At 59.9% G+C, this 128,027-nt stretch overlaps 10 protein-coding genes across 28 annotated transcripts; 5 read left to right on the top strand and 5 right to left on the bottom strand.

The window, feature by feature from the left end:
* Nucleotides 1–8,784: 8,784 nt before the first annotated feature.
* Nucleotides 8,785–13,739, top strand: LOC128329065 (serine/threonine-protein kinase PknH-like). Its single transcript, XM_053259539.1, has 6 exons — nt 8,785–9,149; nt 11,389–11,506; nt 11,630–11,709; nt 12,471–12,686; nt 12,771–12,977; nt 13,369–13,739. Exons 1-6 carry the CDS (start codon nt 9,047–9,049, stop codon nt 13,404–13,406), a joined length of 762 nt encoding a protein of 253 aa, XP_053115514.1. The 5' UTR covers nt 8,785–9,046; the 3' UTR covers nt 13,407–13,739.
* A 657-nt stretch (nt 13,740–14,396) lies between these two features.
* On the bottom strand, nt 14,397–16,504 carry LOC128329497 (vitelline membrane outer layer protein 1-like). Its single transcript, XM_053260835.1, has 3 exons — nt 16,340–16,504; nt 15,874–15,977; nt 14,397–14,691 (listed from the first exon to the last, which is right to left on the bottom strand). The coding sequence occupies exons 1-3, from the start codon at nt 16,502–16,504 to the stop codon at nt 14,397–14,399; spliced, it is 564 nt and encodes a 187-aa protein (XP_053116810.1).
* A 6,704-nt stretch (nt 16,505–23,208) lies between these two features.
* Nucleotides 23,209–24,803, bottom strand: MED11 (mediator complex subunit 11). Its single transcript, XM_053259565.1, has 3 exons — nt 24,601–24,803; nt 24,322–24,452; nt 23,209–23,765 (listed from the first exon to the last, which is right to left on the bottom strand). The coding sequence occupies exons 1-3, from the start codon at nt 24,701–24,703 to the stop codon at nt 23,628–23,630; spliced, it is 372 nt and encodes a 123-aa protein (XP_053115540.1). The 5' UTR covers nt 24,704–24,803; the 3' UTR covers nt 23,209–23,627.
* A 56-nt stretch (nt 24,804–24,859) lies between these two features.
* LOC128329062 (collagen alpha-1(I) chain-like) lies at nt 24,860–33,797 on the top strand. Of its 10 annotated transcripts, none has more exons than XM_053259528.1 (9): nt 24,881–25,293; nt 25,812–25,890; nt 25,989–26,064; nt 27,701–27,774; nt 30,203–30,433; nt 30,735–30,800; nt 31,496–31,554; nt 32,690–32,774; nt 32,892–33,002. In XM_053259528.1, exons 1-8 carry the CDS (start codon nt 25,155–25,157, stop codon nt 32,746–32,748), a joined length of 783 nt encoding a protein of 260 aa, XP_053115503.1. In that variant the 5' UTR covers nt 24,881–25,154; the 3' UTR covers nt 32,749–32,774; nt 32,892–33,002. The 10 variants fall into 10 exon arrangements, with proteins under 10 accessions (XP_053115508.1, XP_053115499.1, XP_053115509.1 ...); XM_053259527.1 differs by having other exon boundaries at nt 24,883–25,293; nt 32,690–32,778; nt 32,892–33,024; XM_053259525.1 differs by having other exon boundaries at nt 24,884–25,293; nt 31,496–31,571; nt 32,892–33,014.
* On the bottom strand, nt 33,717–47,158 carry ARRB2 (arrestin beta 2). 4 transcript variants are annotated; one of them, XM_053259508.1, is made up of 15 exons: nt 46,853–47,158; nt 44,066–44,096; nt 42,589–42,649; nt 41,913–41,957; nt 41,192–41,388; nt 40,961–41,020; nt 40,734–40,801; nt 38,866–39,001; nt 38,121–38,205; nt 37,611–37,683; nt 35,892–36,029; nt 35,396–35,479; nt 35,215–35,294; nt 35,049–35,103; nt 33,717–34,565 (listed from the first exon to the last, which is right to left on the bottom strand). In XM_053259508.1, the coding sequence occupies exons 1-15, from the start codon at nt 46,993–46,995 to the stop codon at nt 34,469–34,471; spliced, it is 1,353 nt and encodes a 450-aa protein (XP_053115483.1). In that variant the 5' UTR covers nt 46,996–47,158; the 3' UTR covers nt 33,717–34,468. The 4 variants fall into 4 exon arrangements, with proteins under 4 accessions (XP_053115483.1, XP_053115485.1, XP_053115484.1 ...); XM_053259510.1 differs by having other exon boundaries at nt 46,615–46,936; XM_053259509.1 differs by lacking the exon at nt 46,853–47,158 and adding an exon at nt 44,684–44,733.
* Nucleotides 47,159–59,107, top strand: PELP1 (proline, glutamate and leucine rich protein 1). The gene is made up of 18 exons (XM_053259461.1): nt 47,159–47,480; nt 47,715–47,779; nt 48,861–48,966; nt 49,861–50,010; nt 50,179–50,250; nt 50,353–50,412; nt 50,753–50,903; nt 51,171–51,300; nt 51,387–51,474; nt 52,868–52,956; nt 53,063–53,179; nt 53,354–53,504; nt 53,632–53,773; nt 55,032–55,087; nt 55,181–55,390; nt 55,502–56,365; nt 57,420–58,163; nt 58,817–59,107. Exons 1-18 carry the CDS (start codon nt 47,277–47,279, stop codon nt 58,907–58,909), a joined length of 3,492 nt encoding a protein of 1,163 aa, XP_053115436.1. The 5' UTR covers nt 47,159–47,276; the 3' UTR covers nt 58,910–59,107.
* Nucleotides 59,108–61,441: 2,334 nt separating this feature from the next.
* Nucleotides 61,442–65,573, top strand: RNASEK (ribonuclease K). Its single transcript, XM_053259569.1, has 3 exons — nt 61,442–61,626; nt 63,560–63,636; nt 64,201–65,573. The coding sequence occupies exons 1-3, from the start codon at nt 61,549–61,551 to the stop codon at nt 64,340–64,342; spliced, it is 297 nt and encodes a 98-aa protein (XP_053115544.1). The 5' UTR covers nt 61,442–61,548; the 3' UTR covers nt 64,343–65,573.
* Nucleotides 65,574–66,577: 1,004 nt separating this feature from the next.
* C6H17orf49 (chromosome 6 C17orf49 homolog) lies at nt 66,578–69,503 on the top strand. Of its 3 annotated transcripts, none has more exons than XM_053259551.1 (6): nt 66,578–66,866; nt 67,122–67,216; nt 67,515–67,616; nt 67,740–67,915; nt 68,032–68,136; nt 69,011–69,503. In XM_053259551.1, the coding sequence occupies exons 1-6, from the start codon at nt 66,846–66,848 to the stop codon at nt 69,013–69,015; spliced, it is 504 nt and encodes a 167-aa protein (XP_053115526.1). In that variant the 5' UTR covers nt 66,578–66,845; the 3' UTR covers nt 69,016–69,503. The 3 variants fall into 3 exon arrangements, with proteins under 3 accessions (XP_053115526.1, XP_053115527.1, XP_053115525.1); XM_053259550.1 differs by having other exon boundaries at nt 66,591–66,866; nt 69,007–69,503; XM_053259552.1 differs by lacking the exon at nt 67,515–67,616 and having other exon boundaries at nt 66,585–66,866; nt 69,007–69,503.
* A 4,951-nt stretch (nt 69,504–74,454) lies between these two features.
* Nucleotides 74,455–76,897, bottom strand: LOC128329078 (small nuclear ribonucleoprotein-associated protein B'-like). Of its 3 annotated transcripts, XM_053259562.1 has the most exons (7): nt 76,551–76,897; nt 76,391–76,466; nt 76,227–76,279; nt 76,069–76,123; nt 75,880–75,932; nt 75,705–75,763; nt 74,455–75,518 (listed from the first exon to the last, which is right to left on the bottom strand). In XM_053259562.1, the coding sequence occupies exons 1-7, from the start codon at nt 76,634–76,636 to the stop codon at nt 75,445–75,447; spliced, it is 456 nt and encodes a 151-aa protein (XP_053115537.1). In that variant the 5' UTR covers nt 76,637–76,897; the 3' UTR covers nt 74,455–75,444. The 3 variants fall into 3 exon arrangements, with proteins under 3 accessions (XP_053115537.1, XP_053115538.1, XP_053115539.1); XM_053259563.1 differs by lacking the exon at nt 76,069–76,123; XM_053259564.1 differs by lacking the exon at nt 76,551–76,897 and having other exon boundaries at nt 76,069–76,112; nt 76,391–76,537.
* A 1,987-nt stretch (nt 76,898–78,884) lies between these two features.
* Nucleotides 78,885–97,726, bottom strand: ACHE (acetylcholinesterase (Cartwright blood group)). 3 transcript variants are annotated; one of them, XM_053259492.1, is made up of 4 exons: nt 97,564–97,726; nt 84,739–86,282; nt 83,598–83,764; nt 78,885–79,966 (listed from the first exon to the last, which is right to left on the bottom strand). In XM_053259492.1, exons 2-4 carry the CDS (start codon nt 86,280–86,282, stop codon nt 79,845–79,847), a joined length of 1,833 nt encoding a protein of 610 aa, XP_053115467.1. In that variant the 5' UTR covers nt 97,564–97,726; the 3' UTR covers nt 78,885–79,844. The 3 variants fall into 3 exon arrangements, with proteins under 3 accessions (XP_053115467.1, XP_053115468.1, XP_053115466.1); XM_053259493.1 differs by lacking the exon at nt 97,564–97,726 and adding an exon at nt 97,373–97,458; XM_053259491.1 differs by lacking the exon at nt 97,564–97,726 and adding an exon at nt 96,111–96,267.
* Nucleotides 97,727–128,027: the final 30,301 nt, after the last annotated feature.

Genomic DNA, 128,027 nt, shown 5'->3' with positions numbered 1-128,027 from the left:
ATTGTGTTTTAAAGTATTTTAATGAGTTTTCAATGGTTTTTGAATTGTTTCTATATTGTTTTTAGCACGGTGTCTTAAATGTTGTGTTATTTTATGTCTTTTTAAATTTGTTGTACAGCGCCCAAAGCCTTTGGATGGGGCGGTTTATAAATGTAATAGAAATAAATAAATAACTTGTCCCTGTTAACATCCCTTCTGAGCTGCCTCCCCCCCCCCTTCAAGGAAAGGAAAGGTACAAACTCCAATCCATCCACACACAACAAACCACAGAAACCAGACTGCAAAAGAAACTGGTGCGCAGAATAACTGGTTAGTGTCAAATGCTCACCCAGGACAGAGGAGGCTATTCTTGTGCCCCTCCCAGATGCCTCCCACTGAAAGGGAGCATTGCACACCTCAGAGAAATGGGAAGCTGCCATATCCTGCGTCAGGCCCTGGGTCCATCTACAGTAGCTCAGTCTTGTCGACACTGTCTGGCAGCAGCTCTTCAAGGTTTCAGGCAGGAGTCTCTCCCAGCCCTCCCTGGAGATGCTGCCTGGGGGGAAACCTGAGACCTCCAGCTCTTCCCCTGAGCTACCACCCCATCCCTTGAGGGGAAGATCGGACAGGGCTCACACACCTGTAGTCTCCCATTCATATGCAAACCAGGGCAGACCCTGCTTAGCCGAGGGGACCATTCATGTTTGCGACCCCAAGACCAAGTTCCAGAGTGTGAAGAGAACAGCTTGTTTGGGGGCTGCAAGAAACACCCCACTCCATACTTTGGATCTGCTGGCTTGCCGGCCCCATCTCGCCTGGGGCTCATGGGAGCTTGGCTGCCAGTATAGGGGGGAACTCCAGTTGGGGGGGTAGCAACCCCCAGGCCAGCCGTGCAAACGCAAGGCGGGATGGTGCTCCTCATGGCGCCTCTTTGTGTAAATACACAAAAGAGGCTGCTTGGCTGAAGCAGACAGGAGTGGGAATAACTGTTTCCCAAGGAAGAGTTAATAGTTAATAATAAGGGTCTTTCTCTGGTCAGCCTTGAGTTGACTCTAATTTGGAATACAAGCTAAACCGCCTCTTTGTGATATTCAAATTAGTGTTCGTAGTCTTATTCGTTAATATTGCATGGCTTATTTTTGGTCAATCACTCCTTTTGCCTCTCTGTACCTTGGTTACCCTTCATAAATCTGATTGCCTTGTACCCCAATCTCTGTCATTGATTTCCAGACCAAAGCTTTGCGCAGCTGAACACTGTAACAAACGGCTGCCCCAGGCTCATTGATTCCCAGCACAAGCCCAAGAGGTTAGTCAGGGGTGAGCAACCAACACCCCAGAGCAGTTTCATGAACAGGGGCTCCCCCAAGGAAGAACTCACTCGGGTCCCGCTCATGGCGAGAGGATCTCGTGACGGATCTCCTTGTGGCCCGTCTGTTAAGCGACCAGCCCTTAGGTCCCCGTTTCCTGGCTTTGTGGATCCTGAGCCCGATGAAAAGAGCTGCTTTCACTCTGCTCCTAAACTGGCAGGGCTTTTTAAAAATGGTTGCATCAACAGAGGGCCTGAGTGGGTTGATGGGGAGAGTGGTGGTGCTGGGGCTCATGGGTGCTGCTGGAGGAAGGTCGAGTGGTGGGTCTGCGGGATCCACCCGTCCCTTGGCCCAGGGCAGCTGGCAAATGGGGCTTCAGGTACGAGTCCTGAGTCCAGTCCTGGCCGGGAGGCAGGGCAGACAAAAGCACCAAGCAGCAGCAGAAGAGGAAGCCCTCGCTCTCTGTCCCAAAGGCTTGTTCCATCCAGCCCTTCACATGCTGAATTGCACACTCCTCCCCTGCCTGGCCCCAACTCTTGCCTCTCGAGCCAGGGAAGCCCCAGGGAGCGGAGAGGCCTTCCTAGGTGGGAGGCTGGCTGGTGCGCCTAACAGGATGCACACCCTTGGGGCAAGCGGCGTTGTGGAAGTCGTAGCCGCCAGGGGCCAGCCCACCCACTCAGAGTCAGACCCGGGTGGCCACTAGGGGCACCTGCTCTGGGGCCAGGGGCATAAGCAGTGCCGGAACAGAACCCGGAAATTCTGCTTCCCCTCCCTCTTGAATTGCCCCCCTGAAGTGCTGCACGGGGGCGTAAGAGTGTCATACGTAATACAGTCACCGTGAGGTCTCTTCTAGCGGGAGGAGACCCTTCTGAGGGCGCAGCAGGGAAGTAACGTGCCCAGGGAGCGACAGGTTGCCGGTTCAAATCCCCACCGGTCTGTTTCCCAGACTATGGAAACACCTACTGTATAGCGGGCAGCAGAGATATAGGAAAATGCTGAAAAGCATCATCTCACCCTGCACAGGAGATGCAATGCTCAACCCCTCCTGTATTCTACCAAGGACAACCACATGGTTCTGTGGTCGCCAGGAGTCGATACCAACTCGACGGCACAACTTTCCCTTTCCCTTGCTATTTCAGATGACGAATGGGGGGGGGGGATTGGGACCTCCTCCTCCTCTTCCCTCACCTCCTCATTAAGCACCCCAGAAGGGTCTGGTTTTCAAATCACCCTGCTGAAATATTCGATTTGTGTGTACGCTCCCTTAATAAGCAGGGCCTTGTTAAGATCTTGCGGGTAGCTAATCCCTCTGCGCATGTGCCGTGGGGATCCCAAAGCACCCACCACCACAAGGGAGGAAGCCCATCCTCAGGGTGACGAGGTCTCTGAGGGGTTCAGTGACCCACACGGGACGGGGGAGCAGCTCTTCCTAGACCAATGTCCTGACAGGCAACAGGAGCTCCATCCATCACGGGCATTCAGGGATCTGAGGAGAACCCACCAGCACCGGGCCTGGCATTGCCTGGACCCCTTTCAGCCCCTTCCCCTCCCTCTCTTGGGAGGCTTGGCGAGCCAGACAGGGAGCCGGGAGTCGCCTGCACACTGATGACTCGCTGACTCCCAAACTCTGGCTGTTCTAAGATTATCATCATCATCATTATTATTATTACATTTTATATCCTGCTCTTCCTCCAAGGAGCCCAGAGCGGAGTACTACATACTTAGGTTTCTCCTCACAACAACCCTGTGAAGTAGGTTAGGCTGAGAGAGAAGTGACTGGCCCAGAGTCACCCAGCTAGTCTCATGGCTGGATGGGGATTTGAACTCAGGTCTCCCCAGTCCTAGTCCAGCACTCTAACCACTACACCACGCTGGCTCTCCTCAAGATATCCTAGGAACAGAGGAAGCTGGAAGATTCTGAGTCAGACCATTGGTCTATGTAGCTCAGTATTGTCTGCACAGACTGAGGCCCCCACCGAGCACGGGTGGGTTGCAGGATCAGGCCAGAAAAGGGGCCCTCTGCCACCGCCCCCCCCCCCGGCCAGCTCCTCTGCACGCAGCAGCGCTGGCTTCCTGCAAAGAGCAAGGCTCCCCACCTCCGCAGGGGTTCTGCAAAAGAGGGAGGAGGAGCAGCCCCCCCCCAGGACTGCAGCATTGCGGGGAGTCCTGGGTCCCCACTTGCCATCTGGGGAAGGGGCGAGGGAAGGTCGCCAGCAGCCTCCCCTCCCTCCTTCCTTTGAGCTTCTTGCAAGCTTTGTCCACGCAAGGCTTGTGGGGTCAGATCGGTCCCAAAGAGCACTCCAATGGTGCCCGCAGGAGGCACCCTGCTCCTGCAGGCAGAGGAGAGCTGGCCTGGTGGGAGCAACCATGAACTGTCCCCTTGGCTAAGCAGGGTCCAGCCTGGTTTGCATTTGAATGGGAGGCAGCATGTGTGAGCACTGGGAGAGATTCCCCTCAGGGGATCATTATTATTATTACATTTATTACATCTTCCTCCAAGGAGCCCAGAGTGGTGTACTACATACTTGAGTTTCTCTTTCACAGCAACCCTGTGAAGTAGGTTAGGCTGAGAGAGAAGTGACTGGCCCAGAGTCACTCAGCTAGCATCATGGCTGAATGGGGATTTGAACTCGGGTCTCCCCGGTCCTAGTCCAGCACTCTAACCACTATACCACGTTGGCTCTCTATGATGGGGCCACTCTGGGAAGAGCATCTAGGCTCCAAGTTCCCTCCCTGGCAGCATCTCCAAGAGAGGGCTGAGAGACACTCCTGCCTGCAACCTTGGAGAAGCCGCTGCCAGTCTGTGAAGACAATACTGAGCTAGCCTGGACCTGACTCAGTATATGGCAGCTTCCTCTGTTCCATCTTGCTGCCCTGCTGGTGCCCTGCCAGTCACCTGTCTGAGACCACGGGCTCACCTTGCCACATGAAAGGCCCGCCCTAGAAGGAGGGGAGGCCAGAGGCCAGCTTCCTCCTCTGCATGGCTGAGGACAAGGCATCCTCTCCCAGCCTCAGTTTCCCCACCTGTAAAAGGAAGATTCCAGCGACGCCTCGCAGGGTCTTGCTGTGCAGCTGCCCCAGCTCCCTCCCTCCCTCCCAATGAACCCCTCAGTGTGCCCACACACAGCAAGTGACTGCAAAATGTACATTTGTTCCCTTGAAACCAAGGTGGCAGATCTGGAGAGGCTCAGAGAGGCATGTGGACGAGACCTTCAGGGATGTGATAGAGGCATCCCACTCTAAGGCTGGTAGCTCCTCTGCTCTTGGAGAATGAAGGTCTCGGGGAAGGAGGTCATTGGTCTGAGGAAGCGGGAAATGCTCCTTTAGAAGAGACCCCTTCCGTGGAAGATGAGGAGTGGGCGACCAAATGGCAAATGCAGTTAAATGTTGGCAAGTGTAAAGTGATGCACATTGGGACGAAAAAACCCAACTTCAAGTATATGCTGATGGGATCCGAGCTGTCAGTGACGGACCAGGAGAGGGATCTTGGGGTCGTGGTGGACAGCTCATTGAAAGTGTCGACTCAATGTGCAACAGCTGCGAAAAAGGCCAATTCCATGCTAGGGATCATTAGGAAAGGGATTGAAAATAAAACGGCTAATATTCTAATGCTCTCATTCAAAACTATGGTGCGACCACACTTGGAGTACTGCTTACAATTCTGGTCACCACATCTAAAAGATGTGGAACACTGTAGAACTGGAGAAGGTGCAGAAGAGGGCAACCAAGATGATCAGGGGCCTAGAGCACCTTTCTTATGAGGCAAGACTACAACACCTGGGGCTTTTTAGTTTAGAAAAAAGACTACTGCGGGGAGACATGATCGAGGTCTATAAAATCATGCATGGTGTGGAGAAAGTGGAGAGAGAAAAATTCTTTTCCCTCTCACACAACACTAGAACCAGGGGTCACTCCATGAAATTGATTGCCAGGAGGTCTAGGACCAACAAACGGAAGTACTTTTTCACACAACGTGTGATCCACTTGTGGAATTCTTTGCCACAGGATGTGGTGACAGCTAACAACCGGGATGGCTTTAAGACGGGTTTGGATGACTTCATGGAGGAGAGGTCTATCAATGGCTACCAGTCAGTGGCCCACCTCCAGCCTCAAAGGCAGGATGCCTCTGAGTACCAGTTGCAGGGGAGTAATGGCAGGAAGGAGGGCATGGCCTCAACTCCTGCCTGTGGCTTCCAGCAGCATCTGGTGGGCCACTGTGCGAAACAGGATGCTGGAGTAGATGGGCCTTGGGCCTGATCCAGCAGGGCTGTTCTTATGTTCTTATGGGTCCATATCCTCTTGCACAGGGGACACTCCTCTGGGGGGTGGGGGCCTCCCTGTAGTGGGATCATTAGAGGTACAGAGAGATGGGTTTGTGACCCACGTGTTGACCGCACGGTGACTTGCCTGCCTGGTGCAAAGGTTGTGGACATCACGTAGCGTCTAGATAGGCTCTTAAGCAGTGCTGGGGAGGAGACAGCTGTCGTGGTACACGTCGGCACCAATGATGTGGGGAAATATAGTCGGGAGGTCTTGGAAGCCAAATTTAGGCTGATAGGTAGCGTATTGTTCAGGACCCCCAAGGTAGCATTCTCAGAAATGCTACCTGTTCCACGCACAGGTACAGTGAGACAGGCAGAGCTGAGGGGTTTCAATGCGTGCATGAGATATTGGTGCCGGGAGGAGGGGTTTAGATTTGTTAGGCACAGGGATACATTTTGGGGCAAGCAAGGCCTGTACAAAAGGAATGGGCTGCACTTGAACCAAGATGGAACCAGACTGCTGGCGCTTAAAATCAAGAGGGTTGCAGAGCAGCTTCTTAAATGATGCCTGGGGAATAGCCGGCAGTATCCGGTTCGGCAAAAGCCATCCTTTAGAGTGTGTGGGTGCAAAGGATTCAGATAAAACAGAAGGGGACAGAGCAGAACCACATAAAGAGCAGATAGAAGGCTGTGCCAGCTGTTCAAAGAGTCAAAAGAAAGATAGCATGCATCAGGTGAGAGATTCAGCGTATAGGTGCTTATATGCCAATGCCAGAAGCCTCCGAGCCAAGATGGGTGAGCTGGAGTGCTTGGCTGCTAATGCAGAAATAGATATAGTAGGCATAACAGAAACATGGTGGAACAGTGAGAACCAGTGGGACACTGTTATCCCTGGGTATAAACTCTGTAGAACAGACAGGGAGGGGTGCCTTGGAGGTGGAGTAGCACCGTATGTTAAAGAAGGGATAGAATCTAACAAGGTAGAAAACCCAGGTGGACCGGAGTCCTCCACAGAAACCCGGTGGGTGACAATACAAGGCCTGAAAGGAAATGTACTACTGGGGACGTGCTATCGCCCTCCGGATCAAAACGCTGACAGTGACTGGGAGCTGCAGGAGGAAATCAGGGAGGCGGCAAGGAGAGGCAGGGCTGTAATAATGGGTGACTTCAATTACCCACACATAGACTGCGGAAATTCACAGTCAGGTAATGACAAAGATGTCTAATTTTTAGATACACTAAATGACTGTGCCCTAGAACAGTTGGTCTTGGAACCAACCAGAGAGAAGGCGACCTTGGACTTAATCCTGAGTGGCACCCAGGACCTGGTGCGTGATGTCAGTGTCATCGACCCTTTAGGGAACAGTGATCATAGTGCGATCAAATTCAACATACATGTGGGGAGAGAATTACCAAAGAAGTCTAACACAGATGTTTTGAATTTCAGAAGAGGAAACTTCTCCAAAATAAGAAGTATGGTGAAAAGAAAGCTGAAAGGGAAAATCAGGAGAGTCACTTTGCTCCAGAATGCATGGAGTTTACTCAAAACCACAAAACTAGGAGCCCAGTTAGATTGTATATCCAAAAGGAGGAAAGGTACCACTATGTCCAGGAGGATCCCAGCATGGCTAACAGGTAACGTCAAGAAAGCCATAAAAGGGAAGAAGACTTCCTTCTGAAATTGGAAGGCCTGCCCAAATGAGGAGAACAGAAAGGAACACAAAGTTTGGCAAAAGAAATGCAAGGTGAGGATAAGGGAGGCAAAAAGAGAGTTTGAGGAACATCAAACTGTTTTGAGCTAAACACATCAAGGGGAATAACAAAAACTTAAAAGCATCAAGGGGAATAACAAACAACAAACAAACAAACACAAATCAGATGCAGGAAACCTGCCAGGGAGGCGGTTGGACCATTAGAGAATGAGGGAGTGAAATGGAGGGTTAGGGGAGGATATGAGGAGGATATGGAGGTTGCAGAGAAGCTAAATGCTTTGCATCTGTCTTCACAGCAGAGGATATTGAGCATATACCTGTTCCTGAAACAGGCTTTGGGGGGATGGAGGCTAAAGAACTAAATCAGATAGAAGTGACAAGAGATGATGTTCTAAACTGTCTGGAAAAACTGGAAATCGCCAGGGCTTGAAGGCATCCATCTAGAGTCCTCAAAGAACTCAAATGTGAAATTGCCAACCTCCTTGCTAAAATATATAACTTATCCCTGCAATCAGGCTCTGTACTGGAGGACTGGAAAGTAGCCAATGTAACACTGATTTTCAAAAAGGGATCCAGGGCAGGGCTCCTGAAGGGCTCCGAAGGGCTCTCTCCATGGGGTGGGCAGAAAAGAAAATGGCAAATGTGAATCCGTGTAAAGAAGGGTCAGGTGATGCACATGGGGGCAAAGAAGCCCAACTCCACCGCCACACAGAGTGAGTGACGGCGGGGGTGTGTGTGTGGAGCTGAGCTGCTGGTGAGGAACTAGGAGAGGGATCTTGGGGTTGCGGTGGACAGAAGCTCATGGAAGATGCCAGCCCAGAGTGATGTGGGGCGGGGCCAACCATGCACGGGATCATTGGGAGAGGGATAGGATCCTAGTGCCTGCTTCCAAATCTAACGGAATGGCCGCATTCGGAACTGGAGGGTGCCTGTTCTGATCAGCACACCTCAAAGAGGACATTCCAGGAGCAAGTTAAAGTATGGAGAGACCAAAGCATCCTCCATGTCAGGAAAGGTCTGGGTAGAGATTATAACTGTTCCTTCAAATGATGGCTGGGCGGCGGGAATGTGTAGTGGTTAGAGGGTAGTGTTAGGACCAGGGAGACCCGAGTTCAGATCTCCACTCAGCCACGACTCACTGGGAGACTCTGGACTGGCCATTGATCTCTCAGCCTAACCTACCTCACAGGGTTGTTGTGAGGATAAACATAACCAGGTACACTGCTCCGGGCTCCTTGGAGAAAGAGTGGGATAGAAACCCGAACAAAGAAAGATGAGGGCCACGCCACCCCCTGAAAGGGAGGGGGGGCAGGAGACTCAGGAAAGGCCCCAGCCAGCCCTTCTCCACCGGGCGCAGAACGAACGAATGGACGGAACGGCCAAGGCCGCCACCCGCAGCTTAGACCCCCGGAGGGTCGCCAACGAGGCTGCAGCTGCTCCAAGCGGCGGGCTCCTCCTCGGGGCCTGATCCAGCTGCGCGGCCTCCGCTCTGCTCTCGCGTTCCTGGCCGCCCACCTGGGAAGCGGGCTGCTGCTGCTGCTGCTGCGGGCGTCCGCCCTCGACGGCCCGGCCCGGCCAGACGGCGCTGGGCTCGGTTGCGCAGCCATGCGCTCCGCTCCGCTCCGCTCGTGCTCCGAGGCCACGCCCCCTCCTCTGGCCCTGGAACCAGCCAGCCGCCCGCCCCGCCCCGCCCCCTCAGCTGGGCGCCCTGCTCGCCTCGGCACGGCAAGGCAGCAGCATCTTTCGCTTTCGTCTGCCAGCAGGGCGGCCAGGAGCCAGCGCCATCATGGGTCTCGGCGGCCAGCCGCCCGCGCAGACGGCCAGCCGCGGCCTCCGCTTCGCCCTTCTCCGGCTGAGCCTCGTCGCGCTCCTCCTGCTCCGGCATCCAGGTACGGTGGCGGCGCGTGTTGCTCCCTCGGCCTGGAAGGGTGTCCGGCTCTAAGGAGCAGCAGCAGCAGCCCTGCCGTCTGCCCTCCCCTCGGGGCAGAGACCACTCCTCCGCGGGCGCCCCAGAAGCCCTCCTCCCCTGGGACCGACCCAAAGACGCGGGGTCGGTTAATCGTCCCGGGCGCTGCGTAAACAACAACGCGAATACCAGCACGCACGGCATCACCGCTGCGCCCTCCACGAAGTAGGACAGGACAGGAAAGGAGGTCCCTGCCCCGAGGTGAAGGCAGCAGCAGCAGCAGCAGGCGGGAGGAGAACCCGAGAAGTCCCTGCCGGCTTGGCGAGTCCTGGCGGTCAGAAGCACGGCGGGGCTGCTGGGGGCGCTTCTCGGAGTCCCGAAATTTAGCGCGGAGTACTCAGCAAGGCCGCTGGGGGCAGCTTGGAGAGCAGCGGGGGGTGGGGGAGGAGGAGCGGGCTACTGGTTGCTGCCGAGGCCCGGGTTGGGAGCAGATCTTAGGCTAGACCGTGGGAGGGAGAATGTGGTGACTGGGAGAGGAGAGCTGTTGCGCGGCGGAACTGCCTGCCTCCTGCCGTCCTGGGCTGTCCTTGGACTGAGGCGCAGTGATGCCGGGCAGGGGGTGGACTAGAAGACCTCCAGGCTCCCTTCCAGCTCTTGACGACATTCTGTGGTTCTTATGGTGGAGCCCAGCCCCCCCCACGCCCGCGCCCGTTGCTTGTACCTGGGTGCAGAAGGGCGGGTGGGATGCGATGGCGGCGGAGTGAGCCGGAGGTCTGAGGGGCGGGGGGAGTGCGTGGGGTCCCAAGCGGAGGGGGAGCCCATCCCGGCCCCGCTCCCAGGCAGCTGGCCTGGAGTGGCAAAGTAAGGGAGACTGCGGCGGGCCGCTCTGCTTGGAGCCATCCCGGGTGCAGAGGGAGGCTGCCGGCGGGGCTTCGGTGCCTCCCTCCCTCCCCCCGCTCAGAGGTCGGGAAATGCTGGCTCTGCTCGCCAGCCAGACAAGCATGTTTTCCTCCTCAAGCAGTGTTGGCAGGTTACTGTCGGGATTGTTGCCACTTGCCATTTTTCACTCCTGGCAGACAGGGAGAGGGAAAGGGTGTCGCTGAGTCGATTCCGACTCCGGGCGCCCACAGACCAGCCCTGTGGTTGTCTTGGGTGGAATGCAGGAGGGGGTGACCATGGCCTCCTCCCGCACAGTATGAGATGATGAGGCCTTTCAGCAGCTTCCTCTCTCACTGCTGCCCGATAGAGTACCAGTGGGGATTCGAACCGGCAACCACCTGCTTGGGGAGTAGAGAACCCCCCACACACACCAGGCCAATGGTTTGTGCCAGTCTGCAGCTGAGGGGGGGGGAGGGCCTGGCCGAGGCCTCTGCTGAGCTGCTGGCCAGGTGGCAAGTGGGGCTCTGGCTGTGCTGGCGGCTTCAGTGCCTCCCCCCAGGTGCCTTTGTCCTCCTCCGTTGCAGAGAGGAGTCATTCCGGGGTTGCTGTGTGGATGGCTGGCTGAAGGGCAGAGGGAGGGAGGGAGGGAGGGAGGGGGCCTCACCACAAGGCCAGCCCTGCTGCTGCTGCTGCTGCTGGATCAGGCCCGAGGAGGCCCGTCCAGTCCAGCCTCCTGCTCCCCGCAGAGGCCCACCAGAGGCTGCCTCCGGGGAGCCCACAGGCCGAGGTGTGAAGAAGGCCGCCGGCTGCCGGCTCCCCTGCTGTGGCTCCCAGAGAGAGGCATCTTGGGCCGGAGGCGGCCTCTAGCTTTCAAGGCCACCAGTAGCCGTGGACAGTCCTCTCCTCCCTGAATGTGTCTCAGCCCCTTCTAAAGCTGGGGGCGGAGAATGCCAGAGATGAATTATGCCGGGGGGTGGGGGGGGTGGGAAAGTCCGTCCTTCGGCTGGCCTCCCCACGTCTGCCGGCCTCCCGTTTCAGGGGGTGGCCCCTGCTTCCCGTGTGCTGAGAGGGGGTGGGGGACCTCTCTCTCCCCACTGACCCCGCCTCCCGAGCAAGCTGCTCCCGGCCAGATCCAGCAGGCCCCTCCCCTGGGCATCTGGCTGGGGCGCAGTCTCTGGCCGGCCCGGGGCTCAACAGGCCGCCTCCGCCGAGGGAGAGGAGAGCCTCAGGAGCCGTGTGGGGCAGCAGCTCCTTGCAGGGGGGCCGTCCCTGGCCGGGGTCCTCCAGGGCTGTCCGTAGGGCCCCTCCCTCTTCACCCTGCCCTCTCTGCTCTCTCTCCACAGCCCTGGCCAATGTGGGGTCGAGTGCCGGGAGCTGCAAGTGCTCGAGACGACGCAGTGAACCCCAAATTGCCCTCAGCAAACTGCAGGCCTGTGAGGCCTGCAACAACGACCTGATCAAGTAAGGCCCCCCCGCCCCCCGACCGCCCTGAGGCCCCCTCCCTTCGGCCAGCCCGTAAGGAGGCGGAGCCCGAGGAGCTCCCCTGCCGCCCCCACCCGCTCATCTGGCCTCCTCTCCCCCCAGGTTCACCTTCCCTGGAGGCAGGCTTTGTGGCTTCAAGGGTGACGCATGGGTGACCCGGTGGCTTTCATACTGCAGCAGAGGTGAGCGCATCCCTGCCCAGCAGAGGGGGGCCCTTGTCTGGGCGGGGGGGGGGGCATGCAGAAGCCCCCCTGCAGGCATCCAGCTGGTAAGCCCAGGGCCTGGCCGGGGCCTTGAGAGGCTGCCACGGAGAGCAGCAGCGGGTCTGGTGGGAGCAAGCAGGACTCGTCCCCTTGGCTGAGCAGGCCACTCATTGACCTGGCTGCAAATGAATGGGGGACTCCGTGTGTGAGCACAGGAAGAGATGCCCCTGATCCGGGGATGGGGCCGCTCTGGGAAGAGCTGCTCCTTCCGGGCTTGGGCTTTGCGGGGGGCCTGCAGGGCGGCCAGTCTCCGGAGGGAGGGAGGGAGGGAGGGAGGGAGGGGGAGGGGGTCTCACCTGCCCGGCCTGGGCCTTGCCCCCTCTGCTAGCCTGGTCCTCCTCCTCGCTAGGCAGGGGCTGTACCCTGGGCAGCTCTGAGCACCGGCAAGGGATGTACCGAGACATTTGGACAGGAAGGTCCGGTGGACACAGCCAGCCTGGGGGGGGGGCACAGCTGATTGGGCTCTTCTCGGGCTTTGTCTTTGTCTGATGGGGGCGTCTCGGAGCTGCTGGCTGCTGCAGTAGTCCAGGGGAAACGCGGGATCCGTCCCCTCTTCCGCCCACCTGTCCCCCCCTCAATACGTGGGTGTGCTGGCTGCTGTACATGGGGGGTGGGCCGGGGGGCCACAGCGGGCACTCCCTCCTCACCCCCTCCTCTCCTTGTGTGTTGCCCTCCCGCAGAAGCTGCTGCCCCCCCCACCCAGGCCGGGGTCATTGTAGGGGCGGGGGCTGTGAAGGGGCCCCCTGTGCCCGCCCCCACCTTGCCAGAGCCGGAGCTGGCTCAGCCCTCCCCAGGCCCCCCCGAGGAGACGCCAGGGACGCAGCCTGCTCCAGACGTCGCCGTGGAATCGACCTCGGCCCCTGGAGCGGCCAGGAGCACCCCAGCACCCAGTGGCCGTGAGTGTGGAGCGGGCAGAGTGGAGGTGGGCCCCCCCCCCGAGTGAGCTCCCCCCTGCTCTAACGCCAGGGCTCCTCTTGCAGGCCCTGCTGGAGCCGGGCTCGGCCAGTCCCCTCAGCAGGGGGAAGGCGAAGGAAGCCCCCCTCCAGCCAAAGACTCCAGGGTGGCCGTGCTGGTGTCGCTTGGCGTGGCCCTGGTCTCCGTGGCGGCCCTCGTCTTCGTGGTGTGCCGGAGGAGGGGCTGGCGCCGGGACAGACCCCTGGAGGGCCCCCATCCGCCTGGAGACGCAGGTGAGCAACAACGGGGGTGGCTGGCAGCCCCCCTCCCCGTCCCGCCTCCAGCCTGCCTCTCCCCTTCCGTGCCCAGAACCCATTCGCAGCCCGGGAGGAGAGCGTCCTGGCCCCCTTCTCTGCGCTTAGGCGGGACTCTCCTCTCTCTCTGAGGCTGGCCTTCGATGCACGGCTCTCTGAAGAGCCTTTTCAGGATAGGAAGGGTGCGCGAAGGCAGGCCTTGGTCTCCCGGGGGTCCCGGGCCCTGCTCTGAGCTCTGGCTGCGGCCCCGGTTGCTCTTCCAGGGATTGCCCTGCCGCTGGCTCTCTGGCTCTCTGGCTCTCCTCTCTCGGTGGCCCCCCCTTCCCCGCAGGTGGCCCCCTTCATGGCTAAAGGCCTCTTTCCCGTCCAGGTGAAGACGCACTCTGCCTGCCGGGCGAGGAGACCTGAAGGGGACGACGCAGCCCTGAAGGGCCGGCCTGCTGCAGATGATGAGTCAGCCCCCCTCCTGGGGCTGCGGGAGACTTTGGGGGTGGGTTGGGGCAGGCAGATGTGGAGGGCGGTAGCTAGGGGTCGGTCGGTCGGTCCGTTTGTCCACAGAAAAGGGGTGTGTGTTTCTCCTCCTCCTCCTCGGAACGGGGGTCTGGCGCTCTCGACCAGCACCTCCCCCCCCCCGCTCCTTAGACTCCCCCAACACCCCTGTGTTCTTTTTGCACTTTCGATTCCCTATCTTTATACAGAAGCGGAAAAACAGGAATATATTTTGGTTAAAAAACCCCGCCATTGCGAGCTGCGTTTATTCAGGGGGGGGCGGAGTTTGTCCCGACAAAGTGTGGAATGCTGAAAAGGCGGAAGTCGGCGGCAGCGTCTGCTCTCACTTCTCCCTGGGGGGGAGGGTTGACTCAGAGCAAGCCGGGCCGCTTCCTCCTATGACGCCAGGGGACTTTCCAGACGGGCAGGAGGGGGCGGCACGGGGTGAGTGACGACATGTAGCAGCCGCTGGACACAGCGGGCGGAAGCCACCCCAGGCAGAATGCTGCACCTTTGCTCCCCCCCCGCCCCGCCCAGACCTCTGGCCCACTGTGTGTATCCTTCCTGTCCGGGGGGCGGGGAGAGGAATCCTGCGCACAGGCACTCAGAATAGTCCCCCCGAATTCAAAGGGCCTTACTCCCAGGGAAAGGGGGCATAGGATTTTACCCTTTGACTGTGGGGCAGGGGGAGACAGACTTGGCATGGTGGGGTGGGGGGGCATCGGGCTAAAATGGGACAGCCGACATCCCGCCCCTTCCAGGGTGGAGACTCCAGGGGGAGGTGGCCAGCCCTGCAGGCGTGTGGGGCCAGGCGGGGGGCGGGGGGGGGCTGCAGGAGAAACGGGGAGGGGGCATGCCCGAGTGGTGAGGCGGCTGGGGGCCGGCCCCAGAGAGGAGCTCCCGAAGGCCTCAGCAGCAGCAGAAGAAGCGGGCGTCGTTGAGGGCGGTGTCGTCCATGGCCCCCCGTGGGGGCTGCACCCGGGTCTGGAGGCCGCAGATGTAGCCGCGGGGGCAGCGGGGGCTCCACGGGCCCCACGCCCCCCACCCCTCCCAGCGGGCCTCCAGCACCGCCCGGCGCTCGCACTTCATCCGGAGGCTGTTGGCGGCGGTGTTGTCTCGGCCCAGGCGCCAGGGCTCCGTCTGCAGCTGGAAGGCGACGAGGGGGACCTTGGGGCAGCTCTGGCTGTGGCTCCACGTGCCCCACCTGGGGCGGGAGAGAGGGAGGAAGAGGGTGGGAGCCCCCACACCCCACTGGGGGGGGAGCCGGGGGGGGGGCGAGGCAGCAGAGTGACTCCCTTGACCGTGCCTGGCCTCTGGGTCCAAGCCGGGGGTGGGGGGGGGGCGTCTGCTGAGGCCAGCTGCTGCTTCCAAGCCAAAGGCACCCACCCAGATGCCTCCTCTCCGGAGCCCACCACCGACCCTTTCCTCTGCAGAGGGCCCAGCAGACTGCCTCTGTGCAGGGAGGTGCCATTGAGCTCTCATGGCTGACAGACCTCTCCACCCTGGAAGGTGGAGTAGAGCCCAGGAGGAGTCCCGGCGGCCAGCCCGGCCCCCTCCCACCCTGCCCGCCGCTCCCCACCACTTCACTTGTCCTAGTTCCAGCCCTAGCACCTCCCCAGATGCCCTGACCCACTGACGCACAGACAGACACGTTGCTCTGCAATGCAGCGGCTGGTCCTTCAGAACTGAAGCGAGTCTTGCACGGAGGTCCCCTTTTGCTAAGCAGGGTCTGCCTTGGTTCCCAGCTGGATGGGTGACTACATGTGGGTGCAGTGAGATATTTCCCTCAGGGGGCAAAGAGGGGGCTGCCGCTCAGAGTTAGCACCCCTGCTTTGCAGGTAGAAGATCGGAAGCTGCCCTATACTGAGTCAGGCCCTAGGTCCATCTAGCTCAGTATTGTCTTCACAGGCAGGCAGCGGCTTCTCCAAGGCGACAGGCAGGAGTCTCTCTTGGAGATGCTGCCAGGGAGGGAACTTGGGACCTTCTGCTCTCCCCAGAGCGGCTCCATCCCCTGCTGAGGGGAAGATCTTCCAGTGCTGCTCACACACCAAGTCTCCCATTCAGATGCAACCAAGTAAATGATTACCTGCTTAGCAAAGGGGACAAGTCAGGCTTGCTGCCACCAGACCAGCTCTGCTCTCTAGGTCCCAGGATCAGTCTCTGGCAGGCTCTCCAGGGAGGGCAGGGAGAGAAGACTGCTGCGGGCCACCTTGGAGAAGCCGCTGCCAGTCAGTAGGTAGACAGCACTGAGCTCAATGGACCAAGGGTCTGGCCCAGGTCCCCAACGTCCTCCCCTCCCCTCGAGTAGGACCCAGGAGTCCTGCCTCTCCCGCCCCCACATCGCAGCAGCCCCACTGGGCCCCTCCTTGCCCCAGGCACCACTCACCTGCCCACCGATGAAGTGACGTTGCCTCCCTGAGCGCAATGCAGGCGGATCCCATTCAGCGCCGTGTCGTCTTGGCCAGGGAGGAAGCCCTGGTGGGTCTCCAGCTGAGGGGGGAGGAGATCAAAGGGGGAGTTGCAGTTCTGCCCTCCCCTATGCCAAGATGTGCCAGGTCTGTTACACCTGGTTTCTGTGGGGCCAAGCCATGTATGCCCCCCCACACCCCGTGGCTGCATTCTAGTGCTCTCTGTTCTCAACCGCTGGACTCTAAACTGTAAGCTGTTTGGGGCAGTGGCCTCTTTTGTCCTGATGATGGCCACTCTGCAGCAAAAGCATCCGGGAGACAAGGGTATGAAAGCAAAGGGCAATCAGAAAGGCCAGGGGCTGCACTTCACCTCCCTCCATGGTGCAGCTCCCCATAGGAACTCACGCCTGTGGGGCAGAAGGGGTTGTGCCAGTGGGTCCTCACCTTGACAGAGAAGCCATCTGCGTACCCAAAGGGGCAGAACTCTCGCCGCCCCCACTCCCCTGCAGTGCCCCCGTTGGACACGTTGAGCATTGCGCAGTAGAGGCGCCCCGCGGCCCCAGGGGCCAGGCAGGCCAGCAGCAGCAGCAGCAGGCGGCCAGCAGTCATGCTGGGGGAGGCAGGCTGGCAAGTGGCTGGCCACACCTGGCAGAGCAGGGCAGCTTTATAGCCGGGCCAGGCTGGGTTGGGCCTCTGCGCGGCACCACGGATGGCCCAACCATTGTTCCCCACCCTCCGCCCACATCTGCTGAATGTCTCCCCTGTTGGAGGCCTGGCGGGTGCTTCAAGGGAATGCAAAGCCCCAGCGAACTCCGTCACACCCCTCAAGAAGAATGACTTCATTCTAATACAATCCCTCTGAAGGCGAGAGAGCCTGGGGAGGCCAGGAACCCCCTCCCCTCCCCTGCTCTGGGCAGGCGCCTTCACTGCTGTGTTTCCATTCTGGAAGGAGCCACGGAGGAGGCTGGTGAGACCCAGGCCTCTGAGCTATTCTTGGGGGGGCCTGTGGCCCATAGGCCCCCCCCCAGTGGTCTTGTGGTAGCCAGCATGACTTGTTCCTTTAGCTAAGCAGGGTCCACCCTGGTTGCATATGAATGGGAGACTACATATGTGAGCAGCACTGGAAGATATTCCCCGCAGGGGATGGAGCCACTCAAGGAAGAGCAGAAGATTCCAAGTTCCCTCCCTGTCAGCATCTCCAAGATAGGGCTGGGAGCAAATTTCCATCAGAGGCTCTGTCAGCTTTTAGTTACAGGTAAAAGAAACACTCAGTAGTTACAAGAGTGCTTCAAAACGCACCCCAGTTGCAGAAGGTTCCAAGTTCCCTTCCTGGCAGCATCTTCTAGATAGGGCTGGGAGAGATTCCTGCCTACCGCTGCGAGTCAGTGCAGACAATACTAGGGTTCAATACAATACAATAGTGAGATGGCCCTATGGTTGGACTAAGTCTATGGCAGCTTCCTATGCTTTTGGCAGCTCCTCGAAGAATCTACAATTCTTGATGTAGAGATCAATAAGATTTAACAGTCTTATGAATTTCAGAGCCAAATAGGCCAAACCCAGGTCAAGCCCAGACCGTATGAGTCAATGACTTCATCTCCAGTGGTCCTCATGATTAAAGAAGAGGAAGAGGAGGAAAGCCGCCAGAGAAGGCAGCCAGCCTTGGTGCGTGGAGGGAGGAAGGGCCCAGAGAAAAGCCGAGCACCCCTGACTGGAGGGGTCCACTGATGAGAGCCGCCTGGGGTGTGATGGGTGTTGCAGCAGATTCATTTCTATTTATTCTATTGCAATTATTTCGTGCTCTTCCTCCGAGGAGCTCAGAGCAGTGTGGGTGGTTGTTTTTATCCTCACAACATCCTTGTGAGGTAGGTTAGGCTGACAGCTACACATGACTGGCCCAGAGTCCCCCAGTGAGTTTGATGGTTGACTGGGGATTTGAACTTGGGTCCTCCTGCTCCTAGTCCAACACTCTAACCACTATGCTATGCTGGCTCTTATGCAACAGCCCCTCCCCAGAGCTCCAACTGCCACTCAAGCCGTGGGACAACGTGAGTGGCTGCCTGCCCCTCAAGGCCCTCCCCCAACAATGCCCACTCAACCAACCAACGTCAAGCACTCATCTGCATCCCGCTCAGACCTTGGCCCGGTGTGGCATATAAAGATAAAGTTTAAAGGAAAAACACCTCTTTAAATGGAAAACCCAGAATCCCGAGACATGTGAGCGCTTGTGGGTGTTTCCCCCGGCCAGCTGTTCCTTCCCAGCACCCATTTAGGCGGGTAGCTTCAGTTGAGACTCCTGGACTGTCCATCACCTGCAGGTCTCTGGCCCTTGGCTCATTTAAATAGCGATGGGAAACTATCCTCTAGTGTGTATGGAGGTCTCATCTCCGGGCCATACCGCCCTTTTTCAAGGGATGAGGAAGAGGGTCTTGGTGGGGGTCTCCCCCGCAAGGGATGCAGCGGGAAGCCTGACCTGGCCAGGACAGGCCCTGAGGAAGAGGGTCTCCTCCTTAACTGGTCCACTCTGGTTGCATCTGAATGGGAGACTGGCTGTATGAGTGTTGTAAGAGATTCCCTTTAGGGATTTAAGTTTTAACTTAGTGACCCTAAGGGATTGAACCCCAGCCTTTGTCTTCGAGCAAGCCCACTGAATCATGCATGCTCTACCAAGGCTTCTCCCCAAATCTTTCCTGGTAGATAATACGCTGCCACCACACCCACTTATCAAGAGCGTCTTTCCCCCATCATGGCTTGGGTGAAATTCTAGGGAACTCTCCTTCTCTTTACTATTGGAAAAGTACAAGAAAAGCTCCACGTGCAGCATATTCGTGGTGAGAAGCCTAATGGAGTTGCTGAACAACTAAAATTTAGACTCTCCCAAGTTAAAAATCCACTCAAGAGGCTTATCAAAATTGCAATTGCAGCAAAGGCTTCCCAGCACACAGCACATGATGATGGGTGGACAGCTCTCCCACCCCCCCGCCGGACCCCTGCCAAGATGAGGGGATCAAGGCCTCCAGTCTTGAAAAGGGGATTTGGCAAACTCATGGAGGAAACTCACCTGTTTCTCAAGGCCAGCTCATGTGCCCAGGGAGCACACCTTGGCCAGCTGGCCTCCCTGGAGCTTTCCAGGTCCTGAGGAGCTCTGCCAATCCACCCCGCACCCCCCTCCCTGCATTGCCCAGGTTGGGACGGCTCACTGCACCTTCAGCCATCATTCACTGGAAGGAGATCTTGCCCCCCCCCCGCCTGAAAGGCACCACTGGCCATCAATCGTGTGGCTATAGCAGGGCAGCTTCACATGATGTGCCTCCCACAAAGATGGTGCTTTTTTGGGGGGGGGGTGTGTCTCAGCCTCACTGGCTCTGCCAGCCTGCATTTGCAAGCAAAGGTGTGCCCAGCTCCTCCTCCCCCAGGCAGGGGGAACTCCACCCCACCGCTCCCAGCCTCTGTTCTCCACCACAAAGCTGGCAAGAAGAAGGGACAAATACAATAGAGCAGGTCAGGAGGCCCCAAGCCAGCCAGTGTCAGAACCAGCTCTGGGACGGGCAGGTCTCTCCCCCCCGCCACTGCTTCAAGCTCCCCCCTCGGGACAGGCTGGTTCGTTTTGCCCCAATAGCAACAAGGCAGCCATCCAAGTCCTATGGAGAAGAGAGCGGGTCGTGCAGTAACCTGCATGCCTGGTCCCCTTCGCTGGGCAGGGCCCACCCCCCTGGTTTGCATTTGAATGTGAGCCCTGGAAGATAGTGCCCTCCAGGGATGGGGCTGCTCTGGGAAGAGCACCTGCCAGCTGGCATGCGAAAGGTCCCAGGTCCCCTCCCTGGGCTGAGAGGGACCCCGGCCTGCCACCTTGGAGGAGCTGCTGCCAGTCTGTGCAGACCAGGCTGCCCCTTCTCTTGCCCCCCTGGACCCCTAAAGCCCAGATACAGAGAGCAAGAGATGGCCAAGGAAAAATCGCAGTTGAATGAGGTCACTCGTTTATTGATTATTTCCATCTTATTGATTATTATTTTTTCTATATAAACCACTTTGGAACCTTTTGTTGAAAAGCGGCATATAAACATTTGTTGTGGTTGGGAGTGCAGGCCAGAGAGAGGCCCGATTGGACCCTGGGGATATAAGGCCGGCAGTTCCCGAGATGGCCTTGCTAAAGGAGAAGGGCCCGCGAAGAAGCCCGACCGGAGGGTCGCCAGCCAAGGAGGGATTCCTCCCCCTCAGCCATTACAAGACCGGACCCAGATGGAGTCCTAACTCCAGCCCAGAAGATGAGCCAGGAGCTTCCAGGGAGGATCCGGGGTGCCTCCCCTCCAGATGTGGAGAACCAGAGAGGAGGAGCCCGAAGGAGCCGGCTCCCTCCTGAGTGTGCATCACGACGACCCACAGGCAAGGAGCTGAGCCCACCAAGGAGGCGGCTGTCCTCGTTTGCTGCTGCCCGCTGAGCGGAATGAATCCGCTGGCGTCTCTTGCCCGCCTGAGCCTCCGTTCAGGCCCGCAGCTGGCCGAGGGCTCGGGGACTAGCTCGGTGCTGCTGCTGCTGCTGCTGCTGGCCCGGGATGGGAGGGTGCTCAGCTCTTGGAGGCGCAGAGGGGCCAGACAGCCCCCCCCGCCCCCTTCCGACCGGGCACTGCGCGCCACCGAGAGCAGCAGTAGTGGGATTGGGGCCCGAGGCGGGTGGGAGGGCGCCCCCGCGGGACTGCCGGGCTTGGCGCTGTGAAGGAGACACCCGCCGAGGCAGAGGCGGATCGGAGTCAGGCCGCCGCGCCGGGATGGAGCCGAGAGCCCCGCGGCCCTGGCCTTTGCCAAGGGTGGCCACGGAGGCTCGCCGCTGCCGGCCCGGAGCGGCAGTCCAGACTCGGCGCCCCGCTCTGGGCCTTGCCACGCCGCCAGCCGCGGAGAGAAGAGCCCCTGGAGACCGAGCAGCCCCGAGGGGGAGAGCGGGGGAGCACCCAGCCGCGGACCAGCTCCCGGGGCTGCTGCCGCAGAGCAGGGAAGCGGGCGCCTTCCCAGGACGGTCGCGGGGAGCTCTCCGGCCGTCCCGCCCCTGCAGCTCTTTGCCGCCGGCGGAGGAGGAGGAGGAGGAGACGCCCCACAGCCCCTCCCCGAGGCTGGCGCGCGCGCGCGCGGCGGGGGGGTCAGCCCAGGTGCCCCGCTTCGCCGCCCAGAGGAGCCGCTTCTCTTTCGCTGTGTGGCTCCCCCGCCAACTCCCCACAGGCTTCTCCACCCTCCGAAGCGCGGATCCCCCCTTGCGCCGCTGCGCTTCCACGAAAGCGAGGCCGCGGAGCGAACGAAGCAGGCGCCGCCTTCTCGGGCTCCCAGGGAATCCCCTCGGCCTCTTCCCGCCCCACGGAACCCGCCCTTCTCCCACAGCTCCGCCCCAAGGCAGAGCCGCCGCCGCCCAGCCCAGCCCAGCCCAGCCCTTCCAGCCAGCCAGGGCCTTTCCCAGAGCGCGCGCGCGCTCTCTCCCCCTCCAGATCCGCCCCGCTTCTTTCCTGCCCACATCACCGCTCGGGGGACCCACTTCCCTTCCTCGGAGGTCTCACTGCCCCCTGCTCGGGTGCCAGCCTCCGCCCTTCCCAGCCAGGAGTCCCCTGTTCAAAACCAGAGCGCTGGGGAGGCATCACCGCCCACTCGGCCTGCTGACGGTCGCTGGCTGGGCCTTGGCCCTTGCTTTGCTTTGCGTCAATGTCGCGCCTCCCGTTTTGCTCCCTGCGACCTTTCGCGGCGGCGAGATCCTTTCATCACGCCCACCGTGGCTTGATGCGGAGCCTCTTGGTGAGATGCCTCCATCCGGGTGCCTCGGGTAGCCTCCCCCGCACCCCCCCCCTCGAGCTGGAAGTCCCCAAGACACCCACCCACCAGCCAGGTGCCTGTGCGCACAGCTCAAAAGGAGCACGAGGTCTGGGCAGAGCTTCAGGGGAAGCCACTTGCTCTGCACAGCCCCTGGCAGAGGCAGCTGTTCCTGCTTTGCCCACCTCTGGGCAGAGGCAGCAGCGGGGGGGGGGGTCCCTGCGGAGCCCAGCCCCTCCTCTGTGCTTCCCAGCGCTCTGTGCACACCTTGCAAGAGGCTCCTGCCCCCTCCTCCGGAAAGGTTGCCTCTGCACCAAAGAAGACTGCAAGAGAGGCCAATCTGAGATGGCCGTCTCTAGCGGAGGCACCAAATTCCACGGGTCAAACCGACAGGAAGCCACAGAGGAGTTGGCAAAGCCAGGAGCCTGGGCCCCCCTTGATTCTGGATCTTCCCCTCCTGTCTCTCCCTCTGGGCTTATGCCCAGCTGGAACTGGGCCAGCTCAGTCAGACCCCTGTTATTCCAGTCCAGTCCGGCAGAGAGGCCCTCCTTTCCCCGCTCCTTCGGCCACAGTCCAGTGAGCTCCCAGGCTCCCCCCCCCACAACTTGCCCTACACCCCCACCCCACAGCACTGTGTGTGCAGTTGAAGCCACGCATGGCACAGAAGCCGGTTCCTGGCCCCCACGCGCCTTGCTCCATGGCATTCCTGACAGGAAGGGTAGGAGCTCCGTGTGTCTGAACAGACTCCCGGGAAGGTGCCTCGGCCTTCTGCATCGGAGGGCGTTTTGACATGGCAGAGCTGACCAGAAATGGATGGAGTGCAGACGACGGTGTGTCTTGAAGGGCACAAACAAGCACCGTGTCCTTGACAACCACATGCCTTATCCCACAAGCACCTGGGCCCATGCCGGATGCCACACCTTATAGAAGGGGCTCCTCCCAACCTTGGATCCCCATGTTGGACTACAACTCCCATCACCCCCAGCCACTACAGTCTTTGGCATCTTTGATAAGACACAGCGTGTCTGGAGACCCACCGTGAGGAAGCCTCATCTTGGACACTGTGCCAGATGCAGCCTTAAAGGACCCAGAGAGGTTACAAGATCTACACATTTATGGAGGAGTGTCGCTCCCGACACACAAGTGACGTTTCAAGCCTTCTACAGAAGCAGTCCAGCCAAGGCCCACGGAGGTGGAAACACAGAGAGCCAGCCTGGTGTAGTGGTCAGAGTGCTGGACTAGGACCAGGGAGACCTGAGTTCAAATCCCCCTTCAGCCATGAAACTAGCTGGGTGACTCTAGGCCAGTCACTTCTCTCTCAGCCTAACCTACTTCACAGGGTTGTTGTGAAAAAGAAACTCAAGTATATAGTACACCGCTCTGGGCTCCTTAGAGGAACAGCAGGATATAAATGTAAAAAACAAACTAACAAATCTGTCCAGAGTAGGAGTAGTAAGGAGTATGTATGTTTTGAATTATTATAGCAATGGTTTATATGTGTAGTTAACGTGAACTGTGCAGATAGGTCAGTGGGAAGTCAATATTTACTTAATTAAATAAGTGAATGTAATTTGAGTGTAAAGCTACTGTAAAAGCCAATAAAATTTAAAATGCAAAAAAGAAAGAAAGAAAGAAAGAAAGAGAAACGTCTGTCCAGAGCAGACTCTGGGTACTAGGCACCCAGCCCTGGGCCCACGTCACTGAAGGGCGGAGGGCTGCAGCCAGAGGTTCCTCAGAGAGAGACGGCCAGCAGTCCTGCCAAGGCCAGGCCTGCTCCTCCCCTTCACGCTGCGTGTCGCAGGGTCTCCTGCGGGGCTGCTGTCATCCTGCGGTGGAGCCAGAAAGCAGGTTCCGGGTCAACATGGGGCCCCTGGTGCTTGTTGCTCATGCTGCAGGAAGCTCACCCCATGGTTCAGTCCGCAGGTACTGCCTGCTGCCGGCCAGCCTATGGCTCCAACATCTGCTCGCAGGTCTGAGAGAGTTCGCCCAGCTTGAGGCGAGCATAATCGATACGATTCCGCGCCATCTGGCAGTCCTTGCGAACCGAGTAGCTGGACCCCTCATGCGGCTGCCCCGTGGCCACCTGGGGAAGAATGGGGAGTCTCATGGGAGGAAGGCACAGCACAGGCACTCCACCCTCTCTGCTTCCCTGCCCCCTTCCTTGGGGGCATCCAGGCCCACCCACAGCCCCAGATGCTGAGGAAACTTTGCTCCGTGTTTCCTTCAGTTCAGGTACCCCACAGAGATTTTGCATGTGTGTCTACATGCGCATGTGCGTGCACACACACACACTCAGATGTTACGGCTACTCCAGCCACTGGCTTATGACTAGACAGAGTTACTCCCCAGCACCTCTACCCAAGCAAGCGTTCCCAACTTGTCCCATTGACTTCATCAAGACCACTTAGGAGCAGGGCGGCTGCTGCAGTGCAGGGGCGGGGGCGGGGGGAGCAGGAGGACTCCGAGTATCTCCTCCTGGAAGCCCCTCAGGTGCCCCTAGGAGGGGGGGGGGACTAATGCCCCCTACAGGGAAGCCTCCCCCCCCGCCGAATGCGGCTTGGCTGGCTGACCAGAGTGGCCTGCCGGGGCCTGCCCGCTGAGCAAGGGGGCTGCGGGGGGGTGATGGGGGGAGCCCCCACCTGGGTGAGGTAGCGGATCTGGGCAGAGAGCTCCGACTCCACCTTCTGGACGGAGGACACGAACTGGAGGGCCTGGCGGTCCAAGAGGCGCTCGTTGGGCTTCTCCTTGGACAGCTCCAGGGTCACCGTCCCTGCGGGGGGGCGGGGGGAGAAAGAAGAAGCATGACGTCAGCAGGGGAGAAGCACGACGTCATAGCCCCACCAGGACCGTAACAGGCGGAGGCCACGCCCGCCGGCCGCGCCCAAGGGCCGCCTCCCCGCGCCGGGCCGGGCCCCCACCCGCGCTCTGCAGGGCCACGCCGATCTCTCGCTCCAGCTCCTCCAGCAGCCGCAGCCGCTCGTTGGCCAAGCCCAGGCTGTAGGCGCTCGCCCCGGCCGCCATGCTCGAGACCCTCGCCGGCACCCGTAGCTGCTCTTCCGGTTCTTCCCGCAATTTCTCCTTCGGGCGGGCCTCTTTGGGAAACGCATGCGCACTACGGTGGTGCGTCGCGAACCATAGAGACAGGCGAAGGCAAGAGCGGCCGGAACTTCCGGCAAGAAAGCGACACCGCCCCCTGGGCCTGGCTCCTTCACTGATATTGAGAGACCTTAAGCTGAGAGACCTGATATTGGCGCGCCATAAGACCCGCGTTAGAACCAGCAGGAGCCCCGCCTCGCTTTGCCGCTGGTTGGGCGCGGGAGGAGCCGCCCTGGGGGAGACCGTCAATGACTTCCGGTGCACTCCCAGCAGTTGCCCGTCGCGACCGCGGGGAGGCGCCCTTAGAGTAGCCTTGCGCTCTAGGGAGGCTGTTGCGCATGCGTCCTGCCGGCAGTGGCTTTAAAAACAGACTACAATGCCCGGCAGCCCTTGCGGCGAGGCGGGGCATATGAGCGGGAGAGGGATGCAGCGCGTGGGGTGGCGGCAGCACGTGCGGGCGGAGCTGGAGAGACGCGAGCGCAGCGGGCGGGGCCTCCGAGGACTGCTGGAGCGACGTGAGCCCCTGAGCATGTTCAGAGCGTCTCGAGTCCTGGCCGGGGGGGAGGGGGCGGCTGGTGATGGAGCCTCCGAGCTCAGAAGCCCGCTCACGCTGGCGGGGCGAGCTGCTGCCTTCGTGCCTTCCTACTGGAGGGTTTCCGGTTGGGTGGCTGCCCGGCCGCTGCGGGACTGGATGGGGCTGTAGGGTCTGGGCTAGCCGGGCTTCCCTGATGCCCCCTGCAGAGGACAGTCGTGGTCCGCTGTCGTTTACCCTGCTAGCCAAGGATGGAGCCTCCACGCTCAGAGGCAGTCTATCTCCGAATAGCAGGTGCTGGGGACAGATAAGCGGGATGGGGGGCGGCCTGTCGGGCTACGGCGTCTGGAAGAACTGGGTTGCTGCTGGGTGAGGGGGCCTTGTGTGGGGGTCTGTGATGTCGGCCCCAGGGGAGGGCGAGGCCGTGGCACAGTGTGGCCCCCACCCCACCCCGCACCTGACCGCGTCTCAGCTGGCCCCGTTGCCTGCCCCTCTTCGCAGATGAGAAGCTGCAGGACCGGCTGGAGACTCAGCAGACGCTGCTGGCAGAGAAGCTGCTGCAGGCCGGAGAAGCCTCCGGGTGAGGAAGGGGCGTCTGTCCCGGGCAGAGGGGCCACGGGGGTGGGGAGGCAAGGGTGCTGCTGCTGGCTGACCTGAGCCCTCCCCCGGTTTTTCCAGGCCCCCGCTCGACCTGGCTTCCCTCCGGGTGCAGCACGAGATGGAGGCTGCTGAGCTCCGCCGAGAGAGAGAGGAGGCGAGTGGAGCTGGGGGGTCGGGTGGGGTGGGGGGCAGGCAGCCCTGGGGAGGCCAGAGGAAAGGCGGGACAGAAGCCTGAGGGGCTAAATAACTCGTCATCGGAGCCAAGGCAAGACCCCCCTCATCATTTATCTATTCGGCTTATCTTTTGCATCCATATACACCCCCACCCCCCACCCCCCAACAAGAGATCTCTTGAAACCATTCAGAACCACTGTCAAAAAACCCTTGAAGACATCCTGAGCGAGAAGCCTGATCAAGCAGGGGCTGCGTTTCCAAGGGTCACTGAAGACCAGCCGGGCAGGAGACTGGCTCTGCTTCGGGTTGGGAGCTCCTGCCAGGGCCCCCCTGGAGAAGGCCCGGAGGCCGCCAAGGAGAGCTGGCTTCATGGAGGAGGAGGAGGAGGAGGAGGAGGAAGGGGAGGTGCTCTCCAGCCTTGGACGGGGCTCCCTGCTGAATTAAGAGCCTCCCCACCTCTGACAACTTTTAAGAAGTCTTTAAAGATGCATCTGTTCACCCAGGCTTTTAATTGATTAGATATTGTTTTAATGGTTCTAACATTGTTCTTAAATTTTAAGTTGTAATGTGGTAACTTTTTTTGTTGTCATTTAATTTGCTTTGCTGTAAACCGCCCAGAGACATAAATTTTGGGCAGTATAAAAATATGTTAAACAAATAAAATAAATAGCATTGGCAGCCAGCGCAGTAATGTGGTCTCTTCAGGTAGCCTGGAGACCAATCTGGCTGCCAGTTAATTCTGCATCAGTTGCTTTTTTCTGAACTACACCGCCCAAATAACATGTTTTGCAGTAGTCAAGCCTGGACGTTACCAGCATATGTGCCACTGTTTTAAGGTCCAGAAATGGGCATAGCTGGCATAGCAGTTGAGGCTGATAAAAAGCACTCCTGGCCACTGCCTCAACCTGAGAAGCCAGGGAGAGGTTTGGGTCCAGAAGTGCTTGCGCAGACTATATTCCTGGTCTTTCAGGGGGAGTTGACCCCAACCAGATCTGAAGCACTTCCTAAGTTCCAACCTTCCACAATGAGCCTCTCTGTTTGGATTCAACTTCAGTTTGTTCTCCCTCATCCAGCCCATTACCAACTCTAGGCAGGCATTTAGGGAGGTTAAGCCATTTCCTGATGAAGTTGATATGGAGAACTCGATTTGGGTGCCGTCAGCAAGTTGGTTACACCCTGCATCAGATCTTCAGATGATCTCTCCCAGTGGCTTCATGTAGATGTTAAAAGCACTGGAGACAAGATGGAGCCAGTCCTGCACTCGTTGTGTTTCTGTGCTTGGTTAGTTCCATTTCTACTCGGGGTGGGGTCTGCTTTTCTCCTCCCATAATTGCACAACAACCTGGTGAGGTAGGCTAGGCTGAGAGTGAGTGTGTGATGGGCCCATGACTCAGCTTCCGGACTGGGTGGGGATTTGATGTTGGGCCTCTGTGCTGCTGCCGCAACACCGACCCCTGGGCCGAAGGGGCCGTTACCCCCGGGCTCCTGCACAGCATGCCGGACGGGTTACTCCTCCTGGAAAGCGCACGGGTGGGCTCTGGGCCGGGGCGGGCTGCTGCTCCCCTCCCTCCTCCAGCCTTGGGTTCTCACCCGCCTTTCCTTCTGCTGCTTTGCAGCTCCGCCAACAGGTTGCCCTCTTCACCAACATGCTGAGGGAGACGGAGGCCGAGAACCAGGAGCAGCGGGCCAGGTAGGCCTCCTTCCCTCGTTGCCCCCCCCCCCCCGCAGTTGTGTGGGGAAGGGCTCAGGTCGGCTGCCTGCAGGGTCTAGAGCTGGATGCCAGGAGCCTGCAAAGGGACAGGAACTGGGGGGGGGGGCGGGGAGCGCAGACCCCTCCGCCAGCGGAAGCCTGTTGAGTCTGCTGGTGTGGCTGGTGCTTTAGCAGACCCAGTTCGGTGGGTGGGGGGAGTTGGGGGTCTCCCCTCCATCTGGTGTGACGTCATTGAATTGCCTGGTGGAGCTGCAGTTGGTCAGAAGGGCAGCCCTGCAGGATCAGGCCCCCCAAGGAAGCCCGTCGGGTCCAGCACCTTCTTGCCCACAGTGGCCCACCAGAGGCCGCCCCTGCGGAGCCGGACGAAGGCATGCGCCCCCTCTCCTGGGGCGGCTGCGGCTGCTCCCCTGCCTCTGAGCCTGGAAGCAGCCTAGAGCCCTCCAGAGGCGTCGCCGCGGGTAGCCCTGCCCTCCACCAGTGTGCCCAAGGCCCTTTGGAAGCTCCCCAAGCTGGCAGCCACCCCCACATCCCGTGGCAGAGAATCAGGAGGACAGCAGCACAGCCCTGCTGGATCAGGCCCCGCCAAAGAGGCCCATCTCGTCCAGCCTCCTGTTTCACACACAGGGGCCCACCAGATGCCACCTCTGGGAGCCACAGGCAGGAGCTGGAAGGGGCAGGCCCTCCCTCCTGCTGCTGGGACTCCCCTGCAACGGGGACTCAGAGGCATCCTGCCTTGGAGGCTGGAGGTGGCCTGTAGCCATGGATAGACCTCTCCTCCATGAAGTGATCCAAACCCCTCTTCAAGCCATCCTGGTGGTTGGCTGTCACCACATCTTGTGGCAGAGAGTTCCACAAGTGGATTATGCGTTGTGTGAAAAAGTACTTCTGTTTGCTGGTCCTAGACCTCTTGGCAATCAATTTCATGGAGTGACCCCTGGTCCTAGCGTTGTGTGAGAGGGAGAAGAATTTCTCTCTCTCCACTTTCTCCACTCGATGCATGATTTTATAGACCTCTATCATGTCTCCCCTCAGTTGTCTTTTTTCTAAACTAAATAGCCCCAGGTGTTGTAGCCTTGCCTCCTAAGGAAGGTGCTCCAGGCCCCTGATCATCTTGGTTGCCCTCTTCTGCACCTCTTCCAGTTCTACAAGGTCCTTTTGTAGATGTGACCAGAATTGTACACCGTTCTCCAGGTGTGGCCACAGCATTGTTTTGTATAGAAGTATTATAATATTAGCAGATTTATTTCCAGTCCCCTTCCTAATGATCCCTAGCATGGAATGGGCCTTTTTCACAGCTGCCCTTGACACTGAGTCGACACTTTCAAGGAGCTGTCCACCCCCGCCCCCCAAGATGCCTCTCCTGGTCAGTCACTGACAGCTCAGCTCCCATCAGTGCATACTTGCAGTTGGGGTTTTTCGTCCCGTGGATCAAAGCGAGTCACTCTGTGTGCTTGTGATCCTGGGTGGGGTTGGACACTGCGCACACGCACACACACACGCGCACCCCCCCCCCCCCCGCTGCTTGCTCCTCCCTCAGGCGTTGGGTTGGGCTGGGTGTCCCCCCACTTGGACCACAGGGAGCCCTGCTTGTCTCAGGAGCTCCTCTCTGGCTTGCTGCACATTTGGGGGTAGTCCGCCCCCCCTCTTGGGACCTGTGGCCTCTGCCCCACAGCGCGACTAGTGGGGAGAGGAAGGCGTGGGCCCTCCTCCTCCTGCCCAGCTTAACCTGAGGACCCAGCTGGGACCCCCGCGAGGCGTCTTGCTCCGTGGCCGACTCTCCTCCCGGAGCAACTCTCTTCCTCCCCTGTGCCCTCCCTCACCCTTTCCTCCTGCTCTTGAGGAAGCCTGGGGCTCTTGCCCGGCCTGTGGGCTTCTGGGAGGCGCCTCGCTGCCCGCGGGGGAAGCTGGCCTGGCTGTGCTGACGCCTGAGCTGAGCCTCTGCCGCTCGCGCTCTGCTTGCGTCTCGCCGCCTCCTGCCTCCCCCTCTCCTCCAAGGGGCCTTGGCCTGGTGCGCCTGCTGGGTGGGCAGGCTTTTGCACCCCAGAGCAGCCTGGCCAGGATCCCTCATTGTGGCTCAGTGGCGCAAGCGGCCCCGTTGGTGCGGGCAGTTGCTCTGGGACAGCCGCGTCCCCAGCGGCCATCCCGGCGTCACCCCATGTGCAGAGGGGCCCTGGAGGAGGGCGGGGAAGACCTTGCGCCCTCCGGGTGGGGTGGGGGGGCTTGTTGCTCCTGCCCTGGGCTGCGCCTGGCACGGGGCGGGCAGACTGGGCCTCCAGTTGGGTTCCGCCACGCGGCAGGCCAGAGGCAGCGGAAGGGCCGGGAGTCTGTGCCTGCCTGGCCCTCGGAGGCTGCGCTCCCGGGTCCCGCGGCGGCCAACGGGGCTCCCTGCGTCTCTGTCCCCTGCCAGGGCGGGGCGCCTCAGCCAGGCCTCGGCCGCCCTGCGGCACCAGTACGAGGAGCTGCAGTGCAAGGCCTGGCTGCTCTCCCGGGAGGCCGAGGGGCTGCGCAGGGAGCTGGAGCGGGCCCAGGCGCTCCTCCAGGGGGCCCGGCAGGAGCGGCTGCAGCTGGAGGCCCGCTGGGTGCGGGAGAAGGCGCTGGAGGCCCAGCGGCTGAACTGCGCCAACGAGCGGGAAGAGCGGTGAGTACGCAGCGGGCGCGCTGGAGGAGGCATGGCCCCGATCCTTGGGCTGGCAGCGCCCTGGGGCCCCGCCTCTCCCAAGCTGGCTGGGTGGCTGCTTGCTTTCAGCGCAGGCCGTAGCCGAGGCCCTCGTGGGTCCCGGTGGGAGGGCGCGTCCAGGGTGCTCCCAGGGTCCTCGGCAGCATCGCCCCCCCCCTCGGCCTGCTGGGAGGACCCCCCGGGGGAGCCTGCTGCGCCGGGCAGATGCTCTCGGTCCCCGGAGTCCGTTCCGGCCCCAATCCCCGCTCGCGCTTCTTCGCAGCTATCGGCAGAAGGTGGCTTGTCTCCGGGAGAAGCTGAGGAGGGCAAGAGGCCCCTCGGCCAGCCTGTGAGTAGAGCGCCAGCCCCATCCCTCCAACGCCAGCCCTGTGGCGGCCTCTCCCAGGAGAGCCAGCGTGGCACAGTGGCTCTCAGACCCGGGTTCGGATTCGGACCTGGCCAGGTGAACAGCGGGTTGAATCCAGCTTCCCCACTTCATTTTGGACCATGGAAAATCTGGACAAAAGTCTAAATCCTTCCGGTCGTAACGTGCCCCGTGACATAGACGATGGCGATCTCCCTGGCCGCTGCCGCCAGCCCGATCTTGAGTCAGGCCCGGGATCCATTCGCCCCGGACTGCCTCCTCTGGCTGGCCGAGACTCTCCGGCGCGGGGGGGGGGGTCTCCTTTCCCAGCCCGGCTGCCCAGCCCCCCTTCAGCTGGACCTTCTGCAAGCGGGGCAGGGCTCTGGTCACTGAGCTGGGGGCCTCCAGCTTGAAGTCAGAGACTCCGGTCTGGCGTGGGAGGGGGGAGAGCCGGGGGGGGGCTGCTCCGCCGAGGCCACTGCTGCCTGCTGCAAAGTCCCGGGCAGAGGGAGGCCTCTTTGGCAGGAGCCCCCGCTGGGACTGGCTCCCCCCTGAGCCTGCCTGGGGGCGCTTTCTGGGGGCAGCCGGCCTCCCTGAGCAGGGGTTGCTGCTGTCGGCTGGGAGTCCCGCTGTGGGACTGGCTGCCCCCCCCCCCGACCCCCCTCTCTTTCTTGCCGCAGCGTTTTCAAGCCGGGCGCAGAATCGGCCATCAGCGACGGGGGCAGCTTTGGCACATCGTGTGAGGAAGCAGAGACGGTATTTGGGAGCCGCCCTTGGCGTGCCTTCCTCTTTGCCCGGGGGGGGGGGCGGCAGTGGGGCACTGAAGCCTGTGGAGACGGCCTGGGCGGCTGGGGTTCCCTCTGGAGTAACGGAGGGTCGGGTTGCAGCCTTCACCCGCCTCGCTCTGAGAGGGGGCCTCCGGCTGCACCCCCTCTCTACCCCCCCCCGGTGCCCCAGCATTTGGCCAATGCCGGCAGCAGCAGGAGCTGCTTCTTCCTCCCCAGAGATGGGGAGGCGGGCAGAGCCCTGGTGCACCCTCCGGGGCTCTCCTGCAGAAATGTGATGTAGTGGGGGGGGGTGCGAAGGGTCTTCTAGCCAGCATAGATAGGGGCCTGGAGGGTCCTCTCGGGCAGCGGAGGAAAAGCCGTGGCCGCCTCCTGCCTGGCAGCCCTTCATCGGGGGAGCCTCGTTCTCAGCTGCCCCAGAGCGCAGCAGGGCTCGATCCTGCCGGGTCTGGCCGGGAGATTTCGGTTGCAGAGGAGGAGAGCCTTCCGAGTGCCAAGAGCCATTTCACAGTGGACCCAAATATCTGGGGCCTGCAATGGCGGGTGGGGGTGGGGGCTCTCCAAGCAGAAGCTGGGCAGCCATCTGCCAGACTAGATGCCCTCTAGACACCCCCTGCCCCCCCCCGCCCCCGGATGTTAGGCTGGGGCTCAAAGTCCCAGTGGAAAAGTCACACCTGTCTTTGCCAGTCGCCTGCACAGATGTGTCCGTGCCAGAGAATTTGGTAGGAAACGTGGCCTTGTGGGGCCTGAAGTGCGCCCTGCCTGGTGGTGCGCTTTGCCCAGTCCTGGGCGGGGGGGGGGGGGGCTGTGCTCCTGGGAGGGAAGCGGAGCCTGTCGCTTCTGCTCTGGGGGAGGCCAGCAGGGCAGGGTGTGGCCCCCCCATTCAAGGCGCTGGGCCAACACTCTCGGAGTAGCGGAGAGTGCTGGGTGGCGGGTTTGCAGCCACAGCAAGTCTGGCTGCAGGCAGGCTGGAAGCCTTTCCTGCGGGGGGGGGGGGGAAGAGGCTGCCTGGGGCGCTGCTCCTGCCACGGGCAGATGCCCTCCAGGGGCCGTGAGCTGCTCCATGGCCGGCTCTTCTCCCTCTCCCAGCCGGAGCACGCAGAGCCCATGGAGGAGGCCAGCCCTACAGAGTGCTTCATCCCCGGTGAGAAGGGCGGGGACTCAACCCCAGCAGGCAGGTAACACCCCCCCTAGTTCTTTGGCAGTATGGGGTGGGGGACTCTGCCCATGCTCAGGGGCTCGACCCCTCTGCTCACCCACCCGTGTCTCTGTTCTTGTGTTCCTGCTGTAGCTGCAGTTCCTGAGCCCTGAGGCACTGGGGAGCGGAGCAGGCGTGGATCCTGGCCCTGCCTGGCACAAGCCACCACCGGGGGGGGGGGGGGCGGAGCTTCCAGCGTGCACCAGCTGCTGCCCGTGGCATGCTCCCTTTGTGTGCCCAGCTGGGGCCAGCTTTCTGGCAGGGGCAGGGGCAGGAGGACTTGGCCAGCATCCATCACGGGGCGGAAGGTGGAGGCTCAGGCCTCTGTGCCTTTGGAGGTGGCGGCAGCAGCAGCAAAAATACCTCCTCCTAACGAGCCGTAGAGTTGCTGGCTATCACTTGGTGGGGCACATGGGGGGGGGTGCCTAGTGGTTGCTCTCGGCCTCTAGCTGTATGGGAGCAAGCGGGGTGTGGCAGCAGTCCTCCCACTCCTCTTGCTCTCAGGGGCCTGCAGAGATCTGGGGGGGGGGGGGGCGCTTCCACGGCTGAAGAGGTCCCTGCGCTCTGGAGAGGCAACTGGCAGGGGCTCCCCCAGCACTAGGGGGCTGGGAGAGAGTGAGCAGCAGATGGGCCAGTGGAACCCCCCGCCACTGGACCTTCACGGGGACAGCAAAGAGGCTGCAAGCCGGCTCAGGCCCAAGCGGGCCCCCCCCAGGATGGCTTCTGGGAAGCCTCGCAGCAGGGCCTGGGGGCAATGCACCCCCCCCCCAGCCGTCCAGAATACCTGCAGGGAAGCCCTTCGCCTGGCCCGTGGGAGTCTCTGCTTGGGGTTCCTTGCTGGCCGGGGGTGGGGGGGGGGGGGAACCCAGCCTCTCTCCTCCTTGTGTCCTGTTCACACCATTAAAAGAAGCTCCAGGCTCACGGTTCAGCGGTTTTTATTCGGTTCTTTGCTGCTGCTGCTCAGACCCTGCAGCAAAGGGACTCCCCTCCCTCCCTCCCGGGGAATGATTGGGGGGGGGGCAGTTGGCACGTGCCTTCCACAGTGTGTGTGTGGGGGGGGGGGAGAGAGGGAGGTGGCCTCGTCTCCACCCCAGAGCGGGAGTGGGGTTTGCTGGCCGGTAGCACTCTGCCCCGGGGGGGAGGGGGGGGGCTCCAGGCGCCTGTCTCCCCCCACCCCGCGATGGTGGCCGGGCAATCCCATTGCTAACACCGCCTCCGGCAGGTAAAGGGAGAGGTTAGGACAAGAGTTGCCCAGGGAGGGGCCAGACACACACTCCAAGGTGGTGCTGGGGGGGGGGGGGTTGGGTCAGGCTGCGGGGAGATAATGCCCAAGTATCGATTCCAGTGCGTTAGACAGAGTGGGGGTCTCCTTGGGTGTCAAAAATGCATTTGGAAATATATATATATATATGTATGTATGGGGGGGGAGAAGGGCAGCTGGGGCAACCCCCCCTCTAGTCACCTTGTCTCCCCCAGACCCCAGGAGGGGGTGGGGGTTTGGCTCCTGTCACAAGAGGGGGGGGAGGAGGAGGAGGAGAGGGCAAGGTGACATTCACGAGGGGGAGGGGGACTGCCCCCTCCCCCCTGCCCCCTTGGCTGGTCCTGGGTGGGGTTTCCAAAGTGTGTGTGTGGGGAGGGAGGGCCCCCCCCCCCCCGCTGTGAGGCTCCTCCTAGCAGAAATGGTCGTCGTCTTCCTTGTCGTCTTTCAGGCCCTTCAGCCGCAGGCGGGCAAAGTCTTCAAAGACAATGTCGTCGTCCTGGCCGTAGCTTCGGGGTGGGGGGAGGAAGGAGGTGGCAGTCAGGTGGGGGGGCTCTGCTCCTGGGCCCCCCCCTCTCGCTCCCTCCACACCTCCCCAGGGTGGGCTACGCCATGGCTGTTCCCCCCCCCACTCACCAGCATCACGGAAGGGGGGCAGGGGAAGAAGCCTCACTGCCTCCCCCCACAATGACTCTCAAGACCAGAAGGCCTACTCCCAGCAAAAGCTCCCCCTAGCCCAGGATCCAGTTTCCAACAGGGGACAGCAACCCCACGCCCCCAGGAAGACCGGCCACCGAGTAACTGGGATTCTGTCTCTGCACAGAGATGGCCCCCCCCACAGGCCCCCTCCTTGCAGGATCACCATCCCTTCACTGGTGGGTGGGGCGGTTCCCCTCTTCCTTGGTGGGCCCTCGGCTGGAGGGGAGCTGCACTCTCCGCCCCCCCCGCCCCCTTCTGCACAGGGGTGGGCACCCGAGGAGGGCTCGGCTTACTTGGTTTCAAACTCAATGAGGTTCGTGTCCACCGGTGTGTCCATCTCTGGAGCAGCTAGGAAGGGAGAGGGGAGGGTCACTCAGGAGCCCCCTTCCCGGGGGGGGACCCCCCCTCTCCCCCCCGGGGAATGCAGCTGGCAGGAGCGGAGCCAGCCCGGGGCCTTACCTAGCGGGGGCTGTGATGGCACGGCCTGGTCCGGCGGCTTGGGGTGCATGAGGACGAAAGGGAGCTCCACCGAGACGTCTCTGTGGCGGGGGGGGGGGGAGAGAGAGGGGCCCTGTCAAGCTGAGAGCGCAAGCCCCAGTGGGCGGGGGGGGGGGGGCGGCCGGCAGCCCCAGATACCTACCCTCCCCGGGACACCACGAGCTTCACTTTGACCCGGTAGGAGACCAGGATGCCCAAGACCTCCTTGTTGGCGCCTTCTTTCACGCTGCAAGGCAAAGGGGGGGGGGTCACACAACCACAGCCCCGCGGGTGTGGGGTGCCCTGGGGCAGGAGCGCCTCTTCCCATTCAGCCTCCCTGCCTGTGGGTGGGGCCCTGGGGACTTGGAAGGCCTGCCAGGCGCGCCCCCCCCCCGACATGACACCTTCAGGGACCCAAGAGGGGAAGGCTCGCTCCACCCGCTGGAGACCTGGCGTCCACCTCCAGGAGATGTGGGGCCGGCCACTGGCATCTCCCACCCTCTTGCTGGGGGGCTTGGCCGAGGCTCTGGAGCAGGGGGATCCCTCGGGGGCTCAAGGTGTCTGACTCCCAGCTAGGCCAGCCAAGGATCGGGGCCTTCGGCGGTCCCCTTGGAGGCAGCGGAGAGGAGGGTGCCCACGGGGGGGGGGGGGACACTCACATGGTGGAGGAAGCCAGGTTGGTGTCCTCGTGCTTGAGCTTCCCGTCCAGAGCCAGGCCCCGCTTCTCCCGGTTGCTGCTGAGGAGGGGCGTGAGCGTGTACACCTTGCAGACGGTGGAGCTGGGGGCCACCTGGTCGCTGCCAGAACCAATTCAAAGGGGGACGGGGAGGGCGGACAACGTGTCCAACATGAGACCAGCCTCTTGGTGCCGAAGGCCGGGCCTGGGGAGCCAGCCAGGCCTCTGAGGGGACCCCAGGGCAGAGTTCCTGGCCGGCCAGTCACAGCTCTTGGCAGCACCTCGAGCTGCAAGACAGCCGGGCTGGGCACGGGACCCCTCCCTGCCTGGAACCCGACAGAGCTGCTGCCAGTCAGAGCAGAACGCACTGGGGTGGCTGGACCAAGGGCCTGACTCCACATGAGGCTGCTTTGTCGAGCTGAATGCAATTCCCAGCATATCCCAAACGGCATCTTTCCTTTTTAAATTTCATGTTTGAATGCAAGATGTTGGCACCCTGTTAACACCACAAGAACAGCCCATCCTGTTTCCCACAGTGGCTCACCAGATGCCCCTGAGAAGCCCACAGCCAAGAGGTGAGGGCAGGCCCACCCTCTTACTGCCACTCCCCTGCAACTGGTATTAGAGGTATCTTGTCTCTGAGTAGCCACGGAGAGCCCTGACCTCCCTAAATTTCTCTAAGCCCCATTTAAAGCCATCCAAACTAGTAGCCACCATCACATCCTGTGGCAGAGAATTCCATAGGTTAATTGTGTGCTGTGTGGAAAAAGTACTTCCTCAGTCCTAAATATCCTGGACTTCTGTTTAATGGGATGGCCCCTGGTTCTAGTGTGATGGGAGAGGGAGAAGAATTTCTCTCTCTCCACTTTCTCCACCCCATGCATGATTTGATAGACCTCGATCATGTCTCCCCGCAGTCGTCTTTTTTTCTAAACTAAAGAGGCCCAGAAGCAATAGCCTTGCCTCATGAGGAAGGTGCTCCAGGCCCCTGATCATCCGGGTTGCCCTCTTTTGCCCCTTCTCCAGTTCTACAATATCCTTAAGATACGGGGACCAGAACTGCACGCAGTACTCCAGGTGTGGCCTCACCATAGTTTTGCACAAGGGCATTATAATATCAGCACTCCTATTTTCAATCCCCTTTCTAATAATCCCTAGCATGGAATTGGCCTTTTTCACCCTTGAGTTGACACTTTCAAGGAGTTGCCCACCGCGACCTCAAGATCCCTCTCCTGATTTCACTACCCTAAATCATCTAGTGCTGTCTGCAAACGTGGCCACTTCGCTGCTTACCCCGAGCTCTAGATCATTTATGAACAAGTGAAAGAGCACCAGTCTCAGTACCGTTCCCTGGGGGCCCCCACTTCTTCCTTACTTCCATTGGGGAAACGGCCCCTTGATCCCCACCCTCTGTTTCCTGTCCTTCAGCCAGTCACCAGCAGCCCACACATGAACCTGCCCCCTTCTCCCAGGACTGCGGCATTGGAGTTTCCCAAATCCCATATGGGGACGCCTCTTTCTAAATCCACGAGCATCTATTAACTGGGAACCTTGTTGCAGATCTGGAAAACCCATGGAAGCTTTTGGGGCTGGGGGGGGGGAGGGGGAGGCTGCTGCCCAGCCCTCTGCCTCCGCTTGGGCAGGGAGAGGCACCGCTCAGAGGCCAGGCAGGGAGGAGGGCCGCGAGGCGCTGGGTACTCACTCCTGCTCCGTCTGGGCCACGGGGCACTTGTACTGGGCCGTGCTGAAGAGGCAGATGTCCGCGTACTGCCGGACTGCAGGGCAGGAAGGGGGAGAGACGCCAAGGTCAGTGGTGGGGAGCGGAGCCCCCTCCCGGCAGCAATCCTGCCTGAGCTGCAGGAGTAAGAAAAGCCGGGGCAGGGAGGGTGCCTCTGCCACGGTTGCCCCCTCCCACATGGCACTCTGCACATGCTCAGTGGGGCTCGAATGTTTTGCCGAAGGGCCACGAGTCAGGTGCTATCCTGGGCTGGCTGGGGCACCTTTCTGTGCAGCTGACGGCAGGCACCCCAGCCTGGGTCACGTAGGCCAGTTATGGCGGGGGGGGGGGGGTCTGAGCGGCCTCTCATCTGCTCCAGCCCACCCTGCCCACCAGCAGCGCCCAGCTACCCATTCCAGCCACTAGAACTGCCGCCCCTTCCCCAGAAAAATGCAAAGGCAGCCCCCCCCCGCTGTGCCCAGCTGCTGGTCATACCAGACACCTTCACTTTCTTGACACTTTTGCTGGAGTTGTTGGTCACGTGCACATTGATGCTGATGGGCTCCCCGTGGTAATAGAGCTGGGGGGGGGGGAGAAGGGGTTGTCAGAAGGGTGGCCAAGCAGGAATCCCCCCCCGGGGGGCTGGGTCAGTCACATGACCCCTGCCTCCCAAGCCCAGCACCACCCAGGCCCCCTTCTCTCTTGGCGCTGCCGCTGGGAGGGCAGGTCTGGGCCTCTTCGGCCATTAAGGCAGCCCCCCCTGTTTCGGGACATCAGTTTGCATCCAAAGACGGTGGGTGGGCTGGGAAGAAGGACAGACCCCCAAAGCGGGGTGGCCCCGACTCGCCAGTCCTGGTCCTTGGGCTGCGAAGTCCATGTTAGAGAGAGCAAGATCGCCCTGCGGGTACTGAGAGGAATGCAGTATCTGCAGGGAAAGCAGCCATGGGAGGGAAGGATTGCAGGGGGGGGGCTGTTTCGTGGCTCTCTTCCTCATTCGAGCTCCCAATGCTTAACTTTCCTGATCAGACTTTGAAATAAATAAATCAATAAAGAAGGAGGTTTTCTGCTTCAGTGTTTCTGGCTCTCGCTCTCTCTCTTCTTTTGCAAGCACCAATTTTGCTCTCTTCACAGAAGGACTGTTTTACACAGAGCTCCTTCCTGCCCCTGCCCCTGCCCCTGCCCCTGCCCCCCCGGCCAATCAGCCCCTTTGCCCCAGCAGTGCCGTACAGCCCCCACATACCTCTTTGTCCAGGGAAGCTTCCAGGTGCAAAGACCGGTCAGACATCAGGAAGTGCCGGGTGGTTTCGGCCATGGGCTGGGGGCCAGGCTTCTCTGGGGCATACTGGACCTTCCGGATGACCAGGCGGACCGAGTTCCTGAAAAGGTCACGGGGCCGGGTGGGGGGAGCTGCTGTGAGCCGATCTGAACAGCCCTGTGTGTGTGTGTGGGGGGGGAGACACGATCGAGGTCTATCAAACCATGCATGGAGTGGAGAAAGTGGAGAGAGAGAGATTCTTCTCCCTCTCCCATAACACTAGAACCAGGGGTCATCCCATGAAATTGATTGCCGGGAAATCCAGGACTAGCAAATGGAGGTACTTTTTCACACAACACGCGATGCACTTGAGTCACAGCAGGAGGGAGGGCCTGCCTTCAACTCCTGCCTGGGGCTTCCAGCGGCATCTGGTGGGCCACTGTGCGAAACGGGATGCTAGACTAGACGGGCCTCCTTGGGGGGCCTGATCCAGCAGGGCTGTTCTGATGTACCGAGTGCAGAGGGCAGTTTGCAGAACCCAGGCCCCACACAATTCAAGGCGATGTCCTGAACAGGAGCCTCAAAGGCCCGAGCCAACGGGGGAGACACAGGAGCATCCTCCCTGCAGTGGCCAACCAAAAGCCTCTGGGAAGCCCACAAGTGGATCTTGAAAGCAGAGGCCTTCCCCTCCTATTGCTCCCCAGCAACCGGTCTACAGAGCTAGACTGCCACTGGTCATGGAGGTTCCATTCAGCCATCATGACCAGTAGCCGCTTCAGATGGGTTTGTCTAATCTCCTTTTAGAGTGATATAGGCTCAGGGTCAAAAGAACATAGAAGCTGCCATATACGGAGTCAGGCCCTTGATCCACCTAGTCCCGTCTTGTCTTCACAGACTGGCAGCGGCTTCTCCAAGGTTGCAGGCAGGAGTCTCTCCCAGCCCTACCTGGAGATGCTGCCGCCGCCGCCAAGGAAAGGACCTGGGACCTTCTGCCTGCATTCTAGGTACTCTCTGCCACTGAGCTACGGACCCCTCCCCCCCGCCCTCAGGGGAAGCTCTTACGGCACCTACACATAGCCTCCCATCCAAATTCAAACCAAGGCAGCCCTGGCTTAGCAAGTGGGACAATTAATGCTTGCTTCCGCAAGACCAGCTCTTCTCCCGCAAAGTCACCACTCTTCTCTTGTGGCAGCAAATTTTTCTAATCAATTGTGTGTTGTGGGAAGAAAGCGTTTAACTGGGTCTGTCCTGAATCTCCTGCCAGTCACTTTTACTGACTCCTCGCTCTGCTGCGGAGAGAAGGTGGGGAAGAAAACCCCTCTCTTCCCGTCCTCCACACCAGGCGTCGTCTAAGAAGCCTCAGAGAAGTGTCCTCATGCTGCCCCCCCCCCCGCGCCAGTCACTTCCCCCCGAACTAAGAACGGCCCAATGCTGCTACGGCCCCCGCCTCTGCCTCTGATCTCCTTTGGGAGAGAAGGGGGACCAAGGGGCCCATGTTGCTCCGAATGTGGCCAAAGCACCAGTCTGTACAAGGCAGAGGGGTCTCGGGTTTGGGTCCTCAGATGTTGTTGGACTACAACAGCCCAAAGGACGATGGGGGTTGTAGTCAACAACGTCTAGGGACCCGGCGTTGAGAACCATCGCAGACCCCTGGCCACCTTGTGATCCTGGCCATTGGCTCGCTAGCATGGGGTCTGGATTTCCCCCCGAGGCTCAGGAGCCAGGGAGAGGAGGGGTGTGGGGCGGGCGAGATGAGGGCATCGTCCCCTTCCTCTCCCGGAACACGCTGGCTTCCCGCTTGCAGGCTTCCCGCCATCCCACCCTTGCCACCTCCACCTGCCGAACTCCGTTACCTTTTATGAATCTTCTCATCTACATTTTTGGCACAAAAAGCCCGGATCTCGAAATCTACTCCACAAGCCTGAGGTGGGGGGAGAAAACCAGAGGGCCCCTGTCAGTGCCGGTGGGCCTCACTGTCCCCTCCCGGACCAGCGTCCCCAGACTCAGCCCTACCACCACCCCAGTCCTGCCCCAAACAATCCCATCCCAAGCCCCCCAGTCAGCCTCCGTCAGCCCCTACCTTCCCCGTGTCTTCAGGGCCCGGCTGCAGCGTCACTGAACATGGCAGGTTCTGCGGTATCTGTGGGGCACAGAGAAGCAGAGGGTCGGAATCCTCAAGATGCAAGAGCAGCCCCACAGGACCCGCCCCCCAAGGGCCATTCGGGGTGCTCTGGGCAAGGGCCAGGGAAGGAGCCCTCCCCCCCCGCCACCCGGGACGAGGCCAGGCAGCAGTGGGGCAGGGCCGTCTTACGATGAAGCTGAAGGGGTGGGCGTTGGCCCCCAGTTTCCGCAGCAGCCGCTCCTGCAGGCGGGTGAGGGGGTCCGGAGCCGCCTCAGCAGGCGGGAAGGCCTGCCACGAGGCCAGGAAGAGGTCCTTGCGGAAAGACAGCCCCAGAACATCCAGGTCCTCACGGCCGTAGCGGAAGGCACAGGTCAGCGTCACAAAGACTGCCGGGAAGAGCAGGCGGGGAGCCGGCGTCAGGGCCCAGCCCCGTCTCGCCGCCCCCTCTGCGGCACAACTGGAAGCGATGCTCTGGCCTCCTGCGCTCCACCCAGCCTCCCACCCAGCGGCCACCTGTTTGCACTCGTGAGCGGGAGCCGCACGGAAGAGCCCGGCCGCCCCTCCGGCTGCCTGCCCAGCCTTGGGCCTTCTGAAGCGCGCCTGGCCTGGCCTGGCCTGGCCTGAGCGCGACGAGCAGAGCTCCGCCCAAACCGGGCTGCGCAACCTGTGGCGCTCCAGATGTGGCTGAACCAGCCTGCTACCATCGACTGTGGCCGGGCCTGACGTTCAGCCACATCTGGAGGCCCTTTGCCAGAGGAAGCTCGCAGCCGCTCACACCCAGCGTCCTTTTCAAAAGGACGTGAAGAAGGGCAGCGGGTCTCTCCGAGAAGCGCACCCCCTGGAGTCTCCCCCTCCCGCAAGCCCAGCATCCAACCCCACCCGCCCCGGGCAGCTTCCGGGCACCACTTACCCTTCCGATCCTTGAGGTATTCGGGATCCACAAGGACCACGCCGTCTGGAATGGGTGGGAGAAGCATGAGGCAGCACACAGCCCCCCAGCAGATCCCTGCCCTCCCCCTTCCCTCCTGCACGAGGGCCGTTTCCTCCCTGCCCACCCCCACACCGGGTCCTAGAGATGTGGCTGATGGACTGAATCAGCGCAAAGTCAGGTGTGCGCAAGATCCCTCCTCCCCAATAAAAAGGCCCTCCCCGCCTCAAAAATGTCAGTGCCTTTAACTAGCAAAGCATAACTTATTTAAAGCTAGGCAGGATTACCACGGGCCTTTCATAAGTTCATTAGGCATAAGTTTCATAAGGAGTCATGAACTTAGCAGGTTTTTGCTCTGAATCTCTGAAGAAGGGTTCTGTGAAACCTGTAAGTTTGCTTCCAGCATACTGAACATATTAGAGCCCAACTGTGTGGGAAACTGGGAGGTCCATTATGGACCTAAAAATAAACCAGAAACCAGCTAACCCCACCCCTTTCTAAAATGGGGAAGAATCATCAGGCCAGATAGAGAGAGAAGCTACAGTACCCCCCCCCCCAAGGTTGTGCATGTGTGGGCATGGGGGTGGTGTGTGTATGGGGAGGGGGGAAGAGGGGTCGGTTTCCATAGGGCTGCTGAACGGCCACCATCCCCACTCACCAACAGGGTCAACTCTGTCCAGGTGGTCCACAAAATCACGCTTGCCCAAGTAGACGGTCAGCTGGTGGAGGAAAGGAGATGCCCGTCAGCGGGAGGCCCCCGGGAGGCCCGGCTAGAGGGGCCCCCTGCTGCTCCTCCCCACCCCAAGTCTCAGTCCAGTCCCATGTCGGTCACCCCTCCACCCACGCTCAGACCCCCCTGCTCCGCCAGACCCCTTCCTACTTCCAACCCAGGGGCCCCCCTGCTGCCCCCTTGGCAAATCCCCAAAGCCACCCGGTGGCAACCGCTGTGGGTGCACCGGGACCCGCAAGCTGAGCCCGACCCTCCACCTGGCTGCCCAGCTGCTTCCGATAGACGCGCAGCCTGCAGCCCGGAGACACTTCACAGCGGATGCGGTCCAGCTCCAGGGGCTCCATCCTGCGCTCCCCTCAGTGGGCCTCCTGCCAGGCAGCCTCAGCACTGCCACAGCTGCCTCCCTGCCTCTCCACCCTGCTTGCCTGGATGGTCTCCCCAGGGGGGGAACCTCTGCCAGGCACCCCCCAGGGAGGACAGCAGCCAATCCGGCAGAGAGGCATCGCCATGGAGACGCTGGGAGGCAACAGGGCCGGAGAGGAATTAACCCAGTCCTGGCCAAAAAGGGAGCCTCCCGCCCCCCGCCGTCTCACTTGCCCCATAACTTGCCTTGAAGTGGAGCCCCGGTGGGGTGTGTGTGTGTGTGTGTGTGAGAGAGAGAGAGAGAGAGAGAGAGAGAGAGAGAGAGAGAGAGAGGCCTGACTGCCTCCAGCCCCATTTGGAGCTCAGTCACACCTCGGATGTGGCCCCGTATTGCAGATGAAGCATTACACCGACCTTGGCACCGCAAAAGGATGCCCACCGCGTGCAATGGCCCAGCCTGCCCAGTGGCCACACACTAGGACGGGGTCTCACACTCAGCAGTGTCTGTACACAACTGCCCAAACTTTAGACACAGCTGTGCAAAAGAGAGGGTTGCCCACAGTGACGCTGCCCCTCCGCCCCCCAAGTCACTGTGCAGTGCAGGGTCCAGGCCCCCCCCCCAGCCTTGGTGTTAGGGGCACATGCATGGTCTCTGCCTGCCCCTGCAGTCTCCTCTGTGCCCCCACAAACGAGGCCACTTGCTCCGGCCCCGGAGAGCAAGTGCAGCCCCCACGCAGTGCCTGGATTGCACAAGCAGATGCCACGCGGACCAGCCGGCGGTTGAGCGCAGCAGGGCCACTTCCTGGTGCAGCCTGGGCTGCCTCGGGAGGAAGGAAGCCGGGTGGGGGAGGAAGAGCAACAGGAAACCCACAATGGCAGATGGGGAAGGAGACCCGCAGGGCCCGTGGTTTGCGCACACAGCAAGCTCAGGGAGAGGCTGGGGGGAGGGCAAAACGGTGCTAGATGGGGGGGGGGGCTGCTGCTGCTGGATATTGGGGAAAGCAGGATGGGGGGGCACTGGGGGAGCAGAAAGGGCACTCACCTTGCAGTTGGGGCTGGATTTCTTGAAAACTCTGTCAAGGAAGGACGGAAACAGAGTGAGAGAGAGGTCTTGGTCAGCAAGCAAAGGCCCTGATCCCTCCTCCCTCCCCCAAGCAGCCAAGGCCTTTCCCCAGCACCAGGGTCCCGTCCCCCTTCCTCTCCCCACCGTGCCATAAATCAAGGCTCCAGAGACCAAACGTGAGCTTCCTCTCCCCGCACCCAGCCAAAGACACTCCCAAGGGGGATTACTAGAGTCTGTTGTCATGGGAACAGCATCAGGACCAGGTGCCTGGGTGTTGCCCCAGCAACGGGAGCAGCTGTCATCTTGTTGTCAAGAGCCCGGTGGGAAGCTCTCCGCTGGGGTTACCTCCTTCCTCATCTCTGTGTGGGGAGGCCCAGAACAGACCCCGCCACCCCAGCACCAACCAGCCCCTCCCCCCTCCCCTCCCTCAGAGCCAGGCTCTCTCTCTGCACTTTTGGGCACCTGTCATCAGGATGTCAGAAAAGCCCTGCAGGATCAGGCCCAAGGCCCGTCCTGGCTTGCAGGAGGGGGAGCCCGGGACACCCCCACCCCATGTTTTCAATGCACATCTCACTGACCCCCAAGCAGCCTCCTTACCCCTCAGAGGGGCATCTGCTGGGCGGAAGAAGCATGGGCTGAGGAGCCACCCCCCCACACCCTGAAGCGGGACCACGGTGCTCGATGCCACATGCACAGATTTTGCACAAACAACAACAAATATTTATATACCTCTTTTCAACACCAGTTTCCAAAGAAATAATACATCAGCAAGAAAAGATAAGACGGCTCCCTGTCCCCGAAGGGCCCACACTCCTCTCCCCCTGCTCAATCAAGAGAATCACCAGAGGTTAAAACAAGGCGCCTCTTTGCCCAGTGAGGAGGGGTTCCCATTTGTCCTTTCCAGCAGCCAGCTACCTCGGGACAGCTGCCTCTACCCCAGATGAGGCTGCATTTTAGGAAGCAAACATCTGCTTCCCCAACTGGAGCTTCTTTGGGGCAGAGAACTTCACTACGCAACAAGGGAGGGAAATGAGGAAATGAGGCCCAGAGGCTGCTGAGTTTGCAGCCGGAGGCGCTGCTTTTTGCAGCCGGAGGCATCACAGTGGGATGGGGCGCGGGCGGGGGGGGGGGGCGGGTGAGCAGGGAAGGGAGAGGCCGGAGCATGCAGAGACCCGCTGAGGGAGCGCTGAGGGACTGGGCACTGCCCGCCCCTCGGAGTGCAAAGAACGTTGTTTACTTGCTCTCCGGCTGTGGCTGCGCAGCAGACCTCACGGGGCACTTCCCGTTTTCTGGCTCCTGTCAAGACAGCAAGCGGAAGGGCGCCTTCCCTGCGAGAGCCCCATGCCCCAAGGGCACCCCTTCCATCCCGGGCCAAGATCCCCGTGGGTTTAGGTGGCCCGGGGCAACTGTAGAGGGGCTGCCGTGGTCTGGAACGGGGGAGGACCATCTGGGCCCAGGCAAGGCTGCATCTGCCCAGGGTACCCCCCTCCCCCCAGTAATAAAGCAGGTGCCCTGCGTGCGCAGACGTGGCCGGCTTCGGTGCCAACTGCTGCCTGGCTTTTCCTGGTTTCCGGGGGTGGCGGGCATGGCATAGCGCCTGGCAGGGTTTCCCTTTGCTGCCTGCCTGGGCCCTGCTTTCCCGCCCATCACACCCAAAGAGACCCCCTCCAGAGTGTGAAGCCCTAAGGGGCAGAGAGAACGCCCCCCCACCCCTGCCCAGGGCACTCAGTTGTCTGCACTCTGTGTGGGTATCAAAAAGGTCTTTGGAGGCGAGGCTTCTGCCCCCCCCCCCACAAAGTCTCCCTTCAGGCAGGCTCCTGGGTAGCACTGCCCTGCCCCAGGGAGCCACGTGGGGCCGACTCCTGCCTTCCTGTTCAGGATTAGCCCCCCCACCCCCCCAGGCATCAGCAGCAAGCCCCCAAGTGGGACTTCAGCACCCAAGAGGCAGAGAGCAGGGCTCTCGGGCTCTCTCAGGGGGACAGCGGGGTGGTGGCGCCATCCAGTCTGCCCGGGGGTGGGTGGGAGCTAGATCTCCCGGGTTCTTTGGGAGGCGGAAAGAGGTCCCAGGACTCCTGGGTTCTCGAGAGCACCCTCTTGGCGGGGTGCGTCTGTGCTGGGAATGCAGCGAGCACCGAGGAGCGGGGGGGGGGGGGGCAAGGAAGGGTCCAGTGATGAAGGGGCCCTGAGGCGGTGGGACCCCGGGCAGCAGGAGTGGCTTGTCCCAAGGAGCGGCGGCGGCGGTGCTGAAGGAGGCAACTGTCTTTGTTCCAGGCAACCCCTCTCTCTCTGCCCGAGAGGCACGCTGGCTGCAGGCTGGCCGTTCGTCAGGTAGAGCTGATGGTCAGCCTGCAGGCAGCGCAGCTCCCAGGCTCGGCGAGAGAGAGAGAGAGAGAGAGAAGCCACCCCTGGCGCCCCAGCCGGAAAAGGGCAAGGCGTTCTGGCTAGGTCGCCCGGGGGGGGCCTGCGAGGGGATGGCGCTCGGGGGTGGTCTGGGGGTGCCAGGACTCCTGGGTCCCTCCGCCGCCTACCTGGTCCCCGCCTTCTCGCCCATGCCTGCGCGTGCTGCTGCCTGCGCGTGCTGCTGCTGCTAGCGGGGCTGCTCCGGACCCGAGTCCGGGCTGCAGGGTGGAGCGGACCACAACGAAGCCATGGCTAGCCTCCGGGCCGCGGTCACGTGGGCGCCTCGGCAGCCAATCGCGGGGCGCGCCCGGGAGGTGGGAGAAGACGTCAGCGGGCGCCGCAACACCCCCCGCCCCACACACTCACCCCCCGCGGCCAGGCCAGGCTGTGCCAGGCGGCCCAGGGAGCGCGCCCGCGCGGGGTGGGGAGGAGGCACCCCTCCCGCTGGCCCCTGCACGCGCCGCGCTCTCCCGGGAGGGATGCCGCTTGCGGAGAGGAGCCCTGGGCATGCGCGGAGCGCCCAGACCCTCCCTCCGCTCTGCCCATGCTCAGGGGCCGCCTCGCCTCGCCCCGCCCGCTGAGCCCGCCTAGGGGCGGAGCCGCGCGGGGAATTTCCAGGCGGCCCCGCGGGCGCGCGCGCGTGTGAGTGTGTCAAGGCTCCCCGCCGCCGCCGCCGCCGCCGCTTTCCCGGAGTGCCCCGCGCGGAGGCCGGTGGGGGGGGCGGTGCTGCGGCGGCGGCCAGCTGTGCGCAGGCGCAGTCTGGCCCTCGGCGGCGGCGGCGGCGGCGAAGATGGCGGCGGCGGTGGCGGCCTCGCCGGGGCAGCGGCTGGCGCTGGAGACCCTGGCCGGGCTGGTGCGCGGCGGCCCGGAGCCCCCCGGCGGCCAGGGCGAGGGGGCCGCAGGAGCAGGAGGAGGAGGAGGAGGAGCGCCGCCGCCGCGGGGGCTGGCCGGGCTGGTCCGCTGCGCGCGGGAGAGCGGCGGGGGCAGCGCGCAGGTGAGCCCCCCTCCCCCGGGGGCTGCGCCGGGGCATGGGCAGAGTTCCCTGGGCTCGGAGAGGCAGCGGGGGGGGGCTCCTAACCCTGCAGACAGGCCGCGCAGGCTCCCGGAGTCCCGGGAGGGAGAGGAGCTCGCCCCCCTCCGCAGCTGGAGGGGCCGTCCCTGCGGCCCGGCGGAGGACACTCTGCCCATGCCCCGGAGCCCTGACTGCTCTGCTCTGCTCTCTCGCCAGGCGTCGCCCACCCTCGGGGGCCTGCTCAGCATCAGCAGCCTCCGGCTGAGCTCCATCACGACCCGGTGAGCCTCCCCCGTGGCCGGCGCGGCTCTCTTTGCCCTCCGCGGCGGGACCTGGGCAGGGAGGGGAGTGGGGGGAAGTGTGGGCGGGCGGGCGGGCGGCCTCTCTCGGCCTCCACGGAGAAGGCCTCTTGCCGCTGGGAGCTCGCCTGCCCCCGAGCGCGGGGAGGGGAGAGCTGGGCTTGGGGTCGCCAGCCTGACCGGTCCCCTGAGCTAAGCAGGGTCCTCCCTGGTCTCGTTTGAATGGGAAACTAGAAGTGTGAGCCGCTGGAAGGTATTCCTCTTGGGGAGGGAGCCGCTCTGGGAGGAGCCGCTCTGGGTCCCCAGTCCCCTCCCTGGCAGCAGCCTCTCCAAGGAGATCGGGCTGGGAGAGACTCCTGCCTGCCGCCTGGGAGAAGCCGCTGCCCGCCTGGGTTGACAGTACTGAGCGAGATGGGCCAAAGGTCTGGCTCAGTAGATGGCAGCTTTCTATGTTCATCCCAGGGGGCAGGAGCCAGCCCCCTTGCTGAAGCTCAGGAGGTCTTGGTGGGGTCAGTGCCCAGGTGGGAGACCCAGCTATGCCACCTTGGAGTTTGGGGGCACGGCTCTGGGGCAGAGCCTCTGCTTGGCATGATGCAGAAGGTCCCAGGTTCCCTCCTTGGCAGCAGCATCTCCAGGTTGGGCTGGGAGAGACTCCGGCCTGAAAGTTGCTGCCCATCAGTGGATACTGCTCTCTGAGCAGAGAGGCGCCGTTGAAAGTGGCGATTCTCTTTTGTTTAGCTAGGGGAGAGCAACTGGCCTGATCCAACCCCAGCACAGCGTTCCTCCAGTGGTGGTTTCTTTTAGAATGAGCCCTTTGGGGACATAGAATCATTCTGTTTATTTCTGTTTGAGGATTGTGGATTTTTCCTGAAAAGCGGTGTGTAAATGTTGGCGGCCGTATGCAGTTGCAATAGCTCAAGGGAGCAAGGGACACCCGGCAGCTTCCCGTGTTCCTCAGGCAGGGAGCGGGCCACCCTTGCCCGTGTAGCACGTGGGGGGCTTGGGGTTAGGGGGCTGCCCATCGTCTCTCACGTCTCCTGTTCCCCTTGTCCTTCCCCTCAAGTTTTGAAGGTCTGTGCCTCCTCTCTTTGTTGGTGACGGAGAGTACCACCGAAACATTCAGCCAAAACTGCTTGAACTGGCTGAGGAGTCTGCAGCATCTCATTCAGGTGAGAGGGAGGGGGCTTTAATTTTGGAAAGTGGTGGTGAATGGGGGGGGCGGCTGGATGGAGCGGGAGAGGCAACCCTGAGGCTCCGTTAGCTGTGGTTGGACTACAACTCCCATCATCTCTGTAGCCAGGGGTCATGGGAGTTTTAGTCCAGCACAGCAACTGAAGGGCCTCAGTTTGACCAAACCTGTGATAGAGGTTTATAGAATTATGCACATCTTGGGGAAAGCCTGTAGAAGCTTTTTTCCTTTCTCCTTCTCACAGCATTAGAACCAGGGTTGTCTAATGAAACTGACCGGAGGTCTACGAAAGGAGGGCTTTTTTCACAGGAGAAAAAAGGAGGGCTTTGTTTACATGTTGCATGATTGATCTATGGTACTCACTGCCACAAGATGTGATTATGGCCACTGGCTTAAATGGCTTTAAAAGGTGATTAGACAAATTCATGGAGGAGGAGGAGGAGAAATCTGTGACTGAGAGAAGCCTCTATAGACAGAGGCACTGAATGCCAGTCGCTGCAGTGAGCGGGAGGCGCTTCCGTCCATGCTCTGCTTGTGGGCTTCTCGTTGAGAACTTGGCTGCTTTCAGTGGGAAGTGGGATGCTGGCCTCCACGGCCCGCCTGGGCCTGATCCAGCAGGGCTGCTCTCCTGACGGTCCTGTGATTCGTACCCCCACACAAGAGTGCCATGTGTCTGTGGAGGGAGGCTCCATTTCCGTGGGTGGGGAGGCAGCCGGGCTGGGCCTGAGACGGGAAACCCAGTCTCCAAAATGCCTGGATTCCAAGCATGTTGCCCCTGAGGTGGCTGCCTCTCTTGGGGTCTTCAGGGCTGCTGCTGTCTCCTGGGGCGGGGGTTCAGCAAGCGACCCAACCTGCATCTCTCTCCTCCCCCAAGTCGCAGGATCCGCCCCCCACGATGGAACTGGCCGTGCTGGTCCTCCATGACCTTCTGGAGTATTCCTGCCAACTCCCGGAACTGGCCCGTGACATCGGCACCAACCACATCCCCGGACTGCTCACCTCTTTGCTGGCTCTGAAGCCTGAGGTGAGACCTGTGCCTGTCCCGTCCCGCCCCCCCCCCCCCCGAGAACCAGGGCTGGCTGGCAAGGCCTTTAGACCAGCCAGGCCCACATCAAGGTGCTCAGCCCGCCCTGCGCGCCCCCCGCCCGCCCATGCTGCTGACCCCGCCGTCTCTTTTCCCTCCTCTGCTCAGTGCCAGCTCTCTGCCCTGGAAGGCAGCAAAGCGTGCATGGTGTTCTACCCACGAGCCTGTGGCTCCCTTCGAGTAAGTGTCCGTGTCGCACCCCTCTGTGCTGGCGGGAGGGGGAGGGAGCGGTTGCCTCCTGGGTTGCCGCCTAATCTCTCTTCTCCCCCCCCCCCACTCCAGGGTAAACTGGCTGCTTACTTCCTCTCCCGGGTGGATGCCGAAATGCCTCGCCTCCAGCAGGTAAGGCAGCCTCTTGCGGCTGCGGCTGCTTCTGGTCCCCGCTAGCCCTCCCCGTGGGTGGGTCTTTCCGCCGAAACCGGCACAGGCTCCCCTTGAGGACGCGCGTGAGGCCGAGGCCTGCGGCTTGGCCCTGGGGCACCGAGGAGCCGAGTCTTGCGGGGGGGGGGAGTTGCTCCGCGGAGCCCAAAGCCACCTCCGGGGGCTGAATGCTGGGGACAGCAGGTGCCCCGTTCATGTTGGGCCGGTGGCCATGTGGGGGGCAAGAGGGCACCCCAGAGCAGGCTGGCAGGCTGGCCCGCTTCCCTCAGTGGCCCGCCCGCTTCCCTCCTTGTCCCCCCAGCTGGCCTGCGAGTGCTACGCCCTCCTGCCCTCCTTGGGAGCCGGATTCACGCAGGGGCTCAAGTACACAGAGTGCTGGGAGCAGCAGGCCCACTGCCTCCTGGCCACCCTGCACGGCATGCTGGCGACGCTCTACGAGGGCGTGGAGACAGGTGCGCGGGGCCGGGGCCGGGAGGGCGGCTGGGCCTGGAACCTCCCGTCGCAACTCGAACCCTGAGCCGGAGACAGGGGAACCGGGCTTGGTTCTTTGTGCAGACAGTCCTCCCTTGGTGGCCTGTGCTTGGTTCCCCCTGTATTTTGGGAAATGGCGACATCTGTCAAGTGTTGAAATCTGCCCCAACCTTGAAAGCGGTTCGGGTTGGCCTCCGAGGGGCTGCCAGAGCCCGCTCTCAGGCGGTGTGTTCGTCTCTGCTGCCCAGACCCCCTGCAATACGAAGGGCCCGGCGTGGAGATCCCACTGCCAGCACTGGAGGACGGGGAGGCCCATTTCATCCTTCATCTGAAGCACCGCTTTTCAGGCCTGGCCAAGTGCCTCTGCAGGATGCTCAGGTACGGCCTCCCCGACGCGCTGTCTCTTCACCCTGCAGCGCGCAGCTCAGAGCCCCAGGGCATTCTCTCTTGCTTCCCTGTCCCAGTAACGAGTTTGTGGCCCCCGTGACAGTCCCAGTTCAAGATATCCTGGACCTCATCTGTCGAGCCCTCAACATCTCGGTGAAAACCATTGTGAGTAGTGAGAAAAGGCCCCCACTGTGCCCCCGTCTCCCGGCCACCACGTGGATTCTCCCCCCCCCCCCACTGCTAGAGCTCGGGAATGGGCTGTAGATTCAGGAGGGACCGAAGGATGTCTTCCCACAATGCAGAGCTAACTTGTGGAACTCACTGCCACAGGATGTGGCTTGGTTGGCTGTGAAGAGGGATGAGACCAATCGAGGAAGGGAGGGAGGGAGGGAGGTCGCTCAGCAGCTGGGAGTCGGTGGCTCTTGGGGCGTCCCTGTTGAGAGGCAGCGCAGCTCTGAGAGCCAGACGGCGGGCCCACGGAGCGAGGAGAGGAGGGCCCCAGCCTTCGAGCCCTGCATGTGGGCAGCCCCCCTTTGGGCCACAGAGGGAGCTTCTGTGGGGCGCAGATGGCAGAGCTGGCTGGTTGGCGCGACCCCATCGGGCTCTTCCTTGGTGGGGGCAGCCCTCTTTCACTCCGGATTCCTTCGATCCTCCCTCCAGTCAGGCGGGCAGCCCCGGCCCCCCTCTTGCCAGTCGAGTGGCAGGGCGGGTTAAGCGGTCGTGAGAATGCCCCTGCAGTGGGGCCCCCGGGTGCTTCTGCCCATCTCTGGGAGGTGCCAAGCAGGCATTTGGAGGGCATTTCCTTTGGGCGTCTTGGCTTGGTTCAAGCCGCAGCATTTGGGCTTTGCAGAGACAAGGCCAGGTGTGCTTCCCCTGAATAGGAAACGGCTGCATCTGAGGGCAGTGGGGCGGGGGGGGGGGGGCTTGCGGCTGTGGCGGAGAGAGCCAAAGGCCCCAACGCAGAGAAGCACCAAGCAGCAGCGGCACAAATTCAGGCCGGCTCGGGGGCGCGGCATGTCTCCCGAATGCAGTGGCCCCTGGGCTCTCTTGCCGGGGCGGGGGCTGCGGGGCACACCGCTGCACCAATCCTGGTCTGTCTTGTTTCTGAAGCGGATGGTGGGGGGACGCTGGCCTGAGCCCCCGGGACTGCCAGCCGCACCCCTCAAGCGCTGTGGGTGGGCAGTGCAGCTAGCCTTGGGACGGGCACTCGAGCGTCCTTGGCTGCTGCGCTTCGCAGCTGGGCAACTGGACACAGGAGCAGAGGAAGCGGCCATATACTGAGTCAGGTCCAGGCTAGCTCAGGATTGCCTTCACAGACTGGCAGCGGCTTCTCCCAGGTGGCAGGCAGGAGTCTTGCTCTCTCAGCCCTCTCTTGGAGATGCTGCTGCTGCCCGGGAGGGGACTTGGAGCCTGGGTGCTCTTCCCAGCGCGGCTCGGGCCTTGCCTGCCTCACCCTCTTTGGCCAGCCGCCCAGGCGGGGGTCTCTCTGCGCAGAGAGTGGCCTCCTCCTCCTGCTGACCCCTCTCTTCCCCCCCCCGCCGCATTCTGTCCCACTTAGAGCTGGTTTGGGGACGGGCCTCTGCGGATGCTGTTCCTGCCTTCTGTGCACCTGGAGGCGCTGGACCTGCTCTCTGCTCTCCTCTTGGCGTGAGTCTGGGGCCGGGGCCGGGGGAGGGCGAGTGGGTCTTGCCGGGGGGGGGGGCCTTGGTGGGGCCCTCCCCCTTGACCCTGCCCCTGCTTCCTCTTCCCGCAGGTGTGGCCCTGGCTTGGTGCGCTTTGGGGGCACCCTCTGCCGCCTCTTCCCGCAGGTGCTGGCCATGTGGAGTGCTGGCCGGGATCTTCTCCCCCCTGGACAGGAGCGTCCGTACAGGTCCGCGGCGGGTCGTTCTGGGTGGCAGGCCCTGCTGCTGGTGTCTGGGGGCCTCTCCCGGGGGAGGGGAGTGGGCAGCTGGGTCTGAAGCCGCTGCCGCCGATGCCGATGTGTGAGATGATACTACGGGAGGAGCCGGATGCTCATAAGGCCCTCTCCTTTTTCTCCCTCCAGCGCGGTTCGGACACGGCTGTACCAGGTCCTGGACCTGTGGGTGCAGGTGGCCGGGGCATCCTCTGGCATCCTGCAAGGATATGGCTCCCAGGGTGAGGCCCTGCTGGGTCACCTGATCAGCGACATCACTCCCCCTGCTGACACCCTCAAGGTGAGTCCTCCTTCCGCCCCGCCCCCGGCATTCCTGTGCTCAGGTGCCTCCTCCCTCCTCCTCCTCCTCCTCCTCCTCCAGAGGCCTTGTTTGCAGCCTCTCACTCTCCCTCCGCCCCCCCCCCCAGCTGCGGGAGGGCCGGCCCGGAACTGATGCAAAGCCCAGCGCCCCCAAGAAGCCCAAGCTATCCGATGTGTCCCATGCGGCCCCCCTGCACCGGAAGCATGATGTCCAGGCCAACAGCGATGTCTGCCTGGCAGCACTTCAAGGTAAGGGGCGGGGGCTTCTATGCCTTGTAGGAACAGAGGAAGCGGCCATATACTGAGTCAGACCCTTGGTCCGTCTAGCTCAGGATTGTCTACACAGACTGGCAGCAGTTTCCCCAAAGGTTGCAGGCAGGAGGAGCCTCTCTCCCAGCCCGATCTCGTTGGAGATGCCGCCAGGGAGGGAACTTGGAACTTCCTGCTCTTCCCAGAGCGGCGGCTCCATCCCCTGAGGGGGAATCTCTTGCAGTGCTCACCCTTCTAGTCTCCCATTCAGATGCAACCAGGTAAATGAATTGCCTGCTTAGCTAAGGGGACCAGTCCTGCTTGCTCCCACCAGACCAGCTCTCCTCCCGTGTGTTGTGCTAGCAGATGTGCTGCTGCTGCTGCTGAATAAGAAAGAGCCTCCCCTTAAAAAAAGTATTTTCTATTCATTGGTCTTTCCACAATAATTTTAATCAGAAATATAAATGTAGTCATAGATTGAACCATATGGATTCTCAGTCTATACTAAACCTTCACTGTATAAAAAGAATAAATAGCATATGAACATACAAATAACACAGATACAGACTATATATAAATCCTGCACAACGTGTAATCAGTCAATCTCGGACAAAACTTATCTAAGCAATTAACGATGTGTTTTCTTTTGGGTAAAGTTAAAAACCCACAAATATATATGAAAAAACATATTATAAGATCTGCAAGGTCCCCCAAAGGATGTTCCGACAGGCGTGCCGGTCTCCAGACAAATGCACACCTTTCTCTGCCCGAGATGCACCGTGATCTCTTCTCCGGGGGGGGGGGGGAGGGGGGCAGGAGGCCCCTAGTAGTCTTGTACCATGAGCCAAGTGCATCTCGATTAGTGGCATCCATGGTGAAGAATCAAGCTCCTCCTTGCAGTCCCAAAGGATGCCTAGGCAGACCCCCCCCACCACCCCCCGTGCAGAGACCGCCTGTCCCTCCACGCCAGGCTGTGGGCCCTGCAGCACAGAGGCGGGTTGCTGCCATCCTGCTCGTGGGCTTCCTGGAGCATCTGGTTGCCCCCTGGGGTCAGCGGGCTGGGAGGGGCACCGGCCTCACCCCGCAGAGCCCTGCGCACGATTTCATGGACGGTGCGCACAAGATGGCTGCCAGCGTCTCTTCCCGCCAGGCTGCTCTTCGTTGCCACCGGAAGCCTTTTCTGTCGTGTCGCTTGAGCGGGGGGCGGGGGGGTGGGAGCTGGCGTCCCTGCCTCACCTCTGGCTGCCTCTCCTTGCAGGGCTGAGCCGGGCCGTTCTCCTGGGAGGCAGCCTCATGAAAGAGCAAATGCACAAGGTGAGCTGGGGGAGTTTGCCTGCGTGCAGGCGGGGGGGTGGGTCTGTGCCTGGGGCTCTGCCGCTGACCCCCCCGCCTGGGAATTCCCCGCAGCGGCTGCAGGAGCTGGCGATCCCGCTGCTGATCCGGCTGGGCCAGGCCGAGGCCCCCTCCGGCTCCCCCTACGCGAGTGCCGGCTGCCGCCGGGAGCTCTACCGCCTCCTGCTCGCCTTGGTGCTGGCGCCGGCCCCCTCGGGGCCCCCCCCTCCTCTGCACTGCGCCCTGCGCCTGCTCAGCCAAGGCCGCACGGATCCCAACCTCCAGGTGAGGCCCGCTCCCCTTCCCTGCCCGGCCCCTCGCTTGGGCGCTGGCTCCCCTCTTCACCCGCCACTGCGGTGCTAAGGGGAGCCCAGCCGACAGCCCTCTCCTCTGCAGGTGTCCTCCTTCTGTGCCGAGGCCCTGGTGCTGTGCGGTGCCCTCGTCCACCCCCGGGTGCCGTCCCTGCAGCTCCCTCTGGCCGGGCCCCCCGCCCCGCCGCTGGGTGCCTCCGAGCTCTCTCCTGCCGCGGCCTCGCCCTTCCGCCCGGCGCCCCCGCTGCCCTTCCCGGCCGCCCGCCTGCTGCCGCCGGCCTCTCCGTCGTCGGCTCCTCCTGCCGGGGCCGCCTCGGCCGGTGCTCTGGGGCTGCCTCTGCCCGGCCTGGCCTCGGCCCAGCTGCCTCCCCGCCTGACCCCCGAGGAGCCCACCCTCCCTGCCTCCCCCGGCACGGCGGAAGCTGCGGCGCTGGCGGCAGGGGCCAAGCTGCGCCGCTCGGTCTTCATCCACTACGACCAGGAGGAGGAGGAGGATGTGGAGATCTCGCTGGAGAGCGACTCGGACGACAGCGTGGTCATCGTGCCCAGGGGGCAGCTGGGGAAGATCGCCAACAGCACCACCGCCGTGGCCCTGGGGGCGGCCCCCACCCCCCCCACGCTGCTGCCCTTGCCGCCCCCACCCCCGCCGCCGCCCCCCTCGGCCTCTCCCCCGCCGGTCTCCGAGGAGCCCCCGCCGGAGCCAGCGGTGCCCCTTCCCCTGGGGGCCCCGGTGCTGCCCCCACCCCCTCCCCCTCCCCCAGCAGCGGTGGTGCTGCCCCCTTCTCCAGTCCCTGTGCTGAGCGAGACCCCACTGCCTGCCCTGGTGGAGGAGGACCCCACCGTCATCAACATCAACAGCAGTGAGGAGGACGACGAGGAGGAGGAGGACGAGGAGGAGGAGGAAGAAGACTTCCCGGAGGACGAAGAGTACTTTGATGACGAGGAGGAGGTGAGTGTGCGAGGGCTGGGGCCTGGGGGGCTCCCTGGCTCCTCCGTCGCGGGCTGCAGCCCCAGGGCCCCCGCTTCCCCGGGAAACTGGCCGTGCCCTGAGGCCCCTCTCTTGGCAGCCTCCCGTCCCTTCAGCCGGAGCCTCGGACTCCTCTGCGTTGCCCAGCGCGTGCCCTGGCTGCAGAGCGGCTGGGGGCCCCCAGGCCAGCTGGCCAGTCTCTGGGGCTGGGCGGGAGGAAGAGCCCTGCCTTCCCTTGCCAGGCCGGCTGCCCGTGGGGTCCTGGCTCTGTGGGGCGGCCTGGGTCCCAGCATCTGCCTCTGGGGAAGGGCTCTCCAAACCTTGGCGGAGGGCTTTGGGGTGCACAGGGAGCAGCCCGGCCAGACTCCCCTGCGGGCCAGCAGATGCCTCCTGGGAGCCCCCAGGCAGCAGGCCTCCCATGCTGCCCCCCCCCACGCCAGGGGGCACAAGAGCCAAGGAGAGGCCCCTCTGCCTGCTCTCCTCCTTGCATCCTCTGAGCCAGTGGCCACCTCTGGGCCCTGAGGAGCCCGCTGGCAGGTGACGCGGAGGGAATCCTGGCTCCCCACCCTCTCCAGAGCAGGCGTCTTGCTGCGGTCATCGTGGTGGTGTCTCCGCCCCGCCCCCTACATTCTGGGTGCCCCGTTGGGCACTCTGGGCACCTTCCTGTCCTTGCTTTCTGTCGCTGTATTTCTGTCCCGCTCTTCCTCCAAGGAGCTCAGAGCTCTGTACGTGGCCAGCTGTCTCTTTGCAACCACCCTGTGAGGTAGGTGAGGCTGAGAGAGAAGTGGCAGGCCCCGTGTCGCCCAGGGAACCCCCACGAGGATTTGAACTCGGGTCTCCCTGGCCGTAGCACACGGGAGCTGGCGTGGCCCGAGCTGAGCACCAGGATTCCAAAGCGAGCTGCTCGTATCGTATCAGCCGGGTCAGCGCTGCTCCCGATCCTGGCATGGACCCGGACGCTTGGGCTGGCCCCCAGGCCTGCCCCGTTGAGGCCGGAGCTGGAGGCCACGCGCTCTTGCCCTTTGCTGCTTGGCAGGAGGAAGAGTTCGAGGAGGAGGAGGAGGAGGAAGAAGAGTTCGAAGGGGAGCTGGACGAGGAGGAGGAGGAGGAGGGAGAGCTGGACGAGGAGGAGATGGAGGAGGAGGAAGAATTCGAGGAGGAGGAGGAGGAAGGCCTGACGGAGGACGAGGAAGGCCTGACGGAGGAGGAGGAGGAGGAGGTGGGGGGGCTGCCCCCTGCCTTGCCCCACCGGAATGACGAAGAGCCTCCGGAGCTATTGCCCGTGAAAGATGAGCCCCCAAAGCTGGTGGTGGAGGAGGAGGAGGAGGAGGAGGAAGGGGCGGGACTTCTCATGGAAGTGGACGAGGAAGCCTTCCACCCCCCCGAGGAGGAAGAGGAGGAGGAGGAGGAGGAGGAGAGCAGGGCCGAGGGAGACCTCCTCACGACCAAGGCGTTAGGACCGCCATCGCCTCTGGCCGAAGAGCTCCCACAGCCCCCTCCCAGTGCCCCCGCCCTCCCACCAGCACCCCCGCAGGAGGCCCCCCCTTCAGCGGCTGCCTCCCTGGAGCAGGAGGAGAAGCCCTCCAAGGAGCAGGAGGGGCCCGCTCACACGGCGGCGGCGGCGGCGACGTCTCCCGGCGTGGCAGAGGAGGAGGAGGAGGAGCAGCAGCAGCAGAGAGCGCGTGAGGGCGAGCCAGGCGAGGAGCCCTTGGAGGCCGGGGAGGCAGAGAAACAGCCCCCGCCAGACGAGGAGGTGGTGGAGGTGAAGGAGGGGCCGGAGGTGAGTGGGGGCAGTGGGGGCAACCACCTGGCCGGCCGTCTCCTTCCCCAGCGTGCCGGATTAGCCGCGTGCTCGCTCTCGTCTTTTCCATCTGTCTGCGGAATGAGTTTTGTTCGGGGCGGCAGTGTCAAGCCAGCCCCATCTGCATTCGGAGTGGGGCCTTCGAGGGAGGCCTGCGCCAGAGGCTCCGCCAGGCGTGGGTGTCGGGAAGTGGGGGTGGGGGGTGCGTGCGTGCGTGAGAGGCAGCCTGGAGACAGGAGAAGGGAAAGGCCTCCAGCAGACCAGGCTCCCTGGGGAGAGGACCTGGGAGGTGGGGGCGACCACAGCCAAGGCCCTGTTCCCGGGGGACCTCCCTTCTGGCAGCTGGAGATCTCGCCTGCCACGGGAGCCCCCTTGGGTCTCACATACTGTCTTGATCTGCATCCCAGGCTAGGTTTCCCCCAAGCTTTTTGATGTTAGAAATCGGGAGCTCGCCTTAGACCCAGTCTTGTTCCTTTCCAGTAAATGCAGGTTTAAGTGTATTTCACTTCTACTGTTTAATTGGGGTGGCTTAATTTCCGAGCCGTCCTTGGTCGGGTGAAAATGGTACGTATCGGGCATGTGCTTCTGTAGGTGTTTTAATCAGGCTCGTTCCCCCCCCCCCCGACTCCCAGGCCACGGCGATAGACGAGACGGAAGCCATGCTGGCTGACTTTGTGGACTGCCCACCTGACGAGGAGAAGGCGCCGACGGAGCCCGGTTCCTGAGAGCCGCCTCCTGGTGCTGGTGACCGGGGAGCCCCGTGCGCAGGGGGAGGGCAGGCAGCTGCAGGGTGGCCTCTCCTCCCCCCCCCCCGGCACACTGCCCTCTGGACTTAAAAGACTAACCCCCCCCCCCTTTTTTGTAAGGGAGGGGTTTTTTACACTAATTAAAAGGTTCAATAAAAGAGGTGCCGAGTGAGTGAATTGGAGTTGAAACCTGGCTTATTGGAAGTGGTGGGCCACTGTGTGAAGCAGGCGGCTGGACTAGATGGGCCTCCGTGGGCCCGATCCAGCAGAGTTTGTCTTCTTAAGGGAAGCTGCCCAGAGCCAACCGGGGGGTGGGGGGGCAGGCACCACTCCTATTGCTACTAAGGTTTATCTCCCGCTCTTCAAGCAAAGTTCTCAAAGTGGTCTACGTAGAAAAATAAATAAGACAGACCCCTGTCCCCAAAGGGCTCACAATCTAAAAAGAAAAAAAGGCAGATACCCGCAACAGCCACTGGAGGGATGCTGTGCTGGGGATGGAGAGGGCCAGCTGCTCCCCTGCTGCTCAATAGAAGAGAATCACCCCATTAAAAGGTGTCTCTTGGCTCACTTTGCAGGGGTCCTGTGTTGACACTTGCCCTAGCTCCTGCAAGGGAGCCGAAGGCGATGGACCCTGCCGAGAAGCTGCCGCGCCCGCCCTCCCTTTGGTCAGGGCTCTTGGGCCTCCTGGGGCTTCAGGAGCCGTCAGAATGTAACGAGAGCCAGGGGGTCCCACATCCAGTGCCTCCAGGATGCCCACAAGGAGGGAAGGAAGGCACCAGCCCTGCCTCTATGTTTGGCCCTCAGCAACAAGACTGCTCATGACTATGGAGGCTTTGCTTCGTTGTCACCTGCCTGCAGCCAATTCCTCTTAAAACAATATAAGCAAGAGGCCACTGCTGTAACTTGTGCCAAGCAATCCCCTATGCTACTTTTGTGTTGTGTGAAGTACTTTCATTTGTCCTGAGTGGCCTGCCCACTAGTTCCAGTAGATGGTCCCAGGTGCTGATTGTATGAAGAAAAATCCTCTCCTTAGCTACTTCCCTAAAGGGCAGTCTTGGGAAGGTCCCCACCGCCCTCCTTCCCAGAGAGCTGGACAGGGGTTTCTGGGAAGGCCCTAAAGTCATCTTCCTTGGCCCTTGCTCCCTGGAAACTAGTAATTCTGCGACAGAACTTCCCCATTTAGGGGCAGCCTGTTTAGCAAGTGTGGCTAGTAGCCATCAATGGCCTTCTCTTTCTTCTCCATAGAGTTCTCTTAATATGATATTCCCCTCAGCAGGGGATGGGGCCGCTCTGGGAAGAGCAGAAGGTGCCAAGTTCCCTCCCTGGCAGCAGCTCCAGGATAGGACAAGATTTTTTTATTAAAGCAACAAACTACCGAAGCATACAGTGCGTTACCAAAGCACAATTATATACAAAGTGGTTGTTTGTACATCATATATCTACAAAGATTTACACACAAGGATTTGGAGACCCACAGGGTTATGAAGTATGTGCAGGCAGTACTGTAACTCGGGGATGAGGGATTATGTCCAACGTCCATTTCCATAATTTGTCCCATTGCTGTTTAGAAGAGACACACTTGTCTTTTTGCACATAACCATACAAACTTTTCCAGAAGAGATTTACTGTCTCATCCACGTGAACCTCTTGGTCACATCTTCCCTCCCTATGCAGGAGCACTGCATAAATGACACACAGGTTTACTAACCTGATTACCAGAAGGGGAACGTTCCAATTCCCTGGTATGAGGGCAGCTGTTGGGCTAAGAGAGATTCCTGCCTGCAGCTTTGGAGCAGCCGCTGCCAGCCTGTGTCGACAATCCTGAGCTAGATAGACCAAGGGTCTGACTCAGTATATGGCAGCTTCCTAGGTTCCTCTTGTTAAAGCCCCCTGTGCCAGGGCTCCTTCTCAGATCGTCTTGATCTGAGTTCCATAAACTTGGGGGTAATCCAGATTTCCTTTTCTTTGTTCAGGATTTCAGAGGGCAGGAGGAGAGAGTGCTGGTTTCCCTCCTTATGCATAACGCCACCTCAGTTCTTGGAGCAGGAGCTGGCCACCAGCCTGCTTTACTAGACCTGGGAGGAGGGCGAGGGCGGCGGCGGGGATTCGAACCTGTCTGCGCCCGGGTCAAGCTGCCCTTGGACGAGCAGGGGGCCTGTACCATCCCAGCACAGGGGGCGCCCACTGACATTCTCTTTAAATCCGCTTCCTTCATCAACCCACCCTTGGAGCTCCGGTGGTGTTTTATTTTAAGGAGGGCTCCTGGAGGGCGCGGGGGACCCTGGGGGCTTGGTGGAGTCCTTGCGCCGAGGGTTTCCGCTCTCGAGTCTCTCCTCCGCTCCATCCTGGCTTAGAATGGGACGCTCCGAGGAACTCCCACCAATGAGCGCCTCTGCTGGTGCTCGGCCCCGCCCACTGGCCTCTTCCACCTGCGTCCTGCAGGGGAGGGAATCGAGAAATGTTTCCCTCCTTCCGCTCACGAGATTGGTCGCGGCTCATCAGCTGACCTGCCAGGGGCGGAGGGAGGCGGGCTCAGTCTGCTGCGTCGGCTCGGCCAGGCAGCAGCTCGGAGCGTGTCGGGTGCCGCTGCTCTGTCGCCGCCGCCGCCGCCGGGAGCCATGGTTTCCCTGCTCTGCTGCGGGCCGAAGATGGCCGCCTGCGGGATCGTGCTGAGCGTCTGGGGGGTCATCATGCTGGTAAGAGGCTGCTGCTTGCGGGAGCCCTGGGGTGGCTGATAAGGACCGGCCCGGCGGCCGCCCGTCAGCTCGGCCAGGGGTCTCTGCTGCTCCGGGTTAGTTCCACCGGAGTAAGCGCTCGCCCCGCTTTGCAGTCCCCTCATATTGGCTAATGGGGGGCGACGGACTCGAGCGAGCCCCGCAGCCTCCCGCGGGCCTGGGACGCCCAGCCGGGAGCGAGCGGGACAGCGAGGTGCCCCTGCTGCCCTGGGAAGGGGCCGATGCCTCTCCGGGGTTGCTGCCGCTGCTGCTGCAAGAGGCGCCGGTTCCGCTCCTGCGCCCGGACTGCCAAGCCCGGGAAGTCTGTTTCCAGGAAGCGCCTTCCGTTAACAAGCCCGCGCTACGGCCACCAGCTTGCATCCCGGGGCTCAGCAAGTGGGGCACTCCGGGTGGACCCCGCTGCTGCCAGTTGAAGAGGCCCCCGAGAGAGGCGCGTGCGGTGCAAAGACTACTATTCCATCGGGGAAAGGACGCCGCCACACACACACACACACACACACCCCGGGGGGTGGGGGGGGGCTTGGGAACGCTTCCCCGGGAAGTTCGGGGCTGGTCCTGGAGTGCCCCCACCCCGCGCTTGGCCCTTGATTGATCTGCGCGCGTGATGATAGTGGGGGAGGGGGAGGAGAAGGAAGCCGCCCCCCCCCCCCCGGACTCCAGCAGACACTCTGGGCTTCCGGATTCCTCCTCTTCAGCTTCCTCAAAAGGGACTCGGAAAGGATGACGGGTCGGTCAGGCTGGCATGGCTCATGGGCAACTGAGGGGCAGGCAGGCCTCTTCCCTCCCCCCCCCCAGAAATCTGCAGGCAACAGCAAGTGGAGCCCCCCCCCTTCATACACTGGCAGGCTCCACCCCCTTACCCCTGCTCTCTGGGCAAAGAGGCACCTTTTAAACCAGGCGATTCTCTGTTGAGCAGGGGGAGAGCAACTGGTCCTCTCCGTCCCCAGCACAGCACCCCTCTAGTGGCTGCTGCTGGTGTCTGTCTTCTGTTTCTTTTTAGATCGTGAGCTTTTCCTTTGGGGACAGGGAGCCATCTTTGTTTATTTATTCGTTTGTTTGTTTATTTATTTATTTCTCTATGTAAACCGCTTTGGAAACTTGTGTTGAAAAGTGGTATATAAATATTTGTGGCTGTTGCTGGCTTGCACCCTGGCTGCTTTGTGGCTGGCTTGGGCTAGCAGGAGCCGCGGATGCTGGCCTTGGGCTGTGACGCACACGGAGGAGTGGGTGTGTCGGGCAGGAGCCAGGATAGGCGTGTGGGGCCAGTGGGGCCCCCCAGAGGCTCCAAAGGGAGATCCACAGGCCCCGGATTTGGTAGGTGGAGCAGACTTCCTCTGGCTCTCTTGGCCAAGAGCTCTTCCCAGGCCGCCTCCTGTGAATTGGCCAAGTCTCCTTCCAGAGCCAGCCATGCTAGCGGCTGTTGCCCCCTTTGGGGTGGGGCTTGCCTCCTCGCTCCAACTTGAGTCTGCTGCTGGTTTCCATGGGTGACCCTGAAAGGAGGAGAACCAGCCCCTCCCCCCGCCCCTCCAACATGCAGTCTCTGTGGTGTCCCCCACCCCACCCCACCAGCCCCAAATGTGCCCGCCTTGCCTTGCAGGGAAGGGGCTTCAGCCGCCCTTGTGCGGTCGTTGGGGTTGCCCTCTCTGGCCCCATTCCCCAGGAGCAGCCTCTTGGGGTGGGTGGGGGGCCCCACCCCCGGCTGCCTTTCCCTGCCCTACCGTCTCAAAGATGTGCTGACTGGAGCTGTGCCCCACTGCTCCGGAAGAGGCCCTGCTCCTGGCTGGTCGAAAGGCATGGCCACGCAAGCAGCAGCCCCCGCTGGCACTCTCGGCCTCTCCCTGGCTTGGCGGTGTGACCCCTTTCTCTCCCCCCACCCCCCAATCCCTCCCCACAGGTCCTTCTGGGGATTTTTTTCAACGTCCACTCAGCTGTTCTCATTGAGGATGTTCCTGCCCTGGAAGAGGACTTTAAGTGAGTTCCCCCAGGGGGCTGGAGTGGAAAGGGGCAAGCGTCTGCAGTCTGACCGCTGGGATGGAGCAGGCACATGGGGGGGGAGCGCCCAGCCTGCCTCTTCCTGGATAGCGTTGCTCGGGGAGGCCGCCCTGGGGGACGGGGCTGCCGCTCGGGAGCAGAGCCCATTTCCTTGGCCTGCAGAAGGTCCCAGGCTCAGACCCTGGCGGCAGCATCTGCCGGTGAGGCTGGGAAGGACTCCTGCCGGCAACCTGGAGGAGCTGCAGCTGCCTGCCAGTGTACAGTCCTGAGCTAGATGGACCCAGGGCCTGACTCAGTGCCAGGCAGCTTCCTGTGCTCCGCTGCCTGCATGCCCGCTGGTGCTGTGCACAGAGACACTGGCCGCTGCAGATATGGCACTGCGGGGTCAGAGACATGGGCGGGGGGGGCGGGCGCTGCTGGAAGCCGAGGGATTTGTGAGGAGGAGAGGAAGAGTTGGGGGTGCCCATTGCGTGCTCTTGGGGGGGGGCTGGCTTGGATGGGGGTCTGGTGGGAAGCTGACCAGCCTCTCTTTCCCTCTCCCAGAAATGGACCAGAGAAGATCTACGCCCTGTATGAGAAAGTCAGTTACAACTGCTTCATCGCGGCTGGCCTCTACGTGCTGCTGGGGGGCTTCTCGTTCTGCCAAGTGCGCCTCAACAAGCGCAAGGAGTACATGGTCCGCTAAGGAGCCCCTCCTCCCCTGCCCGGGCGCTCTTCCCTCCTGCTGGCAGGGGATCCCCCACCCCCCTTTGTATTTATTCCCTCCCTGGGCGCCAGGGCTTCATTCTGCCCGCCGGAAGGCCTCCTGGACCCCGCTGGGCTGGCTCTGATGGAGCGTTTGGGGTGGGCCCTGTTTGTTCCATTGTTGACAGTGTCTGGGGTGGGCCCGGCGTGATCTGGATTCGGGTACCCTCAAGATTTCTGGCAATGTGATTTCTCTTTTCTGTTGTGGTTTCTTGTTGCAAGCTGGGCCCCTGTAACCCCGCTCCCCCCCCCCCAAGCAAGCTTCAAGGCTCCTGCTTCATGTTATCCTCCCCACTCCAGTCAGTCACCTGCCCCAGTTCCGCCTCGGTGTCGCCTTCTGCCCCCCAGCCCAAGAAAGAAAGGGGGGCCCAAGGTGTGCTGTCCTCTTGGCTTCTGGTTTTGGCTGGCAGGAGCTGCCGCCCAGTGTTGTGGAAACAGTGTGGCCACTCCCTTCCCTGCAGCACGAGGACAGCAAAGGTGCCCGTCCAGTGGGGAGGTTGCCTCTGTGGGATCTCCTGGGAGGTCACCCAAGGTCTGTGGCTTGTGTAGACCAGTCTAGACCTCCGGGATCTCGTCTGCTCCAGCCCCCACTCAACGCTGGTCTTTGGTGTTGGTGGTTCAAACATTCCCTGGGCGCTGGGGGCCTGCCTCTTCCTTGCTCCTGCCGCTGCCTGGCCTGTCCCCACCCTTTCTCCCCTTGGCTCTGTGGCCTGCTCCATTGGGCCCTCCTGCAGAGCGGAGCCTGGCCCAGACACCGCTCCTTGGAGGTCTGGATTGCGGGGGGCAGCAGCCCTCTTGATGCTTCCCCACCCCTGGAGGTGCCTATGGCGGCTCTCCCCTTCTCACCCCAGAGGTGGCGGGAGGGTGGCCACACTGGCTGTGGGCTGGTTCTCAAGCTGCTCTACTGGCCCCCTCAGTGGTGTGGGCAGAAGTGTCTCCCCTCTGCCCTGCACCTTGCTGCATGGAGGGGAGGGGGGTTCATCTGGGGGGCCCTGGTGTGCCAGGTAGGGGGGCAGGTGTGTGTGTGCCCATTCTCCTCCCCACAGCATGAAAGGGGGCTGGCTGGAGTATCCTCCCACGGGTGGGCGATGGTGGCAGTGGGGCCCGTGCCGAGGGGCTGAAGGTGGTTCATCCTCTGTTTGCTCCCGTGCAATAAACAGCCTTGGATCCTATGCCTGCCTACCCGCCTGTTTCTGTTCCCCCTGCTGGGCTTCCCCTTCTGGGGGGGTGGGGCTTTTCCGGCAGCACATGCATGGCCACTTCTCTGGGGGGGGCTGGCGGAGCCCTGGCTGACCTGGGAAGTGGGTGGGCAACTCTCCCGTGGGGCCCTCTGGGCAGACTTTGGGAGCCCTGCTCTGGAGCCCTGGGGCCAAGCCTGTCTCTCTTCCCTGCCCGCCTTCTCCCGGTGGGGCTCGTCTGCCAGAGCCAGGGGGCTTCCCCCCGATGCCCTTCCATGGTGGGCAGGGAGGGAAGCAGCCCCCCCCCCAGCCTGGAGCTCCAGCTAGCCCTCAGGCACAGCAGCAAAAGTGTTCCCTCTCAGCCCTGTTCACACGTGTTTGCATGTCCGCCCACCGTTAGATCCCGCTCCGCATGCACGCGCGCACACCCCAACGCCGCCGAAAAACACGGGAGAGAGACACACCCGGCTCGGCAGCCACGGGCAGCCCCGCAGGCCGTCCCTGGCCACAGTCCAGCCCAGACACAGCCAGGCTCGCTGGGTGAGCGTCAGCTGAGCGCTGGGCTGGCCTTCCTCGCAGGGTCGTTGGGAGAATGCCGTGGGGCAGGGGGGCGACTGGCCAGGAGGAGGAGGAAGGGCGGCGGCCGCCCTGGGCCGCTTGGAGGGCAAACCAATGTGGGGCAGGGGCACAGCTCGCCCCTCCCCCTGGCGCGCACTCGGCCCCTTCTCTGCCCCCTCCGCGCATGTCTTTTCCTGGAGCCGCCACTGTTGCGGGGGCGGGGCGGGCGGTAGCAACTGCTGGGAAGTCCCCGGAGGAGGACGGAGCTGAGCGGCGTCCGTGCCCTTCCGCTGCTGATAAACCCCAAGGCCTCAGCCGTAGTTAGTTGCGGCTAAGGATGATGGGAGTTGTAGTCCAGCGGGCGGGGGGGGGCGCACAGAGCTCCAGGTGGTGCCCGAAGCCGCGTTCGGCGTGAAGGGGGCGGGGCGCAGCAAACAGCTGCCCATTGGACAGGAGCCTTGTCACGTGACGGCCCCTGCGGAAAGGGCCGCGCGCCATAGAGCGTCTGGGACGGAGCGGTCGAGGGGAGGCGGCCGGCGGGAAAGAGCGCCGCCGGTTGTCACGGAAACCCCGGGCCCAGAAGGGGCGGGGCCATAGTGCGGCCGGCTCCGGCCTCTCCGCCGCCGACGCCGCCGCCTCCTCCTCTCCGGCGCGGGTTGGGCGGCGGCAACAGCTGCGCTCCCTCGTCGTCCTGCTGCAGCCGCCGCCATGACGTCGGCCTCCACGAAGGTGCCTGGGGGCGGAGGGCCCCCCCGAGCACGGGCAGAGCCATGTGGCGGAGAGTCCCCCGGGCCAAATCTTGGCGGGAGGCGGGGGCGTCGCCTCCTGAGCGAGGCCCTGGCGCGTGCCCGCCCCTCCATGCGGCGGGGAGTCCCCCAGGCTCTCCTGGGAGGGGCGGGGGGCCCCGCTGGCGAGGTTGGCTGGCGGCCGCTTCTGCCCTGCAGCAACCCCCCCCCGCTCTCCCCCCCCTCTCCCCCCTCCCAGGTCGGGGAGATCTTCTCCGCCGCCGGCGCCGCCTTCACCAAGCTGGGCGAACTGACGATGCAGCTGCACCCGGTGGCCGACTCCTCTCCGGCCGGGTGAGCCTGGGGCGCGCGCGCGGGCAGGACCCCGACCCGGCCCCCCAGCCGGCCCCCGCGCGGACTCCGGGCAGGCCCGGCTCTGCGGCCTTCCGCGGGGCGGGGCGGGGGTGGGCGGTCGCCGTGCTCTGCCTCCCGGGCCTCCGCTCTTCCCCGCGCCCGGCCTCAGGCAGGCCGGCCACTCGTCCGGTAGAGATGCGCGCTGCCCGGCAAAGGGAGCCCCGCCCCCTGGGGTGCCCCCCCGGGCTCCTGAGGACGCCCCCCGCCGCACCCTGACCCCCTCCCCGACCCCCACCAGGGCCAAGTGGACAGACGCGGAGATCTCCCTCCTGCGGGCGTCCGTCCAGCGCTTTGGAGACGATCTCAACCGCATCAGCACCCTCATCAAAGACCGGACTGTGTAAGGGGGGGCTGGGGGGCTGCTCAGTGGTGGTAGGCAGTGGGGGCACGGCCGTGGGGCCACCGAGGCAAGGGGCTGGGGGTTGCAGGTCCCCCTCCCTGACCCCCTTTCTCCCTCCTCTAGGGCTCAGCTGAAAGGGGCAGCCAAGCGCAAAGCCTATGAGGACAGTGGGTTGCCCCTCCCGGCCGAGTCCCCGAAGAAGGGGGCCCGCAAGGGGCAGCAGCAAGGCCCCCCCTCTGCAGCAGGCGCGGGCCCCCCTGATTCCTCTGCCCCACCTCTGAAGAAGCAGAAGGCCTCTGGTGAGTGTCTGCCCCAAGGCAGGGGGGCAGGTGCCTTGTGTTCAGGGTCTTTTGGTGGGGGGGGGGGGGCTGACGCCTTGCTTGGGTCTAAGGCCCGGCCTCCCTTGTGTCACCAGACGTCACCCTCAGCGCTCTGAACGACTCGGACGCCCACAGTGACTTGGTGGACATTGAGGGCCTGGGAGACGCCCCCCCTGCCAAGAAGCTCAACTTCGACCAGGGTAAAATAAAGGCTGGTCCTGGGCGGAGGGGGGGTTCCTGGGAGAAAAGCATGGGGTAAGCAGGGTCCTGGGGGGGGCCTCTTCTGCTCCTCCACTTGGAGCCCGCCCTGGCGGCATCTCCAAGAGAGGGCTGAGGGAGACGCCCGCCTGGCACCTTGGAGAAGCCGCTGCCAGTCAGGGTAGGCACCCCAGAACTAGATGGCAGCAGCTGCCTCTCTGCCTGTGTCTGTCCTCCTCCCGGAATTGGGGATGTGCCCAAAAGTGCTTGGATGCTGGCGGGGGTGGTTCTTTCAGGGCGGGGGAGGGTGCACTCACCCCGCCCGCCGCATCCCCCCCCCACCGTTAACTTCAGTGCTCCATTATTTTCAGTCCACAGAGGCAACCTCCCCACTTCACGACAGGCGCACCCACGACCAATGAGGGTGACGGGGCGGTGGGGAGGAAGGCTGCCACCCCAAGGGGAGGGCGTGCTGGGGGGGAAATGCGGCGGGAGGGGTGAGTGCACCCTCCCCCACCCTGAAAGAACCAACCCCGCCGGCACCGAAACGGCCCCCCCGGAGCTGACACGTTTTGGAGGCTTTTATAATGGCCTCCAAAGCGTTTTGGGCTCAAGCCTGGAAGGAATAAGCCCAGGATTGGGTGGGGCCAAGCTCAGCAGGAAGCCGGGCCAGGTTGCGGGGGGGGGGGGTGTTCCTAGCCTGGGTGTGTGTCTGTTGGGGGGGGCGTGTTCTGAGGCCCGCTAGGTATCTGGCCGCCACCTTCGGCCCAGGCGAGCCCTGCAGTGGGTGGGCTTCGGGTTCTGAGGCAGGGGGAGATTCCCTGCCGCCCCCCCTCCCCAGCCCTCTGGTGTGCGTTCTCTCTCTTCTCCAGACAGCCTGAATCTGGACTCTGGGTTCCTCATGACTCCCGGCACAGATCTGCCCCTCCTGCCCCGCTGACGGACGCCTCCTCCGCAGCGCCCCCTCCTCAGGAGCCTTGGAACTGCGGGGTGCGAATGGTGGCCCCCTTGGCCAGGGGGCGCTCCCTCCGGCTACCGCCTGCCTGCCCGCTCTGGAATCGTGACCCCCCTGCTGCTGTGGGGGTCCATGGAATGACGGGTTGGCCCCCCGGCCCTGGCCCGTCTCTCCCTTGCAGAAGGGTGGCTCTCCTCCCCGACCGTCGGCCTTTGGGGGCAGAGCAGCCGGGACCAGCCCTTCTTCCTCCGGCCCCCTCTCTGCAGCTTCTCCTATGGACACAAGAGGCCTTGGATCTGTGCTCCCCCCCCCCCCGCCCCCTTGGACGACGTGTGTGGAGCCCTGGTGCTTGTGTGTATCTCTTTGTGTCTTCCTTTTGGTCAGTCCATTGTAATAAAAGTTGCCCCCCCCCCACCTGTTGTGTCGTTGCGTCCCTCTGCTGCAGGGCTGATCCACCTCCTTGGGGGCAAGGGGGGGGGGCCAAGAGTGCCCCAGTGTTCAGGCTGGCTGTTTGTGCCAGACCCCACAGGAGCAGCACAAGGAATACTGGCGGCCCGGGACCAGCACCAATATTGATGTGCTGCTAGAGCGGGGTGGGCCCCAGGGCCAGGGAGAGGCCCCTGCCCCTCAGCTGCCAGCTGCTCTCTTGGCGGGGGGGGGGCTGCCATGTGGGGCGGGGGGGGGGCGCCTGCTGCTGCTGCTGCTGCTGATGTCCTGGCCGCTCACTCGCGTTAACACCACAAAATGGTTTGTGGATTCCTGATTGCCCAACAAACCATGTTGTGCTGCTGGTGCGGGCGCCGGTTTGCTTGCACTGCTCCGTTCCGGGGCCAGGGGCTGAGGTGACTGTGTGCAGGGGGGGCGGGGGGGGGCGCAGTGGGCCCTGCCTCTCCCAAATTCCTCTTTGAAATGGAGATCCCTTCCCCCACCCACCCACCCACCCACACACTCCTTGGGGCAGGGTGCCATTTCCCACACTGGGCTTGGTGTGTGTGGGGTGGGGGAGAGGGAAGCTGGCAGCCCCTGGGATGGAGTGGGGTAGGAGCTGCCGGGAGGGAGGGAGGGAAGGAGTGCAGCCCCCCCCCCACGCCCCTGTTCCCTTCTTGGGCTTAAGCAGAACATCTCTGGGGGGGGGGTGAAGGAAAAGCACCCCCCTTCCAGGCCCACGTCCGTGCCTTTCTCCCGCCACCTCCTAGCGTGTTTGGGGGGAGGGCTCCACAGTGGAGGGGAAAGGGCGAAACAACGCCCAGGGCTGCCTGAGGCTGGGGGCAGCGTGTGGCTCTGGGCACCAGGCAGGGCGGGGGCCAGCGCATGGCCAACACCGCGTGGGGCCTTCCCTGCCCAAGCCCCACTTGGTGCCCCACTTGGTTGTGCACAGGGGCCCAAGCAAGAGGCCCCCGCAGGCTGTGCTCAGCAGACCCCCCCCCAGTGGGCCCTCACTTGGAGCCCAGTGCTTCCGTGGGTCGTGGGTGGGCCAAGGGCCTGGGTTGCCCCCCCCCTGGCGCAAGCTCTGTGGGAGGGGCTGGTGGTGCCCTGGTGAGAGCCAGCTGGCAGCTTTGCTGGGGGGACTGGCCCATCTCGGCACGTGTGAGTTGGGGCAGGGGGCTCAGGCACCCCTGGAAGTGCCAGCCGGCTGGACCCAAGCAGGGGGGGGTGTCTCTGGTGAGCAAACCTGACCCCACCCCCAATGAGAGGCATTTGCCTCAGCCGCCATGACTGAATACAAGGCCTGCTTTAAAAGTGGAGGGGAAACACTTCCCTCTATCAAGCTGGCACCACTCTGTGTGGGGCAGCTACCTGGGGGGCGGGGGGGGAATCCTGGGGCAATTTCAAGGCAAGGGGGGTGGGGGCAGCTGGCTGCCACTGTAAACAGCCATGTTCTGCAAGGCAACAGATGACCAGACGTTAAGAGGTCCATGATCCACCCCCTAGCTGCGAACAGTGTGGGTCTGCCTAGCTGAAAGGGTGGGGTGCTGTTCAACCCACCCACCCCCAACACTGCCCATCTCCGATGTCGTGTCCAGTTTTAACAGAAAGCCAGCTGGGCAGAATCATTCCAATATGTTTCCTCCCTCCGTGCCCCCCCCCTTCTGAACTGGCAGTTCACCTTTTGACTCTCCCCCCCCCATCATGCGCACACACACACACACACACACACACCCCTTTTTGGGGGAGAGGAGGGTCAGGGTGTAGGGCTAGTGAGAAAGGCCGAGGCGTAGGCGAGGGCCATGTTCCAAGGCAGAAGGGTGTAGTTTGCTTAATCGGGGAAAGAGGCTTTTTTTTTTAGGGGGGCATGTCTGGAAGGTTTTGCTTCTTAAAAACAAACAAGCGGATGGGTGCAAGCCCCCCCCCCAAATTGGGGGATTTTGTGGCTTGCAAGGGGTGATGAGAGCAGAGAGTCGCGTTTGGGCCCGATCCTTGCCAGCCTCTACAGTATTTCCCCCTTTTTGAGGGTGGGCTCAGAAGGGTCCCCTCCCTTCAGGAGGAAAATTAAAATTCTGTCCATTTGTGTGGCCAAGTGATTTTTTGGGGAGGTGCAGGTGCCTGGACTAGGCCTGTCTGAAGAGGATTCTGGCCGCTGGAGGGGTGCCTGGCTTCCATTTTGTTCTCCACTGTATGGTGGAGTGTGTGAATCTGGAGGGGAGGGGTCCGCTACGGGCAGGAGGGAGAGATTTTTGACTCAAACTCTTCATTTTGCAGTGAGTCAGTGGAGGGTTCCTGGGCCTGATCCTGTTCTTTTAATTAAGCTCCCCCCCCCTCGCCGGAGGAAGAGAGTGCTGTCTTTGAGGCAAGGATGTGGTGTCTTCAGGGCATGACGCATCTCTTTTCCAAGGAGGGGTTCTTTCGTTTGGGGCTGAGCCTGGCGGCTCCTGGGGCTCATTCTAATTAATTGTGGGGGGCTCCAGGGGCTGCTTGGGGGGCTCCAAGCCCCCCCTCCCGAATGAGAGCGCCTTGCTTTCGGTTGGGCCCGTCTCTCGGCTTGCTTCACAGGGTGTGATTAGTCTATTTTTACGAGGCTGGATTTCCACCCACGGCTTCTCCACCAGCGCTCGGACCCGCTAGCCTGCAGGGCCTGCTCTCGCCCGGGGGCTTGTGCCCAGGGCTTGGCAGCCTCCGGCAGCCAGCCCCGGCCTCCGAGGCCTCTGGGTGCCTGCCCTTCCTGCTGCCTGAGAGTGGCACCGTGCAGCTGGCCGCCAAGCGACGGACACACCCAGCCCCCAGCAGTGCCTGCGCCTCTGCTCCGGCCCCGGCCCCCGAACCCCGTCCCTCGGTGCCTCCGACTTACCTGCTCTGCTGCCCCATTGCCCCCAGCCAGGCGCCCGGGGCCGAGGGGTCCAGAAGCCCGGCTGAGCCCTTAGAAAAAGGTTTTGCACTCACCGAGGGCAGAGGCTTGGCTGTACCTGGTTGCCCCCCCAGCTCTGGTGGTGAGCCCTCTCTGGATCCATGCGGGATTTGCCCCCCAAAACGGGGGGGGGGGAATTGGGGGCCCCCTTTCTGTGCCAGCCACAGAAATTGGGGACCTCCTTCCAGCTGGCCCCAAAGCCTTGTCAGCCTCAGTTTTTCCAAGGAATCCAGAATCGGGGGGTAATGAAGAAAACAAGAGGGCCCCCCCATGGCCCCCCCAGAGCTTCCAGCCCTGTTCCGTGCGATTGTGGAAGGCAACGAGAGAGAGAGAAAAAACAGGGTGAACCGAGAAAAGCCTGGTCCTTTTTCCCCCTACGCAACTTTCTACACTTGAATAAACCCCTTTGGGGCAGTGGAAAAAATCTGCAAAAAATTCAGTGGGGAGCCCTGGCCCCCCCCTGGAGGTGTGTGAAGTTTGGAGTGGATCAGGGCAGCTGCTCCCCAGGAAAAAAATAGCTTTTGGACGGCTCCGTCTCCCGCCAGCTTTAACGTCCCCAGCTGACTTTGTCCCGGTGCCAGCTCGCAAGCCAGGCTTGGCAGAGGCTCCGCTTTTCAAACGGCCACTTTGTCTTGGTATGCAGCGCTCAGCACTCCACGCCTGGTGCGGTCCTGGCCCCCCCCATGCCGCCCCCCCCCCTTGTCCCCGGCCCCCGAGTTCCTGTGCGCAAAGGGCTTTGTGTGTGCTTTTTTTAACACGCAAGGCCACGGCGGCCGAGCGAGCGGGGGTGTGTGTGTGTGTGTGTGTGTGAGCTGCCACCACAGCTCCAGCCCGGAATCTGCCGAAGCGAAAGCGCAGCTCAGTTTACAGAGGCAGGCGGAGCAGCGAGCGCGCCCCCGCCCTGCAAACCGCGGCTGTGCTGACCCCCCCCCCCCGCCCCCGAGGCCGGCTCTGCCCTGCCGCCGCCGCGGCGTGTGGGGTGCGGGCTGAGCTGGGGTCCGCGGCACTGAGCAGGCCGGCCCTGAGCAGTGTGCGGGGCACCCTCCGCCGGCAAAGGGCAAAGGGCGCTTGACCCCCCGAGTGGCCGGGCCGTGTGGGCTGGCCTGGCTGCGCTGGCGGGGGGAAGTGCCAGTCAGCTGGCAGCCTGGCCATCAGGCCTCTTCGGCCCCCAAGCAGGAAGGGAACACCCCCCCCCCGCGCGGCCCTCTCTCCTCTGGAGGGCTGCTGGGGCTTCCGTGGAGGTCCAGGGGCTCTTGTGAGAGAGAGATGGGGGGCAGGGGGGCGGGAGGAGGAGTTGCAGCCCTCTGGGGCAGGAGCCCTCTTCTCCGGCTGCTCCTCTGTGTCTTCCGGCTTGCTTGACATGAACTCTGCCCCCTGGGGGCACTCAAGACAAACCCCCCCCCCGCGGAAGGGGTGAAGGGGGGCAGGGTTCTGGTGCAGGTCTTGGGGTGGCGAATGGGAGGGAGGCCCCCCCCCCGGCTTCCATGGGGAGCTGCGCATCTGAAAGCCCCCACTTCAGGCCAGATGCGGGGGGGGGGATCTTGCTGCACTGTCCGTCTCTCAGCGAAGCCTAGGTGTGGGGGGGGGAGGCGAGAGAGTGGGCAGAGGGGAGCTTCGCCTCCCTCTCTCAGCACCGGAGGGAGAAGCAGGGCCCATCCCAGGAGACGGAAGTCTGGGAAGTTTCGGACCGACAAAGAGGAAGGACTTGTCCACACAGCACTGAACCCATCGGTGGAGTTCTTGGCCACTGGCTGGGGCGGCGTGAAGAGAGACTGGGGTCACTCCATGGCCGAGTCCGGCGGCTGTGGGCCCTCTCCAGCCTCAGAGGCCCGATGCCCCCGTGGCCACAGCAGGGGAGGGGGCCTGCCCCCTCCCCTCGTCTTGCCTGTGGGCTTCTGGGGGGCCCCCGCGGGCAACAGGAGGCTGGACCGGAGAGGCCTCCTTGGGCTGTCCGCATGTTCTGGAGAGGGAGCGCAGGGACAGCCAGCCCCACCGAAAGCAAGCAAGGACTCAGCCAGGCAGTGGGGTGGGCAGGGCTTTATTGTCCGCGTGGTACAGAACTGCAGTTGGCGCCGGAGGGAGGGAGGGAGGGAGCCCCCCCCCCAGCAACGCCCTCCAGTGAGGTGCTCTTTGCTCCCACCCGAGAGAGAGAGAGAGAGAGTGAGAGGCATGGATAGATATGTACAAATTATACATCATACAAAAATAATCCTGCAACCCCCCCTCAATAAAATATGAGGTGGGGAACAGGGAGTGACAAGCAGTTAGGCGGCAGTCTTGGGGTACAAACGGGGTGTGTGTGTGTGGGGGGGGGTGCGCGTCCCAAGAGTGGGGTAAAAGGAACTCTATCAGCAGCAACTCGGTGCTTCTCCCCATCTCGGTTGGGGTCTGGTGGTGGGACGCAGGAGGAGGAGCCACTCAGAAGCACCACGGCCACTCCTCCTTGGGGAGGCCTCTCACACACGGCCCCCCATTTGTCACCTGGATCCTCTGCGCCCCTCGGAGCGGCCCCTTCACGGGTGCTCATGTCGTGATCTGTGGGGCTGGAGCACCTAGGCTTCCAGCAGCTGGAGAATGCCCCAGGTGGGCCCTGCGAGGGAGGGGGAGCGAATACCATCCACCCCCACAATTGAGAAATGCCTCAAGCTAGTCTTTGCTCTTGCAGAGGGTCCAGGGCAGCTTCCAGCGGGGAGAGTCCTGGCCTCTGGGGGCTGCGGGGGGGGGGTCCCCAGGGGGCTGCGCATGCCTCCTGTCATGTGGGAGAAAGCCCTGGAGGAGCGGCAGGGTCCCAAGCAGAGCCCCCTCCGGCACAGCTCCCCTCCTGCAACAGCCCTTGGCAGCCAGCTGGGGGGCTCCTTCCAGGAACATGGAGCCCCCCCTTGAGCCTCCGGGCACAGGGAGGAGTCCAGCGTAGCAGGGAGGACATCCAGGCAGCCGTGGGGCACGGCCCCTCTCCTTCCAAACATTCAGCAGAACCTCTTGCTGCTCCCTGTAGGGCTGGAGGGAGGGCAGCTATGGGGCAGGGGGTGTTATGGGGACCCCAGCCACGAACAGCTTCTTGGGGGGAGAGTCAATGTCCAGGCCTCCTGGAACAAGAAGGAGAGTTGAGGATGAATGGTGGAAGAAGGGGAGTGAGTCGCTCCCCCAGGGGAGGGCAGCAGCCCCGCCCCCCCGGGGGCTGGCCCCTCCTCCTGCCCTCACTAGCCCCACACCTCCCCTTCACTGGCCATGTGGGTTCTCTCCTGCCGCCGTCTTGCCCCCTCCCTGCTCACCTTTCCTCTTAAGGGTTTCCAGCCTGGGGGGGCTTCTTCTGCTTCCAGAGCCGGGGGCCCTGGAGGAGGAGGAGTAGATGGGGGGACAGAGCAGGTGTGGTCAAAGGTCACGGGCGCCCCCCCTCACAATGAGCCCTGCTCTTCTCCCCACACCCCGCGTCTCCTCCCAACCCACCTGTGGAGGTACCAGCAGGAGTTGGGGGTCCCAGCACTGTGGCAGGTGGGGAGCTGGGGAAGAGACAAAGAAGAAGTTGGGGGCAGGGGGGGGAGGCAGCCTCCCTCCCCTTTCCCCGCCCCCCATCGCCCCACCTGCTGAGACATGCCTGTGTAGCCGCTGCCCCCTTAGCATTAACCCCACACTCACCCCATGGATGGTGCCCAGGTAGGGACTGTTGCTTTGGAGGCCGACTGGGGGCGCCCTGCAAAGGCAGGGGGACAAGCTGAAGCCGCAGCTCCGGGGGGGGGGGCGCTGAGTCCTAGGTCCCGCCCCGCCCCCCACGCCAAGCCCCCTCCCCAGCTCACCTGCTGCTTGCGGGGGTCAAGTCCTTGGGAAGGGTCTCCATCGCCTCCACGGCCTAGCAGAGGGAAAAGGGGAGAGCAGAGGCCGTCCAGTTACCGCTGGCAGCCCCTGGGGCGGTGGGCTCCGGTGCGGAAGGGGGGCGCCCCCCACCCGGGCCCCGGCTCACCGCCAGCCCGCTGTCCAGGCAGACACTGCTCCGGCGGCTCCGCTGGGGTCCCGGCAGCTGCTCCAGCGGGGGGGTCCTGCAGGGAGGGGAGAGGGGGCTGCTGCATCACGGGGGCCCTCGCACGGCGGCCCGGGCGACCCCCGCCCCCGCCCCTACCTACCCCGCCGGCCCCGGGAGCTGTGGGGCGCTGTTGGACCGCCTCAGGGCGCCCCCCCCGGCACTCGGCTCCACCTCCATGCGCTCCATGGGCCCCCCCAGCCCGACCTCGCCTCGCTTCACATCGCAGCCCGGACGGAGGAGCGCGCGGGGGGGGGGCGCCCGAAAGGGCTCCGCCTCTTCTTTGCAAGACGCGCCCCAGCAAGGCAACGCAGGGAGCCGCCCCCCAGGCGCCCAGCCCGCCAGCACTTCCTCCCCCCGCCCCGCTGGGGCGGCGGAAAGGAAATGCACGTGGAGAAGGACGCGAGCAGGACACCCCACCCCACCCCACGCGCCAGCCGGGACGCCGGAGGCGCCTCCCCCGCCGGCCCCGCGTCTTCTGCGGGCGGGGGGGGTTGGCGCCACCTGGCGGCCGAGCCCGGAGCTGCCGCTTAGAAACAACCCCGAGGATGCCCCCCCCAGGTGGGGAGAGTCCACGCGCGACCGCCGGGAGAAGGGACGGCGGAGCGCGCTTCTTTCCAGTTCGGCGGGGGGGGGCTCCCTCAGTGGTGGGTGGAGAGCGGCCTCCATCCCTGCCTTGGACGCAGAGCGCCCCCGGGGGGGCAGCATGTATTATGGGTGGGGGACTTAGGGGTCCGATGACTGCCCCGCATCCCCGACCTGACTCTGCTGTCCCTCCCTGCTGACTTGGGAGATGGCCGCTTCGGAGAGGGCCTGACCTCCCGGCCATGGCGCGGCAGGGGCATAGCCTCATCCCGATGGGATCCCTGCTGGGAGGGCAGCCCTTAAGCTCCTCCAGCCCACACTGTGCAAGGGCCACCTGATGCTATGCACTCTGTGCATGCACAGAGGCAGCACCGTGACTCACCCAGGGCCGGCCCAAGGATTTCTCGCTTTGGCCCCCTCTGCTGCCCCTTTGCCCATGTAGAGTGGGGGCAATCCCTGTTGCCGGCAGGAGGCGCCTGCCTGTGGGGGCACCCCCCCGGCCAAGGGGGCGGAAGGCAGTGCCCCCGCCACGGCTGAATGACGGCAGGCAAGCACCCCCCCCCCAAGTGACTGTCCTTTTGGCTCGTGGCCGTTGGCGCCCCTCCCTCCTCTGGCGGTGCTCTTGCACATGCCGCATCTGCCTCGTGGCCGGCCAGCCTGACCTCACCTGGGCAGTCTCTTCTTCCTGGGGCCTTCTCCAAGGGTGGCCTGCGCCTGCCCCCCCCGGGCCCTCCAGCCTCGCCTCACGGGGCCCTCTCATGCATCTCAGCAGGGGCGTAACTTTAATAGGGCCAGGGGAGACAGTTGTCTGGGGGCCCACTGCCTTGGGGGCCCCCCCGAGGCAAGTCACATGACTGACTCCCCCAGCCGCGCACCCGCCCGGGCTGCCTTCCGTTGTATCCATCCTCCGAAACTGATGTGAGTCTTAAGACCTGGAGCGACCAGGACAGCATGTTTTTTTTGGGGGGGGGGGCATTTTAAAATCTTGTCTCTGGGCCCACTCCAACCTTGCTACGCCCCTGTATCTCAGCCTAACCTACCTCACATGGTTTGTTGTGAGGATAAAAATAAGCATGTACACTGCTCTGAGCTCCTGGGAGGGGTATAAATGTAATAAATGAAATAATAATAATAATAATAATAATAATAATAATAATAATAATAATCCAAGTAGGTTCAGGCTGCATTTACTATGGGGTGGGGGAGAGGAAGGGAGGGGATCTGCCTGCCTGTCCCCCCCCCCACTGCACCTGGTGAGAAACCTGGGGAAGGAACGTCTGTGTGTGTGTGTGTGCGTGTGCGTGCATGCACAGTTAGGGTTAGGGTGCACAGAGTGTCTCCTGGGCCTCTTGGTAGGAGGCCCCGCCTGTGGCAAGACCCCCCCCCCAGCTCAGGTTTGGGTTGAGGGCTCTTGCCTGATTCAAGGCGTCTTGTCAAGCAGCAGAGCCCAGGCTAATTAGGCGAGGCTGTCCTGCGGGCATGGCAAGCGGGGCACCCCCCTGAGCCCCCTTTCGAGGGGGGCCGCACTGGCCGATCGGGCCCAGGCCCCACCCCCTGCCAGGGCTCTCGGAGGACGGCCCTGCAATTCGGGTTGCATCTCTTTGCACAGAGGTGAACCTTCTAGCTCTGGGGCAGGAAGCCCTCTCGGGCCTTGGCACAGAAGGGCCTCCCCTTTCCCTCCCTCTGCAGGGAACGCGGTTTGGGGCATTGGCCTCAAGCAGGTTGAAATGGGCCAGGCCTGGCCAAGGAACCCACCAAGCCCTGGAGACCTCCTGCTCACCCCACGGACACCCCACCAAATCCAGCGCCGCCGCCCCCCCCGCACGCTCCCATCCACCACAGAGAGACACCATTTGGGATGAATTCTCATTTATTTCGGGAGTTCACACAGAGGTTGGAGTTCTACGCACACCAGCCATGCAGGCAGAGGGGAAGAGGGCAGATGGCATCTCTGCCATGTCCAGAGGGAGATGGGGGTGTGGAAGCAAGGAGGGGCCTGGGCTGTCAGCTGGGGGGCAGGGAACTGGAGCAGGAGGAGATGGGGGGCTAGACTGGCAGCCGAGAGAGGGGTGTCCATAAACCCCAGGGGGGGGGGAGAGACCATTTTGGAGGTGGTTGGCTGGGAGACTGAGCAGGAGGCGAGGGGCGTGTTGGGGGAAGGGGGGGGTCTTGCCTGTAGCAGCAGCTCTGGTGGCTATACAGTTCAAATATAGATATACTTTTATATTTATATATATATAGATAGATAGATAGATTTATGTATTTATTACACTTTCCCTTTAAATAGACACTATATACAGATCACAGCAGAGGGTCGGGGGTGTCACAGGGGACCCAGACACCACAAGGGAACGACCACCACAGGGGGCTACACGGAGGAGTAATTGTTGGGGGCCTGGAGGCAGAGGGGGTGGGGTGGGGGTGTTCCTGCCCCACAGCACCCCCCTGGAGCCATGGGTCCGCCGGGCTGCCCTGTGCAGATGGAGCTTTGGCTGTGGCCAGAGGGGAGGGCCGAGTTGGGCTCCCACCGGGGTCCAGTGGGGTGGGGGGGCAGGCAGGGGCCCCCAGTGGTGGGAGGGGCCTTGCTGAGCCAGAGCCCCTGCCTGGGTGGGGGGAGGGGGTGTCCTGTGTGTGGGGGGGGTGGCTGGGCTCTGCAGCTGCTTCCTCAAGTGGGGCCGGAGGGCTGTTCTGGACACCAGGGGGGCGGCGGCCGGCCGGCTCCTCGGGGGGGGGGCGCGGCTTGGGGCGGGAGGGGCGAGGCGCAGAGGCGGCGGCCGCCCGCCCGCCCGCCCCGGGTCCAGTCAGCGGCTCGTCACAGCTCGGAGCAGCGGTCCTGCTTGCTGTAGTGGTCGAACTGGCTCTTCCAGTGCATCATGTAGGCGCTCCAGCGGTGGAACTCCGTCTTCCACTGCCGCTCGGCCTCCTCGATGTTGTCTGGGTGATCAGGCGGGGGGGGGGAGGAGGAGGAGGAAGGCGAGGAGGGGGGGGAGGAGGAAGGCAGGGGGGCAGGGAGAGAGCCAGAGAAGAAGAGTGTTCAGCAGCAGCAGCAGCAAAGCGGGGGGGGGGGGGCTGGGGGGGCAAATGGGGGCATTTCCAGGCTCTCAGCCGCCCCCCAGACTGCCAGAGAAGCCCAGAGCAGAAGGGCAGCTTGGGGTGGGGGGGGCATTTCTTCCATTTCAGCCCAGCACCAGAGTCTTCAGGCTGAAGCAGCCGAAAGGAAGGCCCCGTCTGCCTGGGGGGGGGGGCTGCTGGGGTGGCTTTGGGCAGAGGCTCTGGTGAGGAGGCTTTGGGGCCGGGGCGGGGGCCGGGGGTTGCTGGCAGCCTGCAGATATTTTGGGGGGGGGGTTAGTATTTGCAAGAAGAAGGGGGGCAGAGCCGGGGAGTGGGGGTGCGCAGCAAGGCTGGAGTCAAGTGAGCCCCGGGGGAAGGAGGGAGCTGCCCGTCTTTGCTGCAGGAGGGGGTCAGGGAAACCGTGGGAACCCCAACCGGCCCTGCAAGCCTTTTCTTCTGCTCCTGTGCAAATAATATCACCCCCCCCCACACACACACACAAATACTCCTGCAGTCACCCCCTCTCTTTACACCCTGTCGGCAGTGGAGAGCAAACTGCCCCCCAGCCAGCCAGCAGGGGGGCCCTCACTCAGGGGCCCAGGGCATTTGCCCCCCCCCATTCAATTATAGCTACACCCCTGTCAGGAAAGCATGAAGGGGAAGGGGGGGGCGTGGGCGGGGTGACTCCTGGGCTCAGCCGGTGGGGGGGGGTGACTCTCCTGGCCCACCTTTTCAAGAGCACAGAACCACCCCCACCGCAAACGATGCATGGAGCAGAGAGTGTGGACGGGGGGACATTTCCCGCCCCCTCTCACAACACTCGGACCAGAGCTCACCCCATGAAACGGAAGGCCGGGAAATCTAGGCCCAACAAAAGGAAGTCCTTTCCCACACAGCGCATAATTAATCTATGGAACTCTCTGCCATGGGATGTGGTGATGGCCACTTGCTTGGATGGCTTTAAAGGGGGCTCAGACAAAGTCTTGGAGGACAGGTCTACCAATGGCTACTAGTCTTGATGGCTAGAGGCCACCTCCAGCCTGGGAGGCAGGATGCCTCTGAATCCCAGCTGCAGGGGAGCGACCGCAGGAGGGAGGGCCGGCCCCCCCCCCCCCGGCCCGTGGGCTTCTCAGGGGCTTCTGGTGGGCCACTGAGTGAAACAGGAGGAGGCTGGACTGGATGGGCTTCCTTGGGCCTGGCCCAGCAGGACTCTTCTCCTGTTCTTATGCCAGGCCTCCCACTTTGTAATGGGGGGGCTGCCCGGCTTGGCAGGGCTCTGGGCTGCTCCCCTTCTGACGAGGGGTCTCAGGGGCCTGGGAGGAACTCAGGCCAGGGGCCCCGGGGAGCCACTCGGGACGGACCGGGGCCCTGGGTGGAACGAAGCCGGCCCTGCCTGCCCCCTGCCTGCCCCGGGCCTGTGAGCATCTCGTGTGCCGGCCCAGCCATCTTCCTGTGTGCGCAGTGGGTGTCCCCCGAGAGGCAGGCAGCCCCCCCAGCCCCCCCGGGCCCTTTCTCCCCCGACCCCCCCCAGCCCCTCCAGCCCAGCACCCAGGAAAGAACTCCGGACGCGCCCTGGGCAGGAAGAAGCCGACACCCCGAGGAGATGCGGCTTTTATCACCAAGACACAGCCCCCTCCACCCCCAACGCAGAAGCACCAAGGGCGGGAGGGGGTCTTTGCCCACAGCCCCCTCTCTGGCCCTGCCCACCCAGTGAGCCCTAAGAAAGGACAGAAGTCCGGGGGGGGCAGGGGGGGCAGAGGGGTTGAGAGCTAGGCCTGCCTCAGCCCCTTGCCAAGGATGGGGAGGGGGCCGATCTCGGGAGGAGAGGGGCCCACCACGGGCAGGGGGTGCCCCTTGAGTGCTTGCCTGCCCGCCCCTCTTCAACCAGGTTGCCATACCGGGAGTGAAGAGAGTCTGGGAGTGGCAGGGGGGGCAGGCATTGGTGCCCCCCCGGCCCCTGCTGCTCTTCGAACCGGACCCCCACCCTGTCCGGCCTGCACATCCAAGTGGCAAAGCTGCAAGAGAGAGCTTGTGCCACCCCAAGCCCTCCCCACCTCGGCTTCCCTTCTGCCCCCCCCCCCCCGTGTGCCTGGGCGCCTCTGCGTGCTGTGCGCTCATGCCCACCTCCTGCCGGCCAGGCTCTCGGGGGGGGGGGGGCGCCTCGCATCCCCTCCTGCTCCCCTGCTCCTTGTGGGGGTTCCCGCCCCCTGAGTCCGCGGGTGCGCCCACCCTCCTGGTGCTGAGCTCAGTCCCTGCAGTCTCGCCGGACGGCCCCCCAGCAAAGCCCCCGCCCTCCGTGGGCAGCAGTGGCGGCAGCGGCAGCAGCAGCAGCAGCTGCGTCATCTTCCTGCGCCTCCTTGCTGCAATCCATGGGATGCTCAGGATGGAAAGTGCCACGAGGGGAGCAGGGCGGCGGGCAGGAGGAGGAGGAGGAGGAGGCGGGGGCGGGGGCGGGGGCTGGCGTCAGCCCGTGAGCTGGCCGGGGGCCCGGGGCCCCAACTGATGTTAGTGCAAGGCCGGGCAGAGTCTACAAGGGAGAAGAAAATGAGGCGTTAAATGCTGGGGCCCCTCCGGCGCTTAACCCAAAGACCCCCAAACGGTTGCCCCAAACGACTGGCCAAGATGCTGTCACAGAGATGGGAGGCAGCAAGAGGACTCCGGCAGAGCTCCTTCCGTGGGTCTGAGCAGCAGGGAGAACCCCAGACCTCCTAGGCCAGGGAGATCAAGGAGCAGCTTGGGGGGGCGGCGGTGGGGGGGGGGGGCAGCAAGGCCAAAGAGGCCAGAGGAGGGGGCCAGGGCTGAGCGGTGCATCTCAGTCTGAATGGGGCTGCCGCACTGTAACGGGGCAATTGGCCCTTGGGCCGGGGAAGCCCCTGCCCACGTCCAGGAGCCGCGAGGGCTCCCGCTTGGTGATCCTCTGTGAGTGCAACGCAGGGTCAGGGGTGTGGGGCGCGGTTGTGCACTAAGCCCCAGCTGGGGAGGACGAGGGCAGATGCCCTCCAGACGCCCTCCCCAGCTCCTGAACAAGGCCGGCTGGGAAACCCGCCCCCCCCGCCCCCCCCCCGGGCCTTTATGCAGCATCCAGCCCCTCGCCTCTTGCCTTGTTTTTAACTGGCAGGTGATCAGAAAACAGGAGGGCACCCGGATGCCAAACTAGGTATTATCACTACAAATATTTGCTACAAATATTTATATACCACTTTTCAACAGATGTTCTCACAGAGGGTTGCACAGAGAAATAATAAATATATAAGATAAGATGGCTTCCTATCCCCAAAGGCCTCACAATCTAAAAAGAAACACGAGATAGACACCAGCCACAGTCACTGGAGGGCTGCTGTGCTGGGGACGGATATGGCCAGTTGCTCTCCCCCTGCCCAATAGAGAGAATCGCCACTTTTAAAAGGTCCCTCTCTGGTTCTCCTCCCCAAGAACCCATCATGAGAACAGCCGTTGTTTCCCCTCTGCCAGCCCCCCACTGCCTCCCCCACCCCCACCAGCGCTTCTGACCCACCTGTCACGTTGAGCAGTTTGGGGAGGAACCGGTTCCAGAAGGCGCAGATCTGGGTGCGGAGGCTGCGATCTGTGCTCAGCGGCTGCGTGTTCAGCCGGACATACTGCTGCTCGGCTGCCGTGTAACGGGGCCACGGTGTCTCCCTCTCCGTGGGCTCCGTGGGGTTTCTGTGTTGGGGGGCAGGAGAGAGAGAGATTGCTGCAGGTTGCTAGAGTGGGGTGAGAAGCAGAAGAGGAGGGGCCCCTCCCAGGTAGCCCAGCACAGAATTTGGGCTCTCGGCGGGTCCGCCTGGTAAGGCTGCCTCCCGGGGGCGCTCTGTGCTCCCGTTTCTGTCCCTTGCTGCCCACCAAGGCCCCCCCCCCCACAGGCTCCCCACTGGTGAAGGCAGGGGTGGGGGCTGCCCATCTCCTTCAGCCTGGTTTAAGTGGGTCCTGGAGGCCCACATGGCAGCGGCCAAGAAGGGACGGTGGGGTGGGGGCTCTCAAGTTCCTCCTTCCCAAAGCTTAAACAGCAGCCCACAAGCCCAGCCCCACGGAATGGGCAGCCGGCTCCTCCCCCCCACAGAGGCCCCATGCAAACATCAGTGGATTTTGAAATCCAGATCGCCGTTTCAAGTTTTGGGAGGGAGACCAACATATAAGCGTATGGGTAGCCCCCTCCCCTGCGGCTCAGCCTGGCTTCCATAAAGGATGGGACTGCAGCCTCCGCGGCTGGCGTGCCCACCCGCGCCTTGCCCAGGGAGCGGCCTTCTACTGAGTCCGGCCCTTGGCCCATCTCAGTGCTGGGCTCAGGCAGGGGTCTTTCTTCCACAGCCCTCCCCGGAGATGCCGCCAGGGACTGAAGCTGGACCCCCCCCCCGCATGCCAGCCAGAGGCTCTGCCCCTGAACTTCTCTGCCCCGTCCCCATCTTGGGCCCCATCCTGAGGGTCTGCTTGGGGAAGGGCCTTCCGCCGTTCACCCCAGCTCTGGCATCCCCTCCTCCTCGCCACGCTCCGCTCTCCCCCCCCCCCCCCCGCCAGGCACCTCCTCCTTTCCTCCTGCCTCTCTAGCCAAGCTTGGTGCTCAGCAGCCCCTCAGCCCGCCCCCCCCGGTGCTGCATTCCCCCCCCGCCACCTGCCTCTCCCCCCCTCCCCCCAGTTACCCAGTGCGGGCAAAGTTTGCCCAGTAGCGCATCATCCTCCGGCTCAGAGCTTCCTCCTCTTTGGTGTAGTTGAGGCTGCGGTTCAGGGGCAGCCCGAAGACAAATTCAATCTCGTAGCCATGTGGGACCCCCATCCAGGGCGGCCAGATGAGGTTGGAGGCCCGGTGGTCAAAGAAGTAGGCGTAGACCTTGTTGCCGCGCTCGGCGTAGTGCGTGGCGAAGTGCATGACGGGGCAGATGACGTTGTGGTCCCCCACGATGTCGTCCATGGCCTCCCGGTTCTTCTCGGGGTTGTTCTCATCTTGCCAGTCAGTGTACTGCAGCACCACGGCCTCGGCAGCAATGTCGTTGGCGTGGGGCACGCCGATGCGCACCCCGTCCAGGAAGTCCTCCCGGCTGATGAGGCTCTCGTTGTCCTTGCTGAAGCCGGGGGCCCCATAGATCAGGAAGTAGGTGCCCTCGTCCTTCACCACCCCCAGCAGGACTTGGGTCTCCTTGAAGTTCCCGGTGCTGAGCATGGCCTCGGGCGTGTCCGGGAAGAAGTCCCCGTCGACGACGGGCACGAAGGAGAAGCGGAAGACGCTCTTGTAGGGCAGCACCACCCACTCCTTGTCGATCAGCTCCTGGGGCTCCTTGGACCGCAAACACTTCACCAGCTCCGAGTCATTGGTGAACTGGCAGCCCACCTCTTTGCCCAGCAGAGTGGCCCGCTGACGGCCCTCCGCGGGGGTGATGGTGGCCCAGGGCCCGTTGGGGGCCCCGCTCTGCAAGATCGCTCGCTGGAAAAGGGCCCGGCTTTGGGCCGAGAGGAGGTGCATCCCCACTGATGCTGCTCCAGCACTCTCCCCAAAGATGGTGACCAGCTTCGGGTTGCCCCCAAAGAACTGGATGTTGTCCTGTATCCACTGCAGGGCCAGACGCTGATCCCAAAGCCCCATATTTCCTGGAGCCTCCGGACTCCCTAAGAGGGCCAGGAAGCCAAAGGCACCCACCCGGTAGCTGATGGAGACCACCACCACCTTCTCGGTGTAGGTCAGGAACCGGCCGTCGTAGACGTCCAGCGAGGCCGACCCACTGTAGAAGCCCCCTCCATAGATCCAGACCAGGACGGTGGCATTCTTGGGGCGTGGCGAGGGCACCCAGATGTTGAGGTACAGACAGTCCTCGCTCATGTTCTTGTTGGGGTTCCACATCTCTGTGCCATGGAACCCGGGGTACGACTTGTCCACAATCTGGTAGCAAGCGTGTTGGTAGGAGGAGGCATCCAAGGTATCGCTCCAGGAGCGTTTGGGCTCAGGACGCAGGAACCGCATCTGGCCCACCGGCGGCTCGGCAAAGGGAATGCCCAGGAAGGCAGAGATGTGGCCGGAGAGGACTGGCATACGGATGCCTCGCACCCGTCCCGTCAGAGTGGACACCGTCAGTTCGCTGGTCTGAGCAGACTCAGCCGCGGCAAGGAGGAGGAGGAAGAGGAGGAGGAGGAGGAGGAGGCGGCGGCGGCAGAACCCGGAGCCACGCATGGCGCTCGCCTGACTGCGGGGCATCTGCAAGGGAAGGGAGGGGAGATGGTGAGGAGGAGTCCCCCCAAGGCCCTCCGTGGGGCCTCGCCGCCGCCCCCTCCCCTGCCCCAATAAAGGGGCTGCTGCCCCTATCACCTCAGGCCAGGCCTGGCCTCCTGGCTGAGGCGGGTTGGGCTGCTCAGCCAGCTGCCTGCTGCTGCAGGAGGAGGAGGAGGAGGAGGAGGAAGAACCGGGGAGCAGCAGGAGCCGGCTTCAACCTCCTGGGCTTATCAGGCCAGTCCAGGCAGGAGGGGAGGGAGGGGGGCCTGCAGTCCCAGCAGCAGCAGCAGGGCTTCTCCCTCCACCCTAAGGGCCGGAAGCAGGCCTGGCGGGAGGCGGTGGGTGGAAAGGCTCCCTGGGCCTGTGAGGCCAGGAATCAGCCCAGCAGCCGCGTCTTTCCTCCTCCGGACTCTGCTTGGGCTCCCGCCCGCCCCGCCCCAGTCCCTGTCTCTGCGGGAGTCCTGGTCTCCCTCTCCCCACCTGCACTTCCAGCCCTCTTTGGCTGCCCTCCAGCGCTGGGGGTGGGTGGAGTCCCGAGGAGAGCCTGGTGGATAGTTAACCCAGGGCGCCCTTGAGCAGGCAGGCACCGCCAGAGGGGCAGGGAGGAGGGCGGCCCAGCAGGGAAGCCAGCTCCTGGGGCCTGATGGGATCAGAAGAGGAGAGCTGGTCTGGTGGCAGCCGGCCTGACTGGTCCCCTGAGCTAAGCAGGGTCCGCTCTGGTTGCATCTGAAGGGGAGACTAGAAGTGTGAGCAGCACTGGAAGAGATTCCCCTCAGCAGGGGATGGAGCCACCACTCTGGGAAGAGGAGAAGGTTCCCAGTTCCCTCCCTGGCAGCATCTCCAAGATAGGACAAGATTTTTTTATTGAGCCAACAACCCAAGATAGGGCTGGATAGATACCCAAGATAGATACCCTAACCCTAACCCAACAGCTTCCTCTGTTCCTTGGCAAGGACCCCTTTCAGGGCTCAGCCCCCCAATAGCTTTGCAGTGCGAGTCTAACACCTGGGGGCAAGAGGGCTTCTGATCCAGGGTAAAGGTCAGGCAGGGTCAGGGGCGTGGCTGGGGGGGAGGGGGCCTGGGTTCCTCCCTCTCTCTGGTGGCCCCCCAGGGTGAGGGAGACAATGAAGGAAATGGGGAGGGAGGGATCTGGAGGGCCCTTGGGAGTTGGGGGCCCATGTTCTTTGAACCCTTTGGCTCAATTATAGCTACGCCCCTGGGCAGGGTCTCTTTGGAGAAGCCCCAGGGCCTGGGTCAAACTTCAGCCCAATATGAGAGAAGAGAGTGCCTCTGAGTATGTGCAGAGTCTCTCTTCTCACTTTGGTTGAGTAACCCTAGGCTGTCCACAGCCATCTTGGGGAGGGGGGGCGGGTTCCCCACCAGCAGCTCTCCTCAGGGGAAGAAGCCAAGCACTGCCTTCTCAGTTAGGGGGCAGGGGAGTGCCTCTCTACAGCCCCCAGCCAATCTTGGCCCCACAGCAGGGCCCCAACGCACATGCCATTAAGAACCAAGAGAAGTCTGGCTGGGGATGCAAACTCCAGGGCTGCCCCCCCCGCCCTGAGGGATCTTTCCCTCCCTCCCTCCCTGTAGTCACCACAGCCTCAGCATATTTGGGAGCCCTCCTAAGGGCGGGGAGGGGGGCAGGATCCGTCCCATCCCGAGAGAGGGTCCTTGGTGTGGGTTTTGCCTTTTCCAGCTAGATTCCCAAGAAAGCCCTGGCCAGATGCTATCTTGTGTTGATGACTGTGCCTGCATTTGTTGCAAAAGGACGCCCGGAGGATCCCGGCCCCGCGAGCCCAGGGAGCAGGCAGGCAGGGAGTGTCCCGCTGGATAAGCGTAAAGCGTGGATAAGCACACCTGTGGACAGAGGCACACCTGTGTGCCCTGGATGCTCCGTGTACAAGTGCTGGATGTAACGCACTGACCGGCAGGGCTTCTGCCTGATTCTCCGGACCACGAGCCATGGACTCCAGTTCAAAATCCAGTGTCGGGGGGGGGCTTGTTTGTTTGTTTGGAGCAGGCTGTGACCCACACCAAGCTTCTGGGGGGGGGACTACCCATCCTCAGACAGAGAGTGAGCCTGGCTGCAGCTCTGACCGCCTGACTCCCCCAGGGCATGTGTGCTGGGTCAGCATGGGGTAGTGGTTAGAGTGCCGGACTAGGACAGGGGAGACCAGAGTTCAAATCCCCATTCAGCCATGAGACTTGCTGGGTGACTCTGGGCCAGTCCCTTCTCTCTCAGCCTAACCTACTTCACAGGGTTGTTGTGAAGAGAAACCTAAGTATGTAGTACACTGATCTTGGAGGAAGAGCGGGATATAGAAACATAACAACAACAACAATACGGGCCATAGAAATCCACCACAGAAAGCCACCATAGGAGCCACAGAAATCACCATCAGCCAATTACAAAAAGCAACTTTACTGGGAAGAGCCAATATTCTGCAATGAGATCTATAATAATAACAGCAACAACACTGATAATAAAATTCAGCCATCCCTGGTCCTTGGGAAGGACTCAGTGTCTGGATAAAATAAACCAGTCAATAACACCTGTCTGACTGTGTAAACAAGAAATAATAATAACAATAACAATGAGAGATAATAATAATAATAATAATAATAATAATAATAATTATTATTATTATTATTAATAGAGATAATAATAATGTTTAGAAACAACTGGTGTCAGCAAAAACATTCAGATATTTATTTAAAAAGCAATGAGCATGTGGAGTACACAGTTAACAATCAATGGTGAGACACTTGGACAGGTTAGCATTAGAAGAGGCATTTCCCAAGGGGACTCACTATCCCCTCTGTTGTTTGTAATCGCCATGACCCCACTTTCACAAATACTAAACAAAACAGGCCTCGGATACCAAACATCTAAAACATCAAGTAAAATCAACCATCTGCTGTACATGGACGATCTGAAGTTGTATGGAAGGTCCCAGTCAGAAATTGAATCACTGCTAAACACTGTCCGTATATTCAGCAGCGATATAGCAATGGAGTTTGGACTAGACAAGTGTGCTGCATTAATAATGAACAGAGGGAAAATAACAAAAACAGAAGGAATAGAACTGCCCAATGGAAGCAACATCAAGAACTTGGAAGAGAAAGAACATTACAAATACTTGGGCATTCTCCAGGCTGATAACATCACACACGCTCAAGTTAAAAGAAAAATGGGAAGTGAATACATCAAGAGATGTACACTGCAGGAATAATAGACTGGACCCAGGCAGAGCTAGAGACGCTAGATCGTAAGACCAGGAAAATCATGACCATCAATCATGCTCTGCACCCCCGCAGTGATGTAGATAGGCTCTACCTCCCTCGCAGCTCAGGTGGAAGAGGAATGCTGCAAGTCCATCAAACAGCAGAGGAGGAGAAAAGAGGCCTGGAAGAATATATCAAGGACAGTGAAGAAGATGCACTTCAGATGGTCAATAACGCGAAACTATTCAACACCAATGAAAGAAAGCAGGCCTACAAGAAAGAACAAGTCAAGAACCGAGCAGAAAAATGGAAAAAGAAGCCACTGCATGGTCAATATTTGCACAATATAAGTGGAAAATCAGACATCACCAAGACCTGGCAATGGCTTAAGAATGGCAACTTGAAGAAAGAAAGAAACAGAGGGTTTAATACTGGCTGCACAAGAACAGGCACTAAGAACAAATGCAATCAGAGCAAAAGTCGAAAAGTCAACAACAAACAGCAAGTGCCGCCTTTGTAAAGAAGCAGATGAAACCGTGGACCACCTAATCAGCTGTTGTAAAAAGATCGCACAGACTGACTACAAAGAAAGGCATGACAAGGTAGCAGGGATGAGACACTGGAACATCTGCAAAAAATACAAGCTACCTGTAGCCAAAGATTGGTGGGACCATAAAATTGAAAAAGTTGAAGAAAACGAAGATGTAAAAATATTATGGGACTTCCGACTACAAACAAACATCTGCCACACAATACACCAGATATAACTGTAGTCGAGAAGAAAGAAAAACAAGTTAAAATAACCGACATAGCAATACCAGGGGATAGCAGAACAGAAGAAAAATAGAAAATCACAAAATACAAAGATCTACAAATTGAAATTGAAAGGCTGTGGCAGAAAAAGACCAAAATAATCCCAGTGGTAATTGGCGCCCTGGGCGCAGTCCCAAAAGACCTTGAAGAGCACCTCAACACCATCGGGGCCACAGAAATCACCACCAGCCAATCACAAAAAGCAGCTTTACTGGGAACAGCCTATATTTTGCGACGATACCTATAATAACTAACAGTATTGACAATGAAATTCTGGCATCCCAGGTCCTTGGGAAGGACTCGATGTCTGGATAAAACAAACCAGTCAATAACAACTGTCTGGCTGTGTAAAAAAATAAATAATTATAATAATGTGAGAGCCACTGGCTGCCCCCACTGAGGATGTGGGCCTTGGGTGTGGGGTGGACCCCATGCTATGTGGGGAGGGAAAGGAGAGGACAGAGCAGGGTGGGGTGGGGGGCGTCCGACACCCAGTTTCCACTCCAGGGATGTTTGCCCAGCAGTTGCCTGGCTAATAAAAGAACCCCTGGTCAAAAATAAACCAGACGGCTGTGCGGGGGGGGGGGGAGTTGTGGGGGGGGGAAGGGCCTGACAAGTGGGCTTTTCTGGGTAAGGGGCAGTGAGCGCCTGGAGAGAAGCTGGTGCCACCTTCCAGAACACAGAGGGGTGGGGTGGGGTGGGGGCTGGAGCCCAGAGGGTGCCCCCCCCAAGCATGCCCAAGGTCCCAGGCAGCGTCTCCTCCAGGGTGGTGCAGCTTCACCGGGGTCTCATACTGGGGCCAGGCAGTTCTGGAGGCCACCTGCCTTGTGGGGAGCCTCTAGGTGGGCCCGAGGGCAAGAGCCCTCCTCTGCCCCCAGCAGCTTGTTATTCCCAGGCAGACTGCCTCTGGCTGTGGAGGCCCCACATGGCCACACCAAGACGGAGAGCTTCTGACCGAGCTCTCCTCCTTCACACGCCCTTCTGAGCCCCTTCTTCCAGGAACCATCACCACATCTTGCACCAGTGAGTTCCACAGTCAACTGTGCACTGTGTGGAGAGCAGTACTTTGGTTTTGCCCCAGTGCGGCAGGAGTCCTTGGGGGGGGGGTAAAAAAGAAGCAGGAGGTGCGGCGGGGGGGGCAGGGAGGGAGCCCCTTTTCCTGCCATGAGCAGAGCGTTCCTGTTCGGTGTCACTTGCATTGCGCATCACGGGCTGCCAGCAAACCTTCCGGCCGGAACTGATGGCTGTGCCCCCCCCCCCATGAAGTGGAAACTGATCCTGGCCCTTGGCAGCCCCCAACATCCGGGTGTCACCAATCTGCACGCCTCTGGCAGCCAGGCCTGGAAACAGACACCCTCCCTCCCCCCCCCAGCAGAAATTGGAGCCGGAGGCAGGGGTGGTGCCCTTGCGGGGGGGGGGCCTTGATCCCTGCCTGGTGACAACCGCCCCCCCCTGCTGAGGAGGACGGCAGCTCAGTGGAATTTGCCTTGCACGCAGAAGCTGCCAGCAGGGTCCCTCCCTGGTAGCGTCTCCAGCGGGTGCGGGGAGAGGCCTGCCCAGAACAGACCCAGGTGAGGCGGACCAGCCAGCCCCCTAGGCCAGCCCCCTACCCCCCCCCCCAGAAGCCTTCCCAGCTTCTGCAGGTCAGAGGAGGAGGAGGAGGAGAGGGGCCAGGGCCTTTCCGGCCTCAAAGGGCCCTGGGATGCTGCCTGCCCTGGCCCGCTCCCTCCCTCCAGCCCTCCCCCCCACCCATATCCCGGCTGGAGGGGCTCAAGGCGGGACAGGCTCGGCCACTGCCACTCGTGGAGCACAGAGTGCGGCTGGGCGTGTGTGTGTGGGTGTCTCTGGGCAAGGCCTCTTGCCAGACAGAGCCAGGGCTCCAGCAGGGCCTCCCTCGCACCCGCCTCCTAATCCGGGCCTCCCCAAGTATTTGCAGCCCCTCCCAGTTTGGGTCATCTGCAGGTCTGAGAAGTACATAAACAGCAGGAGAGTAACACCCAGGTCAGGCTCCTCCCGCTTTGAGTGCGAAAGCCCCCCCACGCGCCCCCAATGCCTCCGCCCCCACCTGGGGCCTCGGAGAGCTGCTGCCAGTCAGAGCAGACAGCCAAGGGCCAGACAGGCCAGTCGTAGGACTCAGTAGGTTGCTCAACAGTTCCCCAAAGAAGCAGTCTGGCTTCTCCCCCCCCCCCGCAGTAAGTCCCCCCCCGCCCCCCCTTTCCTTTCCTCCTTCAGGTTAGGGTTAGGGTGCAGAACTCAGTGGCCACTGCCGGGGTGGTTTCGACAGGGTGCAGCGTGGGGGGGGGAGGCTGGCGGGGCTGGCACAAGTCCAATGAACGGGCCAATGGGCAGGATGGAGGCCAGTCCTGGGGGCTTTTCCTGCCACAAGGGCACCTCCAGGGTGGGGGCCCCCGCAGACCCTTTTCTCCCCCCTCCTCATCTTCTTCAAGGGCTCTGGCCACCACTGAGCACGCTCACTCCTCTGAGGGCTCTTTTCTTGGGGAGGGGGCCCCTATTTCTTTCCGTTGAGCAGGCGGCCCCATCTTGCTTCCAGACAGGCAGGCATTGGAGTTTGCTCTTTGCCTGTCACATGAGAGCCCCCCCCCGCCCCAAACTGGGAGGGGGCTGCAAACCCTCCTGGAGGACTGGGGGCGCTGGCGGCCACACCGCACAAGTGAGGCCTGGCTGAGGAGACAGGGCTGGCATGGCCAGGAGACCTGTGTGAGGGGTGTGTGTGTGTGGGGAGCCGCTTTTCACAGGCAAGAGAGGAAGGGAGGGCACAGGACTGCTTTGGAACTGCTGGGGAGGTTGCCTGCAGAGGCGTCCGGGGCTGGAGGGGGCTCTCCTGTTGGGCCGGGCAGTTCTGCCCCCTCACCCCCCATATCTTCTCCAGGGGTTCTGTGGCACTTTTTGGAGGTTGATTCATCCTGTGGAACTCCTGGCCCCTGGAGCCTCGGCACAGCCAGACCTGTTTTCTTTTTAATGGGGGTTGACTCTGGTGCACAAACGGAGCAAGTGGGAGAGATGAGATCTGCCCCCTTTCCTTGCATGGTTTTCTTGCCTGGAGCCCTTTGGGCTTAGCCGTGTGTGTGTGTGTGTGAAAAAGCTCAACCAGACGGATTTCTCTCTTGACTGGGTTGGGCAGACACAGCCCAGGGTGGGGTTCCTGTGACTTTGGGGTCTCCAGGACACCTTCCTGGGGGACTGCAGGAGAGCCTCATTGGGCCGGGCAGGCAAGCAGTTCTCTCGAACCCCAAGGTGTCCTCCTTGCCCCCACTGCAAAGCCAAGGATGCCCCCCACCCACCCACACACTGGCCGAGTTTGATTTCTAACATGAGAGCTGCAGGGACTGAAGTCACACTTAGAATCCGAGATCTGCAGAAGCCTCGTTCCTTTCCTCAGTGGTGCGGGAAAGGCACTTTCCACATGGGCAGAGGCAACCTGGTGTCCCTTTACGCACCCACCAGGGCACTGAGAATCTGGCTCTCTGGGCTGGAAGCCGATGAGCCCCAGAGCAAGCCCTAAGAACAGGCAACGTCCAGGCAGGCCTCGGTCATGGGACCCTCCGCAGCTCAGGACGGCGGGTGTGTGGAGATCTCCCAAATGCCCCAGGAGACACTGGGCTGGGGAGCAATGGCCTCCCCCCCACTATGGCTAGGGCCTCTCTGGCCCCAAGGAATCTGGACACCCCCCGCCTCCCCCCCCCCGTCGCTGGCCCTGCGGGTGATGAGAGGAGGAGATGGAATCCGCCTGGCCATGGGAAGTGGAAGGAGAGGGGAGAAGGCAATTGGGGGGGGGCAGCAGGGGGCCCAAGGGGGCTGCATGGAGGGGGGCCCAAGCAGGCCTGGGTGGGGATCAGTGCCAGTGTACATGAACTGCGCTCAGCTGCTTGTCGGGTGTCCTGCAAGTAGGGGGCAGTGCGGGCCCCTGCGGGTGGGGAAGGGTGCCACCAGGGGCGTACCTATCATAGGGCAAGAGGAGACAGTTGTCTGGGGGCCCACTGCCTTGGGGGGGGCCCCGAGGCAAGTCACATGACTGACTCCCCCAGCCACGCTCCCGCCGGGCTGCCTTCAGTTGTATTCATCTTCCGAAACTGATGTGAGTGTGAAGACCCGGAGCGACCAGAACAGCATCTCTTTCTCTAGGACCATTCAATGACTTGCATCATCCACACTTCACAAAACCTTTTGAAAAGTAATCTAGGATGAGGTTCTATTGTGGCACATAGGAGACACACACACACACACACACACACACAGAGAGAGAGTGCTTTTTGTGACCACTATTCAGCCTCAGTTAAGGTTTCTTTACTTCATGAGCTGAACTGCGCGGGGGGGGGGGGGGCATTTTAAAATCTTGTCTCTGGGCGCCACAGACACATTTCCCCCTGGAGTCCCGGGGTGGGCGGGGCCCTTCCCTGGAGGCCCTTCAGTCCAGCCCACTCCCGCCCCCGCAGCCCGCTGGAGGCAAGCAACCCCGGGGAGAAGAGCCTCGGCCTGAGGACTCCGGCCCGGGAGAGCAGCCCCCCCCCCGTCGCCCGGCTGGCTCCTTTAAAAATAGCCCCGGGCCCTCCTTTGATCCCGCCAGCTGCTCTGTTTGCAAACACGGTGGGGGTGGCCATGGAGACAGCCTTGGCGCGACCCGGGGGCCGCGAGAAGCCGGACTCCCCCCCCCCCCGCCCGCCACCCAGCGAGCGCGCTCAGCCAAGCGCACGGAGGCCGCTCCGGCTCCAGGCGCAGGGCTGCGCACGGCTGACTGCGCAGCTGGATCGCGACCCTCCTCCGCTCTCTGGCTGGAGGCCCACCCCGCGACGACATCCATGGGCAACAGACATCTTTCCGCCCCATAGGCAAGCAGCTGTGCGCCTACCCCATCCCGAGCACACGATGGCTCTCGGGCACGCCATTCCCTACGCCCCCCCCGCCCGCAGCAACACTAATTGTGGAAGGGCGGGCACTCTGCACACGCTCAGAGAGGCGCGCACTCAGGGGCTTTGGAAGCCGAGGCCGGGGCTCGGCTCTGGAGAATAAGGCAGCCCACCCCCACCAGCTCTCACCAGGCCCCTGCCCAGCCGACTCCCAGACCATGGTGCTCACTGCTGCGGACACCGACACACAGAAAGAGCCGCCCCCGGAGCATGGGCAAAGGAGAGGGCGACCTCTCGGGAGGGGGGGGCGGGACAGCCCGCGCATCCGCGCCCCGTGCCGCCGCGGCGGGGGCTGCCTAGAGAAAGATGAAACGCGGGCAGGGCGGCTCCTCCTGCCCAGCTAATCCTCGCCTCCCGCGGTTGTGGGGGGAGGGGGGGCGAGCCCGGCTGGGCCTTTGGTACCCGGCAGGGGGAGAAGCGCGCTTGGGGAGGGAGCCTCTGAGCCCCTCCCCGCCGCCTGTGCTCCGGCACGTCGCCAGCCACGCGAGCTCCAGCCATCCTGCGGTGTGTGTGCGTGCGGGGGGGGGGCTCTCCCAAGCCTCCCCCCGCTCCCGCGCCGCTGAACGCGGCTTGCGCTCCAGTCTCTTCGGTCGAGACTGGGAGACCCAGAGGTGGTTCTTTATTTCTTGCTTGATGCTGGTTGGGGCGGGGCTTGCGGGGCTGGGGAGCAAGGGTGGGGGGGGCATTAGAAACGGCCGACCCACTGGGGCCTGCGCGGGGAGCAGCCAAGAATGACCCCCGGCAGGGAACCATGGAGGATTGGGCCCCCGGCTGCCCTGCTCCTTTGCGGGGGGGGGGTGCCTCTACCTGCCCGGGCATGCCCCGCCTGCAGCTCCACTCGCCTGCTTACCTCGGCCGAGGAGGAGCGGGGGGCGCCTTCGTCGTCGCTGCTGCTGCTGCTGCTGGCGGGGTCTGGGCTGCGTCTGCGGCGTCCGGGAGGCGAAAGCGCCCCCCCCCCGCGCCAACCTCGCCCGGCCCAGCCTCCCTGCCACCGCCAGATCTCGCGAGCCTCGGCCCCCTCCTCCACCCCCTCCCTGGCTTGGCGGCGGCGAGGAGGGGCGCGGAGAGGGAGCCGGGCGGGGGCCGCTTCGCGAGGGAGACCCGTCAGCCGCAGCGGCCCTGGGGTCTCCCCACTGCCAAAGTGGGGAGGGGGCGCCTGGCCCTGCCCCCACGCACCTTTCCGTCCCCCCCCCCGCAGGTGAATTTGCGCGTCTTCCGGCCCTCGCAGGGGGCTCCCGCAGACTCCTGCCCGCCGCCGCCCGCCCCTCGAGGGCACTCCAAGCACGCCGCCGCCCGCCGCGGAACTGCCTCACCCCGCCCGGGGCGCCCTCTAGGCTGCCCGGCAGGAGCCCCAGCCGCTCGCCTCCCCTGGTGGCGACCCCTTCTTCGCCGCAGGGCCCAGCAGGGCCGGGGGCGTCGCGGAGGCTGCCTTTCCAGGGCGGCGGGGCGTCTTCGGGTCCACGGTGGGAATACAGGCGCCCGGAGCGGAGCGGAGCTGCAGAGCGCTGGGTTGAGCAGCCGGCGCTGTTTCCAGCAGGCGCCAGGCGGCCCAGACCCCACCCACGCACTTTCCGCCGCGGGAAACCCCCGCCATCCGCACGTGGGAGTGCGAGTTCACGTGTCCGCTTGGTGCTGGAGGGGCGCCGGCCCTGCAGCGTCTCCTTCCCAAGGGGGCGTCCCTCTGGGCCTCATGCTCCAACCCCCGCGCTGCAGTCCGGACGGGTCTCCTGGGCTTGGATCCCAGTGAAGAAAGGCGGTGCGGGGTGGGGCAGGCGGGGGAATCCCCAAAACTACTCTCGGCTGCGGGGGGGGGGGGACCCCGAGCGAGGAAGGCTCCTCCCATCCAAGGAAGAATCTGGGATTCAAAAACAAGAGGTTGGGATTCCCCGCGTCAAACCAACAAACGCCCTTCTAACTGGCCTGGCCGCATTCTCTCCCGAGAAGACCCAGGCGTCCTGCCTTTCCCATTAATGAGGCCCCTTTCTCCCCTCCACCCCCCCCCGCACCCGGTCCTAGCCTCAGAAGCTGCCATCGGACCTAGAATGCAGGGGGAACACAGTGCCTCTGAGCATGGGCAGAAAGCCTTCTCCTCGCCTTTGTCGCTCGCCTTACCCCGCTACGGCTCTGCGATGAACAGGAATACTTTTTTATGGGGGGGGGTGAGCATCCTGGAGCCCCCGGCCGCACCGCCTTGGAGGCATCCAGGCACTGCGCCCCCCCACCCCCCGTCGAAGCCCCCTCCTCGCGCCTCGCCTCCCCGCCCCAGGAGCCCCGGCGTCTCGCCGCCCCTCCGCGTCCAGCACCTCGGCCGGCGGACAGCGCTGCTCGCTCGCGAGGGGCCGACCGGCTCCGCTGACGTCTCGCGGCTCTCCAGCCCGCCCCGCCCAGAGGGGATTCCTGGGACGCCGGAGCTGCGCGCGGGGGGGCGGGGCGGGGGGGCGCCCACTGCGGAGCCTGGATGCTGAGCTCGGCGGAGGAAGGAAGGCGGGAGGGGCGGGAGGGGCGGGGGACAGGGAGAGGCTATTTTTAGCTGGCGATGCCCGGAATCCGGCTGGAGACGGAGCCAGAGATCCGGTTGCAGAGGAGGCAGCCGAGACATCAAAGCCTGCCGCCTGTGGCCACGCCGGTCACTCGCGTCCACGCGCAAAGAGGCGCGCACGAGAACACCAGCCCGACCGACCGACCGCCCCCCCCCCTCTCGGTTCCCAGGCCCTGTTCTGCGAGCAAGAAGTGCCTCCGGCGGCCAGCCAGCAGGGGGCAGTGCAACGCCTCCCCTGGAGTCCGGCTGGGAGGGAAGGTGCGAGCCCTGGGCAGGAGGCGGAGGGGGGGGAGGCTTGTTTGTTTGTTTGGAACAGGCTGTGACCCACACCAAGCTTCCGAGTGTGTGTGTGTGTGTGGGGGGGGCAACTACCCACCCGCAGACAGAGAGCGAGCCAGGAGGGCGGTGAGCCTGGCTGCTGCTCTGACCGCCTCCCCCAGGGCATGTGTGCTGCGTCAGCGTGGTGTAGTGGTGGGAGTGCTGGACTAGGACCGGGAGACCCGAGTTCAAATCCCCCTTCAGCCATGAGACTTGCTGGGCGACTCTGGGCCAGTCACTTCTCTCTCAGCCTAGCCTGCTTCACAGGGTTGTTGTGAGGAGGAACTCAAGTATGTAGTACACCGCTCTGGGCTCCTTGGAGGAAGAGCAGGATATAAAATGTAAATAATAATTATAAAGTACATGTGTGGATTGCTAACTGGTCGAAAGACAGGAAACAGAGGGTGGGGATCAATGGAGAGTTTTCAGAATGGAGGGAAGTAAGAAGTGGGGTCGCCCAGGGATCTGTACTGGGACCGGTGCTTTTTAATGTATTCATAAATGATCTAGAAGTAGGGGTAAGCAGCGAGGTGGCCAAATTAGCAGATGATACCAAACTCTTCTGGGTAGTGAAATCCAAAACAGATTGTGAGGAGCTCCAAAAGGATCTCTCCAAACTGGGGGAGGGGGCGACAAAATGGCAAATGCGGTTCAATGTTAGCAAGTGTAAATTGATGCACACTGGGACGAAGAACCCCAACTCCAAGTATATGCTGATGGGATCTGAGCTGTTAGAGACTGACCAGGAGAGGGATCTTGGGGTCGTGCAGGACAGCTCCTTGAAAGTGTGGACTCAGTGTCAAGGGCAGCTGTGAAAAAGGCCAATTCCATGCTAGGGATCATTAGGAAGGGGACTGAAAATCCCCTGCTAATCCCTGCTAACTTGGCAAAGAGGCACCTTTAAAGTGGTGATTCTCTTTATTTAGCAGGGGGAGAGTAACTGGCCCTCTCCACCCCCAGCACAGGACCTCCAGTGACTGTTGCTGGTGTCTTATCTTGTGGGGTTTTTTTAGAATGTGAGCCCTTTGGGGACAGGGAGCTCTCTTATTTATTTATTATTTCTCTGTGTAAACTGTTCTGAGCCATTTTGGGAAGGGCGGCATAGAAATCAAAATAATAATAATCACCATCAGCCAATTACAAAGAGCAGCTTTACTGGGAACAGCCTATATTCTGTGACGATATCTATAACAATTGACAATAAAATTCTGGCATCCCAGGTCCTTGGGAAGGACTCGATGTCTAGATAAAACAAACCAGTCAATAACACCTGTCTGACTGTGTAAACAAGAGATAATAATAATAATAATCGACATAGCAATACCAGGGGATAGCAGAATAGAAGAAAAAGAAATAGAAAAAATAACCAAATACAAAGATCTACAAATTGAAATTGAAAGACTGTGGCAGAAAAAGACCAAAATAATCCCAGGGGTCATTGGCGCCCTGGGTGCAGTTCCAAAAGAGCTTGAAGAGCACTTCAACACCAGAGGGGCCACAGAAATCACCACCAGCCAGTTACAAAATGCAGCTTTACTGGGGACAGCCTATATTCTGCGACGATATCTATAACAACTGACAATAAAATTCTGGCACCCCAGGTCCTTGGGAAGGACTCGATGTCTGGATAAAACAAACCAGTCAATAACACCTGTCTGACTGTGTAAATAAATAATAATAATAAAATAAAAAGGCTAATATTATAATACCCTTATACAAAACTATGGTGCGACCACACTTGGAGTACTGCTTACAATTCTGGTCACCACATCTAAATGATGTGGAACACTGTAGAACTGGGAAAGGTGCAGAAGAGGGCAACCAAGATGATCAGGGGCCTAGAGCACCTTTCTTATGAGGCAAGACTACAACACCTGGGGCTATTTAGTTTAGAAAAAAGACGACTGTGGGGAGACATGATAGAGGTCTATAAAATCATGCATGGAGTGGAGAAAGTGGAGAGAGAGAAATTCTTCTCCCTCTCCCATCACACTAGAACCAGGGGTCATCCCATGAAATTGATTGCCAGGAGGTCTAGGACCAACAAATGGAAGTACTTTTTCACACCACACATAATCCACTTGTGGAATTCTCTGGCAGGAGATGTGGTGAGAGCCAACAACCTGGATTGCTTTAAGAGGGGTTTGGACGACTTCATGGAGGAGAGGTATATCATCGGCTACTAGTCAGAGGGCTATAGGCCACCTCCATCCTCAGAGGCTTATGTTCTTACCAGTTGCAGGGGAGTAACCGCAGGAGAGAGGACATGCTCCTTTCAGCTCCTGCCTGTGGCTTCTAGCGGCATCTGTTGGGCCACTGTTTGAAACAGGATGCTGGACTAGATGGGCCTCCTTGGGGGGCCTGACCCAGCAGGGCTGGTCTTATGTTCTTATGTTCCCCTCCTCTTCTGCCCCCATCACGTGTGTGTGGGAAACAACAATCCCTTTTGCTCACGTTTTTGTGCTGAGGGACACTGGAGCTGGCCTGCACTTTGACTGCTAATAACCCTGCTAACTGGGCAAAGAGGCACTTTTTAATGGGTGATTCTCTTTACTGAGCCTGGGGAGAGCAACTGGCCCTATCCTTTCTCAGCACAGCATCCCTCCAGTGGCTGTTGCTAGTGTCTATCATGTTTCTTTTTAGACTGTGAGCCCTTTGGGGGCAGGGGGCCCATCTTATTTAGTTATTATTTCTCTGTGTAAACTGCTTTGGATGCTTTTGTTGTAAAGCAGTATATAAATTGTTTTTGTTGTTCAAATGAAGCCCTTGGCAGTGGGGCGTTAAGAACTATTTGAGATTCTACAGTGGATTCTACGGCACTGAATGTGGTCGTATAACTGTAATGTTGTTGTTGTTGTTGTTGTTGTTATGATGCCATTTACACACAGTCTACCAGATGTTATTGACTGGATTTGGTACTTTAATTATCGGGACTTTCCCAAGGGTCTAGGATAACTAAAGAAAAATTAAAGATAGCGTCGTAGTATTCATGCTGTCCCGAGTAGGGTGGCCTTCTGTAGCTGATGTGCTGATGCACCCACAACTATTGGCACCACTGTTGTTCTCTTTTTCCAGAGCCGCTCAGTTTCAATCTGAAGGTCCTTGTATTTAGTTATTTTCTCCAGTTGTTTTTCATGGACTCGTCTATCTCCTGAGATTGCAATATCAGTTATCAGAACCCGTTTCTTCTCAATGACTGTCAGATCAGTTTGTATTCGAAAATCCCAAAGGATTTTTGCCTCGTCACTTTCTGTGACCTTCTCAATTGGATGATTCCACCAGTTCTTGCTTGCTTACAAAAATTCCAGTGGATTATCGCAGCAACTTTATTGTGTCTTTCCTTATAATCAGTCTGCGCAATTATTATTATTTCTTGTTTACACAGCCAGACAGGTGTTATTGACTGGTTTGTTTTATCCAGACATCGAGTCCTTCCCAAGGACCTGGGATGCCAGAATTTTATTGTCAATGTTGTTGCTGTTGTTATGATAGATATCGTCGCAGAATATAGGCTGTTCCCAGTAAAGCTGCTTTTTGTAATTGGCTGATGGTGATTTCTGTGGCCCCGATGGTGTTGAGGTGCTCTTCAAGGTCTTTTGGAACTGCACCCAGGGCGCCAATTACCACTGGGATGATTTTGGTCTTTTTCTGCCACAGCCTTTCCATTTCAGTTTGTAGATCTTTGTATTTTGTGATTTTTTCTATTTCTTTTTCTTCAGTTGTGCTATCCCCTGTAATTGTTATGTTGATTATTTTAACTTGTTTTTCTTTCTTCTCAGTTACAGTTATATCTGGTGTATTGTGTGGCAGATGTTTGTCTGTTTGTAGTCGGAAGTCCCATAATATGTTTGCATCTTCATTTTCTACAACTTTTTCAATTTTACGGGCCCAGCAATCTTTGGCTACAGGTAGCTTGTATTTTTTGCAGATGTTCCAGTGTCTCATCCCTGCTACCTTGTCATGCCTTTCTTTGTAGTCAGTCTGTGCAATCTTTTTACAACAGCTGATTAGGTGGTCCACGGTTTCATCTGCTTCTCTACAAAGGCAGCACTTGCTGTTTGTTGTTGACTTTTCGACTTTTGCTCTTATTGCATTTGTTCTTAGTGCCTGTTCTTGTGCAGCCAGTATTAAACCCTCTGTTTCTTTCTTTCTTCAAGTTGCCATTCTTAAGCCATTGCCAGGTCTTGGTGATGTCTGATTTTCCACTTATATTGTGCAAATATTGACCATGCAGTGGCTTCTTTTTCCATTTTTCTGCTCGGTTCTTGACTTGTTCTTTCTTGTAGGCCTGCTTTGTTTCATTGGTGTTGAATAGCTTCTCGTTCTTGACCATTTGAAGTGCATCTTCTTCACTGTCCTTGATATATTCTTCAAGGCCTCTTTTCTCCTCCTCTGCTGTTTGATGGACTTGCAGCATTCCTCTTCCACCTGAGCCGCGAGGGAGGTAGAGCCTATCTACATCACTGTGGGGGTGCAGAGCATGATTGATGGTCATGATTTTCCTGGTCTTACGATCTAGCGTCTCTAGCTCTGCCTGGGTCCAGTCTATTCTTCCTGCAGTGTATCTGATAACAGGTATAGCCCAGGTGTTTATGGCTTGTATGGTGTTCCCGCCATTGAGTTTGGACTTGAGGATTTTTCTAACTCTCCTGATGTATTCACTTCCCATTTTTCTTTTAACTTCAGTGTGTGCAATGTTATCAGCCTGGAGAATGCCCAAGTATTTGTAAGGTTCTTTCTCTTCCAGGTTCTTGATCTTGCTTCCATTGGGCAGTTCTATTCCTTCTGTTTTTCTTATTTTTCCTCTGTTCATTATTAATGCAGCACACTTGTCTAGTCCAAACTCCATTGCTATATCGCTACTGAATATACGGACAGTCTTTAGCAGTGATTCAATTTCTGACTGGGACTTTCCATACAACTTCAGATCATCCATGTACAGCAGATGGTTGATTTGACTTGATGTTTTAGATGTTTGGTATCCGAGGCCTGTTTTGTTTAGTATTTGTGAAAGTGGGGTCATGGCGATTACAAACAACAGAGGGGATAGTGAGTCCCCTTGGGAAATGCCTCTTCTAATGCTAACCTGTCCAAGTGTCTCGCCATTGATTGTTAACTGTGTACTCCACATGCTCATTGCTTTTTAAAATAAATATCTGAATGTTTTTGCTGACACCAGTTGTTTCTAAACATTTTAGTATCCATGTGTGAGGCATTGAATCGAAGGCGTTCTTGTAGTCAATCCATGCAACACTTAGATTTGTTTTTCTTCTCTTGCAATTTTCTAAAATCATTTTGTCAATCAGCAGCTGGTCTTTTGTGCCTCTGGTGTTTGGGCAATTTCCTTTCTGTTCAACTGGAAGCTGTTTGTTAGTTAATAAGTGTTGCATCACTTCATCTGCTGTTATTCCAGTTAATAATTTGAACATGGTTGGCAGGCAGGTTATCAGTCTATAATTACTTGGAACTGCACCTTTTGCTGGGTCTTTCATTATTAGATGAGTTTTCCCAGTTGTTAGCCATTGTTCAATATCACCGCCTTTCATAATGTGATTGAACTGTTTTGATAGTTGTTTATGAAGGCTTGTTAGGTGTTTAAGCCAAAAGCCATGCAGTTCATCGTCGCCTGGTGCAGTCCAATTTTTAATTTTCTTGGCTCTTTCACTTATTAATTCTGGTGTTATTATTAGATCTTGCATTTGTTGGTTACATTTTTGACCTCTTTCATCCAGCCTGCTTTTTTATTATAATCTATTGGATTGTCCCATAATTTCCCCCAGAATTGCACTGTTTCTTCTTTATTTGGTGTTTCTACGTTTCTTGCAGTTTCTCCTTCTATGCTTTGGTAGAAACGTCTCTGATTCAACTAGAATTGGAGATTCTGCCTGTGTTGTGTAATTCTGGCTTCGCATCTGCTAATTTTCTTTGACACTGCTGTTATTTGCTGCTTTATTATTTCCAGGACTGCTCTAATTCTCCTTGAATCTAGGTGGTATTTTTGGATCAGGTACTGTTTGGTGTTTCCATTCTTCAGCTTCTTGTCTTTCATATCTTTCCGTTTACTAGCATCTGATCTAAGCCTGGAGATTCCCCCCCCCTAATCTAATCTTCCATTTACAGGGTGATGTACTGCTTTCTTTTTTTACAGGTCCACTGATCTTATATCTGAGCTCTTGTGTTGTTATTGTTGCTGCACTGTACATTAGTTGGTTTGTTTCTTGCAAATTATTGGTTGTTATTTCTGCAAGTGCAGCATTGACATCTTTTAATGCCTGAGCAAGTTGTTTTTTGGCAACTGTTTTTAGAGCTGGAAGTTGAACCCTGGTGGTTGTTTGGTTCATGTGCTCAGTTATTTTTTGCTTTAGTTCTTGTTGCTTTTCTGTTAAATGGCATTCGGGTTTTTGAGGTGAAGGCAAAGGGGAGGTTGCCTGGTTTTGATTTTAAAACAGTTCAGCAATGGTGGCATCCTCTATTTCCAACACCTCCTCCACCTGCGCCTGAGCAACTTTTTCAATTGGTGGTAATTCTTCTTCCATATCTTGAGCCTGTGTTGCTCTTTGCAGTTCTTCCAGCTCAACTCCTGTGAATACTTTATTTCTTATTATGTATCTTCTCTGGTCTGCTAGCCTTTGTTCTGTTATTTCTGTATCTGGATGCTTCTCTTTCCCAATTTGGTACATTCTTTTTAAATAACCTCTTCTAGTTGGACCAGACTTGTAATAGCAGATCATTATTTCCTTGTTGGCATTTTTTGTATATTTTTTTTGGTTAAGTGACGTTTCTTCCAGTAGCTTTGCTGTCTCCAGCCCTGGTTGCTCAACTGAAGATCCTGAGTCCTGTTGCCCACTTGCCACCAGATGTCCAGGGACTATAGCATCTGGCGCGGTCCTTGTTGACCCGGGCGACGACCAATCCGGTATAGATTTATTAAAGTTACGTCTCACCATATTGTTGATGGGGGAGGCACTCTTTGTCTGGCTCCTCTGGTGAGTCCTGCACAGTATGGTTGGACCTCTGGCATAGCACTCACCTTCCTCAGAGCACACAAGCCCCACAACCATGCCAAGGTAGTGCCTCACTATTATTATTATTATTATTATTATTATTAATTGTGAAAGATAAGTAAGAGATCTCATTGCAGTGCCACAGACCCAGCCCAATAACATCATTAAAAAATGGCCATATATTTACCAACCCCAGACGTCACCTCTGCCGCTCCTGCCTCGTGCGATACGGAACATCTAAAGGTCTGCTCTGAATGTCAACCTGGGGACAGGTCTGATTGTGCGCTATTTCACCAGGGAAAGGAGGAATGTGGTTGTGGGGTGTGTGAGTGCCTAGCAAATGTTTGTGACGTGGGCAGAGAGGGCAGATCTTTGATGCCACTTGACTGGAGAGCGGCTGGCAAGAACAGGAAGAAGCACCCACCCCGCCCCCGCCCCGCCTGGATTACCGGGGCTTTAGAGCCCGGCCAGAAGGAGACGCACTTTGAGGAAATACGCCCGTTCTGCTCTGGAGGAGGAATTAAGCCCCCCGCAGCCTGGAATGAGGCTGGGGAGCCACGCTGAGGGAGGGAGTGCCACCACCGCGGCATGACGGGGCTCCTGGCTTTATTGTTTATGGCATGCTTATCTTGCCCTCCTCCTTCCAAGGAACCCGCAGCTTCCTCAAGTTCCCCTCATTTTATATTCACAACAGCCCTGTAAGGCAGACCAGGCTGAGAGGGTGCAGCTGGCCTGGGGTCACCCAGTGGGTTGCGTGGCCAAGTGGGCATTCGCGCCTGGGTCTTCCAAGTCCCAGAGTGACCCTCTGAATTAATGGGTTTCTGGCGGCAGCAGGTCCAGGAGGGACCTTGCAGAGCTGCTGTTGCCAGTCAGAGCAGGGAGTGCTGGGTGAGAAGGACTCGGGGTGGCAGCCGCAGACTGTCTGGAGGGGGGGGGGTGCTGCTGCCGCCCTGAGCTGGCCTTTCTCCTCTGGCTTCTGTTTCTGCTGAGTCTTGTGTTTGCTTTTGGACGTTGTGGCTGAAACCTGTAAGCCGCTTTTCTGTAAGACCCCCTAGCGGGAAAGGAGGGGCCTCGACGCTTCCATTAAGGTGGAGCCCGGCAGCGGCTTCCTCCTGAGGCACACAGAGGTCCTCCGAGTCCCACCAGGCAGAGAGGGGTCCCTTTCCTGCCGCTCCCCTGGAAGGAAGCTTTTCCCGCGGGCATTTTGCTGCCCCTTGACTCGCATCTCCCCTGGAATGGGGTGGGTGGGGTGTGTGTCTCCACACGTCGGCCAGATTTACCCCCAAGAGGGTTGCCCTGCGCTGACTCTCCAAATCCAGGTTTCTAATTGGCATATTAGGTGTGTTGGCTTGAAAATAATTTCTGAGCAGAAGAGTGACGGCGCATTTTGCTCCATAGCTCCGCTTCTACAAGGGCTAGAGCTTTGCCTTCTGTTTTTGGTTTTCTAAATGAAAGCTGAAACCCGGGCGGGGGGGGGGCGCAATCTGGGTGAGCAAAGCAGCCTGGGTAAGATGCAGTTTCATGCCAGCCGCTCTCCGGTCAAGTGGCATCAAGATCTCTGCCCTCTCTGCGTCGGGGGAAACCTTCATTCATTCCAGGCAGGAGCCCCGTCATGCCCGGTGGGGGCACTCCCTCCCTCCCTCCCTCCCTCCCCATCCTCATTCCAGGCCGCGGGGGGCTTAATTGCTCCTCCGGAGCAGAACGGGCGTATTTCCTCAAGGTGCGTCTCCTCCTGGCCGGGCTCTAAAGCCCCGGTAATCCAGGCGGGGCGGGGTGGGTGCTTCTTCCTGTTCTTGCCAGCCGCTCCCCAGTCGAGTGGCATCGAAGAGCCGCCCTCTCTGCCCAGAAGAGAAGCCTGAAATTCGGGGACGGGAGGATGGCAGCTCTAACCCCGAAGTCCCTGCGGGTTATTGGGGAGCAGTTCACACATCATTCGGGTTTCCCACAGCGCATTAGTGAAGCCCGATTTATATCCGGGGTAAAAAAAACACCCCACCATTTGCATCGGTTTGGGGACAGCTTTGAGTTTGCAGTGAAGCCTCGCAGTAAACTGGTGGTAAAGCCGGCCGTGTGTGTCAGAGCTGGGCTTGAGGCAGAGACCTCCGGCTGGGACCTGCTTGGGGCCAAGGTGATGCCGCCTTTCCCTGCAGTGCTCCAGAGGGGGCTGCAGGCTGAGCCCAGCAGGCTGGCGGGGTGGGCACTGGTGGAGCTGCCCTCCCTGAAGGCCCTCGCCAGGCTCTGACTGGCAGGGCCTCTCCGGGGCCTCAGCAGGGGGGTCCCTTTCCAGCCACCGGACACTGGGGAGACCCTCTTAACAGGCACCCCGCCCCCCCCCGCCCGGGACTGGACCCGGGGCGGTCTTCTGCCCGCAGGCCGTGCTGCGCTCGGTGGCTGGGATGTGGGCCCCGCCGGCCCCACCCGCAGGGGCCTGCAGAGAGGCCTGTTCCTGGCCAGCTTCCAGGCCAAGGGTTCAGCCCGAGGGAGGGAGGGAGGGAGGCCTCATCTGCTCACAGGTCAGGGATGACTCAGCTGCACTCTCAGGAATCCGAAACTTGCCCGGGGGGGGGGGCACTCCCTGCCCTGGGGAGCTGCTGCTGGGCTCCTCCCTGGCGGCCAGCCAGCAGACCCCACCCCCTACCCGGAGGAGAAGCCCGGAGGAGTCTTGGCTCCTGCCTCCTCCCTGGGCCGGGCTCCCTCCCAGGCCCACCTCGCTCAGGGTGGCCTCCTGCAAGCAGCCCTCCCCAGCGACCAGCGGGAGCCTTTGCCAGCCCTCCCTTGGCGGGGGTGGGTGGGTGGGTGCTGCCAGGCAGGGCCTGGGCCTGGGACCTTCTGGGTGCCCCGAGCAGTGGCCCACTCCCCACCCCCTCCTCCGGCCCTGCAGGGCTCCTGCCTGCCTCCCCTAGTGCCAGACCACCCCCCCGCCGCACCTCTTTCATTCCTGCCCCCTCCTCCTTTGTCTCTCTCACCCACCATCAGAGATCTCAGGGAGGGTCCCAGCTTCCAGGGGGGGACCCCACTGGCCTCCACTTCCCTGCTAGAGCCCCCCCCCACTGCCGGGGGGGGAGGCCTCCCCCTAGTCTGCAGCTCCAGGGCTCCCCTGGGGCCTGATCCCTCACCCCAGATGCCTTGGCCCCCTCTGCTGCCCCAGAGGAAGGAGCCAGCCTGTGGGTCCTGCCCCCACACCCTTGCTGGCCGCTTCCCAAAGGAGCCAAGAGTCCCAGTGGCTTCCCCGCCCTCGTCTTTATGTCTGCCTAAGGTGGGTCCCCCAAGCCAGCTTTATTTATTCACTATTTATAGCCCAGGCAGACCAAAAGGGCCTGGTCAGGAGCCTGCTGGGACGTGGATGCCAATACTGGAAGGATTGTCGCATAAAGGAAGGAGTCACTCCCAAAGGGGGCGGGACTGAAATGAGAAAGGAGCAGATTCAGGCTAGACATGAGGAAGGATGGTGTAGTGGTTAGAGTGCTGGACTAGGGCCGGGGAGACCCGAGTTCAAATCCCCATTCAGCCATGAGACTTGCTGGGCGACTCTGGGCCAGTCACTTCTCTCTCAGCCTCACCTACTTCACAGGGTTGTTGTGAGGAGAAATTTAAGTATGTAGAACACTGCCCTGGGCTCCCTGGAAGAAGAGCAGGATATATATTTAAAAATGTAAATAATAAAACAAACAAATAAATAAATGTCCTAAGTGCAGGGGCTGTGTGACAGTGGAACTGTCTGCCTCATGCAGTGGGGGGATCTCCTTTGCTGGAGGCTTGCAGACAGAGGCTGGAGCAGCCCTCTGGGTCTGGACTAGAAGACCTGGGGGGCCATCCCCTCCCCCCGCCTGCACTTCCTGTTTGACATGCCTCCCACCCCAGGACCTCCAGGCAGGCCCTGCCCATGGCTGTGGCAGCAGGGGGCCTCTGTGTGGCACTCCCTGGGTCCTGAGGATGCCCCCTGATCTTGGGCCTGGCTCTGGAGCTGTGGCCAGCCCAGCCCCAGGCTCTGCATTGCTGCCAGCAGACCCCGGGGTGTGTGTGTGTGGGGGGGGTCCAGAGTGGGGCAGCCCAGCTGCAGAGGCCCTTGGGTGACACACTTGACAGGCTTTTAAAAGCCACCCAGTCTGGCTTTTGCCCTGCCCAGGGGATGGGAACCGCCTTGGTCACCCTGGTGGAGAGTCTTTGCTGGGAACGAGACGGGAGTGGGTGTCCCGGTCGCTTCTGCTGGACCTCTCAACGGCATTGGGCTTGGAGGGTTCTATCATAGGAACCGAGGAAGCTGCCATCTACTGAGTCAGACTCTTGGTCCATCTAGCTCAGTATTGTCTGCCCAGACTGGCAGCAGCTTCTCCCAGGTTGCAGGCAGGAGCCTCTCTCAGCCCTGTCTGCGAGATCTTCCCCTGAGGGAGGAGGAGGGAGAGTGAGGGGATAGCCGAACCACCTGTCCACTCACAATCGCATTCTGCGTTTAGGGTAAAATTTGTAGCTCATGCCGATGATGTCACATTACTGCTATCGGATGAAAATGAAATCTCTGCAATACTAGACCTCTTCTGGGAACATGGCAAGATCTCGGGCTCAGAATTAAATGCTGACAAAAGTGTATTTGTTAAAATGGACCCCGGATGCCAGCAACTCTCGTGCCTACCCATCTCTGAATGCAAAAGCGAAGAGGCCCCAGAGTCTAAACTGAAGCGGGTAGATACAGTAAACATTTTGGGGTCTGAATATGGGATTAGGGAAAAAGTCTGGGGGGGAAACTGGACAGATTGGGAAGAAAAAGTAATGCTTAAAATCACCATGTGGAAAAAATGGAGCCTTGCTGTGTACCAGAAAGCGGTTTACATCCGGACTTACCTGATACCCCCTGGTGCATAACCTGGAGGTAGTCTATCCTCCCCCGCTCGATCTCCTTTGGAAAGTTGAAAGCCAGATCTTCTGTCTAGTATGGCACACAGCGTCCTTCCCTTTGGCCCGTGCGGTAGCATTTAAGGAGGTTGAGCGCGGAGGCCTAGCCCTACCTGCCCTGCAACCCTATTTTGTAACTGAGTTCATGTCCTACAGTTTTGGAAACTGGATCTTTGTGAATGTCCATAATATGTCCAACCTCCTGCAAAAAACCTGGGTCTCGCTTTTCACTCTGCATTGGCGCAAGTCAGCATGGGGCATAGCATGGTGGGGGAAAGGATCTTTCTAAGGCAATATCACACAAGTATTAAAAAGAGAACACCTGGACTACTTAAGAGATTTGTTATTCACACTTAAAAAATGGAAGGTTGAACCGGATCTATTTAAAGGATCCTCCTCAGTTAAGCAGCTAAGGAAAACAATTTATGGAGAGATTTTAGAAGTGCGTTTTTAAAAACCCAATTTAGAAGGTAAACGCTACAAACACCGCACTTCACAGTACTTGGATCCGGGGGGGGGGGGGATTGCCTCGCTCCGGCCACCGCTGCCACCTCGTGCTCCTTTGGCCTTCTCCGCCACACACAGTGACCAAGCAAAACAGCCTTAAATAAACCAACGCCTGCCAAGGAATGCCTCTCCAGCACCTTATCTGGGGAGAAAGCGGGCAAGATGGTGCCAGGCTGAGTTATGCCGGGGGGGGGGGGCGGTTCTTTCCCTCCAGCTGCTGCCGGGAAACCTTGGGACGAGGGAGAACTTCCCTCCCGGGGCTGGCCGGGCTGCTTTGGAGGTTCCCTCTCAGGACACTCCCCCACTTTTGAAAAAAAACAGGGATGAGGGCTGGGTCTGCCCCACAAGCCACTTCCTGCCACGTGTGGCCTGTCCCTGGCTCCTGTCCCCTGGTGGTCTGGGTCGGCCCAGGGTGATGCTTGGGGGGGGGGTGGCCCCCGGCTCCCTGCCAGCCGCCTGGCCCCATGGTAGAGCTGCCAGCCCCCCGCCCCCCCGATTCCGGGTTTCAACTGGATTTTAAGCATCTCACCCAGATTCGCCTGGATTTCAGCTTTCATTTAAAAAGAAAAAGAGAAAAAGCTAACTTCTTGCCCTTGTAGAAGCGGAGTCATGGAGCAAAACGTGCAGTCACTATTTGGCTCAAAAATGATTCTCAAGCCAATTTGCAGAATATGCAAACGAGGCACCCAGATTTGGAAAGCCAGAATAGGGCAACCTGCCCCCACGGCTCTCTTGTTCCAGACGATTCCAGTCGCCCCCCCCCCGTATCTCCCAGCAGCCCCGGCCCACGTTCCATCCTGCTCCCCCTGACCCCATCCCCACCATGGGTCCTGTGACCCTCCCCAAGGGCAGGCCTCCTGCCCCCTGGCCAGCCCCTCTCCCTCTCATCCGCAGAGCCCCACACTGCTGGGACTCTGGCCCCCTGGCCCCACATCCTGCCCAGCTTTGTTGGCTTCAAGAGGGGGCGTGTGGTTTGGAGAGTGCAGGGCTGGGACGGGTCGCGGGAGCAGGAGGCGGCGGCGGCGGCGGCGGCCAGTGTGGCGGGCTGGAGCCTTCCTGGGCACGGAGGCGCTCCGCGTTGGCCCACACCCGTGCAGGGCTGGTCCTGTTGTGCTCCACGGCCAGAGCGGCAGTTCCTCGAGGCCTTTTCCCCGGTAAGCGGGCAGGACAACACCCCAGAACAGCCGCACTCCAGTTGGCCTGACGTCAGTCTGCTTTTATCAGGCAGTGATATGGCAAACACGCACACGCGGCTTTCGCCCAGGCCAGCCAATCTCAGAGGTCATCTGCCCCACAGGCACGAGCGCCCGCTCCCCTCCCCTCCCTCCCCTCCCCTCCCCTGCTGCGCAGCGCCCGATGGCTGGGCCGTCTCCTCTGGATAAGGGACCTGCGAAAGCTCCCCCTCCCCAGGGCTCCAGAGACACCCCCAGTCCCCTGGAAGTCCACCCCGCCCCCCCGCAGACAGAGAGCACACTGCACCGTTATTTAGCCCCTCCTCCGCCCCTCCGATGCCCCCTCTCAGCGAGGGCGGGACCATTCCCGAGGCACGTTGCTCCCAGTTAGCATCCCACACGTCGGGCGGAGGCAGGGGAGGGGGCTGGGCTGCCGACCTTCCTCTTCCAGGGGTGGATGCATTTGCCTGGGCCAGCTGGGGCGGAAGCGCCAACTAGAGGGAGCAGCAGCAGCAGCAGCAGCAGCAAGTGATGCTCTCAGACAGCCATGGCGTGCACGGGGGGGGGGGGGCGGATGCTGCGCTGCCCAAGCTGGAGCACCCTCCGGCGCGGTCCTTGTGAAGAGCGAACATGCCCAAGGGGCGTCTCCTGGCGTGCTTATGCAGAAAGACCCCCGCGCTCTTGCAGGCTCAAGAGGTCTCTGGCCCTAGCGACCATCATCAGTGCGAAGGAGTAGCTGGAGAGGTGAAAGAACATCACTGGTTGAAGGACAGGACAGAGAGGGTGGGAAAGAGAGTTATTGTAAAAGTCAATAAAAAAATTTTAAAATGCAAAAAAGAAAGAGAAGGTGGGAATAAACCGACACTTTCCCCAATGCAGGGAAGTAGGAAGTGGGGTCCCCCAGGGATCGGTACTGAGACTGGTGCTCTTTCACTTGTTCATAAATGATCTAGAAGTTGAAGTGAGCAGCAAAGTGGTCAAATTTGCAGATGACACCAAACTATTTAGGGTAGTGAAATCCACAACAGATTGTGAGAAGCTCCAAAAGGATCTCTCCAAACTGGGGGAGTGGGCAACAAAATGGCAAAGGCGGTTCAGTGTTGGCAAGTGTAAAGTGATGCATATTAGGGCAACCCCCCCCAACTTCACATAGACACTGATGGGGTCTGAGCTGTCAGTGAGTGACCAGGAGAGAGATCTTGGGGTTTTGGTGGACAGTTCATTGAAAGCATCGACTCAATGTGCGGCAGCTGTGAAAAAGGCCAATTCCATGCTAGGGATCATTGGGAAGGGGATTGAAAATAAAACTGCTACTATTATAATGCCCTTATACAAAATTATGGTGTGGACACACTTCGAGTACTGCGTACAGTTCTGGTCACCGTATCTTAAGGAGGACATTGTAGAACTAGGAAAGGGGCAGGAGAGGGCAGCCAAGATGACCAGGGGCCTGGAGCACCTTCCTTAGGAGGCAAGCCTACAACACCTGGGGCCTTTTAGTCTGGAAAAGAGGTGACTATGGGAAGACACGATAGAGCTGTATAGAATTATGTGCCTCTGAGTACCAGTCGCAGGGGAGCAGCAGCGGGATAGAGGGCCGGCCCCTTTCAGCTCTTGCCTGTGGGCTCCTCAGAGGCATCTGGTGGGCCACTGTGGGAAACAGGAGGCTGGACTGAATGGGCTTCCTTGGGGCTGATCCTGCAGGGCTGTCCTTGTGTTTTTATGTGCCCTGGTCTGGGTGCCCTCATAGTACATCTCACGGCTCTCAGAGCAAAGTGGGTCAGCCCAAAGGCAAAATGAGTGGATTTTTGTGCCGTGGCATCAGGTCATGGTGATGCCCCCTCCACTCTGGCTCTCTCATCTCCCCCTGCCCTGCCCTGCCCTGCGCACTCCCCACACTCTCCCCCTCACTGCCTCTCACTCTTGCTTGCTGCAGGGCGTTGCCTGCCCAGACCCACAACTTCGCCAGCAAATATTTGCTCATGTCCTTTGTCGGCACTATTTGCATGAGGCGGGTGAACCAGCACTCTTGGCACAAGCCGGGTGCTCAGAATGAGGCCCCCCCCCACGATGCCCCTCATCACTCTTGACCACATCCCCCCCCCCGCCTACGGGGCCTGCCACTCCTCAGGGCTGTCGCTCAGCAGGACACGTGCCTGGAGGGGACCGAAGCTCCCTCCCTCCCTGCCCTGCATCACCTGGAAGTGAGCACTCCTGGGCACCTCCTCCCTCCCCCCTCCCTCCCTCCCTCCCTCGACACCTTGTGCTCTGGAGTGCCCGGCTTCAATCCTGCTGCCATCCAGCTTTGGTGCTGATCAGAGGAAGTGCCTCCCAGGCTAGGAAGCCCCCGGCTGCTGCTGCTGCTGCTGGCAAGTGCTTTCCCTTCTCCTGTGGCCACCTGGGTGCCCCATGACGGGAGGATGGGGGTGACATTCCTGCACCTCTGCCTTGGGCTGATTGTTCTGAGTAAGTATCTGGGGATGAGGTGCGGGCCGCAGGGGCACACAGGGTTATCTGGCGCTGCAGTCGGCCCATCCCAGGAAGGGGGCGGCTGGGATGAAGTTGTTGAAGGGTCACCAGCCATCTCAGCTGGGGCTCCATTCTGACCAAGGCCCAGTGGCTCTCAGCCCCAGAATTGCAGCTCAGCCTTGAAAGCCTCTGGAACTCCCTGCTCCTTGGGCGTCCACTGCGCTGAGTGCTGGCTGCCAGGGCAGCGCGGTCTTATTTGCCCTGGCCCCTGAATTGGGGTTTGAAGGGGAGGCTCCAGTGTTTGGTGTTCTGGAATTTCAAGGCGGCTTTGGATTGATGTTCTGCTTTCCTTTTTGGTGGCTTTGCACATACTTCTTCAATCCCTTCATTTGTTTATTTATTTGTCATATTTGTAAACTGCCTGACATAGGAACCTCCAGGCACTGTGCAAAATGGGACCGTTTAAATTATAGCTTAATTAAAAATTAAATTAAATTAATTAAACACAATTAAAACAGGGTTTTTTTTTAGCAGAAAGCCTGAGAAAACAGGTGTGTGTGTGTGTGCAGGATTATTTTTAAGGGCAGTCCGAGATGGAGAAGCTCCAAACATTGACAGGGAGTGCAGGCCAAATCTCTGGGGCAGCCACAGAGAAGGCCAGGCTGCTGGCAGCTACACCCAGCCCTCCCCCCAGGACCTCTGTAGGCAGCAGGGCTCATGACAGGGGAGGCGCTTCCCTCAGTGCCCTGCTGGACCCAAGCTGTTGAGGGCTTTCTAGGTCATAAACGGCACTTTGTAGTTTGCTCAGAGACACACCGGCAGCCGATGCAGATCTTCTTTCCAGGTGGGTGTGATGTGGTCCCTTGGGGTTCTCCCAGAGGCCAGTTGGGGGACCGCATTCTGCACCAACGGCAGTTTCTGGAGTACAGACAACGCGTAGAGGTATACATGGCAGAGGTCTAACCTGGAGTTTGCCAGCATATGTGCCACTGTTTTAAGGAGGGAGATACATCTGTTCAGTGACTCAATTAATACCTTTCTACAAGGCGCTCAAGGTGGCTAATACATTTCTATACTAACAGCGTTTCCAAAAACAAAGGAGAAAAATGCATCTCAAAACTAGAGCAATAAACACAGCAAATGCAGCAGAAAAAGCCTGTGTCTGCTGATGGAGAGAGTTGGGGAACATGGGAACATGGGAAACTGCCATATACTGAGTCAGACCCTTGGTCCATCTAGCTCAGGATTGTCTTCACAGACTGGCAGCGGCTTCTCCAAGGTGGCAGGCAGGAGTCTCTCTCAGCCCTCTCTTGGAGATGCTGCTGCCAGGGAGGGGACTGGGAGCCTTCTGCTCTTCCCAGAGCGGCTCCATCCCCTGCTGAGGGGAATCTCTGCCAGTGCTGCTCACACTTCTAGTCTCCCCTTCATATGCAACCAGGGCAGACCCTGCTTAGCTCAGGGGACAAGTCATGCTGGCTACCCCAAGACCAGCTCCCCTCTCCTGAGGCGAGGAGTTCTCCTCAGGAGTTCCCCAGAGCATGCGCAGGATTCTTCCCCGCCTGTCTTGTGACCCTGATTCTGTCCCCCTGGGCTGAACCAGACATGCAGGCAGCAGAACTGTGTGGGGCAGGTGGGGGCCTGCCACAAATTGCGGCCCAGCATTGGGGCCTTTATCGTGTGCTTCACAGCACAGCTTAGTCCGAGGGAGGGGGCAGCAACCCCCTGCCCCCACTGCACTTCTTTGCACTATGAGACCCAGATGTGGTGGGGCTGGGGGGCTGGGCGGATGTGCCTGTTGATTCTTGGCGGGGCCTGCGCCCGCCCCTTGGGGTGGAGAAGAGGCCATTGCACCCGGCCGGGCTTCTGCCTTCGGGGGGGGGGGGTGATGCTTGGAGGGTCCCGGCCTGCGGGCCTGCAGAGGCCAAACTTGCAGCGGTGTGTGTGGAAAGCTTTTACAAGGTTTCAAAAGGCAAGAGGAATGGAAATTGGCCGGAGGGCCCTCCAGAGAGGACTCCATGGAGAGAGGGCAGCAATTAGAGCCAGCCATCACTGCGGCCGCCTGGTCTCCATCCTTGGGGGGGGGGCAGGGGGAGCAGAGGCGTATCTAGGGAAAAGAGCACCTAGGGCAAGCACTGAAATTGTGCCCCCTGGCCAAACATCTGACACCCATCTTTCAGATAAGTTTACCATAATATTAGCTCAAAAATGCAAGTCAAGCTCGTTAATCTTTTAATCTTTCAAAAACTATTTTAGCAGTGGACTTAGCCAGACCAAAAAATGCTGGGAAACTACAAATTTCAGTATGCTGGGGCTCATGAAATACCCAAATACTATGTGGAGGTGTACTTGGAAAACTAAACAGAAGTGCCTGTCTAATTCTCTACTATGCATTGTAGCATCACTATTACATAAGTTTTAAAAATAAATGGAGAATTTGGCTTTTCCCAGATACTCTGAAAACAATTAAAGGATATGCAGAGTAAACTGTGTCACTGCTTGGGATATATTCTAGTCTTTCAGAAAGACAGTTAAAATGAGAGAAAGAGAGCAAGAAACTCCCAGTGGGTCTTAATACTAAGGATTTTACACTAATTCAAAGACAAACGCACCATTAATAGCCATATTATTAAGACATCACATTTAACTCACTTATCACAAGAAACAAAGTAAGAGCAAATGAATACAATCCTAGCTCATAAGCTTCAGCTCATTTTATTTTTTTACCTGTAGCCCCCTTGGGGGGCTTCCTAAAGGCCATGGGGGGGTCTGCAAAGTCCCCTCCCCGCTGGCCTCTAGGGCCTCGCAGGGACCATTTGAGCATGTGTGGTGGTAATTTTTAAAAATAATTTTTTAAAAAAATTGCCGCTGAAAACAAAATGGCCACCGCACATGCTCAAATGGCATCTGCAAGGCCTGGCATGGCCTAGGGCTTCACAGAGGCCATTTGAGCATGTGCGGTAGCCATTTTATTTTTGGTGGCCATTTTTTTTAAAAAATGTAATTTTTAAAAATGGCGCCCCCCTTCAAGTGGTGCCTGGGGCATGTGCCCTGCCTGCCCCACCCTAGATACGCCCCTGAGGGGGAGAGGTGTTGCCAAAAGTTGCTGGGAGCATCTGTCCCCCCCCAAATGTGTGGGCCGGCTCGTGGGCTGAAGCCCCCTTTTCTGCCCCTCCACTCATGCCAGTGTGGTGCAGTGGTTAGAGTGCTGGACTAGGACCGGGGAGACCCGAGTTCAGCCATGAAACTAGCTGGGTGACTCTGGGCCAGTCACTTCTCTCTCAGCCTCACCTACTTCACAGTTGTTGTGAAAGAGAAACTCAAGTATGTAGTACACCGCTCTGGGCTCCTTGTAGGAAGAGCAGGATATAAATGTAATTAAAATAATAATAATAATAATAATAATAATAATAATAATAATAATAATAATGCAACCCCCCTCCCCTTATAGAAAATTGGCAGGACTCTGTTGGCGTCCCGCCATCGAGTCCCCCCCTCCTCGTACCTTTGGGGTGAGTCTGGAGGCCCTGATGGCAGAGAGAACCACCAGAAAGCAAGGGTGGGGGGCACCCCTCCTCAGAACCCCTCCTCAGCACCCCTCCTCAGAAAGCCTCCCCCAGGCCGCCTTCCTCACCCCTCTGAGCTGGGCGCATCTCTGAGAAGCCAAACAGTTCCTTGAGTGAGCTGACGTCCCAGTTTGAACTTCCCAGGAACGGCAATGAACTGAGCAGTTCCCCATCTGCCGCACAGGGGCGTCACTACAACAGGGCCAGGGGAGACAGTCGTCTGGGGGCCCACTGCCTTGGGGGCCCCCCCGAGGCAAGTCACATGACTGACTCCCCCAGCCACGCACCCGCCGGGGCTTCCTTCCGTTGTGTTCATCCTCCGAAATTGATGGGGGTGTTAAGACCTGGAGCGACCAGAACAGCAGGTCTTTCTCTAGGACCATTCAATGACTTGCATCGTCCACAATTTACAAAACCTTAAAAAAAATAATCTAGGATGATGTTCTATTGTGGCACATAGGATATAGATATATAGATATATCGATTTTACTCGGCTTTTTTAACCACTATTCAGCCTCAGTTAAGATTTCTTTACTTCATGAGCTGAGCTTCAGTGGGGGGGGGGCGCATTTTAAAATCTTGTCTCTGGGCCCCCTCCAACCTTGCTACGCCCCTGCACGGCTGCTCCTCCTTTAATGAGCAGAATGGTTCCTGATCCAGCGGATTCTCTCCTGCCTGGTGGGTGGGTGGGGTGGCCCTGACTTACCTTACGTGGGCCTTCACAGAGGCTGGCCCTTTGCTACTCCTGCCCTGCTGGTTGCCACCGCAGGATCTGACCTTTGCCTCGCCAGCCCTGCTTTGGGGCTGAATTGTTGCAGGAAGGTCCAGCAGTCGGATGCTGGCCGGGGACGTTGGGAGGGGGGAGGAATTGTTACAGCTCCGTCCAGCTGAGCAGAGCAAGAGGGCTTGGCCGGCCGCCTTCGGAGGCAGAGGCTGCATCCTCCTCCCTTTACTCAAGGAGAGGGAAGTAAGTGTGTGTGTGTGTGTGTGTGTGTGTGGCTCTTGGGCACCTTCTTGGCTGGGGGGGGGGGCAAAGCTGCAGTTGGGTCCCACAGCACTGGGAGGGTTTCCATATTCAAGCTTCCCAAAGCCGGGTGATCTAATTGGCATATTATTCATATCATTCAGAAACTAATTTGCATATTTATTTATTTGACAGTTTTGTGTACTTTCCTCTCCTTCTCTGTCCTCCTATGTGATTGGATCCAGACTAAAATCCGGGCAATCCGGGCAGCACATTTTAAATCTGTGTAAATCTGGGTGGAATTTAGCAGCCTGCTAACTGAGCAAAGAGGCACCTTTTCAAGTGGTGACTCTCTTATATTTAGCAGGGGAAGAGCAACTGGCCCAATCCGTCCCGCAGGCAGGCAGCTGCCTCAATGGGGTTGCACCCCACCCAAGAACCGAGCTTCCAGACTGGGCAAGGACAGGCTGGGGCCTGGGGCGGCTCTGGTGGCAAGGCGGCCTGCCTGCCTGCCTGCCAGGCTGGGAGACGTGCAAGAGGCCAGACCCAGCAGCAAAGTGAGCTACTGGCTGGTATGAGGCTTATGAAGGCCCAGAGCCTAGAGCAGCTGGGGCTGGTTGCTCCCTTGCTTCCAAGGGGACCCCTTACTCCTGAGGAGCCCTTTTGAGAGAAGGCAGGCCAAGAGGTCAGTTGAGCACCTCTCCTCCAATGGGTGGGTGGATTGGGCCACTTTTCAGGGTTGAGGGTAGGAGCAGGAGGTTCCAATGCTGGGGTTAGGCTCCCCCCTGGCTCAAAGCGGGGTTCAGGAGGAGCTCCCTAGGGTTCTTTGGCCTTTATATTTTGTGATGTTTTCGCTTTCTTTTTCTTCTATTCTGCTATCCCCTGGTATTGCTATGTCAATTTTTAAAACTTGTTTTTCTTTCTTCTTGACTACAGTTATATCTGGTGTATTGTGTGGCAGATGTTTGTCTGTTTGTAGTTGAAAGTCCCATAATATTTTTACATCTTCATTTTCTACAAGCTTTTCAATTTTATGGTCCTACCAATTCTTGGCTACAGGTAGCTTGTATTTTTTGCAGATGTTCCAGTGTCTCATCCCTGCTACCTTGTCATGCCTTTGTTTGTAGTCAGTCTGTGCGATCTTTTTACAACAGCTGATTAGGTGGTCCACGGTTTCATCTGCTTCTTTACAAAGGCGGCACTTGCTGTTTGTGGTGGATTTTTCAGCTTTTGCTCTTATTGCATTTGTTCTTAGTGCCTGTTCTTGTGCAGCCAGTATTAAACCCTCTTGTTTCTTTCTTCAAGTTGCCATTCTTAAGCCATTGCCAGGTCTTGGTGATGTCTGATTTTCCACTTATATTGTGCAATTATTGACCATGCAGTGGCTTCTTTTTCCATTTTTCTGCTCGGTTCTTGACTTGTTCTTTCTTGTAGGGCTGCTTTGTTTCATTGGTGTTGAATAGCTTCTCGTTCTTGACCATTTTAAGTGCATCTTCTTCACTGTCCTTGATATATTCTTCAAGGCCTCTTTTCTCCTCCTCTGCTGTTTGATGGACTTGCAGCATTCCTCTTCCACCTGAGCTGTGAGGGAGGTAGAGCCTATCTACATCACTGCGGGGGTGCAGAGCATGATTGATGGTCATGATTTTCCTGGTCTTACGATCCAGCATCTCTAGCTCTGCCTGGGTCCAGTCTATTATTCCTGCAGTGTACTGATAACAGGTATAGCCCAGGTGTTTATGGCTTGTATGGTGTTCCTCCTGAGCTGCAGGCTCTTTCTGAAGCTGATTGGTGCTGCTTGAAGTGTGTGTTTTTTTTAAACCCATGAAAGTGTGAGTTTTGACAAAATCTGAATTAATGGCAATGGCCCCTCCACCTATCACGGGAGAAGTATCGGGGAATACCAAGAAGCTTGGGTTTTTTTGGGTTTTTTTTTAAAAAAAGCCACCGCAAATAGAGAATTTGTTTAGCCCGGGCATAATTCAGGCTAAACTAGAATGTGCAGCAGTAATTTAGGGGGAAAGCAGAATTGTGTGCAAACTCGTCCCTGATAGCCCACTACAACTTTGGGGAAAATCCAGCTGATATGTGGACTCCCACCCTCTGTTCCGGAGGGGATACAAACGAAAAGCCATGTGTGTAGAAGTCTTCCAGGCGGCCCCACCTGTATGGACAAGGTGGGAACACGGACCTCCAAGCACTTCCTGTGTGCTCCTCTGCCATCTCGGGGGTGGTGGTGGGGAGCAGGCACAAGAGCCAGTGCCTGATCGGTTGTGGCACCAGGACTGTGGATGGCCCACTTTGGGGACACCTGGCAGTGGCAACCCACCTTAAGATGAGAGGTTTGAAAAAAAAGGAAAGTGTCCTGGGAGGCTTGTGAGAGTGGATGGAAACTGATCGCAGGGGGAATTGCTTTTACAGTAATTCAGCTGTTAACAGCAGATGTCTGGCATTGTAGGACACGAGGCTGTAGTTCAGAGGGTGAACCTCGGCTTTAGATGCAGAAGGCACAAGGGTCACTCCCTGGCAAGCTCTCCAGAGAGGGGAGGGAAGGACCCCTCTCACAGCCAGAGATCCTGGAAGGTCAGTGGGAAAAACAGGGTACTAGATGGAAATGGCGGGGGGCTTGGAAAAACAGCATCGTACTCAGGGTATTGCTATCTTGCTTGATATAGAAGTGATGAATTGGTTGGAAGATATTTTGCATGGTATCCTTAAAGGATTGTAATGAACATGTTACAATAAAGAAATATTGAACATATTCAAAGGGAAAACGCGGTTAATACTCTGTTAAATTGCTCAACAGTGTCAGGAAATAGGCTATCCAGCACCACAGTTACTCACTCATCAACACCCTCCACGACCTCTTCTAGTGCCACGCAGAGAGAGACTGCAAGCTTTCCTACAGAAACAACAGTCTCCTCTTCCACTAGCATCAGTTCCACACATACAACAGGCTCCTTGGAGACCAGCACACCCATCTTCTCGGCAAGCATCTATTCCACCTCCAGTGAGCATCTCTCAAGCAGCCACAGCCTGACGACTCACTCCACTTCAACGGCCACGAAGGGGAGTTCGACTTTGAAATCTGAGATCTCCATTCCAGCTGTGGCTACGTCAGAGAAAAGCTCCGCCACAATTACTCACTCAACAACACCCTCCTTGACCTCTTCTAGTGCTACGACTACAGAGACTGCAATCTCTCCTACGGAAATGAATGTTTCCTCTTCCACTAGCACCAGTTCCACACATACAGCAGGCTCCGTGGAGACCAGCACACCCATCATGTCCTCAAGCAGCCATTCTACCACCAGTGAGCCTCCCTACAGCAGCCACAGTCCGACTTCTCAATCGACTTCGATGGCCACGCAGGGGAGTTCGACTTTGACATCTGAGATCTCCACTCCAGCTGTGGTTACGTCCGAGGAAAGCTCCGCCACACTTACTCACTCATCAACACCCTCCTCGTCATCTTCTAGTGCCACGCCAAGAGAGACTGCAAGCTCTCCTACAGCAACAACTGTCTCCTCTTCCACTAGCACCAGTTCCACTCACACAGCAGGCTCCGTGGAGACCAGCACACCCATCATGTCCTCAAGCAGCCATTCTACCACCAGTGAGCCTCCCTCCAGCAGCCACAGTCCGACTTCTCAATCGACTTCGATGGCCACGCAGGGGGGTTCGACTTTGACATCTGAGATGTCCACTCCAGCTGTGGCTACAACAGAGGAAAGCTCCGCCACAATTACACACTCATCAACACCCTCCTCGACCTCTTCTAGTGCCACGACGAGAGAGACTGCAAGCTCTCCTACAGAAACAATAGTCTCCTCTTTGACTCTGACTAGTTCCACACATACAGCAGGCTCCGTGGAGACCAGCACACCCATCATCTCCTCCAGTAGCCATTCGACCTCCAGTGAGCCACCCTCCAGCAGCCACAGCCCGACTACTCACTCCACTTCGACGGCCATGCAGGGGAGTTCCACTTTGACATCTGAGATCTCCATTCCAGCTGTGGCTACGTCAGAGGAAAGCTCCGCCACAATTACTCACTCAACAACACCCTCCTCAACCTCTTCTAGTGCTACGCCAAGAGAGACTGCAAGCTCTCCTTCAGAAACAACTGTCTCCTCTTCCACTAGTACCAGTTCCACACATACAGCAAGCTCCGTGGAGACCAGCACACTCATCATCTCCGCAAGCATCCAATCCACCTCCATGGAGCCACCCTCCAGCAGCCACAGCCCGACTACTCACTCCACTTCCACGGCCACGCAGGGGAGTTCCACTTTGACGTCTGAGATCTCCACTCCTGCTGTGGCTACATCAGAGGAAAGCTCCGCCACAATTACTCACTCATCAACACCCTCATCGACCTCTTCTAGGGCCACGACGAGAGAGACTCCAAACTCTCCTACAGAAACAATGGTCTCCTCTTTCCCTGGCACCACTCCCACACTTACATCTGGCTCTCAGGAGACCAGCACAACCATCCCATCCTCAAGCATCCATTCCACCTCCATAGAGCCACCCTCCAGCAGCCACAGCCCGACTACTCACTCCATTTCCTCATCGACACAAGGGAGTTTGACTTGGACATCTGAGATCTCCACTCCAGCTTTGGCTACATCAGAGGAAAGCTCCGCCACAATTACTCACTCATCAACACCCTCATCGACCTCTTCTAGGGCCACGACGAGAGAGACTGCAAGCTCTCCTACAGAAACCATGGTCTCCTCTTTCCCTGGCACCACTCCCACACTTACATCCGGCTATCAGGAGACCAGCACAACCATCCCCTCCTCAAGCATCCATTCCACCTCCATTGAGCCACCCTCCAGCAGCCACAGCCCGACTACTCCCTCCATTTCCTCATCGACACAAGGGAGTTTGACTTGGACATCTGAGATCTCCACTCCAGCTGTGGCTACATCAGAGGAAAGCTCCGCCACAATTACTCACTCATCAACACCCTCATCGACCTCTTCTAGGGCCACGACGAGAGAGACTGCAAGCTCTCCTACAGAAACCATGGTCTCCTCTTTCCCTGGCACCACTCCCACACTTACATCCGGCTATCAGGAGACCAGCACAACCATCCCCTCCTCAAGCATCCATTCCACCTCCATTGAGCCACCCTCCAGCAGCCACAGCCCGACTACTCCCTCCATTTCCTCATCGAGACAAGGGAGTTTGACTTGGACATCTGAGATCTCCACTCCAGCTGTGGCTACATCAGAGGAAAGCTCCGCCACAATTACACACTCATCAACACCCTCCTCGATCTCTTCTAGTGCCACGACGAGAGAGACTGCAAGCTCTCCTAAAAAAACAATGGTCTCCTCTTCCCCTGGCAACACTCCCACACTTACATCCGGCTCTCAGGAGATTAGAACAACCATCTCCTCCTCAGTCAGCGATTCCACCTCCAGTGAGCCGCCCTCCAGCAGCCACAGCCTGACTACTCACTCCACTTCCACGGCCACGCAAGGGAGTTCGACTTTGAATTCTGAGATCTCCATTCCAGCTGTGGCTACGTCAGAGGAAAGCTCCACCACAAGTACTCACTCATCAACACCCTCCTCCACCTCTTCTAGTGCCACAGTGAGAGAGACTGCGAGCTCTCCTACAGAAACAATAGTCTCTTCTTTGACTCTGACTAGTTCCACACATACAGCAGGCTCCGTGGAGACCAGCACACCCATCATCTCCTCCAGTAGCCATTCGACCTCCAGTGGGCCACCCTCGCGCAGCCAAAGCACGACTACTCACTCCACTTCGACGGCCACGCAGGGGAGTTCGACTTTGACATCTGAGATCTCCATTCCAGCTGTGGCTACATCAGAGGAAAGCTCCGCCACTATTACTCACTCAACAACACCCTCCTTGACCTCTTCTAGTGCCACGCCAAGAGAGACTGCAAGCTCTCCTTCAGAAACAACAGTCTCCTCTTCCACTAAAACCAGTTCCACACATACAGCAGGCTCCGTGGAGACCAGCACACCCATCATCTCAGCAAGCATCCATCCCACCTCCATTGAGCCTCCCTCCAGCAGCCGCAGCCCGACTACTCACTCTCCTTCCACGGCCACGCAAAGGAGTTCGACTTTGACATCTAAGATCTCCACTCCAGCTGTGGCTACGTCCGAGGACAGCTCAGCCACAGTTACTCTCTCATCAACACCTTCCTCAACCTCTTCTAGTGCTACGACTACAAAGACTGCAATCTCTCCTTCGGAAACGACTGTTTCCTCTTCCACTAGCACCAGTTCCACACATACAGCAGGATCCGTGGAGACCAGCACGCCCATCATGTCCTCAAGCAGCCATTCTACCACCAGTGAGCCTCCCTCCAGCAGCCACAGTCCGACTTCTCAATCGACTTCGATGGCCACGCAGGGGGGTTCGACTTTGAAATCTGAGATCTCCACTCCAGCTGTGGTTACGTCCGAGGAAAGCTCCTCCACACTTACTCACTCATCAACACCATCCTCGTCATCTTCTAGTGCCACGCCAAGAGTGACTGCAAGCTCTCCTACAGAAACAACTGTCTCCTCTTCCACTAGCACCAGTTCCACTCATACAGCAGGCTCCATGGAGACCAGCACACCCATCATATCTTCCCGCATCTATACCACCTCCAGTGAGCCACCCTCCAGCAGCCACAGCCCGACTACTCACTCCATTTCCTCATCAACACAAGGGAGTTTGTCTTTGACATCTGAGATCTCCACTCAAGCTGTGGCTACATCAGAGGAAAGCTCCGCCACAATTACACACTCATCAACACCCTCCTCGACCTCTTTTAGTGCCACGCAGAGAGAGACTGCAAGCTCTCCTACAGAAACAATGGTCTCCTCTTTCCCTGGCACCACTCCCACACTTACATCCGGCTCTCAGGAGATTAGCACAACCATCCCCTCCTCAATGAGCCATTCCACCTCCAGTGAGCCACCCTCCAGCAGCCACAGCCTGACTACTCACTCCACTTCCACGGCCACGCAAGGGAGTTCGACTTTGACATCTGAGATCTCCATTCCAGCTGTGGCTACGTCAGAGGAAAGCTCCGCCACAATTACTCACTCATCAACACCCTCATCGACCTCTTCTAGTGCCACGGTGAGAGAGACTGCGAGCTCTCCTACAGAAACAATAGTCTCCTATTTGACTCTAACTAGTTCCACACATACAGCAGGCTCCGTGGAGACCAGCACACCCATCATCTCCTCCAGTAGCCATTCGACCTCCAGTGAGCCACCCTCCAGCAGCCACAGCCCGACTACTCACTCCACTTCCATGGCCACGCAGGGGAGTTCCACTTTGACGTCTGAGATCTCCACTCCAGCTGTGGCTACATCAGAGGAAAGCTCCGCCACAATTACTCACTCATCAACACCCTCATCGACCTCTTCTAGGGCCACGACGAGAGAGACTCCAAACTCTCCTACAGAAACAATGGTCTCCTCTTTCCCTGGCACCACTCCCACACTTACATCTGGCTCTCAGGAGACCAGCACAACCATCCCATCCTCAAGCATCCATTCCACCTCCATAGAGCCACCCTCCAGCAGCCACAGCCCGACTACTCACTCCATTTCCTCATCGACACAAGGGAGTTTGACTTGGACATCTGAGATCTCCACTCCAGCTTTGGCTACATCAGAGGAAAGCTCCGCCACAATTACTCACTCAACAACACCCTCCTTGTCCTCTTCTAGTGCCACGCCTAGAGAGACTGCAAGCTCTCCTTCAGAAACAACAGTCTCCTCTTCCACTAAAACCAGTTCCACACATACAGCAGGCTCTGTGGAGACAAGCACACCCATCATCTCAGCAAGCATCCATCCCACCTCCATTGAGCCTCCCTCCAGCAGCCACAGCCCAACTACTCACCCGCCTTCCACGGCCACGCAAAGGAGTTCGACTTTGACATCTAAGATCTCCACTCCAGCTGTGGCTACGTCCGAGGACAGCTCAGCCACAGTTACTCTCTCATCAACACCTTCCTCAACCTCTTCTAGTGCTACGACTACAAAGACTGCAATCTCTCCTTCGGAAACGACTGTTTCCTCTTCCACTAGCACCAGTTCCACACATACAGCAGGATCCGTGGAGACCAGCACGCCCATCATGTCCTCAAGCAGCCATTCTACCACCAGTGAGCCTCCCTCGAGCAGCCACAGTCCAACTTCTCAATCGACTTCGATGGCCACGCAGGGGGGTTCGACTTTGACATCTGAGATCTCCACTCCAGCTGTGGTTACGTCCGAGGAAAGCTCCGCCACACTTACTCACTCATCAACACCCTCCTCGTCATCTTCTAGTGCCACGCCAAGAGTGACTGCAAGCTCTCCTACAGAAACAACTGTCTCCTCTTCCACTAGCACCAGTTCCACTCATACAGCAGGCTCCATGGAGACCAGCACACCCATCATATCTTCCCGCATCTATACCACCTCCAGTGAGCCACCCTCCAGCAGACACAGCCCGACTACTCACTCAATTTCCTCATCGACGCAAGGGAGTTCGACTTTGACATCTGAGATCTCCACTTCAGCTGTGGCTACATCAGAGGAAAGCTACGCCACAATTAATCACTCAACAACACCCTCCTCAACCTCTTCTAGTGCCACGCCAAGAGAGACTGCAAGCTCTCCTATAGAGACAACTCTCTCCTCTTCCACTAGCACCAGTTCCACACATACAGCAGGCTCCGTGGAGACCAGCACACCCATCATATCTTCAAGCATCCATTCCACCTCCAGTGCGCCACTCTCCAGCAGCCACAGCCCGACTACTCACTCCACTTCAACGGCTACGCAGGGGAGTTCAACTTTGACATCTGAGATCTCCGCTCCAGCTGTGGCTACATCAGAGGAAAGCTCCTCCACAGTTACTCACTCATCAACACCCTCATCGACCTCTTCTAGTGCCACGCCAAGAGAGACTGCAAGCTCTCCTACAGAAAAAACAGTCTCCTCTTCTACTAGCATCAGTTCCACTTATACAGCAGGCTCCATGGAGACCAGCACACCCATCATATCTTCAAGCATCTATTCCACCTTCAGTGAGCCACCCTCCAGCAGCCACAGCCCGACTACTCCCTCCATTTCCTCATCGACACAAGGGAGTTTGACTTGGACATCTGAGATCTCCACTCCAGCTGTGGCTACATCAGAGGAAAGCTCCGCCACAATTACACACTCATCAACACCCTCCTCGATCTCTTCTAGTGCCACGACGAGAGAGACTGCAAGCTCTCCTACAGAAACAATGGTCTCCCCTTCCCCTGGCACCACTCCCATACTTACATCCGGCTCTCAGGAGATTAGCACAAC

This window comes from Hemicordylus capensis, chromosome 6, assembly GCF_027244095.1.
Source record: "Hemicordylus capensis ecotype Gifberg chromosome 6, rHemCap1.1.pri, whole genome shotgun sequence".
Lineage (NCBI taxonomy): Eukaryota > Metazoa > Chordata > Lepidosauria > Squamata > Cordylidae > Hemicordylus > Hemicordylus capensis.
The sequence above is the reverse complement of the archived record's forward strand: the minus strand, read 5'-3'. Positions and strand labels throughout refer to the sequence as shown.

Excerpts from the sequence above, each read along its gene's own strand:
- LOC128329065 (XM_053259539.1), top strand. The coding sequence starts at position 9,047 with ATGGGTCTCGGCGGCCAGCCGCCCGCGCAGACGGCCAGCCGCGGCCTC. Across the intron at positions 12,687-12,770 it reads CACCCCAGCACCCAGTGGCC|GCCCTGCTGGAGCCGGGCTC; the intron begins GTGAGTGTGGAG and ends CTCCTCTTGCAG. Across the intron at positions 12,978-13,368 it reads CCATCCGCCTGGAGACGCAG|GTGAAGACGCACTCTGCCTG; the intron begins GTGAGCAACAAC and ends TTTCCCGTCCAG.
- LOC128329497 (XM_053260835.1), bottom strand. The coding sequence starts at position 16,504 with ATGACTGCTGGCCGCCTGCTGCTGCTGCTGCTGGCCTGCCTGGCCCCT. Across the intron at positions 15,978-16,339 it reads CAGATGGCTTCTCTGTCAAG|CTGGAGACCCACCAGGGCTT; the intron begins GTGAGGACCCAC and ends CTCCCCCCTCAG. Across the intron at positions 14,692-15,873 it reads GTCACTTCATCGGTGGGCAG|GTGGGGCACGTGGAGCCACA; the intron begins GTGAGTGGTGCC and ends CTCCCGCCCCAG.
- MED11 (XM_053259565.1), bottom strand. The coding sequence starts at position 24,703 with ATGGCGGCCGGGGCGAGCGCCTACAGCCTGGGCTTGGCCAACGAGCGG. Across the intron at positions 24,453-24,600 it reads CGTGGCCCTGCAGAGCGCGG|GGACGGTGACCCTGGAGCTG; the intron begins GTGGGGGCCCGG and ends GCCCCCCCGCAG. Across the intron at positions 23,766-24,321 it reads AGATCCGCTACCTCACCCAG|GTGGCCACGGGGCAGCCGCA; the intron begins GTGGGGGCTCCC and ends ATTCTTCCCCAG.
- LOC128329062 (XM_053259524.1), top strand. The coding sequence starts at position 25,155 with ATGCCCGGCAGCCCTTGCGGCGAGGCGGGGCATATGAGCGGGAGAGGG. Across the intron at positions 25,294-27,700 it reads CCGAGGACTGCTGGAGCGAC|CTCCGCCAACAGGTTGCCCT; the intron begins GTGAGCCCCTGA and ends GCTGCTTTGCAG. Across the intron at positions 27,775-30,202 it reads AACCAGGAGCAGCGGGCCAG|GGCGGGGCGCCTCAGCCAGG; the intron begins GTAGGCCTCCTT and ends GTCCCCTGCCAG.
- ARRB2 (XM_053259508.1), bottom strand. The coding sequence starts at position 46,995 with ATGCCCAGGGCTCCTCTCCGCAAGCGGCATCCCTCCCGGGAGAGCGCG. Across the intron at positions 44,097-46,852 it reads GCCTGGCCTGGCCGCGGGGG|AGTTTTCAAGAAATCCAGCC; the intron begins GTGAGTGTGTGG and ends CTTCCTTGACAG. Across the intron at positions 40,802-40,960 it reads GCCCTGAAGACACGGGGAAG|GCTTGTGGAGTAGATTTCGA; the intron begins GTAGGGGCTGAC and ends CCCCCACCTCAG.
- PELP1 (XM_053259461.1), top strand. The coding sequence starts at position 47,277 with ATGGCGGCGGCGGTGGCGGCCTCGCCGGGGCAGCGGCTGGCGCTGGAG. Across the intron at positions 48,967-49,860 it reads GTCTGCAGCATCTCATTCAG|TCGCAGGATCCGCCCCCCAC; the intron begins GTGAGAGGGAGG and ends TCCTCCCCCAAG. Across the intron at positions 50,413-50,752 it reads AAATGCCTCGCCTCCAGCAG|CTGGCCTGCGAGTGCTACGC; the intron begins GTAAGGCAGCCT and ends TTGTCCCCCCAG.
- RNASEK (XM_053259569.1), top strand. The coding sequence starts at position 61,549 with ATGGTTTCCCTGCTCTGCTGCGGGCCGAAGATGGCCGCCTGCGGGATC. Across the intron at positions 61,627-63,559 it reads TCTGGGGGGTCATCATGCTG|GTCCTTCTGGGGATTTTTTT; the intron begins GTAAGAGGCTGC and ends CCCTCCCCACAG. Across the intron at positions 63,637-64,200 it reads GCCCTGGAAGAGGACTTTAA|AAATGGACCAGAGAAGATCT; the intron begins GTGAGTTCCCCC and ends TCCCTCTCCCAG.
- C6H17orf49 (XM_053259550.1), top strand. The coding sequence starts at position 66,846 with ATGACGTCGGCCTCCACGAAG. Across the intron at positions 66,867-67,121 it reads TGACGTCGGCCTCCACGAAG|GTCGGGGAGATCTTCTCCGC; the intron begins GTGCCTGGGGGC and ends CCCCCCTCCCAG. Across the intron at positions 67,617-67,739 it reads CTCATCAAAGACCGGACTGT|GGCTCAGCTGAAAGGGGCAG; the intron begins GTAAGGGGGGGC and ends TCCCTCCTCTAG.
- LOC128329078 (XM_053259562.1), bottom strand. The coding sequence starts at position 76,636 with ATGGAGCGCATGGAGGTGGAGCCGAGTGCCGGGGGGGGCGCCCTGAGG. Across the intron at positions 75,933-76,068 it reads ACCTGGGCACCATCCATGGG|CTCCCCACCTGCCACAGTGC; the intron begins GTGAGTGTGGGG and ends TCTCTTCCCCAG. Across the intron at positions 75,764-75,879 it reads TCCTGCTGGTACCTCCACAG|GGCCCCCGGCTCTGGAAGCA; the intron begins GTGGGTTGGGAG and ends CTCCTCCTCCAG.
- ACHE (XM_053259492.1), bottom strand. The coding sequence starts at position 86,282 with ATGCCCCGCAGTCAGGCGAGCGCCATGCGTGGCTCCGGGTTCTGCCGC. Across the intron at positions 83,765-84,738 it reads GCAAACTTTGCCCGCACTGG|AAACCCCACGGAGCCCACGG; the intron begins GTAACTGGGGGG and ends CCCCCAACACAG. Across the intron at positions 79,967-83,597 it reads CAAACTGCTCAACGTGACAG|ACAACATCGAGGAGGCCGAG; the intron begins GTGGGTCAGAAG and ends CTGATCACCCAG.